Source organism: Rhodamnia argentea, chromosome 7 (assembly GCF_020921035.1).
Source record: "Rhodamnia argentea isolate NSW1041297 chromosome 7, ASM2092103v1, whole genome shotgun sequence".
In the NCBI taxonomy this organism is placed as follows: Eukaryota; Viridiplantae; Streptophyta; class Magnoliopsida; order Myrtales; family Myrtaceae; genus Rhodamnia; species Rhodamnia argentea.
The window spans coordinates 8,192,988-8,329,618 of NC_063156.1; the positions used below are offsets into that span (position 1 = coordinate 8,192,988).

Here is a 136,631-nt window from a genome sequence, read left to right on the forward strand (position 1 = left end):
CTTATATCAGAACTACGAAATAAAATGGAAAAAATCCAGCTTAAACCCCAGCCCCACCCCCACTGGATTGACGGTGATGCTCCAATGTGTGGCTCTAAAGTCAATGAACCAAGACAAACCGCAATAAATTAATAAGGTTTTGGGAAGAACAGGACAATGATTTTTCTCTCTCTCTCTCTCGCTCGCTCGCTATAAAACGTGGCGATGTTTGCATGAATTGAATTGCACTTCGCTTGAAGTGTATCGACTCAAGTGCAGCACTTCTCTCTCTTTCCCCCTATCTTCAGGCTTCAGCCATGGCAGTGGCAATGGCCATGGGGAAGGCATCTCTTGCTCCTCCTCCTAGCCTACCTGGTCGCCGCCTCCCTCGCCTGTACATATTGTCCTCCCACCAGTCCGGTTGTTCCCAAACCACCTTTCCATCCCAAACCTCCCTATGTTCCCAAACCACCCTACCATCCCAAGCCTCCCAAGCCACCCTACCATCCCAAGCCACCATATGTTCCCAAGCCACCCCACCATCCCAAGCCACCATATGTTCCACCATATGTTCCCAAGCCACCATATGTTCCACCATACGTTCCCAAGCCACCCTACGTTCCACCATACGTTCCCAAGCCACCATATGTTCCCAAGCCACCCCACCATCCCAAGCCACCATATGTTCCCAAGCCTCCCTATGTTCCCAAGCCTCCCTTCTATCCCAAGCCTCCTTATGTTCCCAAGCCACCCTCCCATCCCAAGCCAGTTCCCAAACCACCCTTCTATCCCAAGCCTCCTTATGTTCCCAAGCCTCCCTATGTTCCCAAGCCACCCTTCTATCCCAAGCCTCCCTATGTTCCCAAGCCTCCCCACGGACCCAAACCTCCGGCCCCTTGCCCTCCTCCCCTGCCTACTCCTAAGCCTCCCAAGCCAAAGCCTCCCCCCAAGCCCAAGCCCCCCGTCGTATACCCGGAGCCCCAAGCGCAAACCCACCACCCAAGCCAAAGCCTCCCCCCCAAGCCAAAGCCTCCCCCCAAGCCGGAGCCCCCCGTCGTATACCCACCGCCCATGCCAAACCCTCCACCCATGCCAAAGCCTCCCCCCAAGCCGGAGCCCCCCGTCGTATACCCACCGCCCAAGCCAAAGCCCCCACCCATGCCAAAGCCTCCCCCCAAGCCGGAGCCCCCCGTCGTATACCCACCGCCCAAGCCAAAGCCTCCACCCATGCCAAAGCCTCCCCCCAAGCCGGAGCCCCCCGTCGTATACCCACCGCCCAAGCCAAAGCCTCCACCCATGCCAAAGCCTCCCCCCAAGCCGGAGCCCCCCATCGTATACCCACCGCCCATCCCAAAGCCACCGGTCATACCACCATCGCCGCCTTACGTCCCCAAACCACCGCCCGTCGAGAAGCCGTGCCCCCCACCGCCGCCGCCCCCAGTGCCGTGCCCGCCCCCGCCGGCGGCGCCGCAGACGTGCCCGATCGACACGTTGAAGCTTGGGGCATGCGTGGACGTGCTGGGCGGGCTGGTGCACGTCGGGATCGGGAGCAGCGCGAAGGACACGTGCTGCCCGGTGCTGCAGGGGCTGCTCGACCTGGACGCGGCGGTGTGCCTCTGCACCACCATCAGAGCCAAGCTCCTCAACATCAGCATCGTCGTCCCCATCGCCCTCGAGGTCCTCGTCGAGTGCGGCAAAACGCCTCCTGCTGGATTCCAGTGCCCCGCCTTATAAGAAGGTCGAACGTCTTCCGAGCGCATACACGTACCCCCTCCGAACGAAGCAGCAGCAGCAGCTCGTTTTGTGTCTAATGTTTTTCTTTTTGCTCCTGTTTTTTTCTCCCCCTTCCTTTCTGGCCTTTTTCTTTTTGGGTTTATGTTCATCGTATATGGAATGGATATACGGTGGGAGAAACTGTGGACAAAACCTCGTATTTCGTAGAGCCGTACCGTTCCGTACCGTACATGCTTTGCCAACCTCATCAATCTTTCCTTTTATCATTGTGCATGTGAAGTTGACCCGTGATCCATCGTGGGGACGCTGCATGAGCTAGTTACGTTAGGGTCGCGGCGAAAAGGAAATTATCCATAGCACGGGATATTCGAATGTATGGCTCGATTAGCCTTTTCAAAGTGCATAAAGCTGTTCCGTCCACGCACGTTGCCGAGTAACCTAAGGCTCCACCGATAGAGATAGAGTGACTAAGACAGTCTCCACAGACAGCGGGAGACGGAACGTCGCAAAACGCAGGTGAACTAGTGGTCTTGGTTTATGTTGGAATTCTTATCAACGTATATGCAGCTAGACAAAGCACGTGCATTATTGAGAAGCACACGTTAATAACATCCACGTGCCGCCGCGCCCTGTTCCCATTAACTTAGGTTCCGTTGTAATTATAATAACCTTAAGTATTTATCTTTTTTCTACTACTTTAATGCAAAACATCCAAATTATCACTTATGGTCAATTAATCTCTACAGATGCATCAGAAGTTTTTTTATCTGTTTTTCCTAATCCGTTGGTTCCAATCAGACTTCACAATTAATTTATTCATAGCGTAAATTATTGAAAATCTAAAGACACCCCTTTTGATCCTTAACCGTGTTGGAAATTCTTGTTGCTGTGAGGAACTCAAATAGGTTTCCCTTCATAAAGGAAAAGGCCAGAGGAAACTATTATTTTCTCCACGAAAAATGTCACTAGTCTAAGGTGGCCCTCGAGGAGTGGTAACAACTAAAGTTTGAGGAGTAGTTAAAGACGGCCCCAACGAAGCCAAAGGGAAATAAGCATGTTTAATTTTTTTTTTTGGCATCTAATGGGGTCCGCTATTATCATGATTAGTAGTCGTACGTCAAGAACCTAATGAACGTATAAATTCGTGGAGGTAGATCAAGTTTGATTGATGAGTCATGTGATTGGGGGCTTTTGAGCTTCGTGCCTTGCGGACCTCGAAGTTCGATATTCATAAATGAGAAATAATTAAATGGTTATCCTTAATCCAAATTGATAGCCAGTTTCGAGTAAAAGAAAATAAATAAAAAATAATTATAAATTACCATGGAGTTCCCTCTTTCAAGAATTTGTGGCTTTCAATTACTCTCAAAGCGATTCAAAAGCTAATACGCTAGCAAAACCCATTGTAAATGAAATAGATATTAGATAAGTTCATTCTATATACCCGACATAATGAACAATATCAATTTCGATCTCATAGAAACGTGGAAAATTTTATATTCCTTGTGCAACGTAGGTTCTTCGACACGCGATTGGCGCAGCACAACGGGAAAATTACCAAAAAAATCATAAACCCATTGCAATTGTGCCAATTCAATTCTAAATCTTTTTTTTTTATCGATTCAGTCCTAAACCTTTTGCAATTATGCCATTTCAGTCCATCCGCAGAATTTTGGCTAACCGGCTAGAGCTAGGGAGGGAGGGGGAAGAGAAAAAAAAGAAAAAAGAACATAAAACAAAGAAAACAAAAAAAATTGTTAAAAATTAAAAGTTAAAAATTAAAATATTGGGTTGACGGCCGGCCGGTGTCCAGTCAACATCGGCGAGCCAAAATTCTCCGGATGGAATGAAATGACACAATTGCAAAAGGTTTAGGACTGAATTGGTAAGAAAAAAAATTTAGGACTGAATTGGCACAATTGTAATAGGCTTAGGATTTTTTTGGTAATTTTTCCCTAGCACGACGGATCTAAATTTGCAGATTTACCTTAAATATATCATATGATTTTTTGGAGACGAAGATGGCATATCCTAGCTTGAGATATGATCTAGTTGCAACAAAAAGAAAAAGAAAAGAAAAGAAATGAGTTTATGAAAATCTAAAAGAGTTGCTTCCAAAATGGGGAATAGAACCATTTCGTAGTACCCTAAAGCCAAAGTGGCCACAAACTCTTAACTGACATTGCCCAAAAACGAGGGTCGTGCATGCATCCATCAATTTCTGACATCAGAAGGCGAACCACGCAAAGGGACACGAGCAGCAAGGCCTGAACACAAAAAGGACCACCACCACCCACCATGTCCTGCGACCCAAAACATACCCTTAGCAGGGCGACCCCGTGACTTCGTAATTATCACACCCATGGAAGATTTTTCAATACAAAAGCTATAAATTTGACATCTTCTTGAAGTGGAATTAAGGCGGTCCACATCAGACTTTGTGATCTTTTGAAATTAGCCTAGACGCACATGGTCCCTAGTTTAGCTCTACCTGAATTTTGCACAACATGAATCTCGAGGATAAGTTTTGGTAACGTTAGGATGTGTTTGTTTGAATGAGAGGGTTTTTCACGGATTAATTTTCTGGGCATTCATGTGCTGGGTTTGCTGAAAATGGTGAGTCGATCGAAGACCATTTACGGTCAAGGGAAATATGCATGCTTGAAGTTAGAAGAACGAGTTCTCAAATCAGAAAAGGGATAATATTTTCCTTTTCTTTATCATGAAGTTTTTTCCGAAACAAACATGCCATAAACGCTTTTATTATCTCGGTCGGATGATTGATTATGTCTCCAAATCAGACATTGTAACCGGTGCCTCAAAGTGGGATCTTTCAATTATAAATTTGGCATGACTATGCATGAGATTCTAGACAAATGAGATGTTTGTAAGAGATAAGAGTTAATTCCTGAACAGAAGAAACCATAGTAAAATTGAAAAGCTAAAACAAAACCACCCTGGACATGCAAATGTACTAATGCTCTGTTCATTTCGCGAAAAATGAGGTATTTTTGGAAAATATTTTTGAGAAAGTCATTTTTGAGAAAAATGACAATGTTTTCCGATGCTCAGTTGAAACCTGAAATTAAACCGAAAAATTATTTTTCGCTATTCAGTATGAAAAATCGGATATGCTACAGCCTATAGGTACATCATCATCTATAAAAATTCGTTTAACACACTAAGGACATGGTTTAATATTTCCTTCATGTTGTCCCAAAAACAAACCAACATAACGTCACTAATTAGTCATAGCTTCGATAGGTCAACCTGGCTAGGGGTAAGCTCTGAGCAGGTCTGGATGGGTCCAGTTCTAGGGTTGGAATTGGGAGCCGAGTTGAGAAGGCCGGTTTCAGGAAACCTACATTAGGAGTTTGTTTTGGAATTGAACCGGCCGGTTCCAAGCCGATTTCCAGGTAAAACATGGAACCGGCACCTTCTATTTTTTTTTTTTTTTTGGGGGTCAATTTGTTGTTTTTGTGGTGAAATTGGAAAGACTAGAAGAAGGGCTACAGATAAGAATGAGTGTCTAGTGGGTCTTTTATTTCTTTGAGTTTCTTAGTCGTTAATAAAGCAAAAGTTTCCCTTAAAAATTAACGCTTGACTGGTTCAAAACTGGATTTACCCCAAACCAATCTGGTTGGTCCGGTTCCTAGGTGAACCCGGGGTTGTACCATTGACCCGAGAATTGAGCCTGATCAGTTCCCAAATTTTCTATGCATAAACATACTCGCTTTTTTCCTAGAACCGACCTTTGAACCGAACCAGCTGCAAATCGAAAGTAATAGATGCACACGTGTTAAAACGAATTTACACAGCGAGTGACCACGGGGGAGGAAATGAAATTTTTGAAGGGCCAAATCATCTCTATCCTGTGTGTGTGGTCTGTGAAGTTCTATGACCGAGTTGAATTGGACTCGGCCACGCGGCCCACGACCAATCATGATCTTTTAAAATTGGGCGAGTTCTGATGGGCTCTTATTGGGCCGGAAAGCCCACGATTGGTTTAGTCGCTATGCATGCATCGATTCCAAAAGGCCCATTTCATCCATAGCAAATGGATCGACAAACTTCGGCACGATGATAGCCCTTCAATCAGGCCCAATGATCGACTTGGGCCGGTAACGTTTGCATTGATAAACTTTGGATCCCAGAGATATCCCTCACAACTGATTTGATGCGGTTCGATTTAACGGTAACGATAACCCAACACGCACGTGCATGTTAATTGAGGCTTTGGGATCGCAAGCAGTTCCTATACGAACCTGAAAGCTCAACAGAACAACCTTAAGACCGAGAGCATGATGGGGGCAATTTTTAAAAAAATCATAAATCTATTATACTTGTATCAATTCAGTCATATGTATTTTTATTTTTTTTTTTTTTGGTAAACAAAGAACTTACTATCATTTCACTTTCAGTACTGAAAAAACAAACAAAGCTATCATTACTAGTAAAAATAATGTTCTCATACACAAAAAAAAAATTGAAAATATAACATTTTATTAGATTTTCAAACCTCTTTGCAAAAAAATAAAAAAAAATGAAAATAGAAACAAATGAGACAAGAAAGTTGAGCTTTTATTGATAAGAGAAATGGCATTATACTATGGACACTACCAAACACGGGTTAGGAGGTTAGAATATATTATATATTTTATAAAAAGGGGTTTGGGGAAAGCCAATTAGGAGGAAATGACCTAGTCCATGGGCCTTTGCTATCCAGTCGGCACAACAATTTGCTTCTCTTGGAGTATAGATCACTTTGATATTCCTCAGCCGGTCCATAATTCCTTTGCATTCCTCAATGAGATTACAGATGGGCGATGGACTTTGGGCTTCCGTTGATAAGTATATGCATTTTAGTTGTCCAAATTTAGTCCTAAACATTTTTACGATTTGTCAATTGAGTTAATCTCGCCAAATTTGACTGGAAATCATTGGCGTAGAGCCGGGCCATCCTAAGTGGTACGATCGGTGTTCGGGTGGATTTTTTCAATAATATTTTGGTTTCTTTTTCTTGTCTTATCTTTACTTTTACTTCCTGCGAGCCCTCGTCTACTGGTTGGCAAGGGCATTGCGGCCCTTGCCAACGCACAGTCCAAAAAAAAAGTAATGCAAAAAAAAAAAAAGAAGAAGAACACTAGAAAGAATTATTAGAATATAAATCCAAATATCACGTCTACGCCAGTCGTGCCATCGGGACAACCGGCATCCACATCAGCGAACTTCCATCCAAAATTGATAAAATATAAAAATGTTCAAAAATGAATTGGTACAAGTGTACCTTCTTTAAGACCTTTTTTCGGTAATCATCCCAAATATAACGCGTGGAACGCTCCCGTCAGGTGACATGCTCATGTAATGTCGCTCGTCCCGTCAAGTGTTGTCGCTCCACGACAGATGTTTGAAAATCTCAGTCAGACCCGACCAACTCATTAGATGAGATTACACTATTTCCTTCCTCTGCACACTGTATGAAATCGAAATTGCAATCACTAGCCAAGTGTTGCTCGGACTCTTTCTATTTTACAAGCTTTATTCGTCACTGCAATTAAATTCCGATGCGCCTTCCGTTGGCGTTGTCGGCTGTTGGCGGCAACGTGACGAAGTCTCTCTCTCCATCCTCGACTTTCGATACTCATCTTTGGCATTGCATGTGCTTGTATGGTTTGATATCAATTTTTAATTTGGGGGCTCGTTTTAAGATTTTTTTACAAAAAGGTCCTCGAATTATTTAATTAATTGGATAGTGCAAGTCCATCTGGAGTCTTCCCAGTGCGATCCATGTTGAACGTGCATACGATTGAAGCTTTTTGTCTTGGCTCGTCCCGAGAGGACATGTTATTTAAAAAAAAATAAAGGACAAAAAAAAAAAACAATATGGCATAGTTCTTGAAATGAGCTTTGCTGTCTCTCTCATTTCTTTTTATTTATGGCATTTGTTTTTGTTTTTTCTGTTGGGAAAAAAGTCGGGCCAATACTACTAAAGATCCCAAACCGAAACACTCGTGCCATATATATATATAATCGATACACCCATGATAAGTATATATATCAATCTAATTTTTATGTTGTAATGAATCACAAACCGATACACTCATAATAAATTTACCATCTAGCTAATTTTTGTTCTATACCTGCTAAATTGCTGAGGTGGAAACACACGCAGCAAACAACTCGGATTCTCAGTTTGTGACGTGCATCCAACATGAAAAATCAAACTAAATGGGTCTCCTAAGTAAACGAAGTAAGATTTTGGCAATCTACTAATTTACCCTTAAGAGCTTCTCACACGTTCTAAAAATCCACTAAAGCTGCGCATGGTAACCATTTTGTTCCGGAAAACCGATTCTGATTAAAATGACCTTTTTTGATTCTGTTCTTGGATGAGTTTTAGAAAATCAGAACACGTTTGATAATTGCCCAAAATTTCTATTCTTGAAATAGAAACACACTTGATAACTGCACAAAATTTCTGTTTCAAAAAACTGTTTCTCTTCCTAATTTTTTTCATTTAAGTCAAATAACTATGTAATTACTTTGTAAAATTTCATTCCAAATTGAAGACTAATTTTCAATACACACTAAAATAATTTAAAATACATTATTTTTTTAGCATGTCATAAATGAAACATAAATTTTAATAAATTACGTTTGGTTCGGTTGAAGCATGGGAAGTTACTACTAAGACTCTTTTTCTTTAAATGTTGGTTATTCAAAATACATACAAACATAGCGAATAATCAATTATTCTGAAAAAAAAACAAATTATCCTCCTTGATACGTACAAGTTCTTCACTATCATTTGGTTCTATCCTAAATCCAGTGGTGTTTGTTTTATGTGCAAATGTTTTTTTGTGATCGAGTATATATGTTATCATTCATGTTGGATACCATCTCTTCGTGACTTTTTTGGGAGGAGTGAAATCTAGGAATTTAGGCCCAAATTTATGAAAATGAGGTCAACTAGCCTAATATAGCTTATTCTTTTTTAGGGATTTTCTAAATTTTTGGTGATTTTTTAAAAATTTCCATTTTTTTGAAATTTTATTTTATTTTTATTATGTTGAGAAAAAGTGGAGTCGAGAGGACTTTTTGTTTTGTGATTCTAAGTGATTCTTTTCCAACCACTTTTTTTTTTGATTTCGTTTCTAACTTGGCATGATCATTTTTTTTCAATTTTCCTTTGTTTATGTATGTTTCTAAAGCTCCTAATTTTGCCTCATGGGTATACCAATTTGAGATCTTTTGCGATCTAAAAATTAATTCGGAGTAAATATGACATGAATATATCAGCTCGGGGTTTTTTTTATTGTGTTAATCCAAAAAAAGTAAACCAACGATTTAGGAATTCAAATTTATTCAAATTATGATGGAAACCTCTTTTCTCATTTTTGAAACGTGGGACACGTCTTCTTTTTTTTTTTTTTTTTTTTTTTTGTTATGATAGCATTGTAAGAGCTGCATTGGACCACAAATGCTAAGTGCTTACAGCTGAAACCGATATGACAACATGAAGTCGTAATTATTGTAAGGTGAGCCCAATCACACTAATGCAAAACTATCAATGACAATTCATCCAATCTTTAATTAGATCGTCGACTCCGGATGATGGTAACCCGATTCAATTCCAATTAATTGAAGCCCAACCACAATTCGAGAAGGTGAGATGCGCACACGTCTTCAATTTCTAGGAAAAAAGACAACAATCTCATTGATTTCTCTCAGCATAATCGGTTCCGCGATAACATCTTGACTTCATTGCTAATCAATTACGTATGTTTTTTTTTTAGGAACAATCCAAGAATTTCTCCCTATGCTATTTAGGGTTTTCCAAAAAATAGAGGTGAGCATCGATCCGAGATACACTCTGAAATTGGAACCTACCAATTCAGTTCCGATCCGTTCCCCGTTCCAAATGGAGAGCTCTTCCTTTTCTTCCTCTTTTCACTTCCAAAATTAGAAGTGGGCCCCACAAACGGGGGAACTATAGAAAAATGGTACCTGTATTTTTTCGAAATAAAATTATTTTTTGTCCACCGCCATGTGAGAAAACAAAATTTAAAATCCAAGCGAGCGCATGAGATATGAATTTTCACTTAATTCGATAACCGAATTTTTTTTTACTTAATTATTTTTTTCCCACGAAAGATTCCGAAAAAATTCCACATTTATTTGCAAGCACATAAAAATGTCTACTGCACTTTCCGGAAACTGCTGCGAAAAAAATACTAATTAAGGCTGGCTGAATCTGATTATCATAAGAGGAAAGCCTAATCAGGACCGATTTGTCCGTACTCTTTCAAGATTGCAGCACAGCTATGCATCTCTCTCTCTCTCTCTCTCTCTCTCTCTCTCTCTCTCTAGATTAGTGTCATGACCGCCATTCCTGGCCACCGGAGGACGACATAATTTGCAGAGGCAATAAGTAAAGGAGAAGGACGAAGGGCCGCCTGCGTAAAAAAGCGATGGATGTTAATTAAGTCTTTCAATGATCTGACCAACGACACGATTTTTTTTTGGCTAATGGAGGTCCACGTGTGTCGTAGGGTGTGGCCCACAAAGATTTTAACTTTCTGATTAGTTGGTCACGCATTTTTCGGAAAAAAATACATTAGAAGTGTCATAATTTATGTACGGCGTTCATTTGAATGCCATAATTTTCAAAACGTTCACTTAAATGTCATAATTTTCAAAAATCGTTCACTTGAGTGCTACGTCGGAGCAAAATTGTTCACTTGAGTGCTACAAGAACTTTTTTGACGTGCCATGTCGCCTTTCCGGTGTCTACATTAACTTTTCCGACGTCTACGATAACTTTTCCGATTGTCATGTCGGCTTTTCCGATTGCTACGTTGGCTTGGCACTCAAGTGAACGATTTTTAAAAGTTATGACACTTTAGTGAACGTTTTGAAAGTTATGGCACTCAAGTGAATGCCGTACAAAAGTTATGACACTTCTAATGTACTTTTCCTTGCATTTTTCACTTGGGAGAAATTTATAGACCTATTCATATGATTTTACGTACGAACCGTTTTCAAACAAAGATATTTACCCGTTGTTTCGACGAAAACGGTTTCGAGAAAATTTGCATGCATTCACGGGTGGAATTCGCCGTACTATGATGTTCGAATATCCCGTGTATATACGTAGCTCGATGTCTAAAAGGTTATTGTTACGCTCGGGGACCTCCTTTTTGTTTATTTTGCACTCTTCTTATGAACAAAAGGCACTTCTTGTGCGTTAAGAAATACAGGGGAAGCATAAGGATGCAACTCGATTCTTCACTAGTCTCATCAGCCCCAAGGGTGAATGCATTGGGCATAGGCGAGAGCGATTCCATTCCCAGATTTGGTCTATTTGAAATCAATCGAATTTCCACAAGCGTATAAGGATATTTAGATTTGGAACCAAGTCCGATCCACTACTTGATCGTGTCTATTCTGTAGCGATTGTTGGTTCGATCGAAAAACGTAAATTTTATAAATCAAGCATTCTAACCCGACTTAGCATAATGCGATTCAAAAGACCATATTGTTAATATCTCTTTTCCGTGTTTTTAATTTTCCTTTATTGGAGAAAAGTTAGAATCGAAACCCTCAATCTATGAATTGGGTGTTGATAATTAGTGCATAAATACGACTTTTTTCCCACAAGGTCAAACTAAGCATTGGTCCCCTTTTCTATTCTGAGCCTCTTAGCAGGTAGCATTATTCCAAACCTTGGTCTCTTTACACATGCCATCCCGTTACACTAGTTTGAACTTTGTCTTGTCTCAATCCCACTCTCTCACGTGGCACTTCCCCATTGGACACGTGGAATCTATCCCTTTCTCTCTCCAGTCACAAGGTGAGTCTCTGCAAAAATTAAAAAAAAAAAAGGATCCCACGTGGAAATTAATTCAAATTAAAAAAATTTCTTCCACCACGACTTCTAATATTTAGATTTATATAAATTGAATTATATTTTATTTTTCGAAATGATACATTTGAGGCAAATTGAATATAGGATCAATACCATAAAAAATCTCAAACCGATATACTTATGACAAATCTACACCATATTATTTTTTTGACTACAAAAAAATTCTCAATTGGCACACTTGTGATAAATTTACCCCGAACCGATACACTTATGATAAATTTACCTTCCATTAATTTTTGTTAAATCTAACCATCAAATTGCTGAGTTGGATTATACGTAGCAATTCATGAGTGTACCAATTTGAAATTTTTACTCTATGTTTGTCACAAATGTACCAATTTGAGATTTTTCGAGGAAATAATCCAATTTAACAGAGGGTAAATTTGTTATAGGTATATCAGTTTAGAATTTTTCATGGAAAAAAATTAGTTTATGATAAATTTGTAACGTATGTACCAATTTAGGATTTTTGGTTGTTAAAAAATATTTTGGAGTAGATTTGTCACATGTGTATTTATTTGGAGTTTTTCACGATAAAAAAAATAATTTAAAATAAATTTATGACAGATGTATCAATTTGAATATAGTGACACTGTGCTCCTCCGACCGACTGTTTGTCATCTCTCTCTCTACCCAGTTTTATTTTTTTAACCAACAATTGATAAAGCATAATAAATAGATAAATAAATAAAATAAAATAAATAAAAACCGATCTGAAAGAACCGAACCAGAATCCATGTAAACTGACAACCTCTGCATCGTCACCACCTTCACTCCCCTCCTCTCCTCTTTTTCACTTTCACTCCCCACCACATTGCCCATGGCCACGCCCCACTCCCTTCTCGCCTCCCTCCTCCTCCTCGCCGCACTCCTCCTCGCCCTCCCGCCCCCGTCCCTCCAGCTGCGGATCGCCGCCGCCGACCTCGCCGCCCTCCTCGCCGTCAAGAACAGCCTCACCGACCTCCCCGGGGCCGCCTTCTTCTCCTCCTGGGACTTCGCCGCCCCCGACTCCTGCTCCTCCTTCGCCGGCGTCACCTGCTCCCCCTCCGGCCGCGTCACCGCCCTCTCCCTGGGCTCCGGCGGCCTCTCCGGCTCCCCGGGCCTCGCGGGCTCCCTCTCCCCGTCCCTCGCCCGCCTCACCGAGCTCACCCAGCTGATCCTCTCCCCCGGCATCGTCACCGGCCCGATCCCCCCGCAGCTCGGCCGCCTCCCCGGCCTCCGCGTCCTCTCCCTCACCAACAACCGCCTCACCGGCCCGATCCCAGCCTCCCTTGCAGCGCTCCCGGGCCTCCACACTCTCGACCTGAGCTACAACCAGCTCGCTGGGACGATCCCGCCGGGCCTCCCTGCCGTGCCAGGTCTCAAAGTCCTGATCCTGGCTTCGAACCGGCTCTTCGGCCGGGTGCCACCCGTCTCGGCGCGGGTCCTCCACCTGGACCTGAGGAAGAACCGGCTCTTCGGCCCGGTGCCTCCGCTACCACCCACGCTCCGATACCTGTCGTTCTGCGGGAACGCGATGTGGGGCCCACTTAACGGCCTTGCATCGCTCTCGGAGTTAGTGTACCTCGACCTCAGCATGAACCGTTTCGGTGGGCCCATCCCGCCCTCCCTCTTCTTCACCCCGACCCTCCAATCAATGCTCTTGCAACGGAACAATCTCTCCGGTGGGGTCCCCGCCTCCGCCGGATCCTCCGCCACATCCTACGGCCCCGGATCGATCGTGGACCTGAGCCACAACGCCCTGACCGGGGAGCTGTCGACTGCCCTCGTCGGGGTCGAGAGCCTGTACTTGAACAACAACCGTCTGACGGGGAGCGTCCCCGAGGAGTACGCCAAGAGCGTGTTCCAGGGTCGCACCCGGACGCTGTACCTGCAGCACAACTACATCTCCGGGTTCCCGTGGGATCGCAGGATGGCGGTGCCGGACACGACGGCGGTCTGCCTGTCGTACAACTGCATGGTGCCGCCCGTGGGGCTCGAGGGCTGCCCCGCCAGCGCCGGGTCACAGCTGTCGCGGCCCGCCTCGCAGTGCTCGGCGTTCCGCGGTGGCGGAGAAAGCCCTCGAGATTGATGGTTTGGTCGGTGGCAACGGAACACGTTGGTCCAAGGTGTCATACGAGGTTTCCAATACATCATTAACTTGTAGATTGGGGGTTACTTTGGTTAACTCATTCTATTTTTTTTTCCCTTTTTCCTTCTTTTTTCATTTAAATTTTTTACTAAAAGAGGGTTATAACTTGCTTTGGATTTTTTTTTATGGGGTTTTTCTTTTTATTAATTTTGTTAGTGTATGTCAATAGACAAAAGGGTAGTGATGGGTGTGATGAATTTGATACATCATTAATGAGAAAAGGGGTGGTGAAGGACATCTGTTTCCTCCTACTTCGTTTTGTTTTCCATGCTTTCTTGCTGATCAAATCTTGCCGTCCGGCAAAATTAGAATAAATTTAAGATTTTTTTGACAATTTTCCCGAACTCATAGGCCCATAGCTGTCTGTTGTTTCCTTTTATTGCTCAAGAGTTTTGGGGGTGGGGGGTGGGAATTAACTATTAATTCCACAGGATGTGATGGAAGGCGGAGATGTATTGGCTCGGAATGGAGGCGGAGATGTACTGTAATGCCAAGTAACTAGCTACTGAATCACGCGTGCAATCTCGAGATTGCGTCGGTGAAGAGATGAAGTAGGGTTGCACCGAGTAACTTGCTCTAAAGCACCCAAAAGGGGTCCTTGAAAGATGCGGATGGGCACGAGCGGATTGCGTCATTCATTCTATGATTCTACATTGGGACAAAGGCCATGCGAAGGTGGGGAGTAAATGAAGGCATGCGGGAAAACTGTGAACCAGAAAAGAGAAAAGATGCCTTTCCCATTATTAGGCTTAGTAAATAAGGAAAGGTCCGAACGCATGATTGCCGGAAAAAAAAAAAAAATCATTTCCGTTCTACCCCGCGCCCCCACAACCCAAACAAAGTAAAAACAGAGAGCGAGGCAAAGAGGTCACGCATGAAACAGTGACGGTGGCCTGCGAGTCATGCGACCGACCGAAGTGGTCCGAAGGGTGAAGAAAGAGAGAAGGGAGAGAGTGCTCATTTCGTGTCCACACGCATGCTAGATTCCAGCCTTTTCTTTGTATTCACGAGTGTACTGTAAATGTTAATGTGAACGAACGGCGATTGTCCCTACCAAGTACTCTAAATGTTTGTCCTCCACCTCGCCCTGTGGTGGCCATCTTCATGAATCCGCAACGTCTCTTTTTTGGTGCGCGACAACCGACCCAGTTCCAGCAAAGCCAGTTCCAACCCCATTTTTTTTTTTTGGGGTCCACCTCGATGCTCTCGAACCTTCGACTAGCGTCATTTCAGATTGTATAGACGACAGGCCGCGCACTTTTCTGAACTTCGACCTGGCTACTTCACATTACCGGCTACTTCTGAAGTTGATCTTTCAAAGCGTTCTATTAGGAGGAGGAGGAGGATTACACCGACGTTCACCGCCACTAATGAGGCGGATAAAACCTGTTCGGCAAACGAATGCCATCAAAGCAAAAGGAATAGGCTTGATAAGGGAAAACGTAGTCCTGAAGTAATCTATTTGGCAATGCTCGATGAGCGACAATGAAGATCATGATGATGAGCTTGAGCACTGGAAGCAATTTTTTGACAACATGGGGCAATGTCAGCTTCTGTCGAAAAAAGGGTGCGTCCTCTCTCTCTATAAAGTTACAGGGTGGTCTTACGAATCAAGCATCATAATACTAGTATTGAGAACTACAACTCCGTCAGTTCATCTTGTTTTCAAACACCAACCCCGCATCTGAATCCTGCTAAACAGATTTCCAAGGACATTCTAGAATCACAAGCTTGGCATAATGGTGGCTCCCTTGCAGAAAGACAGGCCTGCTTTCTTAGGTCCACCGCCCCCCACCCACACCATAATTGCCTTGTGAAGATGGGGAAATTTAAAAGCTACCGCGCTCTCGAAAGTTCGCAAACTCTTCCAGCCATCAGACGTAACAGTACATGGATTTGCATACAAAAGTTCGTCACCTCATCACTTTAAGAACTTATCTAATTATCCTTTCTGTTTTGCCAGTCAGTACCCGTTTGGTTATCCTTTGAGACAGATGTATCAAGACCTGTCCTGGAAGCCAAACACATTGCATGAGAAGCACCAATTGCAACGGATAACACGCTACAGGGCCCCATTCCATCATCTTCGCTCAAGAACTTCACTTCAACAGGAGTAGGATGCACCTCCGGCAACCCAGGAACTCCAAGTTGAGAATCTTTACAATTTCCCCACATGTATAATTTCCCTTCATCTGTTGAAGACAAAAGATAAAGTATTTACTTACTCTTTCTACCATCAAGGATTTCAAACAAATTGTACAAAGCTACCCATAAATTGAGAGATTCGAGGCCCAAAGCACCAATAAATAAGCATGCCGAAGTGCACAAGAAAAGCTGCAACTGCAACCCTTGAAAGAACCCAACATCACAGAGTGGAGCGTAAATTTACAAATTTCTAATCTCCCCCCTCCGCCCCTCCCTCTCTTCCTCTCCTCTCTCTTAAAAGAAAAAGGATTCTGGTCCCAAGACTATTCCATCATTTCTGTGCAACTTTGAGACAGCACTTCCCTGTGGCAGTGTTAACTTTTTAACTCCATAAAGCACTAATCTGTACAATTTCACGTCGTTTTAAATACACTATAGAAGTGTCGACCACAAAAGAAGAAGAAGAAGAAGAAGAAATATTGTAGAATTGATTCTAGCAAATTGGCCAATTGGGCTAAACCTTCACTTATGCAGGATGCATACTGTTATGAAGAGAAGGATAACAAGGTGTAATTGAATCCATCAATCCAATATCAGTTTCAATTTTTAGCACTAAATAACAAATTTATGTCTGTATTTGCCACTGTATCTAGAAGACCAATCATTGTAACTACCTAACCTGCCCTTAGGTTTGCCACGAAACCTGACAAACTTCCTTGATAACAAAATGTCCAAAGTATTTCTAAACACTCTGACCTGGACGGCCACAGGTAATCTATCCTTAGTCCGGAATTTTGGCCCTGAATTCCATTTACCATAAGCAGGTGATGTTCATCCAGGGATATTCCGCAGAGGTAATTCTAGGCCAAGCCTCAACAAATAAGTATTTGAACAAAAAATCACTTTTAAGGAGTTGACTTGAGACACGATCACTACAAAAGTAAAACTCTTCCTTACAAATGTTCCAGAAGGGATATTTACGATTTGATACACCGAGTTGCAGCTTCCCATAAAGGGCAAAGGCTATAAGTAACATATGCACTTTAAAAGATAAAGTCACAAGACGTGCATTTCTCACTTCTTACCAGTTATAGCTGCTGAAGTTGAACCTCCACAAGCAATAAAGATGACATGCTCATTAGCTAATGCCTCGACCACTGTAGGAACTTTCTGACTCTGGATAGAAGAATGGCCCAACTGACCATGCCCACCATGACCCCAGGAGAAAACCTTTCCATCATCTTATACAATGTACCATGGACATCCATCAGAATCAGAGAAAAAGAGGACTAATTTCCATAAAGAAATTCTTTGACTGTTTACCTGTTAAAGCAAGTGAATGATATCCACCACTGGCTATCTGAATGGTGCAAACATGTTCAAGACTTGGGATGGGTTTTGGTTCCCAGCCACCAGCTTTGTTACCCCTTCCAAGTTCATAATTTGAGTTAGCTAAAAGCGCAAAGAACATTCCATCAGTATGATGAATGACTCAACAATCTCATAACAATCTGCTTAAAAGCATGTGTACGTGGTTCAATTCTTCATTCTCTCTCTTCATTTTTTCTTTCCCAAGGGTGAGGTGTTTGGGGTTTTTTTTTTATTTTGGGGGGGGAAGGGAATCAATCCAGTCCAAGGTACCAACACTAGTTCATATGGAAGGCAGAAGAAGATAAAACAATCATTGGAAGATTATTTGCAAAAAAGAATCAGAAATCATGATTAGCATGGCAGGAACTCATTTATCCAAGTTGAGATTGCGTTTCCCCTATAAAATTGAACTTCTTACAAGAAAAGCTTGAGAATCCATCTACTTATTGTGATGGAAAATGAGTAGAACATTTTGGGATGCAAGTTACTATGCTGAAACTATTAGAATGGCCACTTATCTTACAAAATTTAGTCCATGCAAAAATTTTAGAAATTTCTCTATTCTGTTGCAAAATCCCCCGAACAAAGAGCCATAAAGGCCCACTATGATAGTAACTCAAACCCATCATTAATGTATGGTAAGTTTCACTACCACGATACCACCATAGAAACAAATAAATCCCTTTACCATGAACTGCTGCAATGAGAGTCTTAGCTAAATAAGTATAAAGACTACAATCACTAGACCATGACTTGTCGACTTATAACCAACGGCTCTAGCCTTGCATCATACCTCTCTTAGTCCTTGTTAGCTACATTAATTTAAAGTTCTCACTTGTTAAATATTTTCTTTTATTTTCATTCTTGTGTCTTGCTTCCCTTTCTCAAAACTTCGAGAGAAAAGAAATGAGTAGACCCTTCTCATCAGATGCGACACCTTTCAACCCTCAATGATAACTAATCCATAAGAGTTCAACAAAATATTGGTGACTTTTGCAATTTCAAAAGTGGTTGAGCATCTATCTAGAGATGCACTACAATGTAGTTTCTCACTAGGTTTTTCATTCTTTGCATATAACGATTATTTTACTAGAAAGCTGTTACTGGGTCCATTTGTTAATTCATACCTCAACACCTGCATCTTAGACTATTACGTGACCAACCAATTCTCTATATAAATACCACATCAAATAATCTTTTTACGATGGCTTTGCTGTTCTTTCCATCTTTAAAACATTAATTCTATATCCGGCCCGCTCCCGGTTCGATGTGCGCCTTCCTTTATGTATTTTATACATTTTGTAAAAAAAGGGAGCTGAGGTCAATTTCATGTCCTGGAGGCGCCAAATTTTACTCCGTTGGAGAAAAACTGAGAAAGTTCTTCCCCATGTGGCCCAGCTTTTTGTGCATGATGTGCTTTAAAGCACCCAAACATTAATCAGTTGTCCGCGATTTTGACTACCCTGTTTTGATCTCCACTCAAGCACATAGCAAAAACATAACAACAAACTCATTAAACACTTCACTAATTGTAACAGCCAAAGCGCCTAATGCAAAACCAAATAACTACGAATAATACAAACGAAAATATAAACTTCCGAACCTCCCCAATTCCAAACTTGACCCTCCTCAGTTATTGCCACGGTGAAAAAACCACCACAAGAAACAGATGACATGGGTACAGGTAGCGCCTTTACTTTGCAGGGAATACTGAGGCCACCTGCTTGATCTGGTCCCCGACCAGGACCAAGGCCTAATCTACCATCTCCTTCTTCTCGACCCCAGGTATACAGCTCGCCTACATATTGTGAAGAGCAATGACATCGGATAAGTAGTAACTTCAGAACCAGACATATTATACACCACGATTAGCTTTATCCTTAATTGTGTCACAGCATTCCAAAAATTTACCACAGAAAATAAAAACTTCTTCACCTTATCAACATAAACTAAAAAGATAGTCTCTAGATTTCCCAGTAATCCAATCCAACAACCTGATTTTGACTGACAACTTCTGGCCTACAGTCACCTATTTACCTATCTCCCTCACCTCCCCAGGCTATTATTCACTCACAGTGTACTTTGCATTACCATAATTACGACCAGATCAGATCCAGGCAGCAACATGCCACAGGGAGCATCACCAGCACTAGTGATCAAAGAAATGATTTGGAAGCCAACAAATGCGTCATGAATTTAGAGGATTTCTTAGTTCACACATGAATTGATTGATGTGAATTTTTATGAGATGTGACACCCTCAGAGGTGAAAAGGCACCGACTTTCCAACTAAGCTTGCTTTCCCACGATTCAACACTAGCAGCTAAGTCATAAAACAATAAAGGCTTCAATTTCCAGAACTAACCAGAAATACTCAAAACATTAGAAACTAGTAAGCATCTTCCTGCCCCAAACCTCAAGCGCACAGATACAAAATCCGAAGAATGAGAGCACGAACGTTAAAAACTCTAGATTGCTTACCTGCTTCTGTGAGAGCAGCAGTATGAGTGCCACTAGTCGCAATATGGCAAATCCTCCCATTCCACGACCCCTCCACCAATCTCGGCAAGAGCTCTCTATGATACACAGAATGCCCAAGCGCTCCGAAACCGCCATACCCCCTGCACACTTCACATCAGAATGCCGAGGACGCTCAAGTCCATAAGAACCGACATTCCAATCAAATTAATAACAACAACAACGACAATAGCGACAAAGATTTCACTCCCAATCACTTCGAGAGAGACGCGACGCACCAAGTGAAAACCCGACCAAGCGAATCCAGCGCGACTGAGTGAAGACCACCGAGAGCAATGCACCGAACAACGTCCAGGTTAGGATTCAAAGTCGGCAAGAAGACCGGGTTCTCGTGACCAAGGCCAAGGCGTCCGCCGTCGCCCTTTCCCCATATCCATAGCTTACCATCGACAACCGCCGAAGAATGAAATAGTCCGCACGAAATGCCGACCTCAATGGCAGCATCGGAGGCCGGCGATGAGTCGGTGCGGCCAGAGCCATGGAGTCTGCCTGGGACAGGAGAGAGGGAGAAGGAAGGAGGGAGGGGGAGGCCGGCGACAGGAGCTGGATACATTCGGACCTCCTCGATGCCGCCGCCGAGCTGGCCGGAGGCGCCGCGGCCCCATGAGTAGAGCTGGACTGTGGCGGCGACGTCGCCGGCGGCGGGGTCGAGGTGGCGGAGGGGAAGCCTTGTGGTGGACGAAAAAGAGGAGGAGGAGGAGGAGGAGGAGAGGGGGCGAGCGAGAGAGGCGAGGCGTTGCCTGACGAGAGACATGGAGGGGTGGGTTTCGAGTCGCAGGCCGCGAGTTTTGGAGATTTTCTGTTGAGGGGTTTTGCGAGGTTTTAAGCAGGAGCCCACTTCTCCACCGTAGGATCGGTTTGGGATGTCATGCATATGTTTTTTTTTTTTTTTTTGGGTGGGGGTCGAATATTCATGGGTTTTTTTTTTTGTCAGAAAATATCCACGGTTTTTTTTTTCGGCCAGAAAATATCCGTGGGTTCAAAGTGCTATTTTCGTTCGTTTTAGTGATTAAAATAACGATAAGGAAGCAAATAAAATTGCTAGTTTCAAGTGAAAATTGATGAATTCAACAAAAATGAATATTTCGATAAAAAATAGAGAGTAAAATTATTTAAATTGAAACTGACTGAATAGTTATTTTTGCAAAGTAACTCAAATAAGAGTAAATACTCTTTAACAGTAATTTGTGCCTATCAATAGTGCCTAGATAAAGTTAGTACTAAAAATGTTTATTGGTAAAACTTACTTGCGTCAACAACTTTGGTAAATGAGTCACCAGTTTTTGCTATAACTCGTTGGCATTTTTGGAATTGGAGGAATGAGATTATCTCAGAGGAATTTTTCTTTTCGGGTCTGGTTTTGTGGATTAGGGATTGGATCAAACTCAATTTCGACAGGGCCTCTAAGGGCATCCCTAGTCCAACTTTAATAGATGGGCTTTTTCGTAATGAATTAGGCAATTGGCTTGCTGCAATCACGCAAATTGTGCGAGCGTGCTTTACGCGCACACTCGATGCTGAACCAGAGCCCCGTTGAAATATCTCCAAGTGCTTCCATTAAGCAATTATCATTCGCCTCTGACACACAACATGATTTACAAGAGATCCGCCACAAATTCTGGCGCGCGCCTACCAACTCAGCCATCAAGCAAAACAAACCTGACGAGCAAGAAGAAACGACAATGAACTACACACTGCAAAATAATGCGCTGCGAACTTCTCCAGGAATTACTAGAGCCATTCTTTTGGATTTATGCAAGCATCTAGTAGCTTCCACTCCTCACTTCCTTCCTCTGGTTTCTGCACAGAAACAAGGAGATATCCAGATTTGAGTTAATGGGTCTGAGAAAGGTTTATTCTGGATTCAAAATATATCTGATAAGACCAATTAAGAAACCTTACATGGTCATATTCCCACCGAGCAGTTAATGGAAGAGAAACAAGGATACTCTCAATTCGCCCTCCTGTCTTCAGTCCAAATGTTGTGCCCCGATCATAAACCTACATTTTTTGAAAGGGAACAAATTAATGAGGCTCAGAGGGGAAAAACAGAAAACTTGTTAAATTTTGTCAGCTTTGTTCCTCTCTCTTGTGTTCTCCTTCGTTTCATACCAAGTTGAATTCCACATAGCGTCCTCTACGCAGCTGTTGCCATGCCTTGTGCTTCTCTGTAAACGGCATATCTTTCCTCTTTTCTATGATTGGTATATAAGCGGGGATCACACAATTGGCACATTCTGAAAGACGGCAAAAAAGGTTACTTTCTGTCCAATGGAGACACTAAGAGAAATTCCATGGTGAAACCACATGAGAAAGCTTCCTTCCCACATTCATGTGCATTACCAGTTGCAAACGCAAGAAGCATCTCCTGATCGTAGTCATTGAGATCATCAAAAAATATTCCCCCAAGTCCTCTCCTTTCACCTCGGTGCTGCATATCAACAAATGTTGATGGAGATGGAGAAAATTGAGATCACATACTCAACTACTAGTACTGACTTTTGATAACTGATCACCATAATATAGAACCCTGAGGACACTCGTGAGATATGAATATTCCTACGGAGGTAATGGTATCTAGCATAAGAAAACCTTTAAACAAAGCCATGGTAGAAGTGCATGACAAGAAAAATATAACTTTTTGTGCAGCATCAAGTAGCCAAACCTACTTAATCAACTCCCCGTAACGCACGAGTTCACTGAAGATCCCAGTAAGGGAATGAATCCCCACTAGATCAATTGAGAAGGCTAGACTGATACATGATACAGCTGAAGATCAATGCACAATTAGGTGCCAGAATGTCAGAGAAGGCACAGAGGCACAGATTCAATAATGAGAAGCTTTGAAAGTTTACCTTGATGTAGAAATAATCATCACACCATTTCTTGAATCGAGGATAGAAGGAAGGATCAAATTTGTCACAAGCATTCTTTTGAACCTACGAAAAAAAAAAGGGTCATTTCAGCAGCCTTATGATTGAAAAATTAAACAAGAACGTGTTATCTTTCCAGCAATATCAACCAGGAGTATCTACTACTTGCAATTAAAGGTCTATGAACAAGGTTATTATCAACTATAAGCACATGCTTTTCCTTGACACGACACATCAAAGTGACTACTTCTCTTGTGCAGGTGAAAACTTGAAGTCCACACATAGGTGGTAAAGAAGTTGCATAGGATCACAATGGGCAAAAACTTAACAGGAGATTCAGTGAGGGGAAGAACCATGTAGAAAAAAGACTGGCTATGCAAGAATAACTGAGCCACCTAAACCTTGTCAAGGGGAGAAGTCAACACAGTGGCCAGTTTTCACAGTTCAGCCTTCTAGAACAGGGGGTTAACACCTACTCAAGGAAATACACCTCTTTTCTCATGCCTATGTCAAACCCAGAGGGAAACACATGAAACTACAACTAGTTGCTAGACCTGTGCTTTGTAAGACATAATCAACCGCTAGATGGCAAGCAATGCATATTATTCCGATAAAAACAAATTGGACAAAAAAGAAAACTCGAGTGAAAGGACAATCTACCGAATGAAAGTGCTTGACATCCTCCTCGAAGATGTAAGAAGGAGTAAAATCAGTTCCACCACCAAACCACCATTGCCTTGGAGCTCCAGGTGCATCTACAACAATACATTGGCTACTATTTACTAGATTTCAACTGCTAAGCAAAGAATGCACATGTATCAATGATGACACATCCGAAACTCAAAAGACATACTAATATATAAGGGAGATGAAGCTATCCCTTTCTTCCTTCAGTCAGAAGTTTTCATGGGAAGAAATCACTAAAGAGCAAATGTCTCATGCTTATTAAAGATAGCCAATGATATCCACATGCACATACTTACACTTCAGATGATAACTTAAGCTTCACAAGAAGGGTATTGTAATTTGTAATTGGATTACTCACTTTCCCATAGTTGATGATGTTAATCAAACACCTCAGAAAAGCAAAACACTATCAAAGATTGAATAGGTCATGCTTTAATTTGAAATCTTCAAACATTGCATTTGACAGGAGACAGCTCATCAAGGATATAACATTACAACAGAGACAGGCAATGGCATAGCAGTATTCAAAACACGTAGCAGTCGTAACAATAGCTGGAACTACAAGCTAAAAGAAAGTAAAGCAGAGATGCTCTACTAGCATTTCTTTTGTGCATTACCACATCAGACTAATAATGCTTCTGTTTCACCATAACATAAAGATGGAGGAAGGCGCTATCAGATCAGAAAGTCAATTGAACGGTGTGGTCATCTGAGATGGGAACCTTCACATGTCATAGTACCCAGACGTTGCCTTTATGATTGGCTCTTGTGAGGCATAAGAAGGCAAGATTAGAAAACTAAAGAGGATCTCATTGTATACGTCGTTGAGGCTATTATACTAGACAGAGCATACCAAATCCAATCCCACAATATGGACATTTCTCAATCTATCTCAACAGTGATCCTAACAGCATAGTTATTCTCGATGAACACTTCTTTATCACGGGGACCTTTGAAACTTTCCTGCATGAATCTCAATTAAGAAGTTCGATAGACATAAACATGTCAAGTTAGTGATTCTATGAAGTAAGCGATTGCGGTCACAACATGAAGGTAGTGAATGGCATGTACTTCGCTACAAATTATGCCAACAGGCCATATATACCAAAAGCTAAAACTGCTTTTCAGTTCTTAAACTGTGACAAGGACTCTATCCATTTATCCGAATTGATTTAGATCGACTCATCGAGTTCCCATTGAAATAGGAAGACTACATTAGACAGCACATTTCTTTAGACAAAGACTCCGTTTTTTCCTCTTTTCGGATGGTAAATATTTCTTCCCTTTCCTTTTTCTTTCTACAATGGAGATAGTAGCATGTAATGACAGATCGCTTGCAGATGATGAATTCTGGGATAAAGATGTTAAAAGAAATTATGCATATTAGAATCATAGGATCTAGTAATTGCTGATACTCAAAATAAGTCTTTTCCCATCGAATAGCAGAAAAAATACAAATCCTGATACTTCTATTCACTAGCGAGACTGGGTGGGAGGATGTCTCTGACAACATGAAAAAACGAAAAGCTTTGGTGGAATGTGGAACTGCAGACCATAGAAAGGTGATAACATGCGGATGCCACGTGTAAATCTTCACCTGGAAAAAAAAATCGAATGGGATGCTGGAACAATAATGGAAAAGAGGACACTAAAAATCTAAGAATAGGTTGGTACCTTTAGGAGCATCAGTCTCAAAATATCTATAGTTGAAGTGCAATGTTGGAGCAAAAGGATTCTGTGGATGTAAGACCTGAAAAGACAAGAAAAAAAAAAAAACGGTGAGCAAGTTATGGAGGGTATAGACATGGAAAAACAGCTGTAGTTCCTTCGCAACTCGAACAGTTTGATAATTGAACAACCACATTCGGATAACCTTCAATCATAGAAACCGGGTTTTTCAGCAATACAAAGCCACTTCGGCAAGTTGTTTCCCAAAGATACATTTCTCTAGTGAGCCAAAAAGAAAGAGAATTTTTGCTGGTTGTAAGAGACATTTTGTCTGCTATCGTTCTAAATTCAAACTCGAGCAACAATTTCCACTAGGCTCGTCTAACACAGCGCAATGCCTCTATCAGTTGACAACAGAATTCAAGTTTCAACCGCTATAATGAAATAACGACTTGAGAGCCTGACACCCCCATACTTCTCCTAAATTTCACCACCACAAGTCCCTCTCATCATCAAAAAACAAAATTAACATTATCAACACTGGGGGAAAGAACCACAATCAAATCGCCAAATCTGAAGAATCCCCATTTCTACAATCTTCATCAAAGTAAACCAAACCAAACGCAAGTCAATCACGGAATTCACTCACCGAGCTGATGCCAGCGGCAAAAAAGGGAACGGGACCGGGCTTCGGATCGAAAGCAGCACCTTTTGCAGCCCTATAAGCCTCGGGAGGCATCACCCCGTACACCACCGAGACGTTCACTCCCGCCTTCTCCCAGACGGCGCCGTCCTGCAGCACCCTGCTGATCCCGCCACCGCCGCCGGGCCTCGACCACACGTCCTCCTTGAACTTCCCTCCCCCGTCCACGGCCTCAATCGCCTCGCACACCCGGTCCTGTGCCTCCCTTATCATCCTCTCGAACCTCGCCCTCACCGAGGACTCCGACGGCGACGAGGCCGCGCCGTTCCGGCCGCCATCCACCTCGCGGAGGAACGTCTCGGGCCGCTCCGTCTCGGGGGTCTCCTTCTCGATCGACACGGCGCAGCGGATCGGGGAATTGAGGGTCATGATGCCGGGTCGTCCGAGGGTCTTGGTGGGTATCGTGGGTTTAGCTCTGAAACCGAAAGCGAGGGAAGCCGTCGACGCTGTTGCTCTGTTAGAAGAAGAAGAAGAAGAAGAAGAAGGGAAGGACGAGGTGATTGAGTAGGGGTAGAGAGAGGAAGAGGAAGCACAGGGGAGAGTGGCCAATGGCGGCATTTTCGCTTCGTGCTCCGCTTGTCGAGCAAAAATGGCGATGCTTCTTTATAGTGATTGTGGAGATTTCATGGAGCTCATTTTAGAGAGAGAGAGAGAGCGAGAGAGAGAGAGAGAGGAGATAAGGTGAAGAAGAAGCCCACTGGGTTGTGAAATACCGTTGGAGATTGGGGAGCAAAATGCAAAATCAGGCGAGGCTGATAGGTTTGACCGTTGACTTCTGTGGGTTGCTTCTTTCTACTTACCACCAAACCAAAGCCCACTGAATTATGGGATTAAGGCTCGAATAAAATACTCAGTAGTAATAATCATAATATTGACAAAAAGAAAATAAAAGAATATTTAAATAATTTTACGGCTGCATGTGTTTAGTTGGTTCCTAGTATTTCGCTGAAAATAAATAATTTAAAAAATACTTTTTAAAAGTAATTGCTTGTATGATTTAAAATGATTAATTAATAAAAAATATTTTTATTATTGAGAACGACTTATATTTAAATATTTTCGTGAACGATGAAAATATTTTTTCGTTAAATTTATTATTGTGAGCAATACAAATGATTATTTTTAAAAAAAATATTTTTTAAATTATATATGTTCCATAAAACGAACAGAACCCAATATACTTAGCCGCACGTTGGAGCCCATTTCATTAGCCTCGGTATCCAAGGCTTGACCCATGAACCCCGCAAAACATGTAATGTAGTAACTCGAAAAGATAACAGCTTTTAGACGAGGGTTATTGACTTGTGTAGTTCAAACCATGCCATCCGCGAACTAAAAATCTATTTTTTTTGGTCAAATTTGAGTAGGCCCGAAAAAGAATATTTTTTTCCTTGGGTCGTGCTAATGTATATAACAGCGGGCTAGCCTAATAGGAACATTTAGGCTCAATGCCACACCCCGCCCAACCATTGATCAGGTGTAGTAGGATTTACAAATCTCGAATCCAACCCGCACACATGGAAAGTCTTGAGTAAATTATACGCTTCATTCTAGTATATAAATGACTGTACATGGTGGATGAGTTAATGAACTTGCTATAATTAACACTTATACAAATCTGACGCATCTTATAGAAAGCAATTGATGTTGGAGAAACCATAGTTGTATCGTACCTACTGTACATGATATTTACAGATGAAAGGTACGCATCCATTGTTGCAACAGTAATCCTTCCCTTCTTCTACAGTCTGGATGGTGCATGCTGGGAGAGCTCCTCGCTTCTAGATTTGAGTTGACATTAGGACAAGTTTTGAACAAGGACTCGCTTGCTACAGCACTCCCGGTCGATTTTAACTTAGATGCAATCCCACAGCACTCCCAGTCGATTTTGCGTTTTCGAGGCGACTACAGATTCCAAACTCGTACGATCCTTGACCCACATTGATTCTAATCTCCTTCCTTGCCTAAACTGCCATGTGGATGAGCTCACAGATACTGACGCTATGTCCTAGCATATTTTGTGCTGTTAGTAACCAGTTGACTTGCACTTGATATTAACTCGATGCAGCACAGACCCGCCACCCCATCCTCGTTCTTTTCCGCGTTCTATTACAGACTGCAAAATCTGCAACACCTCTTCTGCGTTTTTTCCGGGCGCCAGTTCCAAATCAATCTGATATAGTGGAAGAGTTGGATTACCACTCTGCACCCTCATTCCACTTCGCTTTGCCTGGTGCTGGTTTTGCCTCAAGAAAGCATCTGAACCACTACCAACAATGTGCAAGATCCCATCATTAGCATCAATGTGGATCACACTGTCGAGAAAGATCTCGGATTCTAAGTCCCAATCTGGATCAGCCTCGATGCCTTGAAAATTAGGGTTAGCATAATCCACTAAGCTAGGGCAGCTAACAAGAAGTATCAACCTCTCGGTCATGATAACAAATTTACCAGCTTGCTTAAGAGCTCTGCACATGACTAATGGTTCATCCTTGAATTTTAAGCCATCACCGGCTTCAGTGAGCACAGATGTTCCAATTGCTTCTTCCCAAGAATAGGGTCTCAGGGGAAATTCTTTGCTTAAAGGCCTCGGGAGACGGATCCTTCGACGTGTGCCAGTTTGGTAGTGCTTGCTTCTGTTTCTGATGCTCTGAGCCGTTCTCCCGGTTACTTCAAGAATACTAGCTGCCGGTCTTGCCACTAGTCCAGTAAGTCCTAATGCTGCCCCTGCAAAGGAGGATAGCAAGCAATATCCATTAAAAGTAAAGTCACATGGTCTGTGTCAAAGCATTTGAACTAGCAATCTAAGCTCCTACAGTTACCTGATAGGACACCTGGAAGACCATGCTTCTCTGCTCCTCGTATAGGGGATTGCAGAACTCCAGTAAGCCCCTACAGCAATGACGTTTGGCCAATGGGTGTCAGAAAATGGACAAAAAAATTAACGCGAAAGAAACAGTTTTTTTAGGGAAAAAACTAGACGCAGCAAGACAATTTCCCAAGAAGCAATTTGAAGAAATCATTATGTTGATATAATGGACGACACCACTCTGCCAAGACAAGTTCTCAAACCTTTTTCATTTTTGGCTGAAGTTTAATCCAATTTCTCAAGGTAATAACTACGCATTCTGGAGGTTGTACCTCTCTGTCTATGCAAAATGTTGCAAAATGTTTCATTGAGGCTGGTCAGAAAAGGAGGCAGAAACTTTGGCAAAGATTTATCTGTTAATAATAAAGACACATAAAATAAAGACAGCCTTTGGTACCTTACTGAATCCCACTAGTAGATCCAAATGAATGGAGGATACTGTGAAATGGATTCCAAATCCTATTTGCATAAGTGCCACCCAAATCAAGGGAAAGATTTCAAGAAATTGCAACATAACAGACCATTTTGTTGTAGATCCGATTGTTTAGTAGTTTGTTATTGACAGTACCACCAAAATCAATAATGAGGCAAAGATGCTTTAGTGAACTCGCGGAGCAAAGTAAAGAGAGAAATAAACACTGCAAAATATTCCAGCACCCTTAGAGATTCAGATGGAAAAGCACATTTATGGTTCATTACAAAAAGATGTCCCAACCTTAAAAGAGAACAGAAAATGTCATATGAGTGCAGTAGCCCTAGGAAGACACCCAGAATCTTCAGAGTAAAAGGAGAAAAATGAACTTCGGGGATTAAACACTGGATAGGGTACAATAATTATTACAGTTACATGCTTCTAAACATGCACACTGATAGAAGTCTTTTGATGCTGTCACTGTCCTTGTGCTCACTCTCTACGGAACTCATTTACAACCATGCACGTTAAGATGAAAAATGTTGGTTTGAAACCAAGTAAGACAGATGGCTGCATACCTCCAAAACTTCATTTATAACACCTTCACTATGTGAGATAGTACCCCTTTGTTGCTTCTCGATTCTAGAGAAAGCTTGCTCATCAAACGTCAGTGCAACTATACCCTACAAGAAAAAAAGAAAAAAGAAAAGTCAGTTTGTCTGCACATGAAATTTCTCCGAAGCCATGACTCGTCGATGTACCTTCTGAGCAGCTCTACTGAACTGAGTGGCAGCATCGCTCAAGGCATAGACTGTGTTGCTTAATAGACTAGTTGTTCCTTGCGCCATACCTCTGACAAGTCCAGCAGGACTCTGTAGAAGCAAATGGTACTACTAGATACAATGATGGATGGTAAAACTTGAACTACAGGATCCCAATAATACCTGATTAACGTTCCTTGCAGGAACAGATAGGAAATCCCTGATGCCAAGCCCCAATCTCCTGGCAAATCCCATGGGGTTACCTATAACACCAGCTGAACCGAGCACCTACAAGGACTTAAATTATAAGTAACAGAAAAGGCTTTTGCATTTCCATACTACATACAACCATTTAATTATAACTTCGCATTCCCTCCAGATATTTGAAGGAATGCTGAAGCTTGTTAAAGATGTCTTCTCAGCAATGTAGATGTAGAGATTTCAGATTTGTTAGAATATTGGTATATCAAGCCACACTTTTATCTTACAGCTAAAAGAGTGGCTGAAGTGGTCTCAAAGAACTTTTACAGGGTACCAGAGTAGGTCATGAATTGAAACAACCCTCTTATTTGCCTCCCCTATTACAAATTTCAATGATTAGTCTTATGACAAATCAAAGCCAGCATCCGAAGGGAAGTGTTAAAACAGATTGAAAAATCAAACCGCGTCTTTTTCTGACAACTTAAGCTTTTAAAGGAGTTGTTACTCATCTCCCAGAATATTTCATACTCTCTTATTGTGCACTAACCAAATGTACCAAGCAGATGATGCCCACCGTATCTTTAGTGATTGATAAAGGGGAGGGGAGAAACAAAATTTTCACCAATGGATATGCCAGCTACACCATTTTGCCTACTCCATAAGTAATTTCAAATTTTTAATATTCCACAAGATTTTCCCAAATTATCCCCTAGACAATATAGTAACAACCTGCATTTGCCCAAAATGTCTCACAACAGAGAAGCTTCAGACTTTAATACTCTTTTATTCATTTACACAACAGCAGCTAGGAACACAACATAGATTCGAGTTTTACCCATATTGGTGAATTTCAGACTTGTAAAACATAAAGAGAAAACATGAAAAGCTTTCCTGAGATAATAAAGAAGTGCGTGGTACAATGTCAACAAAATCAGATGGAGTAAAAAGAAACTAGAACACTATAATCTACAATTTGACAAATGCCAAATAGAGTTGACCACAACAAAACCTCCTTGTTTTACCAAATATGCTCCTGTTCTAAGCATTATGACTCTATAAACGTAACAACCGATTACCTTATACATCTCATGCAGAAGTTGCCTTGTGTAATGTCTCAGGAGGATCTCCTGAATGGACTCCCACCCAGCCATGTGATTTACTATTTTCAGCTCTCTGAGATATATTCTTGCTCCTTCAATGTCAGCAAGAGCCATAAGGCCTCTCTGTAACCATTCATTGTCTTATGTCAGCAAAATATTTACGAGGGTATGAGTTTAAAACTAACAAATATGTGCCACCAGGGAGGAAAATTCTGAAATTCAACATCCAGTAATGCACTGAGAATGTATCGAGCCAACCAGTGCAAGGAACTGCTAGCTTTTCTTTACTTCAACATAAGAAAAGGTATTCGAGTCTTAGGGATTGGTTTACGATTGTGTATCATCCTTGTTTCCTTAGATATGAATTTCTAATTTATATACATTCTTTTCAACCCTCTGTAAGGTTTTGTGAGATTATTATCCTGTAGTTTTTTTTTTTCCGAATGAAATACAAAGGTTAGCATTTTCTGCTTCTTCTATCTCATATGAAAGGTAAAAAATGTTAAAAATTAACAATTGAAATGAAATATATTCCATTCTGAATTTATTTAATTAATTTAATTCAAAATTGAATATTATCCTTAAATAAAAATAAATAGAAATACTAGTAATAGTAGGGGCGGATGTAGCCAAGTGGATCAAGGCTAAAAGAATTGAATCTATCGTGTTACCTCATGCAGAAGAGAGATCAAATTACTATCGTTTTTTTCTTGTTCACAAACGGAGATCAAATAATGATGTCTCAAAAGTTGCCAATCTTTTCATTGTAACAAAAGCAAGAGATCATTGGCAATAACGTAGATACGGTTTTATGACCACCACCTGGCCCGGCCCCCCCCTCAGCCCCCCACCCCCACAACCCAAATCTCTTTTCCTTTTTCTCCGTTCTCTTTCTCTCTCAAAGCAGAAAAAAACAAAGAACTGCTGAACATATGCCACATTCATTACAGTAATAAAATGCAAAAGTCACCAGATATTATCAGCCAACATAGGATGATATTTCCTCCTTTTTTCAGTACTTAAATTCAAGAAAGCGGTTTCGCTGCAAATGTTTCTACTATATTTATTGTATCTGACTTGCACAGTTGACCAAGCCATTCTGATCTGCAGCTATAAGATGTCTACTTCACACATTTGACCCCAAAAAGATAATCACCAATTAGGAATCACGAATCACATGTACCCAGCGGGATTTAGCAAAAAAATTCAGATAGTAACTGATTAGAGTTCAAAGTATTATCAAAAAGTACAGCTCGGCAGCTTGCTTCTGAAGTCCTGGGTTAAAAGAAGCTAATTCGGGAAATTCTCAATGAACTAGGGCTCACGCCTTTTAACCCAAAAAAATAAAAGAACTAGGGCTCATGCCTAAATAGGGGCTTTCTTTTCTCTTGCACGCGCCTTTGAATCCATTCAAATTGACATGATATCTTACTATCCCACATCAATAATTGGATGGTTTGCCTATCCAACTACATTGAGTTGGCAATCCAAAGATGACTGATAAACCCTGTCTAACAACTGTACAGGGATGACAACTGTACCATAATGATAGCAAATCCTAGAAAATCTCAGATGACCCAAAGTCACGTTCAACTTTCAACAATTGATACCTAGAAATCAAAGTAATAAATGTTTTTTTTATAGATTTATGCACAGGATTCCAGATAAAACTCAAACTGTCACTTAACGGTCTACAACGTCACCAGATATTTATAGAAATAAATAACAACTTCGATCAAGAAATAATGACCCCGGACAGTGCATATCCAGACATGCAAATAAGCAGCTTAGATAATCTATCAGCATCAAAACAGCTTAGAATCAGTAAACTTCATGTGAAGTACAGACTATCCCAACAACCATAATGGTCAGCCAAACATGCATTTATCTAGAAACATGGAGAATCATGTATAAGCGTAGGGTATGAACAGAGTTGCAAGTCATACTTCTAGCTTAGGCACAGATAAAAAATCAAAAGCACAGCTAGCCAACAAAAGATAAGCTACTTACATGCACGAGAGAATCTCCTGACATAGGGATCCCCATTCTAAGCATCCACGGGTCACTGGAAAAACTGCACCACCAAATTATATCACAGCAGTACTCAGACATTGATGGGAATAACCTTAAAAAAAGGATCGAGGCAATCTGTCACCTACCTTAGAGTGAATTTTATAGCTCCTACATCGAACATTTCAACATATATCTTTCTCTGTCTTCTGGCCAACTTATAAATTTGCTGCCAAGGTGCTCCAACTGGAATTACTGAGGGAAATAATACACTGATTCTTTGATTTCTGTTTTGATCATTACTGATAGGAATATGTGAGTGCGAGTTCCCTAACAGAGGGGTATCATGCAGAAGTGGTAGCAATGTCGGATCAGAAAAGGGCATTACTCCATTCTGGTACCTCAAGTAAACAGATTTAACAAACTCGGACAAGCCCAAGACCACTTCCTGCTCAAGCTCAAGATGAAACTCTGCCACTCTGCCAGAATAAGTACTTAATAAGCTCTTGATCTTGAAGATAAAAGAATAACCAAAGATACTGATGCTAGTGATTAATACCTTAGCGTAACATATTCAAATGAAATCAATGATACATCTTTCTTTCTCCACTTCGAAACAGCTAGATGAATCACCGATTTGCAGTGGTGGTCGGAGTGAAGTTGTGGATTCTCATTTTTCTGGGCACCATCATCGTGGTTAGACGAACTACTTTTGTATCCACGATTGAAGGACAAGATGACAGGATAAGTGGCAGCGCGAACTTGGTTGTCTATTTGCAATGATAAAACCTTCAACGAAAAATTTTGTCGATCCATGCTCTGAAGCAAATGAACCCTGATGCCCTTTGCACAGGCAAAAAGCAATTCCTACAAAGAAAATGAATGGTGAAGGGACAGAAGACCACCACAAAAATCATGCCATCTCAATAAGTTTCTTCATACATACCTGTGGCAGAGAGTTAATCAAAGAAATACCAATATAAGGTATATCAATTGAGACCTTTTCCTGGTACTCAGAAAAGATTTCTTGTCTTTGCTCATGTTTCCTGTTCTCAATGGATGGATTCACATGGTAACTTGAATCAATAATGCGTAGAACCTGCATTGAGGACACATAATTAATGGTCAACAAATCTGAGCAAAAAAGATTTATCAATAGTTGAATCACTGAGAATGTACACCTTTGTTGCTCCCTCGGCTAGAATAGAAATGAGGAATATTCTCTCCGGTTTCTGAAGACAAAGAAAACCTTAAGCGAGTCAAATACTTCAAATAAGACCCAATGGGACAGCTCACAAAGTGATTCTGCCAAACAATATATAATTTCTTTGAATCATTTATATGACTCTAAAATAAACAACGTGGATCACATGAATCAAGTTCTAGGAAATACACACATGTCCCATCTATCGAACCATCAAAAAGTAGTTCTTTATGCACTCGACACTTCCTACTGGCATTCTTTTCTTGTTCATTATGCAGATGAGTCAGGTATTCCTTGCTTAATAAACAGAACCAACTTTTTGTCTCTATGCTTGTAGAGTATTATCTACCGATACTAGCAAAATGACATAACAAATGACAGAAATTTTAGTCACACAAAGAAAAGGACATCTTGAATGAGAGCATGTTTTGTGCCAGTGCATGCTTAACATCATGTCATGTTCATAACATCATTTTTCCACTGGAATTAATTTACCAATTTTATTAGATAGATTGCACATCAAGCGGATAGATCAGAAAAGAATATACTTGTGCAGAATTACACATATATATTGATTCAAGTAGTATGGCATTGACCAGTGGATGATTATCTGCAATATTTTAAATAGTAGTGCACATCCGTTTTTCAGCTGGCTTCCAATCATAGCTAGACAAATAGGGGAAGGGTTCCAAACCTAACCTAGGTTGGGAAAAGCCCTCTCTATGTTCTTAGTCAAGCCTAAACTGCAATCAAAGGTTAGCGCCAATGAGCACAAGTTGCTAATTTTGCACCCAATTGCACATCAATGTTATTTCAAGGTGTTACGTTGGCTGTGATGACAGGTGCACCAGTACATGCTTGAATGAGACAAAAATTAAGTTTGGTCAATGTGCAATTATACGAGGCTCCAAAATTTAAGTATGTGGTGCAATTTCATCCTATAAAGGACTACAATGGAAACCCTATCATATCTACCTATTGGCTGGTAAAGAGAGTGCATGAAAGGTGAGTGGACCTTTTGGGGCAAGTTGAGTGACAAGTGTAAGAAGGATTAATGAGTTAATGACAATTAAGATTAGCTATGACATTAGTCACTCTTCATTGTTATTCACAGCAAACCTGCAACAAGAAGCAAAGATAGGTAATGACCAAACAAAGAAAAATGAACAAAACCAAGGAAAGGGAGAAATATGAGGGTGAAGTAAACCAAGAAAGGATGAGCTAAATTCAGAGCCGCTATTTAGTTGAACTTTCCAATTTTATGCAGCAAAGTTCATGTCCATGAAGTTCTGAGTTGGTAGACGAAGTTCATATAAGGAATTAGATTCCATTTGAGGTGTATATCTTTTCAATGTTCAACTCCATTCAAACTAAGTTCTGGAAGAACAGATTGCTTCTAAGCTTGGAGTATCGGAGTTGGGTTATAGATTCCTAACTGATTCTTGATATTGGAAAGTTTCTGCTGTGGTCTGAGATGCTAACCATGGAAACAAGGTGGAAGAATGGAGTCTCTAAGCTCATCTTTCTTTTTCCTTTTTTTTTCCCAAGCGGGTTTGTGAATCAATAGTTATTTGAAGTGGACAATCGAATTAGATTGGTCTTAAATCGATTCCGGGAATCTGGCGTACCAAGAAGGAGCCGAACATGAGTGTCGACAGCTAAATTGGAACTTTAATCATTGGGTTTCGTCAGAAAGCCTCTCAACTTGTTAAATTATGGTGCTATTATGTGGGTTGTGATTGTATCTCAATGGGTGATGTTAAAATGCTTGCAATTGGCGTTTAGGTGGATGTTTCGATCACGTAAGCTTGCTGTCCAGGAAAATTCCAGATTTCATTGGATCTGAAGTAAGTGAAGTTTCTTCGTTAAACTTAATTTGATCCACCATTACATGTACCTATCCATAATTGGGTTGTGTTTATATGTTTGCTTCAAGGAATCAGTAGTTTGAGGGCCTAAAATTGGGTAGAATGGACATAGAAATTTGACATTTAATGTGTCCATGAATCAGAAGAGTTGCAAATACTGTGTCCAGAAAGAAAGGAAGTGCTCAAATCAAAGCATGTTCTAGTCTTATTATATAACAGCTTTAGTTAGGATTATAGAGCATGGAAACAGACAGAAAAGAATGCAGTTTCAACCTGAAATTATGTCTTAGCATATGGTGTGCGTTTATATGGATTGACGTTTTCCTTGTGCGGTTGTGCATTAAATGCATGAATTCTCTATTGAAATGTGAATGCCTATTGTGAAGATGTTATACGCAGGAATGGTAAACAGGGCACTAAAATCATTGAAATGGAAATTCAATATCGAGAATGTAAGTGGAAGATGTGGCTCTCATTGTATGATATTCAATTGATATAAATGTTCGGGACTGATCATGCTTATCATAAGTGACTGCAAGACCCCACGGGATGTAAATAGGGCATATCGAACTGCAAGACCCCGTGGACTACAAATAGGGAAATAGTATCAACCACCTTCTTGGTGATGCCCCTTTACAGGAAGAATCTCTGGCCAATAGACACATGAGCTGTTAGACCCTATCTGTGAATATTCGATGGGCGACTAAGAGGTGTCTGTTGCATTCATGAGATACATGTCGCGCACACGCGTGTGTGTGTGATCGACTTTTCCACCATTGACGTGAGACTGTTAGAACCCATATTGTCTGAATGGAAATCAAGTAGCATTGGTATGTGATAATCTATCATTATGTTGAATTGAAGCTCTAAGCAATTGTCCAAATATAACTTATTGTCATAGAAACAGGGTCTCATTCATTGAGGATTTACTTTTTGGAGTGGTGGATTGGGTTGATACTATGGAATAGTTGTTTTACTTCTGTTTTACTGTCAGGCGGTGTATATAGCTCTATGTGTGGACAGGGTTTATTGGACCAATGTGTTGCCCAACATATATGTGTGCTTGATTGCCAGGCTTATGTGTTGTACACATTAGTATTACCAGGTTTATAACGAGTTTTTACGCCAGCAAGCCCATGCGTGCTCAATATACTTATACTTCCTATGCTGATGTAATACAGATTTGTAAGCTATTTATGGTATTACTTGAGGTTACACATTGCTTGGAAGAAACAGTTATTCACAGTCTTACCTACATCCTTTTGACACGAAACTCGGGGTTCATTAATGGTCAATCTCTAGTTGGGGTTATTACATTATCAAAATCCTTTCAAAGTCCGATTCTTTTCCACCTTTTTTCTATTGTCAATACCTAAAACCTACAGTAACTATCCCCCCTAAGAAACTAATCAATGTCATTCATATGCCAAAGAGAGAAATAAACCCAACATGACCAAGATCAGAATAAATATTGGTCACTCAAGGAAAAAACAAAAGAACAGAGAAAGTTTTTTTCTTTTGATTTGCCATCGGTAGAACATCAGACCTCAGAAGTTGCAGGCAAATGGACAGCCGTGCTCTCCCTTATATCATCGAGAGCGTATGATCCTAGCACACGTTCCCCGGGTACCTTGAATATATAAACGAAAGTTGAGTATCAAACATCTTAAACAAAAACTTCCTTAAAAAACAGTACAGGAGACAGAAAGAACCAAGGGTACCTCAACTATAAGACGGTGTGGATAGCAGGGCTCATCCCATGCATAAGGGCAAGAATGGTAAGAAGGAACCACAGTTTCAAAGCTTTCGCATTTCTGTTGATAAACACGTAATCTCTAGAGTACAAAAACAGATAAAAAGAAAAATACAGTTAAAGATTCTGACTTGGCAACAACAATATGCAGTGCAATCCAGAAAAAGAAAGAGATACTGATTAGTTAATGCAAGTTAAATAATATTGAGACGATAACAAACCTCCTTCGAGAAATTCTCTATGCGGTAAGGCATATAACCTGAATCGTCATCTGATAACAAAATCAGGTGTGTCCCCGGGTTGTTATGAAGACTAACAACAACATTGTCATCCCACATGGAGATGTCAGCATTCTGCACTTCGACGCGTATCATATTTACAGCACCAGAGATATCATTCCGCATTTTCACTTGGCTGTCACCTAAAATTTCTGGCAAGAAACTGCCCGACCATTGCCATCCATGTTCATCATAACATATGCAAACCAGCAAGTCCCTGCAATGAGTAGCAAAAGCAAGCAAAGAAATTGTCATCGTGCAACCACTTCTTCGGAAAATTGATTCCATGTTATATTGTAACTGTTAGAAAGTTCAACCCAAAAGCTTAAGCTAATAGGTGGAGGGAGATTACACGAATATAAAGAGCATATGGGACCCATTGTCAAGCGCTGTGGAATAACAACTTCAACACTCCCTCTCAGGAAATTTGACTAATGAGGGGTGGACGAACATTCGCGAAAGGAATAACTGGCTCTGATACCATGTTAGAAAGTTGAACCCAAAAGCTTAAGCTGATAGGTGAAGGGAGACCACATGAATATAAAGAGCATACAAGACCCATTGTCAAGCGATGTGAGACGACAACTTTAACAGTAATGAATGTTAGGTGCTCCAAAAGCATCAGTCCATTGTACCTCAGCCACGGGATGCATGATGTTCCTATGAATTAAAAATCAATATTCCCTCAATCTGATGGCTGAAATGCACCAAGTGCAATGCTACTAGAGCATGTAATGATGACTTCAATTTAACCCCGCTCGGACAAGGAAGCTACTAAGATGCTGAACAACTTAAGTATGAGAATCAATACATATAGGTGAATGAATTATTGAAATCCAAATCACATAAAGGAGGGAAACTTACAAACAAATAAACTAAATGTGACAAAAAATGAACTCAAGACATCTTGGTTGGATACCATATAGAACCGGGAGACCACTAAACAAACAATTGAGCACTCGAACTCAAGAAAGCACGCTTAAATCTCTCCACGGCCTTCATTTGCCTGCTAAATCCCATCCTAAATTAAAAGGGGGAGCATAACAACATTCCAATACTAAGCCATGTTCTCATCTACCGCATAAGTTCTTGTGGTGCAATCTTTTGACAAGAGCGAGATAACTACTAGGCATTCTAGGGTCAAAACGAGGTACAGTTAGTATCACCAGGGCAGTCCAAGATTAGCTGAAAGCTTTCCTCTAGCTGAACGATTAATTGCAGCAATTCCTACTATGTTGAAGTTCAAATATAGGTTTACTGCATCTTATACTGTCTGCTTGTAGCAATAACTATTTCTTAAAATTCATATTAAAGCCAGAACAGTAACACTCTAGAGCACAACCTCTATGGAGCTATTGTGTGTCTACTTTCAGCCTATATGCAATAGAGATTCCACAAAAGCCCCATCTCTTTCCTGCTCCTCCCTATACTGGTGGTGAGATGACATCAATTTTCAATGATGAATTACATGATGACTAAAACTCAGATTGTTACTTTCAGCCTATATGCGATAGAGATTCCACAAAAGCCCCATCTCTTTCCTGCTCCTCCCTATACTGGTGGTGAGATGACATCAATTTTCAATGATGAATTACATGATGACTAAAACTCAGATTGTAACTTAACAATCACCACACGGTGATGTTATTAGTCTATCTTGAGTGCATACTGATTTATTTAATTATAACATTTTTTATGATTGATAAAATAGTTAGTAATAATCATGTACTAATGGAAATGTTATGTGCTTAATATTAATAGATCTATATACTAATATAATCTGCTCATAGTATTTTACATTGTGATCATGTAATTAGAGACAGTGATAAGGAGTTTTGGATATTTTATTCCTATTCCTTTGCTAATACAGTGTCAAACAAGAGAAAGCAATGGTTATTCCATCACTAAGACCAAACAATGCAACAGCTATTACAGTCTGTACTACCAGAACCGTGACACCTTATCAATTAGTGAAACCAAATGTGCCATAGACACTGTTACCAACTTCAGAGTGAAATAAGAACGGATGGAAGCAAACAGGGACAGTCTTTGCAATTTGACATCAGGAAAATGCCATATTCATACCAGCCAATGTATGTCATAACAAATCCCCTATTCCATACAGCTGCCAATTTTGAGGACCGCATAACCAAGAATTGATTCAAACATGAGGAAAAAAAATAACTTCGTATGGTTTAACTAAACATGGTCAGAATACCTAGCAGTATCTGCCCAGTGAAGATGAGAATGTTGCCCTTTGCCCAAATGGAAGATGAAGTCAGTTCCCTTCTGCTTATAGCACAACTCCTTGCTGCAAGCATTACTAATGACATATCTGCAAATAGAGAAAAGATGAACAAGCTAGCAGGATATAGTGCACATCCATAACCATTCTTTTTAGTGGTGCTGCCATACCTGGGCTGAAAAGTGATGGCCCTTGTCTTCCCAGCAAATGGTTCAGAAATAACTGATGAAGTCGCAGATATTACATAGGCAGCGTTTTGCACTGGTTGAGGAACAAGAACGCTGGTGAATCCACTAGCAGGAACAAGAGGAAACGGATTTGACCATAAGTTGCTAGACAATTTTTCTTCGACATGTTTAGGCAGAGATCTACATAGCCTAACCATATTATTGCCCAGATTTGAACTGGGTTGAGGGGAATATGCGTACCCCTTTGCCTTTCCATGGCCATCATCTACAATATTCAAGTTGCTGGAGCTTGACTGGTTGCTCCAATGCCTTCCCTTATTCAGAGCAAACAATGAGATTCTTCTTTGATCTTCCTTACCATCCTTTTCCAACTGTACAATGGAAGGTCCCAATTTGATCAGAGGTTTCCTGGCCATCCTCTTACCATCAGCAACTGCATCATTCCAAGTTGGAACACTAGAATTGTCTGAAGAGTCATGCCAAAGGCATTCAGATCGTGATGCTGGAGATTCTGAATCACGCTCATGATTACATGATAAAAGGCTGAGGCCCTCCTTCTTGATATGAACTTGTTCTTGTTCAACCAACTCATAGCATGATGGAACAGTGAATAAACTGTCTTTTAGTTCATCAGCAGAGTTTGATATGCTGAGTGGAAAACCAACACAATTATAGATCAAATAGGGAACGAAGATAAACAGCTCCCGAGCCCCAGAAAATGCGTCCAATGTCTTCTCAACAGTAACATATATAGGACCTAAATTTATTGAACAGAATAATAACAGCTTATTAAAATAAATTTGTGTAAAAAACCATTGCCGAAATATGTTTTAGATATGAGTTACCATTGTTGATAAAAGGATCAAAAGTCAAGGTCTCTGATGCAGTAAATTTGGTTCCGCTGAACTTGGCTAGGGTAGTGAATGATTCTGCATGAGAAAATCTTGAGACTGAAGGTCTAAATTCCTCCATATGAAATTGAATCCCCAGTTCATGCGAAGGGTCAACATGATGGAAGTTCGTTTGCACCTGAAATTAAGAAATTAATGACTTTCTAGATGCAGCTTCAACAATATGCTGGCATATAAAGAGAAGAACAGAGCGCTACATGCAACTTAAATGTCCCAGTTTTAGTAGTTCGAATTCAAACCTCTGAAAGCAGGGCTGTTCGACTAACTCCTCCACTTTCAATGGTCAACGACACAGTTTGTAGAAGATAATTATGAACCACCAAAGGAGTACTCAAACTAAGCTGGTAAATAAAGTGTTCACTTGATTTATCAAGGCCAAGTAATAAATCCTCGCCAAGTTCCCCAGCAGGTTGCTTAGAAATATCATTTAGAAGATCAGAAACCTTCTTTGGTTTCACAGATGGAGGCAAATAGATCTTCTTTAATGACAAACAACAGCGGAATGGATCACTACTTGGATGAGAAGGATAGCAAACAAAAGAACGAAGGGATCCAATCTTGCTTTCTTGGGAGAGAATACTTGGGAGATGATGAGGTTCACTCCATACATAAGAGTTTCCTAAAGGTCGCCACCTTATACGACCAGCTTCAGCTAAGTGCAAAGGGAGTGGAAACTTCTGCCCAGGATAGATAGGATCTATTATCTGAAATAATGAAACAATAAAAGACAGATTAGAATTATGGGGGAGAAAATATAGATAGTTCAGATATTTTATTCTTACACAGATAAAAATGTCCTCCTTTATAGAAACATGTTTAAGTTTGATACCTTTGGAGATACACCCAAAGGAATGTCGAACCGCAACTCCAATGGCACAGAAGTTTCATTGTACACTATGACCTGAAATTTGAAATTATAAGGAGGAAGCGAATGATCAAACCCTTAAAAAGTACACGAGCAATTTTTCACATACCGTCGAGTATAACCGAATTAACTTGTTGAAGCGCTGTACTGAAACATCAAAGACAACAGGGACAATAAAACCTTCTCCTGCATTAGTTTTAATGCCCTCTTCCAGATTTGTGTACCTTGGAATATCCGCAGTTTTTTCAAGTTCTAATTTATTTGATGCCTTAGAAAAATCCACCTCAAAATAGCTCAATCCGACAAGATCCATGGAAATTGGCACAGAAGGAACAGAGGTCCCGTCGAGCTTGATTGAAATAAAGTGGTGAGCCACTCCACTTGATTGCTTCTCATTTAGTTGACCAGAGGAACGAGTGGGTCTAAAACGAAGCAACTGTTCCTCAGGAGTCTCATTACTGTATATTGGGACAGAACAGCCCGATTGCACAAGACTCCAACCCTTCACTTCTTTGGCATCAAGCTCCACAGAATTTCCTGATCCTTGAAAAATACAATATGATAGAGGCAAAGAAGTTAAGTTCTGAAGAATATACGGAGCATGTTTTCCTATAGAGGCATCTTCCATATAAGGAGAGTTCAAGAATGTCCGTGTTTCTGAGAGATCAGTCAGTTTCTTTTCACTCCAAGCATCCTTGATCATCTCAAGAGCCCTGCAAACAGACTATAAGAGACAACCGTAATGACCAAGATGTTAATTACTCCCGAGAACCATTAAGCTTAAACAGTATCTAGAGGAAGTACAATAGTTCCTGGCATCAAATTATAGCTGAATTTGAAAGGATCAGAGAGTTCCTCATATGCAGAACAAAGCATGCATCCTGTTGATTGAGGTAAGTACAGTTCTTACCATCTTAGCTACACTATGGCCACTGTTATTAACTGATTCCCTAGCCATTTTGCATGTCTGAAAATTCGTCTCTTTCCGCAAGTAAAGTGTTATTGTGTACCTGTCTTTTTTTTTTTTTTTTTTTTTAAAGTTGGCATTTTCATTCTTTAAAACTATACTCTTCACCAAGGAGCAAATATCTCAATTAGTAGTAGGAAATCAGCGATTAGTCTGAAGCTTCCCTCTACACTACTTTTCCAGCTGTTTAAGACATTATAGTAAATCGTACTTGAGGTAATACATTCTACTAAAGAGTTAATAAACACTAGTGAAATGGAAAGAAAATTAACCACCACCCAAAATAAGATCATTGCATACCTCGAGAAAGGATTCTGTAATGTTTAAGTTGAGCTGAGCCACAGAGTCAAGATGGATATCCGTGATGATGGAACTATTCAGAAGAATACTGATCGCACGTTTCCTACCAATGCTAATACGAAACTTCCAAGGTTCAATAAATGGCTCCCACATGACCTGTGACGAATTTTTACCATATGTTCACACAACTTTTTCTGACAATTTCGCATTAAATGAACTATTTACCTTGTGAATGTTATTATAGTTCGCTTCAAGGTCGCTCACAATTGAGCACTCTACAGTTGTTCTACACACATTAGCATGGAAGACCAAGTTTCTCATAAGAATTTCCAGGAGAGGTCCACTGCAACTCCACTGCATCAAATCAGAATGAGTATCAAGACTATAAATGAATCAGGCAAACCCTAGAGATATGTAATATGTGATTAACTATAATGAGAAAACAATTAAAAAAGATTCATAATGCACAAAAAATTATCTTAAACTTTTCCTTATGGATAAATGCAAAATAAGGCAATAACATCCACACCAATAATTGCAGTATTATAAGGCAACAATCAAGCATAGCCAGACATGAAGCTTCATCAGATCCTATTGGCAAGTGAAACTTTTAGAACACATATGTATTACAAAAGATCACGTATCTTATTCAACAGATCTCATTATGCCACTAAGCCAGATTATGCAGATACTTGCAAATGCATCTGATTTTTACTGTTAAGGTTTACACATCTTTAATGTACTCTAGAAGACAAATCCAATCTTCCTTCCAATGGCATTGTTGCTTCTCCAGATTGTAATCCCTTTAACTGGTTGCAGATTCCTCTTTTCCCATGCTAATTTTGATGCCTCCAACTGAATGACATTTTCAGTAAATATGTATCTGAGGCCATCATCGATTAGTTTCTCCTTGGCAAGCATATAGAGGGGAATGGATTGCTAGACAGATTCGGTACAAAAATAGAATCATTCATCATACCCACGACAGTCATCAAACCTACAATAGTTGTGCCAAGGAAACAGACAGTAGATACAAGTTCAGATTTCTCAACATACCCTTCCATCAGTCAGCAGTAGAGATACCTTCCGCACATGGACCTTACACTCAACACAACCTATTGCAAACTGAGAAGATTCTCCTTCAGGAATACTTAGAGCAACATCATGCCAAAAGTAGAATACTTGATGTGAAAGCACCAGATCTATATGGTCACACTGAATATCTACAGAGACATGTCCATTATCAGTTTCGCCACTATAAATTTCAGTCTTAAGACTCATCTTAAAAATTTGGACAAATGGGGACGAGTGAAGGTCACCATCTTCCATTATCTCAATGTTCAAGCTTATATTTTCCACAAAGGATCTCAAGTTGGAACTCCTCTCACTAATGCCCAATTCAGTGCATTTACTTTTGATAGTAAGCACAGCGAATTTGCATTGTTTCTTACCCAACACGGAAGACAACATATTATGATCCTCAGCAGGTCTGCATTCAAATTTCCCAAACTTGCAGCAGAAATTGCACACATCAATGGGAAAATGAAGTGCAACACCGATGTTTTCTAATTTCACAATCAGGAACGATGTGTCCTTGATATTATCTGATAAAACACAATCAGAAGAAGCCAAATTTGGTGGACTTCCAGGAACTATGAGCACTGTATTCTCAACAACACGAGGACCATCATCTGCATTTGCTAATGATGCTTCCCGATGCTCAGCATCAGTCATTTCTCCAATAATAGATCTGATCATGTCAACAACCTTCATCCACTCCAACAGCTCCAACCAAATATCAAGAGAAGGAAGAAAAATAGATAGCTCATCTTTGACCTGATCAAATCTCGAGTAAGTAATGCCAAGAACTGATGAAGCTGAATGAGGGCCAGTACATCTTGCTAAGATTGCATGACTACGTAAAGAGTACAAGACCACTGAAGAGAAGCTAAAGTTCAAGAGTTCAGCTGTCTCATTTCTCAATGATGCAGAGCACTTAAACTGCATCTCAGCCCTAGCCACTGGCTCCGAAAGGATTGAATCTTTCGTTGAGTGAACCAACTTTGTTGATAATGAGTCAATAGAGAGTACAACTTCAGTTAAGAGCATGCTTGGGACCACACGTAAGGAAGTGTTATATTTGTTTATGGATCTCCTTGACTGAAGAAACTGCAGTACATCTGAAGTGAAAAGTTCAGACTCATCTTGGACTGAAGACAATTGATTTATGACATCCAACAGTGCATCGAATCCATGAACAAGAAAATTGTCTGTTCACATAGAAGGTAAAAACCATTAGTAAAAGAGAGTGATATGCCAAATTCAGGAGACCTAAAGACAGTTCATTTAAAGATAGAACCAGCTTACCATCAGCCATAAGTTCACATACATATATCTTCCCCATGATGCACACAGAAGCATCAGAAGTCGAAACATTCTTCCGCGGTATTCTCAGCCATACATCGGCATTGAGTGTCTTGATCAAGGTGTGAATACCTTTCTGACCACTTTCATCTACGCTTAGCCTACAATCTCTATCATCCTTACATAACAGAACTGAAAGCGATAACTGCCGTCCAAATATATTTAAACAGTGACTTTCCTTCGAGATTTTGTGCTCTGGGACCAAACATTCAGAAGGAAGGTCCTTCAATAAACAATTCACAGATCTTCCTTCCACAAAATTACAGTAAAACTGTGGTATTTCAAGTTTTAGAAATCGAGAGCCTCTCTCTTTCTCAATTAAAATTACTATGGAGTCCAATATCTCAAACTTATACACAACTGTACTCTCACTTGCTGCACACTGGATGCTACTATTTTCAATATTGCGCTGCTTACTTGAATATGAAGTCCACTCAGGCAATGAAAAGTAACCAATTAATATGGCCAAATATTCAGGAGGTAGAATGCAGCACACATGCTGAATGCCGATGCTCACTTCAACTTGGGAACTTAAATGAGTGTTTCCTTTCTTCACACGCACGTTTAAAACAGGAGAATGATTCTCAGAAGAGGGACCCCACAAAAATTCATTGAACCTTTGACTCCACCATGATGATGAGACAACTAATTCCTCAGCTGAACACAAGATATCCATGGAATCTTCAGAGAGGACAACTGCTGAGTCAACTGTAGGCAGCGAAACCGTCCCAACAATGCATGAGGAATCATGAAAATGCACTTTAACACCACAGAGGTTCAAATTAAGGACAAACTGATTGGTAGAGGATTCAGAAGGAAGAGAACGAGCATCCAGACCAAACAAGGACTTCAATGATGATGTAAGACAAATCTTGGATCTCTTTCTTGGTATGGACTTCGGATTTCTTGATTTTCTAGTTCTTATAGAGAAATTGTTCCTCCAATCAGCAACATCATAGAGAAGAGAATTCTCAATGCTACTCAGATCACCAGAAGGACGGACAGTGACAAATGGAAAGTGACTTAACATAATGCTTGCATGATCAAGGCATCCAGCTTCAATGAAGTTCGAAAAACCGAACCTTTGACTCCCCGAACCAGGTAGAGCTATTGAAACTCTTTCATCTTCAATGAGGGGAGAAGAGATTTCAGTGTTATCAGACATACCATAGCCAGCTAGTCTGTCAAAAAATTCTTCCATCATAGCAAATATGTAAGGGTGACAATGCAGATCGCCATTATTCAAGCTTATGAAAAAATTATGGAAACCAGCGGTTTCCTTTCTCGAAGCTTCATAATCTAAAGAAAAACAAATATCAGCAGACTTGACTGTTCTGTCGATTTTGTCCATGTTGCCGGCCCCAATACCGAAACCCTGTTGACAAGTAGCGCCGGTAGCAGACATACTGCCAAATGAGCAGACAGTATGGCTTTTTCTTCCATCCCTCAAAGAATAAATAATGATGTTCACAGCCTTCGCACAAATCCAGCACTTCAGAAGCTCTGTATAATCATACCTGTTGAAAATAGGCATTGCATGAACTTAAGTTTCCTAAGAAACAAAAAAAAAAAAAATCTAGCCATCATAACAATCAAATAACATTCTCAATTTTATGAGATTCTTGACGGTTCTCTTCTTGTGTCTAATCAGAACAAAACAGAGAACATAGCCACGCTACAAGGAGTATCTAATTCCACATCACCGTTAATAACTCGGAAGTACATTGCCTCTAATTCTTTTCTTTCAATCAACTATAGCCGTAAAAAAGAGAACTATGAGATGAAAGCAATTACTTATGATAATATTTGGAAAAGCTATGCACAGACTCCCTACACCTATTTCTTCCATACACCCTTATTTTGGGGAAAATTCCAGATAAACCAATTCTACAGATTGTATTCTCCAAGAAGTGTATAAAGCAACACAATTCATGGAAGAGGCATCAAGGGGGGTGAACCTGTTTATTTAGAATGAAACTTTTTCCAAGTAAAGAAACAAGCTTTAACAATAGAAAGGCTGTTCTGGCACACAAGTAAAAAAAAAAAGAAAGTAAAAACCAATAAGAAAAAGCACTCTATGTGTGGAGAGCTCAGAACGAGGCCATCAAAGGTGCGTGAAAGATACAAAAACATAAGATGGACATTGAAATCCTTGTAACAATCTTTTTTTCCTCACGCAATGGACATCACAAGACATAGTGGCAGCACTCCACTTCTCTTATGAGGATGAGATTCATTGACTAGCTTCCAGAAATGAAACAGGTGAAGAACTGTCCTTGGCATCAGCCAACACATGAGAAGAGTCAAAGATTTAATTCCAGAAGTGATGAACAAAGTTACTATAAAGAAATAAGGTACAGTATGGCCCCCCAAAAAAATGAAACAAAATACTAAAGGAATGAACCAAAAAGGGCACATGAAAGAAGAGAAAACACAATAACAATCAAGCAACACTCAAAATATACGCCTGAATACTGATAACCTAAGCAAAAATATTAGTTTCTAGCATCCAATTATTAATGATCAAAAGTAAGACATGCATATAAAGCCCACTAAAGAAACTTAACTTCTACGCATAAACCACTACCTGATATTTAATTCAATCAGAGAGAGAGTGCATGCGGAGTTGTTCTCCCCTTCATTCTCAAGGTCGACATGTAGAGTGATTTCCTTCAAATTTGCAGCAATTGAGAAACCAAAGATTAAACTTTTCATATTGTTCAATTTGTTGGAATATGGACTGAGGCTTCTGACTGGTGAAAGTTCATACTGACGATGTACACTATTTACATATTCAACCAGTTCTATTGCTGCAAGGTACAGAGAAGGTGAAAAATGTGCATCAAACCTGGAGATAGTCATACGAACCTGAAATATACAATAGAGAAGAATGTCATTTTATAATCAGAGGAGAATAAATGAATAATATCTATGAGGACCCGAAAGAAAAACTGTAACATGTCTCTGACAACCACGCACATAAACTGATGATAAGCTTCAAAGGTGCAAATTACACTTATATACCTATAAGGACATAGGTATTCAGCGATCTTTCTACTGTCAGTGGTGATGAGCCAAATGAAAAAATATGAAAGCTTGACTTCTGAAACATAAGGCCAGCGATTTCCTGGCAGAACTCTTTAACGTAGAACACACTGAGGCTTTATATGGGAAATGAAAGAACAGGTACTTTGGGATTTGCTTTTCCTTTCCCTTTGTCTCACAGAATTTTTAATGTGCACTTTGCATTGAAACTCCAAGGAGACAGAACCCAATAAGTGACAGCAAAAAGTAGGCACGAAGCATATCTTATGCCTATCAATTGGGAAATTACAGTTTACCGAAGGTTTGGGATGATTTTTCGGGGAGGTTCCCTTTTTTCGCCTTTAAATACTAAGTACAAGTTATTCTTCCATCAATAACCAACCGTGTCCATTGTGCAGGTACATCTGCCTTGTTTAACATCATGTTGCTAGCAGCTTAATAGGCTCCAGGAAACTTCTACTCATTCAACCACTTCAGTGAAAACCATTTTGAGCAAAGCCTGTTTTATTGGATGCGAAGAAAGAGATCTGTCATACAACTCTCTGGTTTTTTCCAGTGTGGATGGAGAGGAACATGAGAGTTACTGAAGGAGAAGAAAGACATCAGGCGAGCATTAAAGATCACCATAAAAAAAAATTTCTAAACACATAGATGGTTGGAGGTAGTACATTTCTTAGACCTACCTGATACTTCTCTGATTTTTGTTTGAGGACTAGCAACCCCCTTAGTGCCACTTCAATGACATTTTGTTTCAACCGATGGAAAGACATCAAACGTTGAGAATTACTATATTATGTATATGATTTCAATTGAGTTAGAATGCTCTCTTTTCTTTACACTGACAGTGTCTTAGAGCTACTTGTCATGTTACCTGATTTGTTTGTGTTCTCATTCTACAGACTACTTCCATCAAATGAAGGATTGATATGTGAAACTAGTCTTTCTGGTTAACTAAGCTAATTCATTTATTCTCTTTCTCTTTTCCGTTTGGGGGATTCCTCTAGGACCTTCAGTGGGAAAGAGATATAGCTCTGGAGTTGGCTGCAAAGTGGTAATTTGGCTATGGAAGAACAAAGCACCTACCCTCATTTTGCAAGTTAGATAGCTAAGTTCTTGCCGCAGTTTCTTAACATTGACAAAACTGCATAATTGAGGATCGCAGTGCCATTCCTTAACATTCGACTGTTGATAGTAAGTCGCAGTTCTAATGTTCTACAAATCTTGATGTCAAGAACCCTAGCCTCTCCGCAAACTGTGAAACAGACCTTGCAACTAAGACATTCATCGGCAAAAGCACACAAGAGTACTGATTAAGTGAGCTACACGCACAGATGCATGTACGCAGAATCACACACAAGCACTAATCTCACCTACCCACCTACATACCAAAAGGCACTTCAAAAACACAAGCTTTCATTTGTGAAAAGCATGCACACAGATTAGAAGAGGATTACCTCCAGTCTTTTTGATATCAGTTTATCCATAATGGCACAGGATGCCAGGAAATTAGAAGCCGAGAAATTCTCTAAAACTGTGAGTGGTTTGGAATGAGAAGACGAGATTAGTTTCACCTGAAACAGTGAACATTTATTATGTTAATCTTAATGCTTAAATTCCAGTAGGAAAATGAGATGTTCTTTCTTTTGATTAAGAAACAGCAAAAGAAAATGCTAAGGGCATCCAAAAGGTGCTGAAGACAGACCTCACAATCGTCCATCTTGACCTCAAAATGATCACACAGATCTGGAGATTGGAGCTCCAAGAAGTCATATTTTGGAAGAGAAGATGACATGCCCTTAGGTGCATAAGTCTGGTCTTCATCCAAAAAGCACTTTGATTTAATAAGAAAGGCTCTGACCTTCAATGACTGAATAATCATGGCGAGAAAAAATAAACAAAAGACAAGTCAGATTCAATTCCATGCTTAACAACCATGTAAGCACACTCAATGAAGATGCCAAACTACAATGGACAGAAGTAAAAGGTCTTCATATTTAAAGGAAAACGAAATTACATGCACATTCTCGTTTAAGCAGAAAACAAAAGACCCACAAAGGAAAACACAATTAATTCTGTTAAATATTTTCACAAATGTCTTCATATATTTCAAGCATCCTATGATAGTAATAAACTGCTCCAATAAACACCACGCAATAGCCCTGATGAATAGTTGCAGAGTCACCCAATACGCAGATCACTTAATTATGCTGAACGAAGATGGTAACACCAAATGCCAAATGAAATCACTAATTCTGCACAGGAACATTTTGACGATCAAAATAAATAATCTGGAAGTTCTAAGAAGTATCTTCCCCCCTCCCCCCCTCTTTTTTCTCTTCCTCTCCTTGTGCAAGCGCAACTGAAGCGCTTGTGTCCAGATGGCCATAGATGACGAGTGTAGATCTCTGGCAATCTCTACTCAGGTTGTTATACCTTGGCTTTGCAGATTGTTTCAAACAGCAGATTTGGCGATTGAGATCACCAATGAAGTAAGGATTTCTCAGTAACAGCGGATAGCAATCGGGGGGTGAGGGTCTTATATCAGGACGTAAGGGGTTTGACACCGGTGCCAGTTAGGAAAAAGATAAATTGCACAATCAATAATGACTTGCAAAAAGAAGTTCTATTAGTTGTTGAATACTGCTAAGATATAGGCATAACAATCACTGCGGACCCATTTCCTCAGCTTAAACTTTTGAGAAAAATGGTTATTCAACATACTATCAGAGCTTCAGTTCAAGGATCAGGACAGCATGACAGTACCTCCCTTAAAGAATTCCCACAGCAATTACTCACAGGTTCATCATTGATCTAGCTAATAGCTTACACTTTCAAATTGAACTTTCTGACTCATGCCATTAATATCTTGTATTTTAACACATCTAAGAGCACTAACATGTAAAGAAGTTAAAGAGTGAATCTAAAACCACAGCATACAAGGAAAAGAACAAACAGACGAGCACCAAATGGAGCTGACAGAGAGATGATCAATGAAGTGCAGTGCCTGGTCATGACCATCATGTTCTATGTTTCATATCAAGACTAACCATTTCGTGTGGTTCTGAGTCTGCACCAGTCCACGGCATCTTTAAGATGAAATCAATGATATTGACATTCCATGACACTTTTCTTTGACTAGACAAAACATATCTGCAAAAATAAAGACAAATCAATAAAACAAACTTATGACGTACATTCAAATGGTTTTTGGACCAATTCCTGTTACAGCTGACATCAAGAATTCCTCTGAAAAGACAAAATATCACAAGTCAAATGCTATAGAGAACTCACTCAGCTTTAGAAAGTATTCGAGCTCTGTCATCTTCAATGCCATCTAGTGAAGAGAGTACCTGCACCAGAAAATTAATGCCTTCATGGTTTACAATACCATTCCGTTATGAAAATATTTGCATTTGTTGGAACAAAAAACTTGGAACAGGAAAAAACTCAATAAAACAATGGCCATCTCCAAATAAATTGTTAGGCAGCTGCATATGTATAAAACTATGTCACAAGGATCGACAACTGGAAAAACACATTAATTATCCTTTTTAACCGAAATTGATTATATAACCTGAATGCACTAATAGAGCACCCTTTTAATTAGCATGAATAATCTATATTTATGACAGAGCGAGAACTATCCCTAATGAGTGTTGGATTATTTGTACTAATATCTCTTGACTCCTTGCATCAATTCTCGTGGTAACAAGGAGGAAGGAGGCCCTGGATAAGGAAGTTCCGAAATGGAGATAGGGTTCTCTTGTTCGAGACAAAATTTCAATGGTCGAACGCTGCTTTCTTCTAAGATTGACTAGGGTGGATCTAGGACAATTCTGTTTCCAGATGCCTACGGTGCTAAAGGGTGGTGTAAATTTACATGATCTCCTTAAGTTAGGACAGGTTATGCTCCCAGGAGTGACTTGAGACAAATTACTGCAAGAGCCACCAAAACTTCTTCGTTGTTGGGAAGTTCGACCCCACTGGACTTCGTCTTTCTGGAAATTGCCCAAATTGTGGCTTTGTTTGAATGGGAGGTTCAGCCAAACCAAAGCTTTGCTAAAATATTGCTTGAGAAGGAAAAACCTAGTATGCCCAGGTGTGATGTTTCAAAGTTCTCTGAGGAGGTGAATGCAAACGTAAAACAGGAGGAGTCACGGTAGCTGTCTAGTGGGACATCCTATTTAGTAATAAACCTAAAGATGGGACAAACTTGTTTCCTTGATTTGGGCAAAACCATGGAATTCTCTTCGTTGCTGCTGTTAATGCCTATGTGTCTATTAATAGAAGTGATGTGCCTGTTGAGCATGTTCTTAGCCAAAAGATATCTGATGAAGAAGATTTTGCAACGCTGACACCTTTTCTTCAGATTCTGAAATCTAGAGTGGGAAAGAAGTCTCGCGATCCTACATAACCCTACACTTTCTCAAGTTGGGGGATGCTTTTGCAATGTAGTGGTCTGATGAGGAAGCTTTGCGATGGATCCAGATAAATATCAAAAGGATTAGTGAAGTCTTGAGGGTTACTACTAAAGAAGTATTGAACGATGCTAGATATGAGTGAGGATGATAGGCTACGGGGAATTGTTGTACCTCTGGAATTTTTCGGTCAAATCCTATTATTCCAATATTTTTCCCCGCTCAGAAGCAAATATAGCAGAGCACACTCTTCCCGTGGAATCTATTTGGTAAGTAAAGGTTACATTGAAGGTTCCCTCTTTTGCCTGGGAAGCTGCTTGGACACGTATTTTTACTTTGGTTAATCAGAGTGGAAAAATACTAGCTAATAGGTATTTTTTGTGCAAGACTTAAAGAGTGAATCATTTACTTTAAAAATGTAGCTGGACCAGAGAGATTTGGACTACAATTTTTGCAATTTTAGGAGTAAATTAGGTGACCTCAGGCACAATGCGACATGTATTTTGGGCTTGGAGAGGAACTTCAGTTCATGCGTCGGAAAGTGTTAGAAGGGCCAACTAAAAAGCTTAAGCTAATGGGTGGAGGGAGACTACATGAATATAAAAAAAAGCATTTACAACCCGTTGTTGAGTGATCCGGGATAATACTTCAACACCCCCTCTCACGTGCAAGCTAGATTACAAGTGGCACGCGAAATTTTGACTACACACATTCACGTGGAATTTTGACCACGCGCATTAGCGAAAGCAATAACACTGGCTCTAATACCATATTAGAAAGTTCAACCCAAAAGCTTAAGCGAATAGGTGGAGGCAAACCATATGAATATAAAGAGCATCTCGGATCCATTGTCAAGCGATGTGAGATAATACTTCAATAGAAAGGAACAGATCGTAAGATGATTCCGCTTCTTGTGTTTTGGCCCATTTAGAGAGAGAGAGAGAGAGAGAGAGAGAGAGAGAGAGAAGAAGAGGGCATTACAAGGATTTGAATCTTCTTAGGATACTTCAAGGGATAATTGGTTGTACATTCTTCACTTTTGGTATAGCAGGAAGTTCAATTTCATACATCTAGATATGTTGGGAATGTCAGAAATAGTCTTTTATGCATACTTTTGTGTATGGGTGGCTTCTACCTGAAGCTGTTTTCTATAGGGGCAGTGTCCCCTCCCTTGCCACAGCTGCCTCTCATTCCAGGTACTTACTAATTGCAACCCATAAGAGAACAATTTAAAATTTGAATCCAGCTTACACAAGTAGTTAGGTTTTTAAAGCTCGTGATATATATATAAACAAATTCTCAGCCTGGGTAGCCGAGTAAGTTGTATACTTCCAATTTCATGATTTCCTTCTAAGCTGAGTTCAGTATCCTTATGCACCCATTTCACCTGTCAGCAGCTTCTAATAGGATTTCGATTTCTTCGTGCAGCAAAAAGCATTGACCAGTTCATTGGTTTGACGAGGTCAAATTTGGCTTAAACCATTTTACAACCTAAACATTCTAAACAGAAGAACCGGACCTGCAATGGGCCCATTCCCTGCTGGTCATTTATTAAGCATTAACTCTGTGACAAGGTTCGAGGAATATGCACTAAAGCAGAGTTATCAAGCTGGATGTCAGTACCATATGAGATAGTTAGCGAATCTCCTTATGACTTCCATAATAGCATGTGATTTTACAGAACAGCGACCAGAGATTCTAAAATCTTATATGTAGTTTTTTGTCAGCATTATCAGTGAATTGGAGATGGCAGTAAAAGAACCCAAAGAACTACAGATGGAGAGCTCATTTACAAGACAGAACATACAATGCTAATCAATACATTTACGTCCACATGTAATTTCCCTTCATAGCAAAACCCTGAGACAAATTACAAAACCACAAGATTTCACTCCTACAAAGGCTCTCTCATTCCGTTCTCTCCAGATCGGCAAAGATAAGATAAAGGAATAGCGAAAATTCAGTAGATGTATAAGAAGCTGCTCAATCATTCTCCAAGGACAATAAAAGGAAAAATACGTGAAATGAACATGAAAGAGGCGAATATACTTTCCTCATAATAGGATGAGCTGGTAAGAACAAAATAAAACACTCATACAAGAATCTCTACTGTCATAATTTATGAAATGACCGATGATCGATAAAGACACGAAGTTTCTTTGTTAATTAACGCAAATACCTACAGTCTTTGATTATCTCAGCCAATCAAAAATTATCATGAGGCATGTATTGTCCCTCATCACAAATGACAAATCCATGAACTTGTTTCTAATCCAAGGTTAACGTAGGAGAACGAGTTCTAAGTAGTGAGCCCCGTTAATAGAGAACTTGAAGAGAATCCGAACAAATGATAAATGACAATGAGTCGTTTTATTTAGGCATCACATCTAGTGTTTCTTAAGCATCCTTTTTAACAAAAGAATTGCACCAGACAATTCCAAAGCAAAGATTCACTGAGATTGAATTGCTCTTCAACTCTGTTGAGAAAAAAAACACAACCACATATATAGACTGTTCAAAAATTCTACCCCTGGTTGAAATAGCAAAACCTCTAAACAAGAAATTGATTCATATAGCAAAACAGCTAAAGGAAATAAATCCTAAGGAATACGTAAGGGACACTTAAAATTCCAATGTGAATTAAATTCTAAAAGAAAGACTACTAATTCAAATCAAACAAGAATGCTAATCCTTTTGGACTCTTATTTGATTAATGAATCGATACTGTTAGAGGTATAAAGGGTAAATTAGTCTTTAGGACTCTTGGGGCTTATTTAATGTATAAATTCCTCTTTACTGAATAATACAATACAACTTCCTTTGCATGTAAAGCAGTCTCCACAGGCGTGGTTTGGAAGATTTTCTGAAGATGTACTTCTTTTGGACTGTCAAGATGTCACAATGATCACTCTTTCTTTTATAGACTGTCAGGGAAAGACAAGCTGTTATTGATTGTACATCTGGATGATATTGTTATCACGAGAGATGATTTAGTTGGTATAGCTAAACTAAAGATTTACCTTCAGAAGCAGTTTCAGATAAAGGAATTAGGAAAATTGAAGTATTTCTTAGGAATTGAAGTAGCACAGTCACAGAAAGGTATTGTTGTCTCACAGCAAAAATATGTCCTGGATTTACTCACTGAAACAGGTATCCTGGGATCAAAGCCTCTTGACTCACCCATGGAACAAGGATTTAAACTGGTTGCTAAGGAAGGAGAGCTTTTTGATAATCCTGAGAGATATAGAAAATTGGTAGGCAAACTGAATTATCTCACAGTTACTCGACCAGACATTGCTTTTCCAGTCATTGTGATAAGCCAGTTTCTATCTTCCCCTCGTACATCTCACTGGGATGTGGTCATTCAAATTTTAAGGTACTTGAAGAAGACTCCGGGAAAAGGAATTGTGTACCAAAACCATGGTCATAACAGAGTTGAAGGATTATCTGACGCTGATTGGGCAGGGTCTCCATATGATAGGATATCAACTACTGGCTATTGTAACTTGGTTGGTGGAAATCTGGTGTCACAGAAGAGTAAGAAGCAGAATGTTGTTGCCCGTTCCAATGCTGAATTAGAATATAGAGCCATGGCACAAGTGACATGTGAATTAGTGTGGATTCAGCACTTATTGACTGAGTTAGGCTTTTAAACTTTAGTCCCTATGCCTCTATGGTGAGATTATAAGGCTGCAGTGCATATAGCTTCCAACCCCGTGTTTCATGAGAGAACAAACTTATTGAGGTTGATTGTCATTATTCGAGAGAAGCTACAGAGTGGAATGATTCTTCCCAGTCACATTCGAAGTGGTGAACAACTTGCAGACATTTTTACTAACCCTTTGGGTAATGGGAGGGTAGAATATATTTGTAACAAGCTGGGCATGATTAATATCTATGCTCCAGCTTGAGGGGGAATGTTAGAGGAGAAAAAAGGGTAAATTATTCTTTAGGACTCTTGGGGCTTATTTAATGTATAAATTCTTCTTTACTGAATACAATACAACTTTTTACTCTTCACCAAAATTCAAATATTAGCTCGCGTGATTATGCTGGCTGGATGAAAGGTGAATCAGATCAAGAGAGAGAGAGGGAGACAGAGATAGAGATAGAGAGCTCCAACCTAACAGGTGTTCCACTCAACTCTCAATTTTGATAGAGGGTGATGCAATGATCCACGAGACAGATATGGTGAGTGCATGTGGGTGGCTCAATTCCTATGTGTGTGCTGTTGGAGAGAAGGGGGCGGGGGGAGGAGGGAGTGACAGACTCTGTGACGATGTTGATTTAAGCGAAAGACCGCAAGGTTTGGCAGGTCCATGATTGTGGCAGAGAACGTGGGAGGCAATCGCCATTTCTGCTGATCTGGGGGACAGAAATTACTACTGCGCTGCTCCGTGTGAGATCGGTACTTGTCTGTGGTCTGGGGAAAATGTACTGCCTGCTTGAAATTTGCATACCATTGCCGATGAAGGGGCGGGGGAGGGGGGGAGGGAGTGACAGACTCTGTGACGATGTTGATTTAAGCGAAAGACCGCAAGGTTTGGCAGGTCCATGATTGTGGCAGAGAACGTGGGAGGCAATCGCCATTTCTGCTGATCTGGGGGACAAGAAATTACTCACTGCGCGCTGCTCACAGTGTGAGATCCGGTACTTGCTCTGGTAGGTCTGGGGAAAATGTACTGCCTGCTTGAGAAATTTGCATACCATGTGCACAGAATGAATAAAAAAAAGAAACATCTAACCTAAGACATTAAGCAATGCATATTAAACAAGGGCGAGGGTGTGTGTGAGCATGTGAGAGAGAGAGAGAGATCCAGTACTTGCTCTGGTAGGTCTGGGGAAAATGTACAGCCTGCTTGAGAAATTTGCGCATGCCATATGCACAGAATGAATAAAAAAAGAAACATCTAATCTAAGACATTAAGCAATGCATATTAAACAAGGGAACATATCTATTGAGCACTGTCATAGAGGAATAAGGCAAGACATTAACAGCATTTAGCAAAACAAAAGCAGTGCAAACAAAGACTAGAACTTACCCGCTCACGCTGAAACTCAAAAGACTCCAGTATATCAAGAAACTCGATGCAGTCAAGGAAAAAGCCAGTATCAATCACCACTGTGAGGGGCTGAATTGCAACCTAACCAGAGAAGCAACAGAGAAATTACTTAAGTGAATAACTCAGACTTGAGTCTAGAAACAATAGCTAAACAACTGGTGACTAGCATAAAAGGTACTCTCCACATGGAGAACTGAAACAACAGGCCGTACCTCTATTGACAATGCAAGTTCTTGTCTTGGAGAAATGTCCACTTGTATCTTACAGGAAGGATTGTCAGGATCCTGCAAGCTTTCCCCAAGAAGAACCTGCAGTAATGTCGGAAGATGCGAATGAAGGCTATTAATCCCTCTAGATGAGAGCATGAAGAATATGCATTAAGCTGTACCAGAAGAAACTTGCCATATGGTCTACTATACCGTTGGGCAGTTCACAAATCTTACTTGCATGGAAAAAACAGCTCAATTGATGCATCAGCAAAAACAATGACATGTCGGCACAAAAAGAAATGGATTGCAATCTAAATAGACATGAGATAAAGAATCCGCATAGAAAGAGCCAAAAAAAGACCTAAAATGGCAAGGAGGAGACAATACAAAAGGATAAGGAATACCTTCATATTACAGATTGTTTTCAAAACCAGAAAGAACCAGTCTAGTTTACAGTTTGCGGTAGAACAGGTTCAACCACGGTGTAGGGTTAATTAGTTTCACAGTTTACTAGTGTAACTATACGCTGATATTAATCTTACCCATCCAACCCAACATGAGATGACCCGCGCCACACAATGGGAAACTTCAACATGGGGTTCGTCATTTATTGATGAATTTTTTGGGATTTATCTCAACCGTCTACTCAAAGGAGTCCATGCCACTATGCTACTAGCCTTACTTAGCAGAGAAGCAATAAAAGCATTTAGCTCCGCCGAAAGGAAAGGCTTACCCCAGAACCAGAACTCAAATTTGATGTGCCTCACAAATTGGATTCGAACCAATATCAAGCTACTTTCCTTCTTAGTAGATTGTGAGTGGGTCTGTTGTCCTCCTCGTTATAGTCCTCCTAAAGTTTAGACAGCCAAGACACTCATTGCACTCTCTCTAAATTTGTTACACAAAGATTGGTCAAACTAGTGATGTGCTCACTGGTTGCCAGGGTAAACCAGGTCAATACTGGCTTTGACCAGTTCTTCTTCAGCCCCAGTAATTGAGTAAGCAGGAGCAGACCGTGGTCCGGTTCCCAGCCTAACTGGTTGAACCAGCCATTCTAGCTCAGATTCAAAAACATTGTCTTACGAAAAATCCGAGTTAAAATCATGCCCAATGACATGAAAGGATTCATTTGGGATAAGGCTTCAATGTTGTTGTCATTGTCGCTGTTGTTGTATAAGCCTCAATTTCACATGAGAACAAAAGTCAGGTTTTGCAATTCAAAAAGAACATAAACTAAAAATCTATCAGGGTACGGTTTTATAATTTGAAATTTATTTATTTAGTTCAGATAATGTTCGCAATACAATTCCAAAAAGTAAAAAATCACTCATGCTAGTATGCCACGCCACTGTTACCAAGTTCTTCAGCAACAATGTTTAGTTTACTTTGACCATAAGAATGCTAAGCATGGTGTAACAGAGGAAACATATAGAATGATAAAGTCTGGCTACAGTAGAAGATAGAGAATAAGCCTTTAAAGCATTCCTATAGACTTGACTTTCAGAGAAGAAGACAGCTCACTATGATTTAATTCATGGATCTCTTAATATTGAAGCCACAAGCACCGCATGATGGCAAATGTCTCAGGCTGACACTGAGACTATCCCTCATACCCGCACTGCATGGAGCTAACTTCACATGACTCACAGGAGCAAACACTCAATAGCCATTAAAGCAGGATTGGAGCTGGAATTAGACAGTCTAATTTTACCAATATTTTTTACCCAGCCAAAATGGTCTGTTACATATTTCTCAATGATTATACTCTCCAAGAAAGATAATTTTAGTCCTCAGCGTCCCGAGCCACTCTGCACCGAGCTTAATTGGAATCTCATAGAAATTCTATACCCTACAACCACCCCCCCCAAAACCCTTTTTTCCCCAAAAAAAAGTCCAAAGGGATTTTATTGATTCTCGATCAAACTACTCTTATACGGCAAGATTCTTGGTTGCCTCCAATCTCCTCTCTATAATCTTGAGTGTTTAACTTATATACTTGGTGAAGGGGAAAAGTAACAAAAATTTAACCAACACGCTAATTAGGGTGCGTGTTTTGGCAGCCAAATGAGTGTGTTTGGCGACGGTAACTTCCAGCGGTAGCTTTTGGTTCTGTAGATGTTGTATAGTTCAGTAGCCACTAATTAAAGGGAAAAATATTCCTGAAGGTTTATTCTTGAAGGTGTTATACATCCTCCAAAACAAATAGAAGAATGCCTTAAATAGTCATTCTCCCGATCATAATTGTCTTAAAAACCCTCACAGCCATAGCTTCACAAGACCAACAGGGTGCTTCTCAAAAGTCAAACCAATTAATGTGCCTTCTTTACAAAAATATGACCTCTTCCACCTGGCCAATCTTCTTTCCAACTTCTCAATGACTGAATTCCACATTCTCTGATCTTTATATTTAGCTCCTAGGGGTAGTTCCCAAAAAATGTGATAGGAAAACTAACTAGCTTGCACCACATTACTATCGCCAACATTCCCTCGTCTGGCACATAGGATAGATCGCTCAACTCCAGTTTCTCCAGATTCACTTTCAAATCTGTCACAGCTTCGGAGTGAAGTGAAATCCATCTTACTTATGACAATTTAGCTGTGCTCACTTTCACAGAAAATATTTATCAACTCCAAACAAAGAAGGGTTACTTTCAGGTTAGAACTACATTTGGATACACCAATCCAGTCATAAGCTACCATTTGGTGCCTGTGAAGCTGTGACAGGTTAGTCACAGATAAAAGATAGAGAGACTGATCTCGGAAAAAAGCACAGCACGAAAGCTAGCCATTGAAATGGAAAAGCCCAAGGACATAGATTAAGGAAGTCACAACTCCAATGTCGGATCCAAGTCTTATACCTTGCAATCAAGATCATGATAATACGCCATGCTTCCGCAGTCAGGGCACACAAACGGTTTGCCTGTGCACTATTATTTGCGCTAGTTCAGGGCAAACACAGCAATATGGCACCGCCAACACCCACGTCATACGGTTGCAACTAGGAGACACGGTGGATGGCTCCAATACCAGCTTATACATTGGGTGTGTTGTCCCAAGGTTCATATTGGAGACTACCTAGCTCGCAATCCATTACTCATGTAATATTCTCTGGTCTGGCAAATTACCTGAAACAACCTATTCCAATTTCCCAAGATTCACCTTCAAAACTGTCACAACTTTGAAGCAGAGTCACTTGCATCTCAGATTGACAATTGACCTGGCTCACTGCTAGGGAACTTCCAGGTTAGAACTACTTGGTTGTCTTCATGCCAATATTGGTTATAAGCCCTTCATTGGTTGTCCTGATGATTCCTTCCAACCCCCAAGTAATCCATTATTGGCTATCTGAGGAGTCTCAGTATTACGAAAAACTAAGGCTACACTACCCCGAATGAAAGCCCCTTCCTCTAATAAAATCGCACCTCAAGGTACAGGCTCAAAGATGCCACGTGAAATTCTACCAATTCTTTGACCATACTCTAAGAGGTCAATCAATGGAGTTTCGCTACTTTGGTCAGATTCTATGGATTTCAGCCACCGACTAAACATGAACCTGTCTTACAAATCAGCCATCTGTGCCCCTGGCAAGGTGATTCTAAAGGTGAGCTCAATGAGATCTCACCTTCCTCATCCTCACTATCCTTGTCTGAACACATTATGATGGTAACTGAAATAAACACATTTTCTCTCAACTTAGTTTAGATATCCCTGCCCATGTGAAGGAAGAGGCCAGAGAACTGAAGAAACCTAAGTTGGAGCCGTTGATCATGAAAGGGACAGCCGCAGGGGTTATACGTATGATCCAGCACCACCACCACACCAAAAACCCATTTTTTATAGGACATTGTATTGCCAAGAAGTGCACCAATTCTCCATGCCAAATAACACCTTCAGTCCCACTTCTCCAGTTCTTCGCATAGAACCACCCCATTTGCTATCAGACACCCATCCGTGATTTGTTGTCCCTCAAGAAAGGTACTTTAAAATTATACTACAACTTCGATTAACAATCTTTTTGGCCCAGTTGCGAGCACTATTACAGTAGTAAAGACTTCCGACCAAGCTAACCGATCCAAAATCTATTGGGAATCAACAACAGAGTGGCATCAAATCTGACGACAAAATCCAAATATCTGTGGAAGTTGGTGAAGACCCGCATCAAATCCTCTTTAAAAATGTTTGTACATTTCATAAAGCCTTGTCCCATGGCGGCCAGAAACAGCTTGTATAACTTCTCCTTTGGTTGCCAGTAAAGCTATCAAGTGGCTATTACCATACGTTAAAAACTTTCATAGTCTAGATAATTTATTGTAATTGATTTGAAAATAGATCGGTTATTGTCAAAGAAATTTTTCCATAAAGTTATACTGGTTAAGCCTTAAGTTAAATGTAGTCATACTCAATTGCAAAAATAATTTGGTATTTTCTGTGGTCAGATTTGGTTATTGACATATTAGGCTGTTATCTGCAATCAATCCCTCCTTCCCTCCCTCCCTCCAGGTAGTAATCCATTCTGCACTCGTTCCTTTCATGATATTTTGAAATACTCTTGACTCTTGGATCTAAAGATCCACTGAGTAGTCACATCTACCTTTCTAATATAAACTGCAAACTTGATTCAGCCAGCATATTACATGCCATATACTTCGTAGACAAAAGCACCAACCTGCCTCATTTGTACAACAACATTTTTGCCTTGTGGGTAGATAATCCCGAATGAATTGATGCCAGCAGTAGCTAGAGCAGATTCTTCCCACATTGTAAATTCAACAGAAGCCTTGTCAACAAGGAGCTCTGCCACGTCTTTCCCAGATTTCCTGTGCCAAAGCATGTAATTTAACAATACTAACAAGATGTATAACACTCCATGGGAGTGGTAATCATACCGAAACTATCTAATCACATTTAAAGGTTCAAACCATGAAAGCCAGGTACAGAAATGTTCCTAGAGGTACTTGAAAGAAGCAACGAACAAGAAGCACAAGACTTATTCCAAAAATAAGAAAGCTCTCAGACCAAGTGATCAAAAAGGTATTGGGAATTACATATAGTGAATCCATCATCGCCTTATTTAAATGAGCATGTGTGCCTATTAAACATGATGATAAAATTATCTCCTACCAGAAAATACTGCCATAACTTTTTTCGACATTAAGTACACTGGAATTGCTAACGCTTGTATACTGAAATTCAGCCCTAAAACTTTCCGATTGAACAATTAACCCCAAAAAAGCTTCAACTATTAGTCTATCAAGTCCTATGAAAAAAGTTCACGGAAACCTACGTGTGGCAGTCTCATACATGCCCAGGGAGCACTACCGCATACAATCACCTTCTAATTTAACTGAAGAACTAACAAAAGGACATAAATTATAACTTCTTGATTGCTTTAGGAACTCATTGCTCCATCCAAACTTGTAGGACTAAACTGCATGTGTACATAAGTTTTGGGGCTCCTAGTACAAATCACTCAATGTACGCTACAGTTAGTGTAGTCTCAAAAATTGATTAGAATCGTAACTCCTCCAATTAAGGATCGAAAAGACCTAACTTTTCTGCATCACCTTCGGCACAGTGGTCACTGCCTTCATCCTTGTGAAAATCTAATCAACACTCATGTCTTCAATTAATTACATCATACATGCTTCTAACTCCATTGATCTCCTTTATTCTCCCATTTTTTAAACACCACCCCCCCCCAAACAAAACAAATTAAAAAATAAATAATTAATAAATAACACAAGCATCTTTTGCTTAATGGATTATGAACAAAAAGTTACACAGGTCTCCTACCAGGTTGAAGTTTTTTCCTGCTTGGATTAAAGCTTTTTCCAGTCAATTTCTAAGCAGACCCACCACTCTCTGGTTCTGCACTTGTCCAAATTAGGTTCTTTGGCATCCCCTTTGCACACTTTGTGACTCAAGCAATGCCCTATCACACCACCTCAAAAGCAGACACAATCATGGGGTAGGCAATATTCCTGGGAGAACAGTCATGGGTCTTCCAATAACATGAACTAGCTTTGTAAGGAAAACAGAAAAAAAAAAATTACTCCTAGTATCCCAGTTAAGGTGTAAATTAAGTTCCAAGAGCACATCCTAAGAGTCTTGCCAGAGCTTTGTCCATAGAACTTATACACTCAAGGGGAAAATAAAAATTCACTTAACAAAACACATGCATCAAAAACATAAAAATAAAGTATAATAAAAAAGATAACTAAGCAGAAGATCCTATGCTTAACAAGGATGGCAAATATATAAAGAGACTGTCAGAAAAGTACATACAACCTAAATAGTCGATACCATCAACCTGTCAGCCATATATTCGGATGACCAATAACAAAACATATCAACAATGGAAACCTTACATGCTTCGGAGTGTTGCAGAAATTCGATGAATTAAGAACTTGACTTTGCATCTGCACATGTTATCTCTTGCAATAGTGTCCCCATTGCTTAATGAAGGAGGATGGAATTCTGTGGCTTCATATATATCCTGCATAAGTGTCAAAGAATTTCAAAGACAATAAATGTTAGGACAATTTCGAGTAATAGTTGTCACTAAAATGGGTGTAGTTACGCCTTTTGCTAATTTGACACTGGCAGAATAAAAGATTATCAAATTATTTGCATTTTAACTCATTCAAAGATCTTTGTATGATCTTACTTTTCAAACTTCAAGGACCTCTGTCCCACGATTAAATGGAAGCAGAAATATAAGTTTCTCATGAGAAAGTTACCTTGATAACTTCATCTGAAACGACACCAGAAAACTGACCAGAGTCGTCTGTACCTCCAGCACCAAGCATACCACGAGACAGCCAATTTAACCATCCACGTGACCTGCCTGATGACCGCTCATCATTCCGTGACTTCTCAAGACTCGGTTCCACATAGTTATTGGTACACTCACGTAAAAGTTCCTAGAAACAGAATAACTAGATTAAAGACCTAATAATTAATTGCTTGACCAGTCCCATGAAAAAAAATGAAAATCCAATTTACCATCAGAAAACTAAACAAATCACTATAACACACTGCAACCATCGCAATTATTAAGTACTAACAAATAAATGAAGCAAATTGTAACACAAAACCTCTATCGTACCTGGAGTTCACATTCAGCAATGGAGCGATAACTTAAAATATCTTCTATATCAGATGCTCTTTCCATTTGCTCCAACTCTTGAAGAATTTGTTCGTCAACTGACTGATAAAAGAATTATTGGAAAAGAGGCCTATCAAACACTTGCTAGTGGCATGACATACAATATAAATTGAGAAAGTTAGCAGGTTTCATATTCCTCTGACTCTCCTTTCTCATTATAGGTCCAAGTAGGAGGTTTTGAAGTCAAATTTCCAGGGCCCTCATTTCCTACCAATTACAACTCCATTTTCCACGCTCCAAATTCAGGACACATCTCATCCTAACACAAAGGACAACCACTAAAATATTAAATTAAGGTCCATCTAGCAGTTTAAGAAGCTTTTAGAAGAATCTGCAACGATTTAAAATGTTCTACACTAGGGATTTCGCAGAAGGGCTGGAACAGGTACCTCCATATAGTTTTAAAAAGGTGAATTGAACATCTGTCAACAAAATGACTCCATGGAAAACATCTAAGAAGACAGGATTAGGTGATTATCTATGCAAAAGTGAAACTCCCTATGGGTATTAAGGATTGGCCCCCAATTTACGTAACTCTTTAGGTGACAAAACAAGGTCCAAGAGGCTTCAAAACCTTTTATCACGAAAGAAACTTCTAATAGGTGCAAGACAGCATTTTGCTGATCCTGTTGTCTCACTAGTGTATCCCTATCTTTATGTCCTTAACAAAGTCATCTTAAGGTAGATAGAAATTCACAAGATGATGAAACATATTTCCCAGCTTTGATAAGAAATGAACCAAAGAAATTGTAGATAGATTGCATATGGTCCATAAAAAGGATGCCAAATAGAACAAAAATCTTTATTGGGAAATTTCTGAAGTGAATTTCACATATATCATCAAACCCATCTATCCTTATGAATCTGATCCAGTAGTAGTTTCTCTAAAGTTCTCATCCCTTCACTAAGCCATATAGTTCACTGATTGAATGAATGAGAAGCAGAAAGCCCCACAAAACTGACTGAAGACCAACAAAGCAGACGGTGTTCCACTATGTTGATCACAAAAAACACAACTTCAATATAATGGCACTTAGTGAATGCTGTTTCCCAAATTTAATGGAAATGGTACTCAATACGTCCAACACATCAAGCTATGTTCCTTTACTGGTCTGTTTTCTATCATTGTTCCCCCTACCAAGTGTGGTAGCCAAGACACTTGAGAACATTGAGAGGAGATTGAGGGAGGAGGTACTCAACAAGGTTACCATTTTAGCCTTGTTTAATGGGGAATACTTAAACTTCCTATTCTGAAGGAAGTTTGGCTATAAACTTTTTATCGCATTCCAACAAGGCTTTGTGCGGAAAAATGGGTTAGGAGATATATGCACGGAAGAGAACAAAAAAAAGAGAAGAAATTCATGTCCCAGAGACAATGATCTTTGGCCAGTGTGGAGAGAGAGGAACCTCAGAGCTATTTGATGGTTTGGACAGTGATTTCGTGAATGCCAAGGACTTGTATCTCATTAACTAACTTTTTCTTTACTCGCCAGCCTAGATAAAAAGCACTCTACTATAAATTGTTTATAACCTTCACACATCAAGTATATTGAGATTTGATTTGTCCTTCTCAGCACCACGAAGATGTTAAATCACAATCAGACAACAAAAACAAGCTTTTATGAAAAACTTAACTTGATAGAATGAAAAAAACCCTTATACCTCAGATGATGCAGATATATAATTACCATACCTTATTGCCTCATGTTCACTCACCTAATTTTTTTAAATAGATAACCGCTTTCTTAAGTCTTTGAACGTATGCTTTTTTCCAACTAAATCAACGTATAGACAAAGCACAAGCATAATAAACAAGCAAACTGTCAATTTCCAGAATCATACCACCTAGCATCTCAAGAGAAACAGGAGAAATTTCAGGCATCACAAGCCAACAAAGCTCGACAACCAGCTATACACCCTAATTCAACACACAAAAGATGAAAATCCTAGACGGCATCCAGAGGCAGTAACAAAGGAGAAACGTTACTATTAAAAATACAATGTCCATCCATGTTCAGGAACATCACCTGCTCTTGCTGAAGAAAAACTAGTTTCTTTTTGTACAGGCTAACATATTCCCGACGATTGCTTCTGCAATGGAGTAAAATTTTGCATTATTTGGCATGTTTTGAAGATAGCTATGCAGATCGATGAACACCATTGAAAAAGATGCCCTTTGATTGCAGAAATCATTATCCACAGCCTAATTTAAAAGTTTTCACCTCCTCTCTGTCAAATAACACATGAAAGAAAACTCTCCTAGCATTCACGCTGAAGCTTTTAACAATTACCGTGATATAGTGAAGCACAGACATTAGCTTTTGAGATTTGGGAGAGCAAGATACTCTCCAGATCCAAAGGGATTTCGATGTTACAGGCAGTTGACTCTTACCATATCAAAACATATTTTGAGATCATCTTGCCTACTCAGGAAGATGCAAAACATGTAAGAAATGCTCAAGAAAGGCAAGCCATAGAGAATCAATCAAGTTCCTGCTTACGTTGTGCAAGTTATCTGATTATAGAGGATGGCCTTTGGTTTTACCACAACGACTGATGCCACCATCATGACAAAAAAACAAAAGACTTTTAGATTCTTTAACCTTATGTTTCCTTAACAGCACCTTTTTCCCAAAAAAAAAAAAAAAAAACTGCACAAACAGACAAACTTACAGATGCATGTGCATGTACCCGAGTATGCATCCATTGCTTGAGGTGAGAAGAAAAACAAAAGCTTGCCATCATATTTATCAATCTTAAAGAAGAGACAAGAATAGCATATTTTTTTATACTTAATTTTGACAAATAGGATTTAGTTGTTGCCTTTAAGAAAAGATATCGCGATGCCAATAAAGATCAACTTCTCAAGAAGATGAGTTGAATGCAAAAAAAACCTTAAAATGAGATGAAATCAATTGACAAATTATATTGTACCAAGAGAGTGGGTGAGTGAGAGAGAGGGAGAGAGAGCACCAACTGCAAGTTGCAATGAGCGCATCAAGTGAAAGTTGCAAGGTCAGTAAATGAGCATATGAGAATGTCTTCCATTAATAAGCAGATTCTGAAACATGTTCTTTGATTCCATTGTATAAGCCAGTGAGCTTTGTGCATCACGCTGAGCTTAAAGCGATTTAACCCCCTCTCCATTAGAACATCAAAATATGGCCAGATCTCCCACCACCATACATTTTAAAACAAAACATATCATACCAACATTTCTCTAAATATCTACTCTTACCCAATTAGAGCACCAAAGGGATACAAACCAGCAAAACCCACAACACAAAGAGATTGACTATCAAATACTGAAACTTACATTCGCTGACCAAAGTATCTCCATGAAGTCTTCCTTAATTTCTTTCTAACATCTGACAGGACACATTCTTGTGCATAGCGCCACCACAGCTTCTGCCAGTTTTTGAGCTTTCTTTGCAATGGACTAGACCATGGACGGTAACGTCCATACCTACATTTATACATATTAAATTTGAGCACAAAACGGATTTGCTTGCTTTTGATATGACAGTAGGATTTATTTATCACTGAAAAAAATTAATCAACTGTAAAGTACTCTCAATACCATATGTCATTACAAAAAGGGCCAGGATATATCCCATTTCAATTTAGTAATAAATAAAATATGAAACTTAATGAAACAATCAATAAGGAGGACCGATTCATAAAGAATGCAACAATCAATCAAGAAATTGACAATCCCTCCATCACCATGTTTGACATATAGCATTTTGTCACTGCACCTCAGTAAATGGACTTTCTCAATCTTCCACAGTAATAACATGTCTTAGGAGCAATTTATAAAAACAATTCTCAGAATCTAATTATGGACATTGGCTGTCCTGAGCCCTCTAAATCCTCAACATGCAAGCCATATGGTTTTATATCTTTGCAAGAGAACACCACAATAAATAACAGAGTAGAGATTCTAGAGCTCAGGTCTACCAACTACTAGACACTCAACATGCATGTTCACTGGCCTTAGTATTAGCAAATAATAGTACACAGGACAGTGCTTAACTACTTTACCAGAAGCATGTTCATAGCCATATGAAAAGTGGTTATCTCTATCACAGAGCAAACAACTAGCCATTGTTGATTAATATGCTCCACAAAGCAGGACAATGCCAAAATCATAAAACTACACTACATGACTAGAAAATGCAATAGGTAAGCACAAAAGGCAACGCCTAGCAAAGTCGTGAACTGACAAAGATGCAACGTACACATAATACTATAAAAGCATCTGAATCAAAGGAACAACATAAAACATAATAAACAAACATTAATGTTCAAACATACTGTTCTCTTAATTGACATATAGTCAAGTTGTCCAATAACATCAGGATCTGACGAAGCTGAAAATCGTCAAGACATATTACCTATTACAAGCAGAGAGAACACAAAAGCGTCAAGTATATCATCTACAATCAATACAATCGTCCAAAAGATCACATGCTAAAGACTTTTAGAGCACAAACCAACCAAGCTGGTTATTTCAGCCCAGACAGACCATTGTGGAGTGTCTATATCAAGCTTCCCAGGACGATTGACCTACAGTCGAAATAACTACATCAGTCAGATGAAATTTCAAACTGAGTTATTTTGGCCAAAAGAAGCATACATTCAGAGTGTTATCAGTATCTATTCTACACCTTCAAAAACAAAAAAAATTGGGGAAACAAAATCTCTAAAATTCACATAGGATCAATGGTACGATACCACCAGTGAATAATAGAACCCAATATTAGCAACATTAAGTGCACATTTAAGACAGATTAAACCAGAAGCAGCACGAGCATGATTGACTGAGTTCAACTTTGCAAGCAAAATAAGAAGGCCCCCTAAATGAAGACAAATACAGGAACTCCGCATGCATCTAAGTTGGAGCCGATTATTAATAACTGTTAAATGGTGAAGCTCCAATGGAACAAAACCTCCAGTTGAAATAGACAAATACATTAATTTGTCTAATGGAAAATATCACAGGAAGCGTGACAAACCAGCCCTAGGGGCAACTTTCCCGGTAGGCAATGCTTTAATTACTGCTACGAGAAGGCATCTAGGAATTACCAACTGGTTTTGCATTGGTAAAACCAACCAATAGTCAATAGAATCTTGAAGCTAAATGAAAAATAAAAATAAAAACCTAAATTTTTAGTCCCAACCAGTTTTCCCATTCTTTCAAGATTGGATTTCCTTTGTTTACGACCACCATATTTGCAACACTTTCAAAGACATATATCTACCCATCCCCAAAGGAAAAACTTCTCTTTTCCCTTCATTCCTCTATGCCCTTTGTGAAATTTTAGAGATCCCCAAAGGAACTATCCAACAATATACCCAACAGAGTCTAGAGCACAGAGTTCCAGACAAAGAAAAAAAAAGGATCTGACAGATCATAGTAAAATGGAATCTATGCTCTCTTCATTCAGCTTACGTAGAGTAAATCCAAATCCCTCCCAGGTTGTTCAACTAGCCAGAACCTTCTCCATTGTTTCACATCGAAAGGAAAATACTCACAACTAGCCAGTCAAACCTTTTCCATCGTTTCACAGGAAAGGACAAATACTCATGATCTTTCCTCTTCAGTGAAACGACACCAATCCCTTAAAGAAGAAATGAGCTCGAATAACTAATCTGTCAGGAAAATGAATACTCCTTTAGGAATGACACTACAAAAGAACCAGCATATCTGACACAGCTGATCAAAATATGAATACATCTACTGATCTACTACCCTATAAATCTCCATGCACTTCATGAAAACAATGCCACAATAAACGCAACTGAGTCTAGAATATAGAATTCCAGACAAAACAGAACATTGTAAAATGAAATTTGATTCTCTCTTCGTTCAGCTTACATCTAACATGTCAGAGTAAATCTAAATTCCTCCCAGGTTGTTCAACTAGCCAGTTAAACCTTTTTAATTGTTTCACATGGAAAGGAAAAATACTCATGATCTTTGCTCTTCAATGAAACGACACCAATCTCTTTAAGAAGAAATGAGCTTTAATAACCAATCTGTGAGGAAACTGAGTACCCCTTTAGGAATGATCTACAAAAAAGCTTCAGGAGACCCTCACTACAAAAGAACCAGCACCTCTGACAAAGCTGATCAAATGATGAATAAATCTACCAATCTACCACCCTATAAATCTCCATGCACTTCATGAAAACAATCCCATAATATACGCAACTGTGTAGAGAGTTTCCAGACCAAAAAAAAAAAAAAGGGATCTGACAGATCATTGTAAAGTGGAATTGATGTTCTCTTTGTTCAGCTTACATATGACATGTCAGAATAAGTTCAAATCCCTCCCTGGTTGTTCAACTAGCCAGTCAAACCTTTTTCATTGTTTCACATGGAAAGTGAAAATACTCATGATCTTTGCTCTTCATTGAAACGACACCAACACCATTAAGAAGAAATGCTAATCTGTGAGGAAACTGAGTACCCATTTAGGAAAGATCTACAAAAAAGCTTCAGGAGACCCTCACTACAAAAGAACCAGCACCTCTGACCTAGCTGATCAGATAATGAGTACATCTACCAATCTATCGCCCTGTAAATCTCCATGCATTTCATGAAAACAATGCCACATTAATGAAAAGCATCACATCGAAAAGTATTATTCTTAACGATAGACACTGGATCCTATGGTAATTACAAAAGGAACTGTGAAAGGAAAAGAAAGAGCATAATAATGATGACCAAAGAAGGTAGTTGAGACCATATTAATAACATTACATAATGAGTTGCATTGCAAATTGATTATTGAGGCCAATATTGGATTCATATTTACATCCTTATCCGAGATGCACACATGATCAAGATTTCTTTTAATTTGAAAAGCAAGCATAACTACCAGAAACTGGGATACCATTTTCATGCTGCACGTGGTTCAGAAAATTAATTATTTCAAGAATGGTGAGAAGAGTCGGGCCAATGATGAAATTAAAAATGTGGGCATTGACAGTTGGCGGGACGTTGGCGGGACGTTTAGGTGATCGAGTGCCACAAAGACCAAATTTGCACATAAATTATGGATCGAGCACGAAAATATTCCAGTGTCGAGAGAAAGAAGGATAGGCAAGATGATAACTATTCATACCGAAAGTGACACGGACACATTCAGTGGTGCAAGAATAGGGTGAAACTGATTGCTTTCACAACTAGCATTGCTCAGGCACTGATTGTCTCCAGCATTGTCCCTGATCTTCAAACTCGAAGCTCCATTGGAGGAGTTGCAGTAGATTTCTAAACCCGTGATCTCTACAACTTTGTGAACTTGGCCTTTTGTGCTAGGTAGAGGAGAAAAGAGAACTTCAGTTTCTCACTAAGAAAAAAAATCAGTAAAACAAGCACCATAAAATTGCAAAGTAAAAGAAAGAATCAGTTCGGCTCTTCTCACATCTTTTTTTGGGGGGAATGTGCATGCCTCGCTATATTGAGCAGCAATGCCCATATTTCGGACATCTCACCCGATTAGAAGGGTTGAGGAAGAATGGTAAGATTATTGGCCCACCTCATCAGCAGGATTGTAAAAGAGTGGCAATGATAATGCGGCGGACATTTAAATATAACACAACTGAAGTAAAAGGTCAAAAGCCACAGCAGTACCAAGATAGGCACTCTATAGTCATTCCTTCATTGACAGAAAAAACGCATAGAAACATCATCATACAGGCTAGGATTTCATGAAGTTTAACCTCCCAGGAATTGTGTGTTGCGACTTGCCACTGAAAAAAAGCAATTACTCTTTAACTCACCAGCAACTGAACCATATCTCACTCCAAGGTCAAAAAAAGAAAAATGGATTGATACCAGGGAGAGAAATTCAACAATATGCCTTACTACAGATCAATACAGCCTGCTGGACTTGCACTACCTATAGAATACCTCCCCAGAGAAAAAATTTACAGATTTGGCACGTTTACTCAGTTCTGGACTATAAGGAAATCTTCTTTGCATTGTAGATTAGATCATACAAAAGTATACATAACTTAATGATCAAAAGCATTGGACGGTTGTAAATTAACCACGACAATGCCTGTGATCTACTCAAATATGGAAAAGCAATTTACTGGACTTAGCTAGGTTTGGGAGGGTGGTGAGAAAATAAAAGAAAAGGAATTGGGTGAATGAATGTTGATGAGAAGAGTACTACTTCCTTTCATGTTATTTGGAAGCATGATAATGAAAGTTAAGATAGAGTAACTTGTAATGGAGAAAAAATTGAAGAAAGAAATTTTTTACCAGTGAAATTCCTCTTATAACCCTCACGGTGGAAAGTTAGTAACCTATTTCAAGGGGAAAGAGGAAAATCTGTTCACTCTATCTTTAAGTGATTGCTAAAATGCTGACCCTACAAAATTATGTTTCTTTGACTTTCATTCAATTCATTCTGTACATATTCCCTGAACTAGGGAATATTACAATACCTCCACATTTTCCCCGTCCCCTATTCCTCCCCTCCCACTCTTCCAAACACGGTCTAATTCCCAACTCCATCTTGAGTTGATCCTAGTGCTGGCTTTTTTCTCCGTTTTCATATGCAAAATAGCTAAATGTTTCAACAAAGGACACAAGGGGGATGCCAACATGTATACACAGTTTTTTAAAATTGAATATGAAATACAAGGCTAGGCCAGTTAATCTAAACCATCTGCAAGAACTTGTACATCCAATCTGACATTTTCACTGTGCTTTTCCATTAAGTTGTCTCAACCATAGGTGAACACCGCTAAGGGAGTTTCACTCTTTCAAAAGCTCCAAATGCCTGTCTTATGACAAATCGAAGATAAAGAGAGGGATCAAGTTGAATTACGAAGTTTCCTGATTTCAGCAAAATGTATCCTGCCAAGCCCAAAATTCACCTTCTATTGACATCACAGATCCAATCAATTCCCACGGTACCATTTAAGAAAGGGAGGATAAGACCTAATCAACAGTCAATACAAATATTACCTAACAGACATCTGCTTCATAATTTTCAAGCTGGACAACCTCAAACCAAAAATCATCTGTGCCTGTGAAATATAAAATTTTGTCAAGATGAATGTCTAGTGGACTTATATATACAGCACTAGCAGTTAAAACGGAGATACTGTATCCACATTTCAAATCGTCACTTAATTAAAAGAATCATGCCTTTAAGTGCAGGGAATAAATCAAATAGAGAGTAATAATCTAGTCAGAAAAAATCTGTAAAGCAAAGGAAATTCCAAAGATGAAAATCATTGCCTATACAGCAACTTGAAACAAGATCATACGGTTATCAAAATAGCAATGTAGCCGAGAAGTATAAGGATGAAAGCAAGAATCTCTCCTTCTATACAATAAAGTTTCCAGAGAAATCAAAATCTAAAGAGACCATCACAAATTAGGGACATCATGCCCACAACAACTGGGTGTTTATTATTGTGTTGGAGAAGAATGAACGCTTATAACCAGACTAGAATTACTGTGTACCATGTGAATTTCCTCAAGGGAGAGGATGACTAGGACATTGAAAAGGTCGAGTCGAAAAATAAAGGTGCTTTCTCTATCTTTTGGATTCCAATATTGATACACCTGTGGTAGCTCAAGCTCTAAGAACAAAGAAATATCAGCCTGTAAGTAAGCCACAACTTCCTGCGGCTGCTAATGTGCAGTTCCTGTCTCGTTCCATGGTGTTTGACATCAATAGATTCACTATTAATCGGAAAAAAAGATTCTAAATTTTATTAGCCATATAAGGTTCTATTTCTCTTCCAAAATGAAACACCTGCTAATCACCATGTCCCTGTATTCGGGGCTTTTGATGGATTAAAATACCATGTGTTTCATTATCTGCGAATAAGACAAAATTCTAAAGGAGCTTCAATCAACAAGGGAAAATGCTAGGCCCCAGGTTGCACATCAAGACATAAATATGCAATGAAATGCATAAGAACTATTCATATGGCATAACATGCAGTAAGATGGATACAGTAAAAGAGTAGAACTTACGGAAGAACTCTGCAAGTTGTTCTGATTAGCCTGGTATAGAATATGGACATTTCTGATGGAGACTTGAATGCTGTCAAGTATCTGTAGTGAAAAGAAAAAAAAGTCCACATGTAGTAGGATGACACTAAATTTACATCCTCAAAGCACCCTTGGAGTTCTTGGAGCCCAATGCATAATTTAAAATAATAAAATACTCATTGAATTACCTTCGCAGTAATGTAAGAAATAAACGACTGCCCAGCCTCATTACCTGCCATGAACTCCAACAGAAATTAGTGCAACAAAAGCATACACACACACATAAGAAATGAGGCTCACACTGACCCAAAATAAAGTCCAGCAGCAACTTTACCCACACGCTCATACATATATATTCCGTCTATGTCTACTTAAATCAGGATAAAAATATTACAACATCCATGAGCGGATAAGGCAGATCCACAGTTAGCACTTGAAACGAAGAGCAGCAGCTTATTCAATGTCTTAGGCCACAAAAATGAAAAATTAAACGTGAACCGTATTCGATGAGAGGCGAAGAAATATCTGCCACCTCACCAAACGGTCCTCCCCAACAATCACTTAAAGGAAGACTTTTGAATCATTCTCCAGTAAAACCAACAGCTCTCTGGAAAGTGAGAATACTTATCGAAGAAGAAAAACCGCCAACTCCGATAAGGGATAGAATCAAATAACGAGGCAACTCCAATTTTCTGACTCCTCAATACAGAATGCGCTAAGTACAGCACAGAAAAATAAAAAAGGAGACAGACTCAGCTTACCGCACATGCGCCGTGATAACTTCGCAAGCTCGGCTGCCACAAGTTTCGCCTTCTTGCCAGCGAATTCTCTTCTTTCAACAGCCTCCGAACTCCACTGCAACCGCGATGCGCCCAACGAAACAGCAAAAGACACCGCACAGTCAGACGGTTCGAATTGCTGGCGACGACTCAGACACGTACTAAAACGCGAACTCGAGGCTCACCTCCTCGTCGCGGCGGTCGGAGGCGCGGACGAAGACGTCCTCCAGGACGATGATGATGGGGTCCCACCCGAGCTTCTTCCACGGGATCCTGATGCTCAGCCTGCCGACGCGGCCTTCCCTGAGCGCGCAAGGTAGCCGGAGGTAATCGAAGGCCTCGAGGATGAGCTCGACGTTCTCAAGCAGGACCTCCTCGTTCCAGAGAGTGATCTTGAGCTGCTCCCGCTGGATGTCCTTCACGTACCGGCCCAGGTACCCCAGCAGCAACTGGCGAACCAGCCCTTCGAACATCGCTCTCTCTCTCTCTCTCTCTCTACGCGCAGAACAAAGAAGAAGACGAGACCGAGCTCGATTCTAATACTCTAATCTCGCCATGGCAATGGTGGAGATTCCCAGTGACAACGTGCGCGCGCACATACACGGAGAGAGAGACAGAGAGAGAGGGACAGAGGGGTTAGAGCGAAGTGGCTTCTTTTCCAAGGAGACGAACCGAGTCGAGCCTCGCCGAAGCGGGTGCCGATCCAAACAGACCTGGATGAGCCCACGTCGAGTCGGGCTTCGAGAAAACGGTGAGGTACCGGATGGACTCGGGCTGGACTGGGCCCAATTTTAGGCCCAAAGAACTGAATCTCTTCCAAGCAAAACTCAAACAAGACAACGAGGCAAATGGTACCTCACCTTTCGACCAAAAAAAAAAAAAAATTGGTACTTCACCTTTGTCCCGATATTCAATATGATCTCCGAATTTTTAATATATGATCTATGAACTTCAGCCCTGTGTAATATGATCCCTAATATCTTGAATGATCCCATATTCAATTTGATTTTCTAAATTATATGAATATGTTTAATTTCATCCTTTCATTAATTCAAATTTAAAAACAACATTGACCATTTTCATATAGTCCGAGGATAAAATTGAACATGTACTTAAAAAAAAAGGATGAATTTGAACATGTTCTAAAAAATCAAAGATCGCATTCGATGATTTAAAAATTTATGGACCACATTGGGCCAAAACTTATAAATTACTTGTATCGTTTTTCCAAACTAAGAGTACGTGTGTGGTTTTATTGGATCTAACGAGATGTTGCGATTTGGCAGTTCTTTAGAGACAAACTTTGCATTTTTTAAGTTTTTTTTTTTTTTATCAATCCCGTATCCATAGCTATACTTCTATAGTGACAATAAAGCAAACTTTTGAATTCGGTGTCTTGACCAAAAAAAAAAAAAAAAAAAAAGAATTCGGTGTCCAGCCTCGTACTTACAAAAAGCATTCTCGAATTTCTTATCATTTATTGTTTTGTTGAAATCGCTAAATAAGATCAAACATTGACCATTGGATGTTATTTTGCATTGAGCCAGATGTTTTAGGGCACATTACCTTTAAGGAAAGAACAATATTCGGTGTTTTAAACAAATTCGATGACCTGATTGAACTATTTGAAAGATTGAACCTTGGACAAAAAGTATAAATGACTTGAAAAATATTTTGTATTGAACTAGAGGTTATGTTTGTTTCACAGAAAATAAATGATTTGAAAAATATTTTCCTCAAAATGATTGTTTATATTACTTAATATAAGTTCAAAGGAAAAAATATTTTTATTACCGACAAAAATACATGTCTAAACATTTTCGTGGACAACAAAAACATTTTCCGTTCATTCGATTATGCAAGCAATACAAGCGACCATTTTTCTAAAAAAAAATTCCAAACATTTCTTTGCCCATGGAACTTATATCACAGTTAAGTGACGGGATGATTAGGCATAAAAGTATGGTCGTTTGAATGTTTCCTTCGAAAGCTGGAATCCGTAATGATCAGTATTATGGCGGCGGGGGTACTTATGTGGCCGCTGGAAAGGCTTGACGGTCAAAAAATTAGCCATTTAAATAACTAATTAAACTTGATTAGTAGAAAGCGGGCCCTTTCTTTCTTAGAAAAAACAAGATCTATGAGCAGATCAAAGCACATATTTACCCTTGACAGTGAAAAATTATTGTATTGGAGTGAGATACACTTGTGAGAGCGCTTTCTTGTAATATCAAGCTTGAGATTGGAGCCGAACCATTGCAAATAGGCCGGCATTTCTCTGTCCTTCTGACTCTTTTATTCTACGACACCACAAGTGTGTTGAACAGGTTATTTGTTATTGGCTTCATTCCCTAAGTAAAAAAAACCTCCGACTTTAGGTCCAATGCCAATTCTGCCCCGAATTTTTTTTTTGTCTAAAAAAAAAAAAACACAAACTTTGACTATAATCCCTAATCCGACTCCCCCGTCGAAAAATCGCCGCTAGTTTCTTCGATAATATCAACATCGAGGCTGATTGGAGGTTTATTATCGGAACTCGCGTCATCATTAACAACATCACTTTCATATAGAACAATATCGACCTTACAATATTAATAAAGTCGAAGAAATCGGTGGACATTTTTGGATAGGAACTAGAATAAAAGTTAGAGGTATTTTATGAAATTAGACCGTATTGTTATGGCCAAATTTTTTCATTTTTGGAGCAAACACTAGGCCCAAAGAAGTTCACCCAAAACCCAACCATGTTTCAATTAACCAAATTAGACAGAATCAAGCAGATCAAAGCGGATGGTTGGGCCTACGAGGTGAACGACTTGTTCACTTCGGGGCGGCTTACCCGAAGAGCGTGTCTATTCTTCGAAATAAGTTTACTTTTCGTTAGTACTAATTTAATTATTTGGGATTGTCTATGATCATGGAAATGAGTTAGTTTTATCACCAACAACAATTTTTTAGCATGCAAATACCATTAGGGCTTTACCAATTTCATTACAAAGAAATCACATAATACTCATTATCTTACGTGATAAAAAAGATTAGGATTGCATTTAAAAATTCCAAATTTGATCAAAGGATAATGGACGTGCAGGATATTAAAATAGAGAGGAGATGGTAATTTAAGAGTGATTTGTGACTCAATATAGCCACTAAAAAATGCTCGATCGTCAAATTTCCTCTCGACTTTTGACATTTGCTGATTGTCTAGCTCTTTAATTTATAATGCCACTAATATGGACGCATATTCGCGAAAGGAATAACACTTTCTCGAATATCATGTTAGAAAAGTCTATCCGAAAAGCTTAACTAATTGGTGGAGGAAGAGACCACATGAATATAAAGAGTATATGAGATCCATTGTTATGTGACATAGAACAACAAATTCAACAACCATAAAATCCAGCCCCCATACATTGCAGCAGTAAGTCGACATACCAACCTCATATGACCTACACTCAGCACCATTATCTTCTATCTGCCAAATTTTGAAAAAGAAAGAATAGGAGTAGGTATAGCGCCCTTATAGGCAAATATTGCCCACACACCCAATTTTTTGGCGAAGAAGTACTCTAGAACCAATAAGGCCTAACGGAGGTCGACGATGGGCGATTAACGACGGTCGGTAGTTGGCGATAGCCAACGGAGGTTGACGATGGGCGGTGGTCGGTGGCGATGAGTGGCGGTGGTCGTGGGCAGTGATCGGCGGCGACCGGCGGAGATTGGCAATGGGCGATGATTGGCAGCAAGGGAGATCAACAGGTGGCAGCGGTGGGCAATGACAGGCGGTGGCGGACGATGATCGGGGGTGGTCGTGAGCAATGATAGGTGGCGGTCGGTGGAGGCCGGCAATAGGCCGCGACGGAGTTCTACAATTGGCGATGGGGGGTGATGGGTGGCAATGGTGGTTGGTGAGCAACGGCGGAGGTCGACGGAGGCGGGCCCAATCGAAAAGAGGGTGAGAGCGTAACAAAAAGACGATAAGGCGAGAAGTACTTTTTGAGCTAAAAAGCAATTTTTTTTAACTTGTCAAATTGAGAAAAAAAATAATTTCAATGAAAATTCACTTCAAAAAGTTTTTATCAAATGAATTTTTATAAAATTTATACTATCAAATGAATTTCTATTTTAGAAGATATTCTGTTACAAATCCACCTCCAGTGTTATCATGCGCTCCCCTAATACTCAGCACATGACAAAAAATAATACCACAACACGAAAACACTAGTGGAGGACAGAAACAATTTTTCGGCCACCATCCTTACCGTCATGCTCTTCCTCTTCCTCATCGCTATCAACCTGAGCCTCGAGATCAAAGAACTCCGACCCCGATCTCCTCTTCGCACGCCGCCTCTTCCTGCCGCCGCCGAAATCCTCGTCCTCATCGTCGTCTTCCTCTTCCTCCATGTCATCCTCATCTGCGACGTCATCTATGAAATCCGATCTCCTCCGCTTCTTGCTGCCTCCAGTTTTGCCGTAGTCCTCTTTCTCCTCCATGTCACCCTCCAGGACCCCGTAGTCTTTCTTAGGGGTGAGCAAATCGGACCATCCGAACCAGGACCGCTCGGATTAGGCCGGAACCGGTGGTCCGGCTCCCGATTCTAGAGGGGGTTCCGATTCTAGGGCTAGGTGACCACCCGGACCGGACAAATCGAATTTTTTTTTTTAAAGTATGTTACCATCTCTTTACTTGTTAAGGGTGTCCAAGAAATTTTACTAAATTGAGAAGCTATTGGCACTCTTTATTTTTTATTCTCATATGTAGAAGTCTTTTTGGTTACACTCTGTTTTATTTTTTGAAAGTAACCAAGCTCATGTGCTCCATGTTAGCAATGGTGCATATTTTTTTTTTTGGCATGTGTCCGGTCTAATGGAACTGCCCGGAAATCTAACCGGACAAATGGTCCGGTTCCCGGTTTCGAAAAATTGAGAACCGAGATCACCGGTCCGGTTCTCGATTTTTGAGGGGAACCCGACCGGATCGGGAACCGATCATCCCTAATCTTCCTCCTCTTCGGGCTCCATGTCGTCCTCTTCCACGTCTCTGCGTCGCGCCATGGTCGGCGAACATGGATTAACAACGACGGAAGTAAGTTATCGATCGATTGAGAGGGAAACGTAGAGTGATTCAATCGATATATAGGCTCTGCAGGAGTTGGGTGTCGCTCAATGGGGGATTTTTTCCTTTGTTTTTCCTCTCATCGATGAGGTGATTTTGGAACGTTCAGGAAGAAGAACAACGAAGACTATGATGAACAGTAAAATGAAAAGAAAAGAAAAGAGATATTTTTGCTTCTATAGTCATAAATAAACACGTGCTAAAGAAGGTTATATTTGATTAAAAATATAAGCTTGGTGTCTTTGAATAAATTTTAAAGGTCATGGTACATTTGAAAATTTTATATTTTTTTAGGCTTTTCATATTAGACCTACTACTTAGGAACAGTCGGACAAGTGGGGACTATTTTTCTCTTAAATAAAAAAAAATAGAATTTGATTCACGATTACCTTATCCCACGTAAATTGTTTACCTAATTCATTTTATTAATATTGAATATTAAGTATAATTTTTTAATTGAAAATAACCATTAAATAAGATAAAAAAATTTTTGTGAATATAATGAAATATTTGATATGATAATACGGATTTTATTGAAGAGCATGGACGTGTGATATGATAATATGGATTTTATTGAAGAGCGTAAAGTGGTCATTGCAAGTACATAAATAGGCCGAGCGGGTGCACTAACATTTTTACATTTTTGACCTTTCATCAAATTATTGAGAGGATCCCTAAGGGAAATTATTTCCCCTTTCATGTAAGGTACCACGGTTTACAATCAAAGATAAGGTAAGTGAACCATGTGATTATGCAATCTTAAAAAGTAACTAAATGATTGTCTCTGCACTTTTAACGAAAACAGAGTTTCTCCAAAGGAAGGCTCTATTCTGATGGAATGAACAGTTTCGCCAACAAAATGTTAGAGACATTACGAATTTCTCTAGGATAATTTTATATTTGATAATTTTGTTGATTTTTTGTATCTCTCAAGACTGTGCGGGTTTATCTTAATTGATGTGTTATCTTTCATAGCTATCTTATAAAGCCTATAAACGCCTTATTCTCAAGATTGCGGTTACATCTCGATGGATGGTAATAGCCGAACTGATCGGGCTAAAGAGTGGCGGCGGACCGGCCCTTTTTTTAGGTTCGCTTTTGTTGTAAATTGGCACCCAAAGGCACCTCTTGCTACGTTATTTGGCAGAAAGATGACGGATGGTTAGGCCAATAAATCGTTGTTTTAGTGATGAAAAAATTTACAAGAAATAAGATTAGCTTTGGATGCGCACTTGGGTGCACCCGGTACATTTCGACTAACTCTAATATCAAGTTAAGATTAAAACAAAAAATAGAATTGAGGAATTTTCGTATTATTTGATGTATAAAGCAGAGGGAAACATTGGCCTTATGATTTCTATTAGATTAGATGATTGTCTAAGACAACATATCAATCGAGATATACGTGCAATTTTGAGACAAATAGAGAATTGATAAATTTATCAAATTATTTATAATACAGGAAATAATCTCAAAGAAATCCTTAATTATATCTCTGACACAAAATATGCAACCAAGGAGTCTTTCTCTGTCGAATGCTAACTAAAAGAAAGAAGCAATCCATCGTTGCATGAGCAAACATGAACCGATCGATTTGAAGAAGCAAAACGAAACGAAGTGACTTAGACAAATCTTTTTTGTCGATAACCTCGGACCAATCAAAATTTCAAGCAACTCTTGGTCTCACTCGGACGAGGCCATCTCCTCTTTTCCACCAATGTCCCCCAAGCTTTTAGTCCCTCGCCATTGCTTGCTTAAGTTATGTCCACCGAAACCACCAATTCTCGAACCACGCCAACTCACCCAATCGGAAATCAGCCTAAATTACAAATTCGATCCGTGCAAACCGGAACATCCATTGAAATCCACACCTCCTCTCACCGAGTCTCTAACCTCTTGAAACGGCTCGCGGATCATCGAGAAATGCCCGTCTCCTCGACCTTTTCCTCGTGAACTTCTCCTCGAATTCTCACATTGCCCTTCGCAGCCAATGCACCAAAGTTCGGCAAGTCCTTGTCCCCACTCGCTCCCGGTCGTCTTGGCCGAGAAGTGCGATGCGAGGCTGCCAAATGAGTTCTCTGAGGTTTTCTCTTCCCATTGTTCATGGCCTGAGTGTACAAGAATGTCTCCGATCGTGCTTGAATTACTTGTTTTCTAAGCTTCTCGACTTCTGTTTAAGGAATGGAAAAGGATCAATTATTTGTCTTAACAATGCCGGCGCAAAAATTACCGGCCATGTATGATTTTTATGCGGTGGACCGACATGCACTTTACGAAAAAATGTCGTGAACGATAGCGATAATGACTTTGCATAATTATAAACGGAGAAATGCATTGAATGATACACACTTTGTAAGAGTGGATTTGAATCTCAATGTATATATACATTGGATAACATAGAGAAGGGAAGTGCTTCGAATGATGGTGCAACTTTTGACATGGCACATTTACGTGATAAATAGCTAAAAATTTAGGAGTTATTTAAGGATGTTTGTAATTTTTTAGAATAAAAAATTTATTTTCTCATGCCATATGTTATCATATTTATTCTAATGAAATTGCTCTCTTTTTTCATTGAGGGAGAGTGCACGTCAATACGAAACTTTTTCCATTTGAATTTTTTTGGCTTAGAAAAAATAAATTCATTCTTTATTTCTAAATGTGTTAATACATGTATTTAACATTGCTGTCAATATTTAAATTAAAAAAAGTTCCACACATTATTTTTTAATGTTAAACAAATTAAAATTGAAGAGTTTAAATTAATCTCTTGGGGGACTTTTCAATCCGTTTTTATTGAATGGTTTTTCTCTCAAAGTTGCTTCTTAAAATACGTTTTACCAATTTGTCTATGCCTTTATATCCGAAACTCATCGAAAAAGCTAAACCAAATCCGGCCTTTAACCAAATATCGGAAAATGAAAAATTAATTTCTCAAAAAATATTTTATTTTTCGCAAAAAAAAGTGGACGTAAAAATGGACCCAATCGAGAAATCAAGACCAAAGCGACGACGTAAAATCCCCAGCAACGGCCAGCACACTGCCGAGTGCTGACTGGCCAGCAGGGAGTGCACTGATTCTCGTAAAAAGCACCCAACTGCTGCCCGAAACGGCAAAGCGTCCACACTCCGAATCTTTATCGTTCCGTCGTACCGGAGTCCTCGCCTCCAAGCTCATCTCTCTGATCTCTCTCTCTCTCTCTCTCTCTCTCTGCGTTTCGCCGTCGCGTGTCCGGCCGCCGTTCCTCGCCGGACTCCTCGTCGATCCGCCGAAGGAGAGGTGAGAAACGAACCCGACGTCGTCGATTTCTTTTTTCGCGCGCACCGCCAGAGAATAGCGATCCGCATTGGCTCGTGTCCTCCGCCTAATCGAAACCGCGCGACCACTCTTCGTCTCGTACGCCACTCGCCTGGTCCGATTGGGAGCATCGAGTCTGCTTGGTGAATTTTTACAGAATGCCGATGCTGTCGAGTCACACCGCCGTCTGAGGGAAGCGTGATCTGGCTTTTTTCTTTCACTTGCAGTTTCCGTTCCGTTTAGTGTGATTTGACGGAGATGGATTCGTCGGCGCTTCTGTTCAACCAGCTCAAGGTTCGGAGCGCATCTGGTGTTCTTTCTTTAACCGACATCAAGGCGTTGTGGTTCGATTGATAGTTAATATAGACCCAACTCTTAGCAGGCTGCCGAACCATTCTTTCTGTTAGCTGGACCAAATGTGATTGAATCGGAGGAGCATGTTTTGTACATGGCGAAGCACATAAAGAGCATAACTGCAAAGTATGTTTCCCTTTGCATTTGGACTTTGTGAGCCATCGCCTTGGGCGGAAATGGGAACATGAGTGAACATTATGGTTGACATTGTTCTTATGGTGAGTTTTTTCATGTCACTCTTGCAGATTTGGCTTACCGCTTGTATTCAAGTCAAGCTTTGACAAAGCCAACCGAACGTCATCGAAATCATTTCGGGGTCCGGGAATGGTTGAAGGCCTCAAGGTGCTTTTTTTTTTACCCCCTTGTTCCTAGTGTTTTCCATCTTGAATGTGTATCTTCAAATTGTAAGTGCAACAGAAATTGACAATTTTGGATAGGGGTAGAAAAAAAGAACATCAAGGATACTCATAGCTGTGAGGAAAATCGAATGTGAAATTTATTCATTGGATGTGCGTATAGTCCTCAATTGGAAAATGTTTTGATAATCTATATGTCACATGATTAATGTTTTTTTTTGGTTGCGTACAGATCCTTGAGAAAGTTAAGGCAACTTATGACATTCCTATAGTGACTGATGTGCATGAATCAATTCAGGTAATCTTTGTCTTCTTATCTTGTTGTGACTTCTCTATGGGCAGAGTGTAGCCTGTTAATTGTTTCAGGCTTGTTCTGATTTGTTCCATTTCTTTGATAATCAATATGGGTTTTCTAGCTGTCCAATTCTGTTCATTCTTTTTATTTCCCTTTCTTTGAAAATCAACTGATGGCATAGTCATGCTCTGTTGACGACTATAACAACATGAAGAATCATTTCCTTCGGCAAATTTTGTGGAACAAAGCAATGAACTAACGTCCATTTAGTTACCACTTAAAAGATGGTGCCTGTCTCAACAAAAAATTTCTCCAAGTTGGTTTAGTTGTAATGTTCTCCAAGTTTTTGTACTAAATTACAACTTTGATGCTACTTCTCATGAAAAGGGAACGAATAAAAGAATAGTTAATTTCATAAAAAACTCCTTTTATTTCTGCACATTTCCAGCTTCAGTTAGTGTTTCTAATTAGATACTTGTTTTGGAATATCATATTGTGTTGTACTTCTGTTTTAGCATTTCCATTTGACAGCTCCCTTGTTCTTATGCTTGTGGTGCAAATTGCTATTATTGCTGCTGTCTCTTCTTGTCTCTCTGTAATTAGCATGTGGCCGCACTGCTGTTTGTGTGAAATACTGCAGGAAGTTGCTCATTGAGAATTTTCTGCACATCAGTAGCAATTATCTGTCTTTTTCCTTTGTTTTTTTCAGTGTGAAGCAGTAGGAAGAGTTGCAGATATTATTCAAATTCCAGCATTTTTATGCCGTCAGGTTCTGCAATACTGATATTGTATATCTAATTCATTGCATTTTGATTATCACATAGGCTTCTGAAGTCTGAAATCAAAGTTATCTTCTCATATTAACAGACAGATCTCCTAGTTGCAGCCGCTAAGACCGGGAAGATTATTAACATTAAGAAAGGCCAATTTTGTGCTTCCTCTGTGAGTTAACTTCCTTTTTGTCTAAATTCGAATCCTCCAGTAATATTTTCTATTGAAATTTTTTTTAATTAGGTCGTTTGTTAGGAAGTTTAGGGCACCAGTGCATAGGTTTGCAGTGCTTGTATGTACTTGATTGTTTGCTTGAATTGTCAAGTGCAATCCTACCTCACTAATTTTAGCAGATATGCAGGTCATGGCGAACTCTGCCGAAAAGATTAGACTGGCTGGGAATCCGCATGTAATGGTTTGTGAAAGAGGAACTATGTTTGGTTATAGTAAGTGATTCTAGTATTGTAGAATGCTGTTGTCAGATTGTCAATTTCATTCAGGGTTTTGAGGACAATAGATTATTGCAATTGCACTTATTATTTGTCAAAACTTGAGGCTCTCTACTTTGGGGACCTTTATAATCTGATTTTTGAATCGTGCATCCTAATTGACTTGTGGTCCCTTTTTGTTACTTGACTAGTAGTTGGAATAGGGAACAGCTTTCAATAAAGTTCTGATTATATGGCACCTCATTTATTCCTAAAGTAGCGTCATGATCACTGAAGATCTGCAGAGTTATTTCCTATCCATTGTGATTAATTCATTTCTTCACTCTGTCTATAGATGATTTAATTGTGGATCCACGCAATCTCGAGTGGATGAGAGAAGCTAACTGTCCTGTTGTAAGTAAACTATAGTTTTTGGTGATTTGCTGCATGCTGCCTGAGCTGTTTGGTGCATGCATATGAAATTTTAAGCTGATTTACCTACAAAACTATAACTGAAATTTCTTTTTTACCTAGTATGCTATTGAATATTTTGTTCTGTTGTTTTCCAGAAACAAACAAAAGGAATTTTGTATTTTGTGATAGTCTTGGCCAATGTCCAATGTGCCTGCATGCATCAACAGACATTAATCTGTTGAGGAGTGCTTTTCTTCACTGTGCCTGTGAGTTCTTCACTGCTTTGTGGAAATACTGTTTGACTTATGTTGCCCCAGGTAGCCGATGTCACACATTCACTCCAACAACCTGCTGGGAGAAAGGTATCAACTTCATTCATATATTGTCAAAAGGGAATTCTTACTGCCTTAAACTTTGAGTTTTTCTCATGGAACTTCATGGGAAATGTCTGTAAAATAATTGAGATGAGTTGCTATTCACTTAGCTGATTTTAGTGAAACCATTGTCATTTAGTAGACATACCATGCTATGCTGGTCTTGCCGAGAACACTATCTAATTTATCACTCGGAATGAAAACAATCTCATGCTTTTATGACCTTATATTTTTAGCTGTGCAACCACTTGCAAACAGGAGATGGATGCTTCGAGATGGAAAATCATTGTTTTCCCCCTATTTTTTCTTGAATATCTCAGAAATAAAGGAAAACTATTGGCTGTGTTACCTTCTGTTCTCCCACCATATTTGCTTGTTTCTTCTCTCCTAAGTTTGGTTCTAGAAGAATATTTGACTTTCTCTTATATATGGAATACACAAATGAATATTTGTTTGCCTTTTGCCTGGTGATATATACCTTAAGGCTGAACTTGTCAGATTGAGTACCTTGTGTGCCTCCCTGTTCCAGTTGTCATATTTGGAAAATTGAACCATGTTTTTTTTCTGTAGTTGGAAGGTGGAGGTGTCGCCAGTGGAGGTCTTCGGGAACTCATACCATGCATTGCAAGAACAGCAGTTGCTGTTGGAGTGGATGGGCTTTTTATGGAGGTATGCTGAATCCCAATTACCGTTGTGTCATTACAATTTTCTTCAGATTGTCAGAAATTTTCAGACTGGTGCATGCCCCAATTTTTGCTCAGGAATGAAGAGCCTTATTTTCAGGGAGTAAAGGCATAGATTGCGATACCACTTAGAGACTAGCATTGGAATTTATTTCCTCAGATGCATATTTTGTTCTTTGGACATTGGTTTGATTCCTGCACATGTATATGGAAGTATTCTAGGATCTGCTGGCACTATTTTGAACAAAGAGCTGCTGAGTTTCCCTCATTTGGAATGTTCCTCCTAGAAAAGCATTTGCCTGTTGTTATTTATCAAGCTTTTTATCTTAGTTAACCATGGGCTCACCAATATCCTAGATAACTATGCTCTCAACTATGTATAGCTACATTCATCTTTCTAGCTTCCTTCTTCTGAATTCAGTTATGTTGGTCTTCTGAGAATCGCTTTGAATGTGTTCAGGTGCACAATGATCCTTTAAGTGCGCCAGTAGATGGTCCAACTCAATGGGTGAGTTCAGTAAATACGTCTTTTTGCTGACAACCTACCTTTTTTCAACGAAAAATTTGCACTTTTTAAAGGTTATGTGGAATTAATGACAACATATAGCTAAGTTGTCAACTAAACAGTCTAAATTCCCGCTGTTTGATGGTGACAGCCCTTACGACATCTTGAGGAGCTTCTGGAAGAGCTTGTGGCAATAGCTGTGAGTTTTATCTTATCCTTTATTTGATAAACCATACGACAATCAATTTCATGTATCTGCATGTATTGCCTAGTTACCTCTCATTTCATCCTGTTCCATGGACATCCAAACTTTTTCTAAGTGAGATTACCTTTCATATGATTATCTTCTGAGGACACCAGCACTAAGTTATATACAAATCCAAACTTTTTCTGAGTTATATATTATACAGTTTAACTAAAAGAGGCCAAATGCTATTATGTGAGGGGGTTCTATGCTGTAAATGAAACTTGAAGCTGGTGTTCTCATTTGGCATCATGAGATAGACTGGAAAGCTCACTTCTGTAAAAATAGATGAGAAGACTTGTGTCTGCTTTGTATGATGTGGTTCAAGGAGTAGAATATGTCTTGATCTAGAGAAAAATGAAGCTTTGAAGAATTTGAATAACCAGTCTAATGATATGTTTGATTCAGAGGAAATTTCTGCTGAGAGAAAACCCAGAAGAAAGGCAATGGCAATTAAATATGCCAATTTTTTACTTCCATAGATCTTAATGATATTACTGCTTGTGCAGAACGCCATAAATTGCTGTAAATTATTACTAATCTGCAGCAACTGAAAACTGGATGTTGTTCATTGTCTAAGTTCTGTTATTGGTCCTCAGAAATCATTGATGAAGAAATGTAAAATATTGGTTTTTGCTTAAAATGGCTTTAATTCTTCTTATGAGTAGACAGCATGGTATTGGATTATGATTGGAGCTTTCTTTTTGATCTTTCAAAGAGGGCAAGCAAAGGGAAGCGACAACTTAATATTGATCTTACACCATATCACCTCTAGGAGGACCTCGAGGCTTCTCAAAGGGTATGTCTATCCCAAAATCTTAACTGTGGGAGTTTTCCTCGTTGGTGTTGATTGAGCACTTTGATGTGATTTAAAATATCTCAGCTAAAACAACAATTCAATAACTGGCATTCCTTTTTCCAAATCCTATGCAGGAAATAGAACAGTGGCTCCACGTAGATTTCTCTTAGTGGCTTAGGCGCCTCAAAGCGATCAAGTTAAGGTGATCGGGTGGAATGTCTGTTATGGTAGCTGCTATTCTTTCCGACTGTCTTCTGGCATTATCTCTGCCTGGTTAATCACCAGTGCTTTGTATCTCAGTGTTGTTCGTAAATGTTTTATTGATTGTCATCGTTTTATTATTGATGAGAGAAACCAAAGTAGTTTTGTTGCTGTCGCATGGTCTTTCCAAGCGAACGTCGTCCACAATGCAAAATGGACCAATGAATTTGAAAGGAAATCTCCTGGAGTGACACACTGATCTATTCCTGTCACTGTTTCCTCTGTGATCTGCGTTGTACTTTGGTACTGGAGAATGTCGGAACGGCGGTCCAACGAGGAAAACTCCTGGATTGACACACTCTGACTGGAGAATGCTGGAACAACGGATGAGCCCCAGCGGACGACCATCGGCCCACGAACAAAAATATAGGCCTTGCTTTTCGAGCTCAGATGAAACCTCAGATGAAACCCTGATGATGTGGTGCAAATTGCGTAGCCTAACTGTACTTACAACCGAAAGTGATTTTTACCAAATTTAGTTTGGACCTGGCTGCTTGTCCAAATACCCACTTCAGTAGGAAAGACTCCCAACCGGATTCCACATGCCCTAAGGCTTTTTCCAAACCTTACTTGGCTGTTGGCCCTGTGATCAAGTATGGTTAAGGTGAGTGGCCTTTGGAGAACTTGAGCATTGACATCCTGCATCCCCCAAACATTCGACGAGGTGGCTTTTTCCCTTTGGAGGATCCGAGGATTGTAGTGCATCCCCCAATATTTTTGCCTCTGTTCTTCCAGTTTTGATCTCTGTTATTCTTGGAGACTGTTGGACAACCGTCAAATACTTTTAAACCAAATCTTCGAAAGACTATTGCGGGCCAACCCATCTCAAAATCGTATCCCGTCAGAGGACATATTCTTTTCGGTTCTCCAAGACTGAATTCATCCAACCCCCCATTATTCTAAAACAGAAATGTAAATCTCAACATGCCAACTGCCCTAAACCGCCGGCGTTAGCAAGAATAAATGCTTATCCTTCACGAGGACTCAGGAGCACAGCCAAAGGTAAGTAGCGCAACAGACCCCAAATGTCATTAAACCAGAAAGGAAAACATCTGGCCCCAACAACCAACATAAGTACAAAAGTGAAGAATCTGAAAACAAACAAAGATTAGGCTAACAAGTAACGAAATCGAAACTAGCCTGTGCCCTTTGACAGTGTGCCGCTCAACTCTTTCAACATTTATTCAATGACCTAGTTCAACAATTTACATCAGGCAAAACTTCGTTCCTCCAGTAAAGATTCACCGGAGAAGCTCGTGACATTATCTTTCTTTTTTCCGGAAGAGAGGAGCAAAGCTAGTGTTGCCAAAAGGCACAAGGTCACTGGTATAGTGACTATGTATTCCTAGAGCTCAAACTTTTAAAAGCCTCGTGCTTTACAACATCATTCAGTCACAAATAGTTCCCTCAGAATGCCTCCATAACATAAATGGATGTAAAAAAGTGATTTTTTGTGCTGCCCTCCCCCTCCTATCCAGTGCCATGCTGGCCTAGTAACATCCTGCCACATGAAATATTCAAATCTTCTGCTCTTTCCAGAAATAATGGCACAATCCTCTCTGGACCTCCGAGAAAAATAAGCCATCTTTGAGTACCTCACATTAGACACTCCTTGCTAAGATCAAGGGTAGGAATATCCACCTCGTTGTGCAAAATGTCACCGCCTATTGAGTAGTAGAGGTTGCTTACAATTTACACCATAAATAAGACATTATTGAAAACAAAACTACGATATACAAAGAAATGCATCAACAAGAGAATGATACCTTCACGACAAATCCAACTAATGATTCTCACTAGACCGTAAAGTTTCCAAGTATGGAGCTACTAGCATATCCATTTTGACCAGCCAGAGCGCAACTGCAGATGTAGTATGAGGAATAATAGGAAAATATGCAACTATTTCTTCCCCAGATAAATTGCAACCAGGCACAGTGTTGCACTGGCGCAACCAATCCCTATTAATGGCACTGACAAAATCTGCAAGGACCTGGAAGATCATAAAAATAAATAAGCATGTAAATCAGATTTTAAACAATCTTAGATGGACTAGGCAAACAAACTTTATAAACAACACAAATAAGGTTGCCAATAGATGCACTAAAATAAACCTGCAAAAGCTCTGTCAAGGAGGAGGTTCGTCTGAGTCTTTTTACCCAAAGCCTGTGGGCAGACTTGGTCCAAGCACCAATAAGTGCATCTTCAGGCATAGCTGACTGGAATAAAACAGAAATTTTTTTCATTTACTGAGTATATGGGAATATAATTATGCAGAACATACTCTCTTAAGGGGTCAATAGAGAATAAAACTTCAACCACAGAGTCAATCAGCTTTACAAACGACCTTCCTCTGATCTTTAATTGGTCATCAGGAGAGGAGTGATCAACCACAAGCACTGCCTACTCTAGGAACATAGTGCGTTTCCATCTTAATCCATGGATAGAAAAACAATCACAACAATTTGTTTACCATGGACAGACCAAACCACTAGAAGGAATCAATCATAAGAATCAACTAGAAATATCCACTTAGCTAATATCTAATCCAGCTATACATAAAAGACACCGACCAAACAAAGGCAAAAGTAGCAGAAGCAACTCATTCAAATAGGCCGGACTAATGCTTTCCATCGTCTTTCTGATAATTCACAGACAAACTGTTATGGTGCCTTCAGATAGCAACAGATTGATGATCAAGGCAACCTTTTCTTTGCTTGACAATTAAATTTTGCTATCTCACTTTTTGATTTCCACCAAACCTTGATGCACACTGAAATATAGTCAACAATATGACAAATAGGAATATCACACATCGTACAAATACACTCGAAGCATCTATGCATCTAGAAAAATAGAATCTAAGGCAAGTGTATAGAGAAAAAAAAAACATTGTGGGTACCAGTGGATATGTAAACAAACTCAACAGGGCTACTCACCTCTATAGCATGAATTGCAGCTTTTATAGACTGCAACTGTGATGATAGAACTCTGTGCTTTGGAAACGTATCAGTCTCCTCTTTTTCCCTACAAGTGGCTGCATGGATTGCATATTTTTCTTCTAAATCAAAATCAAGCTCAAACGTTGTATGGCAAATCTTACAGTGTTTTTCATCTCGCCAATACAAATCATGACATCTCTCACATTTGTTAAGTGAATCATGATAAGATTTTCTTTTATGCCTTACAGCATTAAGTGCTAAGTAGAAAGAATTCCATATCCATGAATCAACTGCTTTAAGGCGGCTCCATCTTTGCTTTAGTTCTTCCCCCTTCTTTCCAACTTCAATGGTTATAGCACTACATAAAGGAAAAGAATCTCCACTTGCAATCAGACTTGTGCCATTGTCTACATCAGAAATAGGAGAAGAACTTGCTTCCCTGACAGAATCACGCTCACTCATATCAGATAGGATCCCCGATCTAACATCAGCTTGACTCACCATACATCTTGACATTGATTGGAAGATAAAAGCCTTTCGTTTCTCCAAAGATTCAATAAGAAGTGCCTCCCGCACACCCCTATTATCTAAAACCGATAGTAAGGAGCAGAAAGCCTGCATCATGTGTGTTAAAATAAAATGAAATGAAGAAGAATACAGTCATAAAGTCCAACCAAGAAAACTATGTTTAGCACAAAAAAGACATACACTGAACTCACCTCTTTGGTATCAATGATCTCCCAGTGCCCATCTTCAGAAGATTCGAAATAGAAACTCCTATGTCCCGGATCACTTGCATTGCAAGGACCCAGGAAAAGCCAATATCTATTGTAACGACGATCTGATCCCAGATACACAGATTGCATTGGGTGAGGATAATCAGCTATTTCCACATCTTCTGCTTCTGTTAATTTGCCAGAAGATATCTGCTTAACATGCAATTTTGACAGCAACGCTGAAGAATCGATGGGTTGAGTCTCTGCTGACAAACTAAGGCCGTGCCTTTGTTCATGATGCACCAAGGAGGAACCTAATAAGTTTTGCTGATTTGATGAGGCCCTCTTAATTTTTGCTCCACAACCAGTATAGACAGAGCTCGGAACTGCTTCAGTGACTATTTGTGATGAATTCTGCTCAGGCTAAAATGTAAACATTAAGCACCTAAACCAACCAACAAAGTTCGACCAAAAAGAAAAAGGAAAAAAAAAAACACACACACACACACACAAAGAAACTACAATATCAATAAATCCATGAGCCCAGCATCAGCTCAATGTGACCTAATGGAATCTGGAACACAAGATCTTCCTCAAGATCCACGACATCAAAAACAAATCTGCATTTCTTCAAGGACAATGGACTATCTAGGAATTACATTAGGAAAAAGAAAAAGTATTGTGGTCTTATAAGTGGAACTTGCAATATGCAAGTACTTGCAGGCCACATGACTCTAATGGCTTAAGAAAACTCTTGTGCTCAAGGGGCACAAATGCAGGAATTGACTGGAAATGGAAAATGTCCTAAGAAAGAGAAGCTTTCGTTCTACAAATATATGATGTTGTTGTATGAAATGTACTTGGATTTATATTCAAAATGATCTTTACCCTTGACTAACAAAGATTGAGTAAAACAAACGCAATCTTCTTGGCAATGACTGAAACTAACTGATACCTAGATATGAAAAGGGACATAGAAGCAAACAAATAGAAAGAACAATCGCGGATGACAAGATACCTCCATAAGAATGCTGGATCCAGCACGAACAAGGTCAATCAAGGCCACTAAAGCATTCAACTTTTCTTCAATACTTAAGTCAGAATATTCACCTTCCATCAGTCCTAACAACCATACTTCTCCGGGGTGACTCTCATCAATCTCTGTATCTATTATCATCATGCTATTTTTTCTTTTGTGACTATTTGCACACTTAAATATTCCAACAGTAAGATCTCCTGAGTCGCACTCAGAATCATCACCACTGCTACACATATCATCATCGAGATTCTCAACACTTCCTGAGTCATCTGTGTCAGACTGAAGATGTTCAGCATCCTTTGAGGTAAAGTTTATCCGTAGACGATATATGGAGGGTGAAATCTTTTCAAACAAAGTAATATCACTTGAAAGCGTGGAGCATATAGCTTTTTCCAGTTCCTCCGTATTGCTGGAGATGTTCAACCCCATAACCTTTTTTTAACAAAGCAACCATCATCGATAAGTTAGGTGCAACATACATGTTGGCCTTTCACCATATGAATTACAAGCTCCATTCATATAAAGTTACCTGTGAAGCCCTTGCCATTTCAGAAACTTTCAGGCCATTATTACCTTGCTCCGACAAAAGCCTAAACAACTCTCCCTTCAAAGTCCCAGGACGCATACCATACTTCATCATAAGGCTCATTTCCTAGAGGACCAATTGGAAAGGTGTCATACATATCATTATTGTCAGCCATGATCACTATGAAACAATGGATAAAAAAAATTCTCACAACCTAATTATATCCAGATGCCTATTATACTCCCCATATACACACATCCAGATTCAACAGCAGAATAACGGAAGAACAGAATTAGAAAGAAATTTAGATAGGCTAAATAATATTGAAATGAGTTCCATGTATGGGAAATGTCAAATGTTTTCCTATCAGCTTTCTGTATTTTCTTAGTGCTTCTCTGTTATTCTTATATTTTGGGCGAAAAGGTCAGACTTTACCTATCAAAACAATTTTTTTATAATTTGATTTCTCAGAGGACAATTCAAATGATTCACCCGTCCTCAATGTGGAAGTTAAATTTGAGCTGTGTCACTTGATTTTGGAGATCTATCATAGGAATTTTTGAAATCATAGAATCTCTGCTATGCCAACTAGTTTTTCTAAACCTCTGCCTTTCTCTACTTCACTCCTAATTTCTAAAAATCTCACAAGACAATCTGAGGAAAATTTTAGGTAACAAATAATTGGAGGAAAGTAAAGTAATGATAAGTCGTAACCAATTGAAAGGAATAGACATGCTTAAAAGGAGCATACCTCGTTAACAGCTTCTCTATGTGATGCACCTTTCTTTGATCCAAAACCTGCTGCAACCAATACTTGACGTAGTATTTCTGTCCATGTCAATGGGTTCAAGGACTTTTTCCAGAAATCAACAATGATATCTTGATTCTCAACCTACATAGTGCAGTCATAAGTGCAAACTTTACTATCTGCTTTATTAACCTCCCCACAATCCATCAACAGAAAAAAAGATGAATCAACCATAACAAGAAATATTATCAACTAGCAAAGTGATTCTCCCGCAAAGGAACAAAAGCGAGAAATTAATCAGACTGATAGGCTTTCATACACAAAGCTGAAACAAAATAATAACCCTTGACTCAAACTGTATATACATAACTTACAGATATCTTTAAGATGTAGCACCATCCCTAATAACTGTGCCACTTAGGTTCACATAGTTACGATGCTTGCTGGTGGTCTACTGTTACATTGTTACATTGAAATGAGTCTTGGTTGTCTCATCCTTAAGCTCGGAAAAACAATACTATCCCAAATACAGTAAATTCAATCCCAATTTCATTGAAAGCTCACCCATCCATTAAAGCATCTCATATGGCCAAATTATCTTCTTTATCTTTTATCATAAAGGTGATGTTGATGATGATGATCTTTGAAGACAGGTAAGTGCAAGCTAATCAGTAGCCCATAGCCTCTGTCTCCACCATGTGGTCTATGCGCATACCCATCATTTTATTCGTGTTCATTGTGAGGGTTAGGGAAGCATTGAGAAAGCACTCAACTGTTAAGGCTTGGTTTTGAACAGAAACAGGGCAAATAAATTAAAAACAAGTACTTTCCTGCTGGTACTTATTTAATAGGCATTCCTGAAAGTGTAGCTCACCGAGTGTAGTAATGCCAATAACTTGCAAGATTTGCTCAAATGATGAAAGGACCCCCTAGTAAGCTCCGTTTCAATGTCAAAGAGAAGAAGCTTCAGGAGGGCCAAATGAATCTTTCCAAGTAACAAGGAATCCTTGACACAAAATATACGAACCAAGCAAAAAGAACAGAGGTCAGCAACACTTCTGAACAGCAAAAATTAAGCAGATTTGGCGAGATTATGCTAAACAGCTACATCTGTAGGGTAAGAAGATTACCTTGTCATGAAATGCTTGAGCAAACTCATCAAGAGTAAAAGAGTTAATATCAAGCATCGCAGCATAAGTATAAAGAAAATGGATTGCCTGCAAAGACAATAACCATAAATATGAATGTCTTCTTTCATTTGATCCAGAAATTGAGCAATCAAAATAGTCTAGCCGAGGAACTTCAGCATCTCACAACTTATAGATTATACATATAATAGGTAAATGAGACAATGTCAAACTACCAAACAAAAATTGCAATTCAGAGAAGTGTTGATTCTGGGCAGAAATCAACTTAGAGTTCAGAACTAAAAGAAGCCAAGCCTTTTCTATACAGATAAAGATTAACATATCTACAGGGAGAAGATGACGTACACATCCCAGCATACAGTGAGCATATAAAATTTAGTACAATTGTAGGCCTTATCAAATACAATCGTGATTAAATATTGTGGAACATTCCTATCTGACAAGGTCTTTGGAAAATTAGGTTCTTCCGCTTATCTATCGAGAGCTTTTAATAAGTTCTAAAAAGTATTTCCTTGATAGGAAACTCATGAGAAGCGTCATACACATCAAGACCATTGATTGATAATGAAAAGGCAAAAAACATCAATCGAGATTGTCTTTTATGAACCTTAAAGAGCTTCTTGACCGTCTCCAAAGAATCCCAGGGCTGCATACAGAAGGGCTGCTTCATCTTGACCGACATTGGAGGAAATTTTGCTAAAAAATCTGTAAACGCGAAAACCGAAAGTGATTTTGACATTCAATGTGACTCAAGGAAAGAGGTATCTGAGATACTGGATAATGAAGCACAAAACTCACCTTTACAGAGGGAACAACCATTTGATCCATTGGAAGCAAAATGATTTGAACAGGAGACAGGATTCGGCCCTGCTTGTAACTCTCTCATCTCCAATTCTTCATCATCCACTAGCATTGCAAATTTATCAAGGAGTTCTTGGGTTATTCCACCTTCCAAAGAAAGGTCGCATTTTACCCTGCGGGTCTCCTTCAGAACTGAATCCTGATTAAACGGTTTCTGGAAGAAAATAGCACCGTTAGAAGTGTACTACTTGCAGAACTCACCACCATTACAATAAAACTAACCCGTTTCACCTCTTTCTTCTTATTCATCAAAGGGTTCTTTTTTCTTGATAACTTGTCCCTCAGCTTCCTCTGTATCTGAAGGACACCTCAAAGTAAGACTATTTTTTCCTCACAGCGTCCACTACCTCAATAATATGATCTAAAAAGAGGAAAGTATGAACCACAAATCAAAAAACAAGACCATTATAGTACTTATATTTAATAACTTGCCATTGCAACAGTTTGTTGACGCTTGTTTTTGCTTTGACAAGACTTCTTTAATTTTGAAGTTGACACACGTGATGTAGCGCCAGCTCTTCCAACAATATCCACACCAGAAGGAAAGTCTCCACCGTCAGGATTGGTTGCGCGCCAAGCTGTCATCAAACCCTTGCCAATGCCATGTCTTTTCAATGGATCACTATTAAAGCCATCCTGGCTATCTGTCATTTCTTGAGTGGATACCTGAAAAAAGGATAGCAAACATTAAACCCATGCAGAAGTTTGTACTAAATCACTAACCAGATTCTATTAAAAATACCTTTCTCTTTTTTGGTTCCCTGAGAATCTGAAGGCAAGAAAGATTATTTCGAGGGCCTAAACATCAAATTAGAGTACGAATCAATTCATAATATAGAAATATTATGTAATTAAAAGGCAAAATATAAGAAGACAGAAACACAAAAGAGAAAGTACAGAGAAAAATAGCGGCAATATGTAAGAATCTTAGAGGTGAATACAACAGATTCATTTAGAAAGAACTATAGTATCCACATCTGACACCAGGTAAAGAGCACACTATATGACAAAAGCACCATTTCTCTGCTTAACCATATTGATTCAAAAGAAAAAAAAAATCAAAATATTCAGTCCCCCCTCCACCCATTACAGTTTGGGTTGAAAAGAAAACACAAGCAAGCAAAAAGATTGTCGCTCTTTATGGAATAGGCGCCCACTAGCTCAATGAGTCAGCCAAGGAGCTGCCAATATCATGCCCAACAACTGAAAGCAGAGACTAAGCTTTACATTGGTCAGATTTCCTATCTACATAAGAGGAAAAGCTGCTCCCAAATAATTTGTTCAGAAAAACAAATAACAAGAAAGGAGGATTACTAACTACAAAATCCCAAGGAAGAAAATAAATTAAGATTGCAGCGCACCCAAAAATAAAAACCTAAAAAGAATTGACACTAAACAGACTTCTTTAGAGAAAATGTGAATAGAGGATTCTCCAAAATACTGACCAGCTTTACCATGCAAAAGAGACCCTGTAGGAAGAGAATCGAATTCTACACCAAGGACGGGACCATCCTTGCGAAACACTTTCTTCAGAATATAACCAGGACTGAACAACATATCCTGCAGACAAATGGGCTTTCCCGTTCTCTTAGCATTAGTACAAGCTAGATGTCCACATGTCAAAGGCAACAAATCAGCTGACTGTGCTCTGTCTTGAACAGAAATACCGAAGGGAACTTCACAGTTCCTTTTACGTCGCTTCCTCTTCTCTATAAACCATCCCTGCACTTGCTTGAACGTCAATCCTAACGATGCAGCATAACCTTTCATAGCCTTTTGTGTCGGATACTTCTCCTCTGAAATAAAGAAAATAACCCTAATCAATGACACAGCAGCGACCAAAAGACTGTTTCTAGAAATTGTACATCAGGGGATTCCATAAACCCTCTGGGGGGACTTGGCAAACCCTTGAGGTAGCCGGTCACCGCATTTCTGCAGGCACGGCAAAACAAAAAGGTGTACCGCACTGTAATCTGTGGAAATGACAAACATGGCTACAAAGACAACACGTGAGAAACAAGAGCAGCACACCTGAGTAAAATGTCTCCAGCGCTTGAAGCTGAAGTGGAGTTTTCCTCTTCAGCTCCATAGTTCCCTCGGATATTCGCAATTCTCAAGCCAAACTGATCAGACTTTCCATTATCTGGCGATGCCAAACAAAAGGAGGTGAAAAAAAAAAAAAAGAGACTCTGATTATCCCGAAGAAGCAGCACGGAAGTCAATTCCAACGAAGCAAAAATGCGAACAATGACCAAAACAATCGCTTCTCGGACAAAGCCAATCATCAGCAAAACCGCTCCCTCGTCCCTTTTTCACTGTGAACCACACGAGAAACTGGTGATTCACACGTCAAAAACCACATTGCATCGCTCGACGCCACAATCATCACTCCGTCGGTCGAATTCACGCGCAGAAGAAGCGATTACACACCTCGGCGGCACCACCGGCATCAGCATCAGTGACCAGTGAGGAGTGTCAACTCCAGCAACTCATTTTCCGCCTCCCGGTGAGCTCAGTCCAATGGCTCCCGCTTCAGTTCCATTGAGCTTGACAGTAGTTCTGCGAAGAAGCAATCGGGCTGCTCCTGCGAGAAGCAGACGGAGGAGGAGGAGGAGGAGGAGGAGAGTGGTTGCGAGTACAGAGGTAGGGTTTTAGGTTTTATCTGTAATTCCCTTTTATCATTTCTTCCTCCTTCCGCTGGGGGTTTTTCCTCTCGTCACTCTCTCTCCAAAAATATTTTCTCTCTCTCTCTCTCTCTCTCTCTCTCTCTCTCAAGGGTTTATGAATCCGTGCCACGTCATCGGCTTCGGCGCGCCATTCTCTGGCCGTCCGTGCGTGCGTGCGGACCAAAGGAAAAGCCGCTAACCACTGTCGGCGGCGGCTCGAGCTCGTTGGTTGGGCCGTCCCAGTGGTTTTCATGCCGCTCGGTTCGTTTTGGGCTCTTGATAAGGACAAGCCCAGGCCATTCAAAGTCATGGATAAAGAGAAGAGGAAATTAAAAAAGTCCACCTCTCCTGCACAAGGGATGCCAAAGACGATAAATAAAACACAAAATAAATGTAATTGAAAAAAAAAATTTGTTGGTCAGAAAATCATATAAAATTCAGGAGCTATCGAGAGCTTGCAAAACCCGGAATTGGCCCGATCGAACCGACCCTCGCATCTTTCGAGCTCTAGTCAGACCGGGCCAATTCTTGGGGGCATTTTTTTTTTGAAAAATTCTAATTTTGAGGCCCATTCAGGCTACCAGCCTCATCATGAGCAAAAATAAACGAAGAATGAAGCGACTGATATGCGAGCATGCCCAGGTGGAAAGGGCGGATAATGGAGCCAATGAGATCGCGGTACAAAATAAACTTCGGATTTAACAGTTCAATCCATTCCATTTATAGATAGAACTTTCTTTTCTACATTGCTGGAATATATGTACGAAATATTGTTGATTCATCTCGTATCTTGCCATACACTTTCATTGAAAAATAGAAATTGAGAGGCCATGAAATTGCTACAAAACATTAGTTGCCACGTAGGACCAATAGAATGGCCCTTGGTCCAGGAATTGCCATCTGGAATTTGGGAACCGCCCCCAAATTAGCGAAAATTTTGTCAAAAAAGTCATAAACCTATTGCACTTTTGCCACCTTAGTCTTAAATTTTGTAATTTTGCCACTTCATCATAAATCATTTATATTTGTGTCAATTCAATCATAAACATTTTGCATTTGTACTAATTCAATCCATCCGACTAATGTTGGCCGATCGACATTGACAAGGACACAATTTTTAATAATATTATCATATTTTTTGAATGATTTTATTCTTTTTTATTTTCTTTCTCTTTCTTTTTGTTTTCCTTCTTCTACCTCCAACCAGTTGCCTCCATTGACCGGTAGAGGTAAGGCCAACAGGGTTGCCCTTGCCCAAATTTGGCCTAGGTGAAGGTTACTCTTCATCACTCAACTTCGGCTAAAGATTTTGTAGTTTATTTCTTTTTCTTTTCTCTTTGGCGTAACTTGTAATGATTGTTATGCTGAGGGACTTCATTCTTGATGATCATTATAGATTTGATTCTTGATGATCATTATAGATTTGTTCAAGGAGATGGTCATCAGGTTTAGCTTATCATGAGCTTATTCCATTAGCATCACTTGTTTAGTAGTTTAGACCATGTAATCACACTTGCAGTCTTACAGGGAATAGGAAAAAAGGAAAAAAGAGACATGGCCAAATCATGGATCCACCTAGGAACCGAATAGAACTAATTAGTCTGGTTCCCGAGTTGGTCTAGGATTAGGTGGGCCGATTGCCGAGTACCACAAATCGGGAATCAATCCCGCTCTAAAATTGATCATTCCTATTGAAAATCCAAAACGACCGATCGAACTAATCCCACATTTTTTTCAGGATCAAGTAGATCTACCAGGTCCTTAGGGTGTTGTTTTGTTAATCTTGTTGCCTACGAGGCACAAGATGCAATTGGCAAAATAAATGAAGTAGCAACAGCCGAATGAAGTGAAACGCAGCAACCATGGAGAGTCGAAGAAAGCATGATATAAAGTATATATTTCGAGTTTAGTAAGTCCATACATTTCATTAATATGTAGTCTTTTTTCTTTTTCGCTACTTTGCAAGATTATATGCATTGAATACTGTCTGCTCGCCTTGTTTCTTATCAAGTCTTACTATATATTGTCGTCAGAAAATAGAATTTGAGAGGCCACGAAATTACCACGGCACATCAATTGCCACGTAGGACCGACTGACTGGCCCTTGGTCCAGGAACTGCCATCTGGAATTTGGGAACCCACCCACAAATCAGCAATCGATCCTCTTATCTGAGCCGCGGTGCCACGTGGACGGTCCTCGTTGGACGGCCAGATCGTAACCTGATCTCCAAGCTTCGGCCACCTCCCGTTCGCCTGGATTCTCCGTGGCCCCACTCGCGAAGTCACAAGGAGCGGCCTCGCTTGGCTCTCTTGTATATTTTCTGTTGGCCTGCGAATGACTTAGCCATATTCTCTTCTTTGATATCTCTCTCTTATTCTCTTCCCCATCTCTTTGCTTGAACTTCATTAGTTTTGCCGAAGGAGAACTAGGGAAGGAAGCAGATGGCAGCGGCACAAGCTCTCGTATCGTCGTCGCTTACCTCCTCCGTCGAGTCGGCGAGGCATCTGCTGGGGTCGAGGCCCGTCGCTTCCCCGAGGAAGGCCTCGTTCGTCGTTAGAGCCGCTTCGACTCCACCAGTCAAGGTCCCTCTCTCGCTTTTCTTTACCTTAGGAGAATGATCGACACGATTGGCTATGCACTTACGAAAACAAAGCTCGGGATCGTATTCTCGAATTACCATATCGGTTTCGCGTCTTGAAAGGGTGTCGCGTCGACCGTACTGCACTTGTCCTAGTTCGTTCCAGTTTCCAAAAATGCTTGTGTGAAAATGGTGACATACAATTGATACCACGACGCTCCCAATTTAGCTGATGACATGTATGTCTCCATGTTCATTTTCAGCAAGGAGCGGATAGGCAATTGTGGTTTGCATCCAAGCAAAGCCTTACATACTTGGACGGAAGGTAATTCCAAACTTCATATATACTTGCTTTTAAATACATCTTTCTCAATTTAACTGAATCAAGAGAAAATTGGTTTTAGAAGTTTAGTCAATTAGGGAAATGTTTCGTCTCCTGTTAAGAGCACTGCTAGAGAAATTTCTTCCAAATCATCGACATTACCTTGATATACTTCCTTTTGTGCACAATCGAATGTCTAAACATCGCGGTTTTGGTCCGATTTTTCACTCACTTTATATATCTTTAACGATGCAGCCTCCCTGGTGACTATGGTTTCGACCCGTTGGGTCTCTCAGACCCTGAGGGCACCGGAGGGTTCATCGAGCCCCGGTGGCTAGCCTATGGAGAGATATTCAATGGGCGTTGCGCCATGGTGGGTGCTATTGGAGCGATTGCACCCGAGATTCTAGGAAAGGCAGGGTTGATCCCACCAGAAACCGCCCTCCCCTGGTTCAAGACCGGTGTGATCCCGCCGGCTGGGACGTACGACTACTGGGCCGACCCCTACACGCTCTTCGTGTTTGAGTTGGCTCTCGTGGGCTTCGCCGAGCACAGGAGGTTCCAAGACTGGTACAACCCGGGCTCAATGGGCAAACAATACTTCCTAGGGCTCGAGAAGGGCTTGGGCGGTTCAGGAGACCCAGCATATCCCGGTGGGCCGTTCTTCAACCCTCTAGGGCTTGGCAAAGACGAGAAGTCAATGAAGGATTTTAAGCTGAAGGAGGTGAAGAATGGGAGGTTGGCAATGTTGGCCATGTTGGGCTACTTCATCCAAGCCCCTGTGACCGGTGTTGGCCCTTTCCAAAACCTCCTGGACCACCTGGCTGACCCAGTCAACAACAACATTTTGACCAACCTCAAGTTCCATTAGGGTCTTTAAGTACTTCTCTTCCCTGTCACCACCGCCCCCTTGTGATATTGTAATGACGTGAAAAAACGTTGAGGGATTAATGTGGAAACGTGTGACATGTAAAGACCTGAAAACTGCACTTCTAAATGGTACTTACCGCCTTGACACTTGCTCTTGCATTTGAGAGGAGATCGAGATCGGGTGGAGGCGGCCTTGGTTTACCGTGTATCTACAGAATCACATGTGTAGGAAGATTGTTTATTGTTCATGATGAAACAGGTCATGGGTTGTTCATGGTGATTAGATCATAGTGCATGAAAGGCAATTGTTGTGATAACTCAGATATTTAAAAAAAAAAATCAAGCAAATGATAGCGTAATTGGCAGAAGCACAAGGTAGATCGCAGCCAATGTATTTTCCACTGATAAGTGACCGACCATCAGGTGCACTCAAGAGGAAAGATGACATAAACCAACTCGTATTCATGATCTTCTCCTGCATCCACTTTAAACTGTTATCCACACTGAACAAGCAAATTGGAGTTCAGAGTGACCCGACTTGTTAATCTTCATCAACCTCAACAGAAATCGGAGAAGCCGCCGGAGTCAGATGTTTAATCACTTGAGAGAGCCCAACAAATGGAATTGGAGCACCTAGGAGGAATCTACCACACCGCTTTATTACCCTCTGCATTTTTAAGAAATCTCATGGTAATAAATGAAACATAAGGAAAGCTCACAAAACAACTTTTTCCAGTGAAGCTGTGCCTCTCAAATAATTATGCCTGTTGCACACAGAAAGAAATTAATTGAGGATCTTCAATTTGCAGTGACGTGTTGCATCCATTAGATTCCGTTGAGAACATACCCTCATATTACACAGCTTGAGCCACAGGTTCAGGTACACTCAATGCTTCATTCCTGTGATTACAGCCAGCAACATATTATACATCAGAGAGAGAGAGAGAGCATTTACAAAACAACAATGCAGGGTTGCACACTCAAACTGAAAATAAGTTGTACATGTTAGTCATCAGAACTATAGGTGACAGTACCAGGCGCCAGCTAGTCAGCCCCACAAGCTTTATTTCTTAGGTAGATTACAGTTATCCAAGGTTTCCGTCTCACCATCTCATGCTTTATAACACATACTATTTGAAAGCCAAAAGCCTTTGTTTGGCTTGATTGCAAAAGCAGTTCTCCATGCATGGGACAAGCTAATTGAAAACCATCACCCGACCTGGGACAAAAAGGACGGAAAAGCCATTGCCTCGCCAATAAGCACACGAACATGTGCAACACCAAAGATAGATTTGGTCCAACCACCCAACCCATCAACCCCTGCAATTTCAACCCCTACAGTAAGCACAGGACCTCAATTGAGTTGCCTGTTCAGCTGTAGAACCTACCATAATAACATATAGCAGTCTTATTGCTAAGCACTTTTTTGAAGTACACTGGGAGGTAAATGCTTGATTTGATTTTTCGTGGACATTCAGTCTTGGCATCAATGGAGGTCCTAAAGAACTTCGCTCTAAAAGTTCAAAACGAGTACAACTTCGTCACAACAGGCTCAAGCCAACTACTCAGACATCAGATTTCTAAAAATAGAACTTTTTCCAATCATGGAATAGCAACATCAGTGCAATGTTCGGAAGAATCACACTTCAATTAAAGTATGAAAGATACACCCACTACGTCCATATAGCAACAGTCTGCATTATTGTTTGGATCTACTTTCTCTCCATTTACGTATGTATCTCTATAACATGATATAGCACATAATCCTTAAGTCTCAATGAAGCTGTCTTCCTGCAGTACAGCAAAGTGACCAAATGGCTACTTGAGAATGAGGTTTTCCCAGGATTCCAGACATGATCTTAGTACCAAGTAGGGATACTGCCTGAGTCCTTCAGAATCTTCCACTCCAGCAAAAACAAAGGTCAACGAACCAAAGGCTTGATGATTTCCCAACAACTAGTATAAGACTTTTTTTTTTTTTTTATGGTCGAACTAGTATAAGATATGATAGTACCAACTTTTATAGAACAAAGTCCAATCACAGTAAAACCTTGACTAGCAGTCAGACTGCCCAAGAGAAAGATTTAATAACATCGTCCAATTATTGCTATCAATATCTCATTTTTGCAGAAATCCAAGGACTCAAATAGAGATATCAAATCACCTCATCCAAATGACACAGCAAAAGCATTGCAACCTCCAAAGACAAAAGATTTGGAGACACCTGCTACTATTGAAAATTAAGAGTCCCATTATCTTAACAAGTTGAAGTAGCTACCTCTGAATTCCTTCTCCAACTTCCATTCTGAAAAAGTTTCCAATCTTCACGGAGGATCCCACTTCCTTCGATAGATTGCCTATCAAAGTCTGCAATACCAAACCAAGCAAAAGGTCACTTTTGATAGATATAAATACAGATAACAAGGAATGCATGCTGCCTAGCCTCCATACCACATTGTAAAGTTTGAATTTCATTAGTGCAACCGCATCCATCCTTTTGGATTTCTCAGATATAAACAAGATAAAATGAAAAGCAAAAGGATGATGTTGAAAATTACAGGAGACGTATCGTTATATTTTAGCCAGTTAAACTTCCATACATGTTGAATAACCCTACACTAGCGCCTGGCTCACTCAGTAGTCACTAAAATTAAATTTGGATTCTTTCTTTGGCACAAGACTAATAGTACTTGACTTCCTTCTCCACCTATGTACATCAGCAGAGCTAGCATGTCATCTTTTTGAAGGCAAACCGTTTTTGCAAACAAATACATCAAGAAAGAGAAAAGGTAATTGGCTTAAGGACCAAGATAAAAATAGCATTTCTATCATTCGACGATAGATTGCCACAAATGACAGAGATCCATGATTTGCAAATGGAAGAACCAATGGACTTTATTTGAGATTTGAAATCGTTTTTCCAGGATTGCAGCTTATATTATCCCCTGAGAATGTTCTTGGGTTCTTAAAATACAGGAAAATTTTGATACATACCTTTACATTTATACTGTCGTTCACAACAAACTTTTGCTCCATAAGTACCACTTCCTCCATGTATTTGCGTAGACGGCCTTCAACCATCTTGTCTATGGCCATCTGAGATTTCCCTGAAGTTTCTGCCTGAAGGCACCAAAAAAAGGGGCAAAAAAAAGCTAGTTGAGATACTAAGAGCTAAGACAAATGCCTTGCCAGGCCCAATGAACAAAACAGTCAATGGTCACACGCGTAAACAGTTTTCCAAGAAAAAAGTACCAGCATGAAAAATATCTTTAAGTTTGAATGGGATCCAATAATTATCACTTTCACAAAGGCACTAGAAAGATTACCTGAGACTTCAGGATTTCCCGTTCACTTTCTAATGCATCAGGCGTGACAAGTTCCTTAGTCAAAAACAAAGGCTTGGCAGCTACAATATGCATTGCCAATTCTGAACCAACTCGTCGGAGCGCATCAAGTTGTGAGTTCTCATCTTCAACTTCAAGACAAAGGATTCCAGCAATACGGCCTAAACCTAATTAAGATCATGCATCCAACCATAAGGCCTTTTTTATCCATCCAATGAGGAAACTCTCCATCGAGCAAGTCACTTCAAGATATGAATGCAATGATGAGTGCACATGAAGAAAAGAAGTATGCTCATTATCACATTTATCTCCAATCTTTTACGAAGTAAAAAAAAGGCATCCAAACACTTCTTACCTGGCTGGGGACTAGTATGAAGATATGTGGAAAGAACACCGTGCGAAGAAGCACACATGGCATAACCTCTTCTAAATTTTACATTCTCTCCCATTATTGCAGCCACTTCTGTAATTGCATTCTGAACTGTTGTTTCTCCACTGATTTTTGGATGCTCGAGCTTTAAATTCAAACCCTGGTGAAGCCAAAACGGTTAGAATCCTCTTATGGCTCTTGAAAATGGACCTTTTGACTTCTCTAAATAAAAAAGAGCATTTATGGAATGCAATAAGATCTAATTGCCACAATACGCTTAAAGCACAGCCGCATGATACCTTTTCTATTCAGACATCTACATACACATCGACTGTAAAGATCAAATTTATATAATTCTTACCTCTAAGTGCTCAGGTCCCATGTGAAAGATCCCAGAAACTTGGTTAGAAGGATTCTCCACCAATAGAGCTTGCTTTGCCAAAGCTAAGGCCTGAAGTTCATTTACATTGACAAGTAACAAGTTACTTCTTCTATGACAAACTAGTTAATGACTATGAATAAACGAGACTGAAGTAACTACTCTTTCTTTCTATTGGACATAGTCACAAAATAGGAGATAGAACACCAAGGAAGACAAGCCAAGCAGCATCTCCAATTGTCTCGCATATCGAATGCTCAGCACGGATTCACGCATATACAACTAAAGCAGAATCGTAAATTATGATCAAAATATCGAAAATTTACCAAATACTGAAAGATTTCATTTCTAGCGACAAAGTCAGTCTCGCAATTGAGCTCAATGACAGCGGCCTTGCCCCCGTTCTGCGCAAGAGCCAGCAAACCCTCCGCCGCTGTCCGCAAGGACTTCTTTGACGCCACCACCTGCCCTCTCTTTCTGAGCTCCCTCTGAGCAGCCTCGATGTCCCAATGGCAATCAACCAGAGCAGACTTAACTTCTTTTATCGGAGCACTCGTTCTGTCCCTCAGTTGCCTGATCAAATTCATCTGCTCCGTGGTGCCGACATTGCCGCCGCTGCTGAATCCTCTCTCGACCACCACGCTGCTCAGCAGCCGCCTGTACAGAGCATTTCCGAGAGGGGTTCTCGTCACGCTCCTTAACAGCGCCATCCCAACGCGATTCCTCCGTATATTACTGCCGATTTCGAGCACATTAGAAACGAAATCAATAACATTTCAATGGGAATCGAAACAGATGTGGGAGCTAACAACAGAGAGCTACGCAACGAGAGAAGTCTAACGCAAGCAAGAACGAGGAGAGTCGAGGGGTCTCGGAAGAACCTAACTGATGAGGATCGATGCGAATCGATCTTCTTCAATATGTCGTGGGTTTGCGCTGCCCACTAAGACGCGGAGCTGTAAAACCCTACCAGCTAAGCTGCCACTACCAGTGAGTGTACTGCTGAGGTTCTTGCAAGCTGAGATGGTGAAGTTTTTTTTCCTTTGTTAGTCTAATGAGAAGGTGAAGTTGAATATTGCGAAGCATAGCAGACTGGGCCGAGGTTTAGAGCTCGGCCCGGCACGAGGTTCGTCACAAGGCTCGAAACAGAGGTGATCGGTCCGCCATCCGGTCCGGTCCAATTCCATCCTGAAATCGAAAATTGAACCAGATCAATCAGTCTAGTCTGATTTCCAGATGGTCCACTCTATTTTTTTGTGATATATCATTAATTTTTTTAATTAAAAACATATTCAACGGACCACATCCCATTAATTGCATCACGTTGTTGCTAAACCTGAAATTCATATTAAACGTCCTAAGCATCTTGGGTTTAGATTTATATTTAGGAAATATTTTTCAAAAAAAAATTATTTGATTTGATTCAAGCGGCTCTGTCGGTTTGATTCCCTATAGAACAGGAAATTAGACCAAACCAGCCAATTTAGTCCGATCCGGGTAATTCTTGGTTCAATTAGTCTATTGTACTCAGCCTTAGCTCGTAATGCGAAAAAGCTTCAGGTGCCCACATGAAAAAAAGAAAGGCTTAAGGTCAAAAGCATTTTTTCTCAAAGGTACCGCGCATTCGCTCGCCAGTCAAAATGGCCTTTTTATAAGTATTATTATTTGTTATGATTATTGTTGACACCTAAATTTTTATTAATCTTTTTAGTCATTTATTTTGCATAAAAATTAGGAATTAATTTCAATCCCTACCAAAAATAATTAGATCAAATTTTATATTTATATTTTAGTTCATATTGCATCACGTTGCATTTACATTTAATCGGATCGATGGTGGAAAATGGATTGAAATCGACGAGCGGTGGGCCAAAACTCAAAGAGCAGAATTCGGCCAACTAGCGGGCAATTCAAAAATTCATCAAGGTCTTGAGGTCTAATTTGAGCTTAAATCAGCCCATTTAGTGTTTAATTTGGGAAAAAGCCTTTTAATTAAGGATGCTCATTAATTGAGAAAAAGACTTGTCTCCGGATCAAATTACGGTTATCCGAAGTTGAAGGACTATTTCGTAATTAAATAAAAGTCGCGAAACCCTAATTTGTTCTATAAATGGGGAGCTTGTTCACAATTCAAGGGGAGCCACTTTATTGAATACACGGCCACTTGGGGGATTGATAGTCCACGGCATCAAGAAAAGCAGGGGAGGCTGAAGCTCCTCCGAAGGAGCCAAGATCAATGCCAAGCCAGGATTGCTCAGTGATCCAATAGACAAATTCAGCAAGGGACGAATGAAGAAAACCTCACGTTGGTCCACTCCTAGGACTGGCCAACAGAATGGAATCTTGGGGGATAAGTACACCATAAGTGCCATAATTTGTGTACGGCATTCACTTAAGTACCATAACTTTCAAAAATCGTTCACTTGAGTGTTACGTTGGAACAAAATCATTTACTTGAGTGCTATAGCAACTTTTCCGGTGTGTCACGTCATCTTTTCAGCGAGGCACGTCAGCTTTTCCGGCTACCACGTCAGCATTTATGGCGTCTACGTCAATATGGCACTCAAGTAAACGATTTTTAAATTTTATAACACTTAAGTAAACTTTTTGAAAGTTATAGCACTTAAGTAAACGCCGTACAAAAGTTATGGCACTTCTAGTGTGCTTTTCCCAATCTTGGGACATCTCTTTTGCCTTTGTTGACCTCAATTGCTAAGTGCTGCAAGCCATTGCATATAGATAATTGATGCATATAAATTAGATTTTCATATCATTCTAGATAAAATTGCCATATTTAAATGAAATTGCATTCTAGGTTAAAATCATATAGATAGGATTGCATGTTTAATTGATTGCCGGAATAAATTAGATTAGATTCCATTCTAGGTTAGAATATGCATGTTTAGATAGATTATTATGCCAAAAATGGATTATCTTTAATGGGTTAGGGTTTAGGTCAATTTAAATCCTAAAATATGTAAGACAACTATCTTTTAGGCATAGTTTATTTTAGGGCATAATTGAATCCGAAAATAAAAAAATCATTTTCGTCGTGTCACATTTTGAATTGCATGTTTAGGTTAATTAATGAATTCATCATGTAGATTGCATTTCACGATTGATTGTAATTGCATGTCATATAGAGTTAGTCATGTATTTTAATTAAATATATATGCATTCTTAGGCTAGATAGTAGCATTTAGATTAAAATTCATGCATTGCATATAGATTAGATTTCATTTAAAAGTGAAAATCCAAAAAGAGAGCAGGTTGCTCGGTGCATGTTTCCTGCTTACGTTGAATTCTGGATGTTCATTTAATTAATTGTGCACAAGCATGATAACCTATGTTAGTGGCTTAGGTTAAAATCAATTAAAGCTACTTGATCAAATTTTTTCATGAAATTAAATGATACCGAAAGGGCGTTAGAGTAATCTAGCTTAATCAAGTCCCCGTACCCAAAATCTCTGGTTCGTAGAAATGAAATAGTTCTCCCATTATTTTATTTAGGTTCCTAATCAACCTATCATAAATAATTAGCGGCGACTCCTAATTAAAATCTTAGCATGTTAATAATTGAACCTTAAGTTGCGAATTGGTAGAGTTGGGGAGAACTTGAGCTAAGTTAGTTACTTTAATTAACGTAGTAATCCATTAACCTGAAAAGTGATTTTTTTTTAGGTCGCAACAATTATTAGTATGATGGATAAGCATATTAGAAGCTTTAAATTTTGTTATGAAAGAAAAATCGAGTATTGTAACTTTTAAAAAATGCAATCAAGTTCCAAAATTTATCACAAAAGTCCAACCGAGTTTGAAAAGCTAAAAAAATTGCATCAAGTCGTAAAACTTATTAGCATATCTCGTTTGTCAAGTTGGACGGATTAATTGAATGATTCGATTGCATCAACTTAGGAAACGAGAAATGCTAACAAGTTTTACGACTTGATGCAATTGTTTCTATAGTTTTCAATGGAATGCTTTGATTACATCAACTGGACGAGTTTATGATTTCATTGCACTTTTGAAAAGTTTTAAAGACTCAATTGCACATTTACGACAAGTTTTAGGATTTTCATTACACTTATCCATTATTACTATTCTTTTTCAAAATTGTCCCCCCTATTTTTTAAAAAGTGTACCCATTTGACAATTTCATTATACTTTTTCTCTTACCGATCAATTTTTCATGACCTAGACTCAGGAAATGTTGATATGGATATTGAGATACACGTGTTGTTTTTTGATTCATCAATATTGTTATGCGATGCCAAATAGGTGCCACATTACACAACATAGTTAAAAAAAAAAAGAATGAAGAGAGAACAAGAGAAAGGAGTGTTTGTCACTTTGGGGAAGAAATATCAAAAAGTCCTAAATCTATTGCATTAGTGCCGATTAAGTCATATAAATTTTTTTAAGTGACAATTCAGTCCTAAATCTTTTCCATTTATGTCAAATCAGTCTTAAATCTTTCATATTTATGTCAATTAAGTTAATCCAGCCAATTTTGGCCAAAAATCGTTGACGTGAACGTCGATTGTCCTATGTGGCACTGTTGGCCTGAATATTTTAAATAAAAATTTAAGCATTTTTTATTTTTTAAAAAATATTAAGAATATCAAAAAATATTAAAAATACCCAAGTGAGTGCCAGCCGTGCCACGTAGCACAATTAACATCTACGCCGGCGATTTTCGATCAAAATTGGTCGAATTGACTCAATTGATATAAATACAAAAGATTTATGACAATCAACGTTCACGTCAACGATTTGATTGCATTAACTGAGTTCGAAAACTTTAAAAAAAAATGCAATCAATTTGTTAAACTTGTTAGCATATCTCGTTTGTCAAGTTGGACAGATCAATAGAATGATTTGATTGCATTAACTTGACAAGTTTTGGGACTTGATTGCACTTTTAAAAAAATTTTAAAGACTCAATTGCATATTTGCGACAAATTTTACAACTTCCAATACGCTTATCCATTATTAATAGTCTTTCTTCGAAAGTGTCCTCTGCTTTTGAAAAGTGTACCCATTTGACAATTTTTTTACCTTTTCTCTTACAGTTCGATTTTTCATGATCTAGGCTCACGAAATATCGATATGGACATTGAGATACACATGTCGTTTTTTGATTTGTCACACGGTATCGATATTGCTATGTGATGCCAAATAGGTGCCAAATTAGACGACATAGTTTGAAAAAAAAAAAAATTAAAACAAAGGGAGAGCGAGGGAGAGGAGGTTTCATCACTTTAGCCGTGGCCATAACCTCAAGCTCTAAAATGCTCGAGCTCTTGACTTAGTGATCAAATTATGAGCAAAACAAATATCGAGTTCTTGGCCATTGCCACTTGAGCTCGCTATTTACTTAATTTGAGCTTGCGGTAGCTATAGCAGCTTGCTTGGTAAATTTTAGGTGAGTACGAATTATTGTTTTGCGATATTGCGGACCTTATATATTATGGCATTTCTCTTTGGTAGGAGGAGGCAGTATTTTAAAAAGAAAAAAGTTATTTATAACTTGATAGATCTAGGACCACTGATGATACCTTTTAAAAAAATTAAAAGGACACTTTTAACCAATGTATATGATATAATATATTATGTTATATATATACACATATAGAGATATATGTGTCTATAATTTTGATTTTCGAGAAAAAACACGGGATCTTTACTGAAACTAATTTCAAAGAAAATTAGGGACACTAGCATATCTCATCGGTGACCTTTCCATCAATTACAGCAGACTTACGATCCATCCTAATCAATCTTAAGAAACATTAGATCGATTTAGTTCTCAAATGCAATCGGTCATTCCAAAGTTAAAATCGGTGCACGTGCTGGTCTTAATGGGGTTTTCAAACTTTCATAATGGAGAATCAAACCAATTCTTTCGAAGAGCGGTGTAAAGCCAAGCAAATCGCGTCGGGTTCTCCATGAAATCAAAACTTATGCGCACTCTTAAGAGAGACCATTACGTTACAGAGGTAGAGCAGTTGCTACTCTGAAATTTCTCGTGCAAAGCCTAGTAAATACGATTCTTCTTTTGGCAAAAAAATTATCAAAAGCATCATATTTTCTCTTGGCGACGCCTTACATTAATAAGCCAAACTTGGCAAATAAATAACTAAATAAAGCAAATCATCAAAATTAATTAGTGTTAGCACGTCAACCCTAGGGCCCAGGCCCATCAAGAGACCTCAGTCGCCGCCACTACTTGGGCCTTGATGGGCCAACTCAACCACACTCTCAACCACAGTCGCGACCGAGATGCGATTAGCGAAGGTTGGTTAAACACCCAAATTTCTTCCCCATCGTCATCATCATCTTCTTCTTCTTCGTCTTCTTCGATTATTCCTTTTCTATCATCCAACCCTTCTCCACGTTACAGTCCTCGAATTCTCTCTGGTAAAAAAAAAAAAAAAAATGGAAAAAAACCCATTTTTTTATACAGTCGCTGCCGTTATATATGTGCAGTTTGCGCTTACCATCGCAAGGCAGATCTGATCTGAGCTGAGCCTCTCGGGGTCGCTTCTTGTGCAGTCGACATCTACAGCTTTTTTCTCGGTATAAAATAAGGGGATTCAGTGATTAGGAGGAGGGATCGAGCGCGTTGCGTCGCTGAGGTCCAAAGGGAAGGGGAGCAGTTTCTTTTTTCGATTCGCATGCGTGTTTGGGAGCGCTGAGAAGTGGATCTGATCGGTGAATTGGGTCCAGATCTGAGAAAGGTATGAATCCGATCACGCCATCTTTGCGCCCTTGTTTGGTTGATGAATATGTTCGCGCGGTAGATCTAGTTTGGGTATTCAGGTATTGGTGTGTTGAGTGTTTTTTGGTGTGATGTTCTTTGATTGGTTATTGTCCATTTCTGTAGTGAATTGTAAGTCCTGCGAGGCGATGAATGATCTGACTCACTTAATGGGTTTTCGAGGCTCGCGGATAGTGATTGTTAAGCTCGGTTGCATTTCATTGTTGCTGTATGCATGTATTGACTATTGGATCCGTGCCATTGTTCAGTGTTGAAAGGCATCCACTCGTTTTTAATATGGTTCCGTGCTTTGGGATCTAGCTCTGCTCCGTCTGCTGTTGTCTGGATCACGGGTTTTTCTTTACGAAGATAAAACAACTTAGTTGGGACGTTTGTTTACTGTTTCACTCTTTAAGTGGCAACAATTTTTGCTGGACTGGAAATTATAGATGTTTCTCTGACTGGCGGTTGCAGGTCAATTGTCTTCTCCACAGTGAAAATTTTTCATCGGATTATGCTAGTCATAGTGTCAGGCGAACGCGATGATGTAAATGTGTTTTTCTTATTGTTTTGTTCGTTTTACTTTTGGCTTCAGATGTCGAGATCCGGGATGCACTCAAAGTGCAAATGGCCTCTGCCTGTGCTGTTGGTTCTGTTTGCCCATGTTTGTAGTGGGTTCTATCTTCCTGGAAGCTACATGCATACATACTCCACTGGTGACAAGATATTGGCCAAAGTCAATTCGTTGACATCTATTGAGACCGAACTTCCATTTAGCTATTACAGTCTCCCTTACTGCCAACCACAGGGTGGGATTAAGAAGAGTGCGGAGAATCTTGGTGAGCTGCTCATGGGAGATCAAATCGATAACTCCCCCTATCGCTTCCAGATGAATGTCAACGAGACGGTGTACCTCTGCACTACGGCCCCGCTGAGCGATCATCAAGTGAAGCTTCTTAAACAGAGGACTCGGGATTTGTATCAAGTCAACATGATTCTTGACAATTTGCCAGCGTTGAGGTACTCCAAGCAGAACAATGTCAACATTCAGTGGACTGGTTTTCCAGTTGGGTACACGCCACCTGGAAGCAAGGAGGATTACATTATTAATCACCTCAAATTTAGGGTCTTGGTTCATGAGTATGAAGGGAGTGGTGTGGAGATCATAGGAACTGGTGAAGAAGGTTTCGGTATAATCGCTGAAGCTGATAAGAAGAAGGCTTCAGGTTTTGAGATAGTTAAGTTTGAGGTCGTTCCTTGCAGTGTTAAACATGACCCCGACAAGATGTCAAAGCACCAAATGTATAACCAAATCGATTCTGTTACCTGCCCGGTGGAGCTTGAAAAGTCGCAAATAATTAGGGAGCACGAGCGAGTGTCATTCACTTACGATGTTGAATTTGTGAAGAGCGACATTAGATGGCCATCACGATGGGATGCTTATTTACAAATGGAAGGTGCAAAAGTACACTGGTTTTCCATCCTCAACTCATTGATGGTAATCTTTTTCTTAGCTGGTATTGTCTTTGTGATATTCTTAAGGACGGTGAGAAGGGATCTGACAAGGTACGAGGAATTGGACAAAGAAGCTCAAGCACAGATGAATGAGGAACTTTCTGGCTGGAAGCTTGTTGTGGGCGATGTCTTCAGAGAACCAGAGTGTGCCAAGCTTCTTTGTGTGATGATTGGAGATGGGGTTCAAATTACGGGAATGGCAGTTGTCACCATTGTCTTTGCAGCTTTCGGCTTTATGTCGCCTGCTTCACGAGGAATGCTATTGACTGGGATGATAATCCTCTATCTTTTTCTTGGAATTGTTGCCGGGTATGTTGGTGTCCGCTTATGGAGAACTCTCAAGGGAACTTCAGAAGGATGGAGGTCTGTCTCCTGGTCAGTTGCTTGCTTTTTCCCTGGGATTGTCTTCGTAATTCTTACGGTACTCAATTTCTTACTTTGGGGAAGCAACAGTACTAGTGCTATTCCCATATACTTGTACTTCATCCTGTTCACCCTTTGGTTTTGCATTTCCGTGCCGCTCACGCTCTTGGGAGGATTTCTAGGCACACGTGCTGAGGCAATTCAATATCCTGTTCGTACCAACCAGATCCCCAGAGAAATTCCTGCACGCAAATATCCATCGTGGCTTCTTGTTCTGGGTGCAGGGACTCTTCCATTTGGAACCCTCTTCATTGAACTGTTCTTCATCCTTTCTAGCATCTGGCTAGGGAGGTTTTATTACGTCTTTGGCTTCCTGCTAATTGTGCTCCTATTGCTGATCATTGTCTGTGCTGAAGTGTCTGTGGTCCTTACCTACATGCATCTTTGTGTGGAGGACTGGCGATGGTGGTGGAAAGCTTTCTATGCATCTGGCTCAGTCGCCCTTTACGTGTTCCTATATTCCATCAATTACTTGATTTTTGACCTTCAGAGTTTGAGTGGACCCGTGTCGGCCATGCTTTACCTTGGTTATTCTCTGATTATGGCAACTGCAATCATGTTGTCCACTGGCACCATTGGCTTCGTCACATCTTTCTATTTTGTTCATTACCTTTTCTCATCTGTGAAGATTGATTAGAGATTTTCACCTTTCATGCCCTCCCAAGAGAAAGAAAAAGGAAACCACCACCTTTCATGAAGTCTACGAGCTAGTTGGAGTCTCTGCCTCTGGTCTGTAGAAAGTTTTCTTGGTCCTTGCTTTTGGCTTTCTCAAGTACCTTTTTGTAGCCAACCATGCTGCACTGGATAGAGAGGCACGTGCCATTGCTGATATTATCCATGCCTTATATCGTTTATGAGCTCCGTGACGTTAGAGGATTTGATGTCATTATAGTTTCTCGAAATTGTTCTAGGATGTCTGATCAATTAAAACTTTTTGTTCATGGGTTTTAGTTCATGTCAGTGATTATTATAGTCAATGGACAGTTTATTTCATATTTTGGATATTTGATGTTGTTGTGGTAATCATGTCAGATTTGATATCTACTCGGTTCAGTAAGGCAGTAATTGAACCATACTGTTCACATATCTGTTAAATCAACTGATAGTTTGCCCACTCAGCAGCGATATCCTGTTGTGACGTTATGCTCGTTCATCACTAAAGTGGTAAGATGAGGTTGATCTCTGGCAAAGACATCTAACCAGAAGCCTTCTTGGAGCTATTTGTTATAGATTATGAGGGCATAACTTTGGCTAGTGTAGTGTTGAAATAGCAAGTACTCTGCTTCGGCAGAAGGTGAGCGCATCGAGATGATGCTATCTTTTTTACGTGCATTGGGCCTCTATGCATGCATTGACTCTGTTCCTCGAACATGTTTTTTGTCTAGCCGTATCACTTACAAATTATGTATATTCATGTATACAAAGAAGATTTCCTCCTAATAACAGCCAGCTTATGATGGACATAAGTTCTGAACCCAACGGGGCTGCATGCTTGTTATAGATGGTGAAGTTGATACTTCAGGAGGGTGGTAGAGCCATCAGTTTGTGATTCGTGAAGTGAATTGGGTGGGTGAATAGGTATGCAGATCTACTGGTAAAGGAATTGGGAGTGGAGACACTAGTATCATAAATGTGAAATTTGACTCTCGCCCTATTCAAAGAGTCAGAGTAAAAGTCAGAGAGAGAGAGAGAGAGAAATTAAAAGAAGGGTAGAAAAAAAGATAAAAAGGAATTAAGTGCGGAGACTTCTTTCAAGTGCAAGTCCTTTCAAAGTGCCGGCCCGCATGCTGGAAGTATGTTACTGTCCGGTGGAAACGTCACTTGATATTATTTCAGCTTCGGGGTGAGGAGACCGTACAAAGTATCCGTCAGCAGTAGAGAAGTATCTGGGTCATAAATATGCAGACGTACCAATTATGGTTGCTGTCTAGACATTGAACAAGTTTTAGTCCTCTAAGTCGAACAAATACTATGGAAAGAAAGTAATTTTCAACAGCAAGTTTCCCCGTAATATATAGCAAAATGCGTGGAGATCGCCTACTTTTGTGGTTAGTCTCGAAGTTCAGCCAGGTGAAATGCGACTGATAAAGCCGAGATTTTGCCACTTAAGTAACAATAGCTTCTTGGCCTTGTCACTGTGGCTAAAACCAATGACATTTGCGGCTACGACTTACTTCGCGCTTCATAAACCAAGCGAAGAACAAGAACCAGAGGGATGCGTCGACTTGTTTTTGGACATTGACTCCTTATGGCTCTACTTGTGGGGGCGGAATTCACGACTAAGGTTCACTACCAAGACTAGAGCTATTGATGTCTCGGACCACCTTCTTCCAACTGAAAAGGAAATCATCGTCATCTTCCGAGCTTCACCGTAAAAGAGAAACTGCACTTGACAACCGCACAGAGAGAGAGAGAGAGAGAGAGAGAGAGAGAGAGAGCATTTGTCTGAATTCCCCGAAAAAAAAAAACACAACTAGGGCACATAAGCTAAACATCAGAGGAGTTAATTCATAATGGATGGCAAGATATTTGTACAGATATCCAGCCAAAAGTAAGGCGAAGAACAAAAAGGAAAAGGAAAGACTAATTTAAGCGCCATCTGGCTGGACGAAGGGATTCGCAATCTCGTCTGTGCCATCAGTAGGCGACACAAGCATCACAGCAGTTCCCCGGCAGACCTGCAATAAAAGACACAGCAACAGCGTTCATCAGAAAATAAAAAAGGAATAAAAGAAATACGAGAGGAAGGTCAAAAGTTGAAAAGAACATCGATTTCATGATCTTTCAGATGTCACGGGCGAGAACGCGTTCTATCATACTGGGTCATCCATGAAGCAGGAGGTCTCAAGCAAGCTCCTGGAGCGTTGTATTGGCAGGAAAAGAAAAAAGAAACTACAGGAGTGTGTGTATTCTACCTTCTGCACAATATTGAGATGCAAAAGGCAATCTGCATAAATTGAGGTGCAATTTTATAGAAAACCCCAGCACTTCATCGATTACCTTGTGTCCTACCAAAACTTAGACTAAACCCATCAGAATTGCAAATGTGATCCAAACGTAACAGTTTGCAGCAATAAGTCCACAAACCCAAACCACACAAGTTGTGCAATGCCTCCAAAAATCTTCACCATACAAGTAGGTCAAATGGTCTGGAGCTTTCTAAAGATAGAAATCCTGTTAATGTCAAGCAGCTAAACCTATGCTTGCAATCTTTAATTCATTTGTGTTGAAGTGGCTTTGAAGAGGTTTTGCCCGTCAAACCAAGAAACTTGAAATCACACTATTCTGGATATGCAGTTGATGATATACTTTTGATTGTCACGTCTGCCACACATCTCTGGCATATATCCAGCTTAACCACGCTGATTATCTAATTTGATTTCTCCAATCAAAAGCCAATTGACAGTTCATATTGGACATTCAGATGACAGAGCGAAAGATATCCTTACTATTAGGCCAAGACGCCTGGTTTGATCCGTGGTCTTCAAGGGGTCATCAGGATCTGCATAGAAAGATATGATTTTCGCATTTTTAGTTCCCTAAGCACGTGAGATTTCCACAAGGGAAGTCCTGCATAGCAACAAGCACTCTATCAAGTGAACATTGAAAGCCCAAAAGCAATATATGTAGCAGTATTGGATGGTCCCAAAATGATAATTCCTTGGTTTAAGCAAGTAACTAATCTCTCTCCATTCTCCACCCTGAAAAGACCACTCAATGACTTGATGCGTATACCTAAATCTGGAACTGTGGCAATTCTTTAGTTGTCGAAAACTTTTACTTGCTGTCCATCAACAGTAGGACAGACATTTAATTGGGTCTTCAGTTTTAGCCATTAAACTGCTCCCTCCAGTGCTTTTACGCTTCTGAGGGCTATGGGCCATAGTTTAATTGAATTGCATTGATTTTCAGCGGCGACAAATATTCCACCTAAAATGAAAACTTTTGCTTACTCTGTCCTTCCAGAGTAGGAGAGATGATTAATTGGGTCTTCAGTTTAGCCAATACACTCCTCCCTCCATTGCTTTTAGACTTCTGAAGGATATGGGCCATAGTTCAATTCAATCATATTAATATTCAGTGGCGACAATAATTCCACCTGAGATGAGATAATTATCTTAAACTAGATGCATGGACATGCTATTTAGGTTGTCATTTCGTGATTAAGCAACAGCTCTAAATTCGGAAGGGCGCCTAAGATATGCTTGATAACAACATGTGCAGTCTTGAACACCAACCAGCAAGGGTTCATATTAACTTCGGAATATATCTTTACGCAAATGCCTACAGCTAAGCCATAAGGAACAGAAGGCAACTACGGATGAAACAAAACTTAAAGTTCACCTTTGTAAATATAGCTTGGAAAGTGCCGATGCTATGACTAAAAGGCACAAAAGATGAAAATTAAGTGTTAACCTACGCTTCACGTAGATACCAATTTGTCTGTTTGAATAATCTCTCCCCAAAAATCCTTCCTCTTAAGGGGTGAAAAAAAAGGAATGATAAAGCATCAGCCACAGCGACATGAACGAAAGATAAATGACAACAGAGCAAAAGTACAGGCAGTCGTATTTCAGGTCAAGAAAATGAACGAATCACAAGACCGTAAATTACTTGTTGTCCAAATTAAAAACTTCCATTAAAGAGGATGTCCACTGCGAAGACAGTGTCTGCTCCCATGAGTTCGCTGAAGCTTAAGTAAGTGGTGATGATATTTGACTATTCTGTTGCAAGTGCACCACCAGCTAACAGAAAATGAGTTGACACTTAAGGAGATCATCAGCGGAGGACATAATAGGTTTGTTTTCAGCATCAAAGAAGTAAATGCTGGCATATGTTTTCCGGCCAATCAGTAAATAAGAAGTTGTACCAAATGGGGTTTGTTTATTGCACTAAAATTAGAGTTCTAGAAATTGAAGAAGATGTCACAAAGCCAAGCCCCTCACCCTAATACAGTTTGTCGTTAAAGGTAATGAGGCTATTATCATGCATCTGCTTCCGCAATATGTAAAAAAATCGAGAACAAAGGGGTTTTTTAGTAGCAAAACTATAGAGCTTTCTAACTTCTTCCGCACCCAGATTGAGCACACAAAATGTCAAGATACCACTATATGAGTAAATCTATCTTCTCTATACATCAAAATACACTACAGTCAATGCACGATTAGAGTAAATGCATAAGTTTGGTGGCAGAGTGATTACCTCGTAGAAATTCCACAGCTTCATCCAGAACAAGGTTCAGTAACTGATCATATCCCTTTAAAGTACCAGTAACTGTAGAAAAGGAAAAAGAATTACAAACGGTAAAAGAAGCAAGATAAAAGGAAAAGAAGTGAAAAAACTCATGACATGCATTCCTATTTAAGCATGAACCATCGCGGGTTTTGAGCTTGGATGAGGCTCTAAGTACTTAATTCTCAGTGAAACTGAGAGTTATAGCCTCAAAGTACTCACTTCTACGGGCTTTTCCCGGCCCCTAGTTTGCTTCGGAACCCAAACTCTTTCGCACTTCGTAATAGACAGGAATCTCACCATCCAGAGCTTTAAACTCGGCAGCAAAATACCAACAGAAACAGTCATATCTCTTCAGATGCATCACTCGCATCTCACTTTTCACGTCAGAAAGAGAGAAGACTGGAACTGACCTTGTCTTCCACCAGTAAGCTTGACTTGAACCCCCTTGTCCACGAACTTGGCCAAATCCAAAACCGTCTCTTTCCTTCCCGACTGAGACATCATCATCACCAACCAAAAAAGACAAACAAATCAAGCCAATTCTTTCACCTGTTGTTCTGTCCCTCGCACTCACCTGACGGTCTCAGTTGTGAAGAGAAAGGGGGAAAAAAAAACATGAACAGTTACCATGTCGGCCGATTGATTTCCGCCGTCACTTGCTCGCTCCTCGGTCAGAAATCAACAGGACCCTGAATGAATGAAACGGAGATGACATTTCCATGGATGAGATCAACGGCGATTCCTTGCGCGATCAGAAGGCGAACTACGCAGTTGATCGAGCAACATGCCACGAAACAAATTGGGAACTAACCTCCGGCGGAAATTTAGGGTTTCGGTGGAAACAAGCTGCTCGTTCCTGCTCTTCTTCGCTCCTCGCCCCCGCTCTCTCCCGCTTGCTGGCATTTGAGCGCCATGTGACCTGACTGGGCTTCAAGCTCAACTCGGCCCAGAATAAAAGGGGCCCCACCCGTTTAGGCCTTTTTCTTATCACGTGGAGTGCCAGGTCAGCAGTGATGATACATAATTTGTTTGTGATATTTGTCGGATGCGTTCATTTTAATGCATTATTATAATAACTAGGGTTAATACCATGGAAAACTCCAAACTGGTACACTTGTAACAAATTTACCTCAAATTATTTTTTTGACCATAAAAAACCCCAAACTGGTACACTCGTGACAAATTTACCCTAAATCGGTACACATGTGACAAATTTACCCTCCGTTAATTTTATTAAATTTAACCGTCAAATTGCTGATTTAGTAACACGTGATAGTTGATGGGTATACCAATATGGGGTTTTGACCCTCTATTTGTCATAGGTTTATCAATTTGAGGTTTTTCATTATATTAAATCAATTTAGCGGGGGGTGAATTTGTCACATGTGTACCAATTTGGGGTATTTAGTGGTCAAAAGAATTAGTTTAGGGTAAATTTGTCACAAATATACTAGTTTAGGATTTTTGGTGGTCAAAAAAATAATTTGGGGTAAATTTGTCACGGATGTACCGGTTTAGGGTTTTTTGTGGTCAAAAAAATAGTTTATGGTAAATTTGTCACATATGTACCAGTTTAAGGTTTTTCATGGTATTAACCATAATGACTATCAATTGGAAATACCGCAATTCCACACGTGTGAGATTTATTAACATCACTTTGCAGCTGGAGAAATTCGTAAATAAAATGTGCGGCGAAAATTTCTGATTCAAATAAGTTTAAAAAAAATCTTGGAAAAAAGGCACGGGATGCCTCAAACTCATCCGGAGTCGGAGAAAAAAAAAATTTCTCAACAGGAATGCATCAACAAAACTGCCCTTTCATGTAGATTGTCATGGCCTGAACTTTGTCAATTGATTCATATTCCTAGCTAACTCATCTTCCTATTTATGGATCTTGATTAGTTCCAGCTTGTTGATAGTGCTCTTTTTTTATGAATTGTCTCCTGAAACACTTGCTTATCCTGCATGTGCTTTTAGAGACCCCCAACCATGAAATTAACTCTTAAGGATAGAGACGGCCATATAATTGATTCTTAAGGATAAAGACAACCATGAATTAACTCTTAATGATGGAGATAGCCATAAAGTTGTCCACCGTTGGATCTAGAATTCTCAAAATATAAACAACGGAGATAAAGGATAATAAAATATAAAATAATATACGTGAGTAGGGTTGGGAAGCTGCAAGCTAAGGGTTGAAAATAGGTTGTGTTAAGACCCATATTTGAATATACTTTATAAGTCTAAATTCATAATTGACCTATTTTAAAATTTTGTTGAACCCGTATATAACCAGGTGAGTAAAAGTGGGTCAAAAACGCATATTAACACATCTAATCATAGGTGATTCACCACAAATCGTTCAATTAAAAATACATGTGGAAATGGATAGACCCTACAATTGGCCCTAAAACTAGTGACATGGTAGATTTATGGTTCCAATAAATGCATGGAACGTTTCATATTTCGGATGGAACTTAGATTGGATCACCTCTATTTGTTACGTTTATTACGTTCAATTCACGAAAATATAAGTTGATAAAAGGAATAAAATGAATGATTATGACAAATTCTATAATTTAAAGGGTTAATACCATGAAAAACCTTAAACTGGTACACATGTGACAAATTTACCTCAAACTATTTTTTTTACCACGAAAAACCCTAAACCGGTACATCTGTGACAAATTTATCCCAAATTATTTTTTCGACCACCAAAAATCCCAAACTGGTATATTTGTGACAAATTTACCCTAAACTAATTCTTTTGATCACTAAATACCCCAAATTGGTACACATGTGACAAATTCACCCCCCGCTAAATTGATTTAATATCATGAAAAACCTCAAATTGATAAACTTGTGACAAACAGAGGGTCAAAACCCCATATTGGTATACCCATCAACTATCACGTGTCACTAAATCAGCAATTTGACGGTTAAATTTAATGAAAATTAACTGATGGTAAATTTGTCACATGTGTACCAATTTAGGGTAAATTTGTCATATGTGTACAAATTTGGGGTTTTTTGTGGTCAAAAAAATAATTTGGGGTAAATTTGTCACAAGTGTATCAATTTGGGGTTTTCCATGGTATTAACCCTAATTTAAATGCACAAAATAAGAAATTTACTTTGGAAGCATACACAAGTTTTAGGGAGAATCCCAAACAATGTTCGAAATGTCTTTATTAATGGCATAAAATATCCTTATTATTTTAAAGAAGGGTATGAATAAGGGCATTTTCATCACCTCATTCTTTTTTAGTTTTTTTTTTACTTTCTTTTTGGGCTTTTTTTTTTTTTTTTTGCTCTAGCTTTCTCGCTCGTGGCTGGCATGCTGGCGAGCCGAACGTGGCTCTCTGCAACTTTTCCATGCCTTTCTTTGGCAGATCAATTGTTGAACACCCTCCGTAGATGAGTACAAAATGGAACGACAGAAGGGAACTGCAAGAACGCGGAGAAGAATACAATGGAGGAAGGCTAGAGAGGGCAACCCTCGGCTTGCCTAAGCGAGGCCCCAGCGAGGAAGTTAGGGTAAAAAACAAAGGGAAAATTTCAAAAAAAGGCTAGTCCTCTCATTTTCTTAAATAACGGTCTCAAGTGAACCTTATTCAAATAATAGCCTGAAGTGCTCTCATTTTTTCAAATAAGGATCTGAAGTGAATATTATTTCAAATAAGAACATGAGTGGCCATAAAATCTCAAGAAAATGGCATGATTTCAAAGGCATTTTTATCTTTTTACTTATTTGATTTATTTCTTAGACTTTTCTTTTATCCGTTTCTTCAAAAATTAACAAAAAAATAAAAAAAGAAAAATACAACATACACATGTGGGAGGGTGGCCGCCGCCCCACGGATGAGGGGGTGAAGGCCGATAGGGTCGCAGGCTCCTCGGCAAGGACCGACGACCCCGCCGACTAGAAGCGAGAGCCAGTAGGCCCTCTCCTGGATCCGGGTGGGGGTCGCCGGCCCCCGCTATGATCGTGGGAGGGCCGGCGACCCCCGCCAGGTCCCGAGCGACGGTTGCCGACAACCTAGTCAACCTTTGCCGCCTTCGCTGACCCCCTCCCCAACCAGCGGTGGGTCGGCGGCCATAGGCGGGAGGGTTGCTTTTTAAAAAAATAGAAAAAAGGAAAAAAAAATAGAGAAAAACAAGCAAAACATCATAATGAAAAATGACGGAAATGCCCTTTACATCATATTTTTTTTGAAATACTATAGACACTTCGAGCCCTTATTTGAAACATACTATGCTATTTTGGGCCCTTATTTGAAATAAGATTTACTTATGGCTCTTATTCGAGAAAACGAGAGGATTTCGGGTCTTTATTTTAAATTTTCCCAAAAATAAAAGCCAAAAGTAAAAAAGAAAGGGAAAAAAGAAGGGAAAAAAAAAAGGAAACAACTAAAAAAAGGAAAAATGGCGAAAATGCACTTATTCAGATTTTTCCTTTTGAATAAAGTCACTTTGGATCTTTATTTAAAATGAAATCCACTTCATATCTTTATTTGAGAAAACGGACATAGTTGGACCTTATTTGAAATTTTACCAAGTTTTACAAGGCAATTGTTCCGCCAAGGCATGTAAAGGAGGAACGAAAAGTTCCGGAGACATCCGAGTGCTATAAGAGACGAGCGAACGTCTTCGCCGGTGAATTTGAATGATCGAATTGCTATCGGCGAGCGCATTAAACCCTAAACCCTCGATTTCTTGCTCGGAAAGTTGGCGATGGAAGCCATTGGAGAGAGCTCTTCGGCCCGTCCCAAGTCCGACGACGACGACAAGCCACTGATCGTTCGGGTCAAGCGCAAGGCCTCCCACTCCCCCGTCGACGCTTTCTGTGAGTTCTGCTCTCTGTCAGAGACTTTCTCGGCTTCCTTTGATGGCTCGTTCCCCGCAAAAAAAAAAAAAAAAAACTTGTTTAGCGACACCTCTCTTGTTTCTCGCTCCTTTTTTTGCGATATGTTGACACGGCTGAATGGGTTTGGCAGGGTTGGAAATCAACGAGAGGCCGCTGAAGAGACCTATTCTCGATTTTGAGAAATTGTCTATCTCAGACGCTGCTGTAAAAGGTATTTGATTCTGCCCTCAAGTTTTCATCGTTTTGGTTCCCATGTTTTATCTTCTGACGGCATTAGGAAGGAAGTAGTGGTAGATGGTTGCTCTGTTCTTGGATGCAAATCCATTCAACGGGTACACTACTACTTGAGAATCTATAGTGGCGGGTGTGTCATCTGGTTGGATCAAATGTTTGTGTGGATATCGCTGTGTTAGTATGGGAACTGGGCTGCCCTGATCAATTATGCTCCTAATTCGAAAATTGAGCTTCTAACTGGTGCAGTTATGGACAAAATGCTCGATAAATGTGTTCCATTGACTGTCGTAACTTTAAACGAAATAACCACTGGTTCTGGCGGTATATTTGCCCCCACATTGCTGAGGTTTCATGTAATTGAATTTGTTATATCGGTTTCTTTTTAAGTTCTTAAGTTTATCTTTTTTGTTGCCCTAACATATTAGCATTGTTGACATTTGCATTTGCAGAGAATGAGTTGAAGATTAAAAGGGTGTTAGTGAAACATGTTGAAAGCACAAACAGCTCCGAGGCTGACTTTGATTTATTGCAATCATTTCTGGTCAGAACCCTCATATATCATCGAGCATATGCAATATGGAAATGCTTCAAGGACTTTCATTACATTCCTTTTACTGACATGTTTTTAATTCACTTTCGTCCATCCTGAGTGAATTATCGAGGTTATTTTCTTGAACAGCCTAGATCTGCTGAAGTTTCTGGATCTAATACAGTTATGGAGGAAAGAAGACGCACATTTAAAAAGGACAATGTAAGATCTCTCTCTCTCTCTCTCTCTTCCTGGTAGGAAAAATACTTGGAGAGGAAGTTTTTGATATCTATTAGAAGTTATTGGGTAGGAGGAGAGGCTGAGTTGAAGCAGGATTTTCAAAGATTGCCATCTCAAGGCATGATCTCACAATGTTTTTCACACTTCTGTATTTCTTGGCTGCAGATACAAGAGGACTTGCTGTCTAAAGCGAGAGAGGCAAAAGAGGTATGTTGCATAGCTGATACCATTAGATTGATTTTCTCTACAGTGTAGGATTTGAAATCCACTGGCTTTTCTGTTCTGTTTCGAATTCAAGGATGCTTTCACTGAGGGAAAAAAAGAGAGGAATGTTCACTTTTATTCAAGTCATCAAGAGATTTATCTTGTACAGACCCATAAACGAACGATAGATTTAGGTTATTATTATCATTTGAAAGAAGGTGCATTGGGTGCTTCCTCTTATACTTGAGGGGCTGTAGAAGTTGTGCTGCTTCACTTGAATTAAGTCACTAAGTGAATTCACGGAGATAAGGAGATGAAGTAGACCTACACAATATTACGCATTGTTTCCTGCTATTACTTTGATGAGAAAGAGGTATACTTAATTACTGGAACTTCAGTATGCTTTATTTGGGACTGCCTAAGCTGCATGTAAGGCTGGTCACTTGGTTTTCTGTTTGTCCCTTTGCATCTCTGTGTGGTTTTGTAGTTTGAGAAAAATAATGATATTCACGACTGAACATTGAGCTGCATGCAATTGTATTCTGTTTGACAATCATATATTTTTCCTTGGAATTCGTGTTTTACGGAGCAGCAGTGCAATTAACCTCGTGTACAGTCCATCGAAATATCATGTGTAAGGTTTGTAAATTTTAGGCTAATCTACTTGGCTCTATATTTGGTTTGGAAATATTTTTATGGACAACAGATGCCCTTTAGAAATGGATAGTTTATTTCTATTTGATCACGCCCATTGCGTTATGTGTTGGTGCAAAATTGAAGGGCTTCCTACTGAGGCCCATTTAATCTGTCTGCTAAGTTATTCGTGGTTATTTGTCCAAGACATTTTCAGAATAAAAGTTCTAATAAGGAGCCAAAGATTAACCTTTCCATGAAATTTCCTTTTAAATATTGTCTAAAAATGGAGCTTTTATGCAATTTATTTTTTTGCCTCATATGGAAATTCAGTACTGGTGATTTGGCAATTAAAATCATATAAAGGAGTCCTACATCGAGAACACGTGAGGCTTGTGTGATTTACTATTGTAGTTCAATTGATTGCAGACAATTGCCAAAAATGCTCGCTTTGAGCAAATATGGAGTAGACGGAAAGGAAGCGAAGGGGGCACGAACAACAAAGCTCTTCTTGACATGTATCAGTTTTATGATGTTGTTCGTGTTGATGGAGAAGAAAAAACCAGTACGGTCCAAAAGGAAGAGTAAGCTCTTGCTCGAATACTGTTTCCTTTTTAAAGCCTTAAACAACGTTAGAGGCTCTTATCATTTTGATGCAGAGAGTTATCGTTGGACGATCAGAGGATGTTATCTAGTTATCTACCTATGTTGAGAGAATTCATTCCAAGTGCTGCAGCTGAGATTGAATCCGATTTGAAGGCCCACAAGTCAAAACAAGGTTATGCTTCATAAATAGTTATCCCTATTAGTGTTCCTGCTTTCTAGCATCATTTGTTAGTTCTGTTCAATCTTTCATGAGAAAAAGCTAGTGTAATATTTCAGTGCACCTGAATAGGACATCCTGTGTGGTGTTTTTAAAGTTTTCACTCATCTTTCTGTGTCTCGGGAGCCACCGATGGTTATATATACGATTACTATACATTAAATGATAATGTAGACATGTGGAAGGATGATTCTTTTAGCAAATTTCCGCTGTAAGTATTGCATATGACGATTTGTGTTAGCAATTGCCTCATTATTATACATTTTCTCACTTTTTGGACTGAAAGTAAAGAATCTTGATTCAGAGTGCAAGTGGATGAGGATGATTTTTATGATGAGCCTGATGAATCAGATATGGAGAGCTACGATTCTAATGGTATGACAGAGCTGTTTTTTATGTTTTTTTTCCATGCACTGTTTAGATAACCCTTTTGGAGTGTTTAACAATCTTGTTCTTGGCATCCTGCAGCTGAGAATAATCCTCTGAATGACTATCCTGAGGAGGAATCTGAAGAGGAAATCGAGAATGAAGATTCTGATGGTCAATCTAAAGACGAAGATGAAGAAGAAGAAGAGAGTGCTAAGAACAGCTCTTCAGAATCCGAGGATTTTGTACTGCGTAGTTCGTCAGATATAGATGCTTCATTTGAAGATGTGATGGGGTTTGATGACAACGTTCTTGATCACGATCACGAGGAGGGTGAGGGTGCTGATTGGAGATGGTCCTATCGATGAAGCTTTGCCAACATGAATCAGAGGCGTTCGTTCACCAGTTGACCTATTGCGTGGAAAGAAGTGCTTTTAGTAATTGTGCCATCTTCAGTTTTTTACACATGGACGATCTGGCTTAATTAAGAACTCTGGTAATTGATTGTTAATACTGGAGTGATTTGACAGCCCACGAACAAAGTGCAGATGGGCATTTCCAAAAGTATTCTGATAGCGACGCCAATGAGCCGTTCTCCAACTTCCGCAGTTATACGGACGTGGGATCAAACGAAGGTAGGAAAAAGCAAGAACACACAGTTGTCGGTAACTAAACCCGCGGAGGTCTTGTTTTATATCTTTCGAGTTTCAGACAAGCACCTTTTGTCTCCGCGCGTGTAATGACAACGTCAAAAAAATCGTTCTCTCGTTTTAAAAAAAAATGACTCATTCGCTCGTTCGATAGAGAGCTGAAGATTCTTTTAGGATGATGTAGGGAGTCCAATCCTTAGAGCACCCAGCAACGTCCTGTCTCTCTTAGAGAGTTTGATCGGCGACGCACAGGCGCAACTTATATGACAGAAGAACTGCCACCAAACTACATTCCAGATTTCCAATATGCATTTGCTTCCACAAAATGTGGACACAAAAATATGAGGCGGGAAAGTCGGTTTGCAACTCCCTTAAGCTAAACAAAGGATCAACTTTAGTCGAATGACTCAATTTATCATCCAAAGTTAATTATCAGCAATTACGGAGAGTGTGCTCTAACCGGCCTTCTCCCTTATGGTCAATAAGCTCTCTTACTCTAGTCGTTTACTCATGGCAAGCAAATTCACAGCAGCATCTTGAAGATAGCTTCAACTATTCGAATCACCGGCACGAGAGCTATTGTTGGTTCCTCTATTTTCTTGTGGTGCTTGAGTTGATCCATTCATTCAGCAACAAGCAAATACTTCATGTTGGGCATGTGATCTGACTTATCAAATGTTGAAGGCGATGACATTGCCGATCCAAGGAGCTGCACAGAATTGAACTTGTCCTGCTGCACGGCATCTTGTATACCGGCAAGAAGCATCTGTGGGGGAGAAATTCCGCATTTAAATGTTGGACCAATATAGAGAAAAGCCATCTTTTGCAGAAATTATTCCAGGAGGTCCTGGTGTTCAATTAATAAACGGAAGGTAGGTAGACATTTTCCACAAAGAAGCAAGTTAGTGTCTGGAACTTATCAAAGACAAAAATGTCAAGAGTGTCTGGAACTTATCAAAGACAAAAGAAGCAAGTTAGCGTCTGGAACTTATCAAAGACAAAAAGCACATACCTTTCATTAACAGTTTGCATAAAAAGGAAACGGCATGCTACTTCCCGCTAGAAAGAAAGATAACCACAAGCGTGACGATGAAGGCATGATCAACGGAGCCGGGATATATTGTCACTCGAAATTTTCCCCTTCTCACATAAATCTGGTGAAGCTTGTGCATAAGGCTAGTCTGCAAGTACAAAAACAATGAATGAGAAAAGGGAACAAGCCAGAAATAACTTAAACAAATCTGAACCGGTTTCAAGTCATTTAGGCCTCAATTTTAATCCCCAAAACAATTTAAGTACCTGGGCAACTATGGAATCACCTTGATAGATCGTGCAAGACTTCTGGAATGGAAAACCTTTCATCTTGAAGGATGAACCTAGAACGCCGCAGCTTTCACCAATAACAAGTACCTCCAGCTCTGTTCTGGTGAGGGACTTTCGAGTTCTCTGCACGTTGCATATCAACTCTTTCTTTTCGCCATGATCAACTTTGAAGATTTGCCACGATCCATTCTAGAATCACCAGAAAGGAACGTCAATGAATGATAAGAATGGATAAAATGAGGCCATCAAAAAGAAGCAAGACATAAGTGAATTGACTATTCAAAGCAACCCGAGATCAAGTAGCAAAAGCCAATTTGTATGATCAATTTTAAACAATGTAACCTACCTTTCTACACAATGTACGATCGATTTTAGCTCTTCAGAAGAGCACCCCTTTTTTCCCTTCAAATCCCACCAAAAGTGACTCAAATCTTGTCTGGAATATTGACACTTTTGCACTACCAGAAAGCGAGCACGCGCTGGTCCTACCAAAGGGTTAGATTTCATAAGGCTATTACCAAGAGCAGTGATATACTTCACTTACAAGATAAGCACTCGGTTTTCATGGACTCCCCAACTTCATCGAATTCATAAGAGAGCCGTAGAAGGCGACTAAGCGAGCATTGATCCTATTCAATCACACAAAACCTAATGTCTGACTTGAAATTACCCACATCCACAAGTCACACAAATCAATTCGTCCCAAATCATCAGCTCGATACTGAGGTACACATCAATATGACAACACCAAAACAGGGCACCGCGCAAAAGAACGGGTGCCCGTCTGCTACTTCATCGTCACTGAATTTAGAACAGAAAAAGCTCCAATTCACCAGATCACAAGACAGGATACCCAAAAGATTAACCCATCTCCTCCTTCCAGTAAAAGCACACACAGAGCTCTCATGAAACCGGCCAAAAAATGAAAATTGCAACAGATTGACCGTTTCAAACGAGAACAAAGAAGAAGAGCTGAGAGTCAGAGGACACTCACGCGACCACGAACAATGGAGAAGACAGAATCGCCCGCAGCATCAAGAAGTAATTTCGTGTCATGACGAGGCGGCGATGATGACAATGACGACGACTTGGATTGACGGATAACCCTAAAGACGGGATTACCGGAGGAATCGACGAACCCCAATTCGCCGCGAGGAAGGTTCTTGTGCTTCTTTGACCCGAACAGATCGATCGGAATCAGCAGACTCGCCGGAACTGCGACGTCGTATGAAGCGTCCATGGAGAGCGAGAGAGAGAATTTTCTGTCCGAAAACGCCGGCGTTGTGTTTGTAAAGCGTCCGAATAAGGAACTCTGCACGAAGAGGTTTTCACTAGTTTTATTAAATTTTTGTTGAATATTCGTTCGATTACAAAAGGCATACTTTTTGCACGTGAAGAAAAAAAAAATCTGAAGTAAATTCCCGTCCTCGTCGTCCTTATGCATGTGGAAAATGCCAATTAAGACTTTAAAAAAATTAAAGTATAATTACACAAATGACTACTAAACTTTGATTTAATATGCATTGTCATTCCTGTCCTTTTAATTTATTCAATGTGACCCATGAACTTTGATATATGTTCAATATCGTCCCCGTACTTTTAATTTATTTAATGTGATAAATCAATTTTATATATATTTAATCTAGTCCCTAGACTATATCAAACTGTTTAATATTGTCACTAAACTTGAATTAATGTAAAGACTATATTGAACATTTTCATATAAGTCGTAAACTAGATTGAGCATATACTAAAAATTGAAAGACCACGTTGAATAAATTGAAAATTCATGGATGACATTGAATATGAATCAAAAGTTCATGGACCATACTAAACAAACTAAAAGTTCAAAAATGATATTATACATTGTGTCAGAGTTTAAGAACTAGTTGGATTATTTCCTTGATAATTAACAATGTCAATGACTATTGAAATAAGTGGGAGTAGGGAGAAAAGCGAAATTCTTTTTGGGTAGAAAAAAAAAAAGAACTCAACATTTATTCTTTATATACCAATTACCTAAAAATAAATAATATTTTATTATTGTAATCAATCTAAAGTGACCTAAAATGTACAAAAAAGAAAAAAAAATAACCGTGATAAATTTAACGCGACTTTTCAAATTTATCTAAAATTTCATAACGTTATGTTTCACATGACAATCTTTTTTCAATACAAAAAGTCGTGCTAAGTTTGCTATAATGATAAAATAAATTTTTTTGTGCATCTATATTTTGCCTACCCTTTATAAGAAAACTTCATTACATGTTCTTTCTAGTACAAGCGTTAAAAAAATTAGTGTAAATTGTATTGCGGATACGACAGGTTTTTTCGATTGCTAAGTAATTTGTCACTTTTCATCATAAACTCTATATAATCCTAGGTTATCAATCCTAGACGAGGAGAGAGCCAAATCATTCAAGTAGCGTAAATTTAAAGAAACCTCGAAATTATTACCATCCGTTCGCGAATGCCTTTAATCGGACGTATCATTCATTAATTAAGCAGGTTTGAGCAACATTCTGTTTTCATCAGAGATGCTAGATTGACACGTCTAAGCTGTCTTTGATAAAAGGGTTTAGTTAACAAAATGACTACTATTTGACCCAAAAAAAAAAAAAGTGCCTGCCAAGCAATGAGTTGTTGGAAAACTCCTGGTGTTGCGCAAAATTAGTGTCTCAAAAGTTGAATAATTTCAAATATAGTATATTTCGAGTGTCTTGAAAGGCATTCATAGTCACAACTCTTGATAGAATATATTTAATGTAATATTAACTCCCAAGAATTATTTCGAGACTTCTTAGGCACAACTCATAAAATTTTGAGAAAATTTCGAAAAAAGGGCTCGAAGTGGCTTTATTTTCTTAAATAATGGCATAAAATTGACATTATTTTAAATAAAGGCTTAAAATGCATTTTTTTTTATCTCATATAAGCGTTTAAAGTGGCTCTATCAGTCTCAAAAAGTGTTTGACTCACCGATCGATAGGAGCATTTTCATCATTGATTATTATTATTTTATTATTTTTTTTCCTTTTTCCTATTTCTCAAAATTTTAAAAAATACTAAAAGTAAAAAAAAAAAGAAGCAAACACAAGTAGGAGGGGTTGTCGGCGCCTCGATGAGGACCGGCGACCCCGTTGACCGCAGGCAAGAGCCCGCCGGCCATCACCGGAACACGAAGAGGGTTGCGGCCCTTGGTTGGACCAAGTCGACGGCCAAGGGTCGATGATCGTCGCCTTGGTCCGACGACCCTCTCCTTGTTCCGGTGAAGCCCCTTATCTCCGGTTGGCGGGGTCGTCGGTAGGCCCTCCCTCTAACCCGTGTTTTTTTTTTTTTTCACTCTCACACTTTTTTTATTTAACTCAACTAAAAATTAAGTTAAAATTATATTTTGACGAAAATGCTCTTAATCCACCGAAATATTTAGCTCGCCGGCGAGGTCGGACCCTTATTTAAAATATTATGGTCACTTTGGGTCCTTATTTGATATAACGAGGGCACCTCAAATTCTTATTTGAAATATCCATCACTTCATGCCCTTATTTAAAAAAAATTGATAGCATTGGACATATTTATTTGAAATTTCCCTCGAAAATT

At 39.6% G+C, this 136,631-nt stretch overlaps 13 protein-coding genes across 29 annotated transcripts; 6 read left to right on the forward strand and 7 right to left on the reverse strand.

The window, feature by feature from the left end:
- Nucleotides 1-294: 294 nt before the first annotated feature.
- Nucleotides 295-1,989, forward strand: LOC115752511 (36.4 kDa proline-rich protein). Its single transcript, XM_048283195.1, has 4 exons — nucleotides 295-533; nucleotides 598-945; nucleotides 1,123-1,194; nucleotides 1,273-1,989. Exons 1-4 carry the CDS (start codon nucleotides 297-299, stop codon nucleotides 1,711-1,713), a joined length of 1,098 nt encoding a protein of 365 aa, XP_048139152.1. The 5' UTR covers nucleotides 295-296; the 3' UTR covers nucleotides 1,714-1,989.
- A 10,383-nt stretch (nucleotides 1,990-12,372) lies between these two features.
- LOC115752509 (leucine-rich repeat receptor-like kinase protein THICK TASSEL DWARF1) lies at nucleotides 12,373-14,018 on the forward strand. The gene has a single exon (XM_030690725.2). The coding sequence runs from the start codon at nucleotides 12,462-12,464 to the stop codon at nucleotides 13,710-13,712; it is 1,251 nt and encodes a 416-aa protein (XP_030546585.1). The 5' UTR covers nucleotides 12,373-12,461; the 3' UTR covers nucleotides 13,713-14,018.
- Nucleotides 14,019-15,372: 1,354 nt separating this feature from the next.
- Nucleotides 15,373-20,597, reverse strand: LOC115752508 (RCC1 domain-containing protein RUG3, mitochondrial). Of its 3 annotated transcripts, none has more exons than XM_030690724.2 (6): nucleotides 20,044-20,597; nucleotides 19,769-19,908; nucleotides 18,913-19,086; nucleotides 17,241-17,369; nucleotides 17,003-17,158; nucleotides 15,373-15,964 (listed from the first exon to the last, which is right to left on the reverse strand). In XM_030690724.2, exons 1-6 carry the CDS (start codon nucleotides 20,577-20,579, stop codon nucleotides 15,711-15,713), a joined length of 1,389 nt encoding a protein of 462 aa, XP_030546584.1. In that variant the 5' UTR covers nucleotides 20,580-20,597; the 3' UTR covers nucleotides 15,373-15,710. The 3 variants fall into 3 exon arrangements, with proteins under 3 accessions (XP_030546584.1, XP_030546583.1, XP_048139109.1); XM_030690723.2 differs by having other exon boundaries at nucleotides 18,892-19,086; XM_048283152.1 differs by lacking the exon at nucleotides 15,373-15,964 and adding an exon at nucleotides 15,999-16,280 and having other exon boundaries at nucleotides 18,892-19,086.
- An 845-nt stretch (nucleotides 20,598-21,442) lies between these two features.
- On the reverse strand, nucleotides 21,443-26,454 carry LOC115752510 (oxygen-dependent coproporphyrinogen-III oxidase, chloroplastic). The gene is made up of 8 exons (XM_030690726.2): nucleotides 25,703-26,454; nucleotides 25,060-25,135; nucleotides 23,359-23,453; nucleotides 22,681-22,764; nucleotides 22,169-22,256; nucleotides 21,938-22,062; nucleotides 21,728-21,826; nucleotides 21,443-21,625 (listed from the first exon to the last, which is right to left on the reverse strand). Exons 1-8 carry the CDS (start codon nucleotides 26,312-26,314, stop codon nucleotides 21,557-21,559), a joined length of 1,248 nt encoding a protein of 415 aa, XP_030546586.1. The 5' UTR covers nucleotides 26,315-26,454; the 3' UTR covers nucleotides 21,443-21,556.
- An 829-nt stretch (nucleotides 26,455-27,283) lies between these two features.
- Nucleotides 27,284-77,451, reverse strand: LOC115752507. Of its 3 annotated transcripts, none has more exons than XM_048283122.1 (45): nucleotides 77,010-77,451; nucleotides 76,807-76,900; nucleotides 76,234-76,277; nucleotides 76,028-76,108; nucleotides 75,005-75,060; nucleotides 73,149-73,338; nucleotides 70,516-70,584; nucleotides 70,333-70,412; nucleotides 69,332-69,481; nucleotides 68,043-68,106; nucleotides 65,956-66,057; nucleotides 65,588-65,770; nucleotides 65,216-65,343; nucleotides 63,514-63,664; nucleotides 58,851-58,946; nucleotides 58,618-58,719; nucleotides 52,449-52,507; nucleotides 52,205-52,307; nucleotides 50,860-51,024; nucleotides 50,612-50,728; nucleotides 48,700-48,980; nucleotides 46,056-47,629; nucleotides 44,745-45,958; nucleotides 43,914-44,042; nucleotides 43,689-43,844; nucleotides 42,531-43,145; nucleotides 42,386-42,457; nucleotides 41,796-42,260; nucleotides 41,491-41,674; nucleotides 40,628-41,411; nucleotides 40,431-40,547; nucleotides 38,156-38,429; nucleotides 37,903-38,016; nucleotides 37,728-37,811; nucleotides 34,291-34,341; nucleotides 34,056-34,208; nucleotides 33,669-33,976; nucleotides 33,259-33,588; nucleotides 33,110-33,173; nucleotides 31,076-31,222; nucleotides 29,982-30,086; nucleotides 29,799-29,909; nucleotides 29,616-29,720; nucleotides 28,579-28,648; nucleotides 27,284-28,483 (listed from the first exon to the last, which is right to left on the reverse strand). In XM_048283122.1, exons 1-45 carry the CDS (start codon nucleotides 77,295-77,297, stop codon nucleotides 27,783-27,785), a joined length of 10,530 nt encoding a protein of 3,509 aa, XP_048139079.1. In that variant the 5' UTR covers nucleotides 77,298-77,451; the 3' UTR covers nucleotides 27,284-27,782. The 3 variants fall into 3 exon arrangements, with proteins under 3 accessions (XP_048139079.1, XP_048139080.1, XP_048139081.1); XM_048283123.1 differs by having other exon boundaries at nucleotides 40,628-41,402; nucleotides 75,005-75,066; XM_048283124.1 differs by lacking the exons at nucleotides 75,005-75,060; nucleotides 76,028-76,108; nucleotides 76,234-76,277; nucleotides 76,807-76,900; nucleotides 77,010-77,451 and having other exon boundaries at nucleotides 70,512-70,584; nucleotides 73,149-73,213.
- A 7,608-nt stretch (nucleotides 77,452-85,059) lies between these two features.
- LOC115752449 (2-dehydro-3-deoxyphosphooctonate aldolase) lies at nucleotides 85,060-90,921 on the forward strand. Of its 2 annotated transcripts, XM_048283173.1 has the most exons (15): nucleotides 85,060-85,220; nucleotides 85,466-85,532; nucleotides 85,621-85,718; nucleotides 85,838-85,934; nucleotides 86,181-86,246; nucleotides 86,953-87,012; nucleotides 87,111-87,185; nucleotides 87,376-87,460; nucleotides 87,798-87,856; nucleotides 88,174-88,218; nucleotides 88,801-88,899; nucleotides 89,374-89,421; nucleotides 89,570-89,617; nucleotides 90,381-90,461; nucleotides 90,597-90,921. In XM_048283173.1, the coding sequence occupies exons 2-14, from the start codon at nucleotides 85,497-85,499 to the stop codon at nucleotides 90,435-90,437; spliced, it is 873 nt and encodes a 290-aa protein (XP_048139130.1). In that variant the 5' UTR covers nucleotides 85,060-85,220; nucleotides 85,466-85,496; the 3' UTR covers nucleotides 90,438-90,461; nucleotides 90,597-90,921. The 2 variants fall into 2 exon arrangements, with proteins under 2 accessions (XP_048139130.1, XP_048139131.1); XM_048283174.1 differs by lacking the exons at nucleotides 90,381-90,461; nucleotides 90,597-90,921 and adding an exon at nucleotides 89,997-90,323.
- On the forward strand, nucleotides 85,117-105,283 carry LOC115752451 (photosystem I chlorophyll a/b-binding protein 3-1, chloroplastic). 3 transcript variants are annotated; one of them, XM_048283176.1, is made up of 4 exons: nucleotides 85,117-85,148; nucleotides 103,737-103,948; nucleotides 104,208-104,269; nucleotides 104,522-105,283. In XM_048283176.1, the coding sequence occupies exons 2-4, from the start codon at nucleotides 103,808-103,810 to the stop codon at nucleotides 105,135-105,137; spliced, it is 819 nt and encodes a 272-aa protein (XP_048139133.1). In that variant the 5' UTR covers nucleotides 85,117-85,148; nucleotides 103,737-103,807; the 3' UTR covers nucleotides 105,138-105,283. The 3 variants fall into 3 exon arrangements, with proteins under 3 accessions (XP_048139133.1, XP_048139134.1, XP_030546503.2); XM_048283177.1 differs by lacking the exon at nucleotides 85,117-85,148 and adding an exon at nucleotides 101,453-101,470; XM_030690643.2 differs by lacking the exon at nucleotides 85,117-85,148 and having other exon boundaries at nucleotides 103,687-103,948.
- Nucleotides 91,881-101,429, reverse strand: LOC115752448 (homeobox-DDT domain protein RLT3). Of its 4 annotated transcripts, none has more exons than XM_048283130.1 (18): nucleotides 101,130-101,429; nucleotides 100,731-100,842; nucleotides 100,145-100,495; nucleotides 99,442-99,497; nucleotides 99,132-99,365; nucleotides 98,931-98,996; nucleotides 98,637-98,853; nucleotides 98,446-98,543; nucleotides 97,821-97,907; nucleotides 97,565-97,696; nucleotides 96,694-96,834; nucleotides 95,946-96,068; nucleotides 95,396-95,848; nucleotides 94,381-94,800; nucleotides 93,659-94,276; nucleotides 92,834-92,938; nucleotides 92,489-92,712; nucleotides 91,881-92,386 (listed from the first exon to the last, which is right to left on the reverse strand). In XM_048283130.1, exons 2-17 carry the CDS (start codon nucleotides 100,786-100,788, stop codon nucleotides 92,506-92,508), a joined length of 3,366 nt encoding a protein of 1,121 aa, XP_048139087.1. In that variant the 5' UTR covers nucleotides 100,789-100,842; nucleotides 101,130-101,429; the 3' UTR covers nucleotides 91,881-92,386; nucleotides 92,489-92,505. The 4 variants fall into 4 exon arrangements, with proteins under 4 accessions (XP_048139087.1, XP_048139088.1, XP_048139084.1 ...); XM_048283131.1 differs by having other exon boundaries at nucleotides 94,381-94,791; nucleotides 98,922-98,996; XM_048283127.1 differs by having other exon boundaries at nucleotides 98,922-98,996.
- Nucleotides 105,284-105,726: 443 nt separating the features above from the next.
- LOC115730074 (elongation factor Ts, mitochondrial) lies at nucleotides 105,727-110,257 on the reverse strand. Of its 4 annotated transcripts, XR_007199398.1 has the most exons (9): nucleotides 110,111-110,257; nucleotides 109,556-109,964; nucleotides 109,212-109,301; nucleotides 108,836-109,010; nucleotides 108,463-108,647; nucleotides 108,131-108,256; nucleotides 107,415-107,503; nucleotides 106,356-106,456; nucleotides 105,727-106,036 (listed from the first exon to the last, which is right to left on the reverse strand). XR_007199398.1 is itself a non-coding variant. In XM_048283165.1 (8 exons), exons 2-8 carry the CDS (start codon nucleotides 109,937-109,939, stop codon nucleotides 105,991-105,993), a joined length of 1,095 nt encoding a protein of 364 aa, XP_048139122.1. In that variant the 5' UTR covers nucleotides 109,940-109,964; nucleotides 110,111-110,257; the 3' UTR covers nucleotides 105,727-105,990. The 4 variants fall into 4 exon arrangements, 3 of the variants coding, with proteins under 3 accessions (XP_048139122.1, XP_048139121.1, XP_048139120.1); XM_048283165.1 differs by lacking the exon at nucleotides 106,356-106,456; XM_048283164.1 differs by lacking the exon at nucleotides 106,356-106,456 and having other exon boundaries at nucleotides 105,727-106,042; nucleotides 110,116-110,254.
- A 5,271-nt stretch (nucleotides 110,258-115,528) lies between these two features.
- On the forward strand, nucleotides 115,529-119,041 carry LOC115752467 (transmembrane 9 superfamily member 12). The gene is made up of 3 exons (XM_030690670.2): nucleotides 115,529-115,649; nucleotides 115,785-115,969; nucleotides 116,585-119,041. The coding sequence occupies exon 3, from the start codon at nucleotides 116,585-116,587 to the stop codon at nucleotides 118,562-118,564; it is 1,980 nt and encodes a 659-aa protein (XP_030546530.1). The 5' UTR covers nucleotides 115,529-115,649; nucleotides 115,785-115,969; the 3' UTR covers nucleotides 118,565-119,041.
- Nucleotides 119,042-120,410: 1,369 nt separating this feature from the next.
- Nucleotides 120,411-124,089, reverse strand: LOC115752495 (sm-like protein LSM7). Of its 2 annotated transcripts, XM_030690704.2 has the most exons (6): nucleotides 123,974-124,078; nucleotides 123,790-123,851; nucleotides 123,573-123,654; nucleotides 123,130-123,201; nucleotides 121,377-121,429; nucleotides 120,411-120,605 (listed from the first exon to the last, which is right to left on the reverse strand). In XM_030690704.2, the coding sequence occupies exons 2-6, from the start codon at nucleotides 123,790-123,792 to the stop codon at nucleotides 120,516-120,518; spliced, it is 300 nt and encodes a 99-aa protein (XP_030546564.1). In that variant the 5' UTR covers nucleotides 123,793-123,851; nucleotides 123,974-124,078; the 3' UTR covers nucleotides 120,411-120,515. The 2 variants fall into 2 exon arrangements, with proteins under 2 accessions (XP_030546564.1, XP_048139149.1); XM_048283192.1 differs by lacking the exon at nucleotides 120,411-120,605 and having other exon boundaries at nucleotides 121,397-121,497; nucleotides 123,974-124,089.
- Nucleotides 124,090-127,724: 3,635 nt separating this feature from the next.
- LOC115752493 (RNA-directed DNA methylation 4-like) lies at nucleotides 127,725-131,618 on the forward strand. Its single transcript, XM_030690699.2, has 10 exons — nucleotides 127,725-128,008; nucleotides 128,160-128,240; nucleotides 128,713-128,804; nucleotides 128,943-129,014; nucleotides 129,198-129,239; nucleotides 130,299-130,453; nucleotides 130,529-130,647; nucleotides 130,816-130,903; nucleotides 130,997-131,067; nucleotides 131,161-131,618. Exons 1-10 carry the CDS (start codon nucleotides 127,897-127,899, stop codon nucleotides 131,424-131,426), a joined length of 1,098 nt encoding a protein of 365 aa, XP_030546559.1. The 5' UTR covers nucleotides 127,725-127,896; the 3' UTR covers nucleotides 131,427-131,618.
- A 177-nt stretch (nucleotides 131,619-131,795) lies between these two features.
- LOC115752494 (protein LURP-one-related 7) lies at nucleotides 131,796-134,330 on the reverse strand. 3 transcript variants are annotated; one of them, XM_030690701.2, is made up of 5 exons: nucleotides 134,026-134,327; nucleotides 133,008-133,220; nucleotides 132,721-132,889; nucleotides 132,217-132,474; nucleotides 131,796-132,161 (listed from the first exon to the last, which is right to left on the reverse strand). In XM_030690701.2, exons 1-3 carry the CDS (start codon nucleotides 134,269-134,271, stop codon nucleotides 132,758-132,760), a joined length of 591 nt encoding a protein of 196 aa, XP_030546561.1. In that variant the 5' UTR covers nucleotides 134,272-134,327; the 3' UTR covers nucleotides 131,796-132,161; nucleotides 132,217-132,474; nucleotides 132,721-132,757. The 3 variants fall into 3 exon arrangements, with proteins under 3 accessions (XP_030546561.1, XP_030546560.1, XP_030546563.1); XM_030690700.2 differs by lacking the exons at nucleotides 131,796-132,161; nucleotides 132,217-132,474 and adding an exon at nucleotides 132,540-132,658 and having other exon boundaries at nucleotides 132,708-132,889; XM_030690703.2 differs by lacking the exons at nucleotides 131,796-132,161; nucleotides 132,217-132,474 and having other exon boundaries at nucleotides 132,754-132,889; nucleotides 133,028-133,220; nucleotides 134,026-134,330.
- Nucleotides 134,331-136,631: the final 2,301 nt, after the last annotated feature.

Coding starts and splice junctions, on each gene's coding strand:
- LOC115752449 (XM_048283173.1), top strand. CDS start 85,497: ATGGATTCGTCGGCGCTTCTGTTCAACCAGCTCAAG. Junction 85,533..85,620: donor TTCTGTTCAACCAGCTCAAG/GTTCGGAGCGCA, acceptor AACTCTTAGCAG/GCTGCCGAACCATTCTTTCT. Junction 87,857..88,173: donor GAGAAGCTAACTGTCCTGTT/GTAAGTAAACTA, acceptor ATGTTGCCCCAG/GTAGCCGATGTCACACATTC.
- LOC115752493 (XM_030690699.2), top strand. CDS start 127,897: ATGGAAGCCATTGGAGAGAGCTCTTCGGCCCGTCCCAAGTCCGACGAC. Junction 128,241..128,712: donor CTCAGACGCTGCTGTAAAAG/GTATTTGATTCT, acceptor TTGCATTTGCAG/AGAATGAGTTGAAGATTAAA. Junction 130,904..130,996: donor TCTTTTAGCAAATTTCCGCT/GTAAGTATTGCA, acceptor ATCTTGATTCAG/AGTGCAAGTGGATGAGGATG.
- LOC115752510 (XM_030690726.2), bottom strand. CDS start 26,314: ATGCCGCCATTGGCCACTCTCCCCTGTGCTTCCTCTTCCTCTCTCTAC. Junction 22,063..22,168: donor GCTTCTTGCGTTTGCAACTG/GTAATGCACATG, acceptor GCCGTCTTTCAG/AATGTGCCAATTGTGTGATC. Junction 21,827..21,937: donor GCTATGTGGAATTCAACTTG/GTATGAAACGAA, acceptor CAAAAAATGTAG/GTTTATGATCGGGGCACAAC.
- LOC115752509 (XM_030690725.2), top strand. CDS start 12,462: ATGGCCACGCCCCACTCCCTTCTCGCCTCCCTCCTCCTCCTCGCCGCA.
- LOC115752467 (XM_030690670.2), top strand. CDS start 116,585: ATGTCGAGATCCGGGATGCACTCAAAGTGCAAATGGCCTCTGCCTGTG.
- LOC115752508 (XM_030690723.2), bottom strand. CDS start 20,579: ATGTCTCTCGTCAGGCAACGCCTCGCCTCTCTCGCTCGCCCCCTCTCC. Junction 19,909..20,043: donor CTTGGTCGGGTTTTCACTTG/GTGCGTCGCGTC, acceptor TGAAGTGTGCAG/GGGGTATGGCGGTTTCGGAG. Junction 15,965..17,002: donor AACTTCAGCAGCTATAACTG/GTAAGAAGTGAG, acceptor TGTCTTCAACAG/ATGAAGGGAAATTATACATG.
- LOC115752495 (XM_030690704.2), bottom strand. Junction 123,202..123,572: donor GCTTACTGGTGGAAGACAAG/GTCAGTTCCAGT, acceptor CCTTTTCTACAG/TTACTGGTACTTTAAAGGGA. Junction 121,430..123,129: donor AGCTGTGGAATTTCTACGAG/GTAATCACTCTG, acceptor CTTTCTATGCAG/ATCCTGATGACCCCTTGAAG.
- LOC115752494 (XM_030690701.2), bottom strand. CDS start 134,271: ATGGACGCTTCATACGACGTCGCAGTTCCGGCGAGTCTGCTGATTCCG. Junction 133,221..134,025: donor TCTCCATTGTTCGTGGTCGC/GTGAGTGTCCTC, acceptor TGGTGATTCTAG/AATGGATCGTGGCAAATCTT. Junction 132,890..133,007: donor GTGATTCCATAGTTGCCCAG/GTACTTAAATTG, acceptor TTGTACTTGCAG/ACTAGCCTTATGCACAAGCT.
- LOC115730074 (XM_048283164.1), bottom strand. CDS start 109,939: ATGGCGCTGTTAAGGAGCGTGACGAGAACCCCTCTCGGAAATGCTCTG. Junction 109,011..109,211: donor TGGGACCTGAGCACTTAGAG/GTAAGAATTATA, acceptor TGGCTTCACCAG/GGTTTGAATTTAAAGCTCGA. Junction 108,257..108,462: donor GGGAAATCCTGAAGTCTCAG/GTAATCTTTCTA, acceptor TGGTGCCTTCAG/GCAGAAACTTCAGGGAAATC.
- LOC115752511 (XM_048283195.1), top strand. CDS start 297: ATGGCAGTGGCAATGGCCATGGGGAAGGCATCTCTTGCTCCTCCTCCT. Junction 534..597: donor CCCCACCATCCCAAGCCACC/ATATGTTCCACC, acceptor AAGCCACCCTAC/GTTCCACCATACGTTCCCAA. Junction 1,195..1,272: donor TATACCCACCGCCCAAGCCA/AAGCCTCCACCC, acceptor CCAAAGCCTCCA/CCCATGCCAAAGCCTCCCCC.
- LOC115752448 (XM_048283127.1), bottom strand. CDS start 100,788: ATGGAGCTGAAGAGGAAAACTCCACTTCAGCTTCAAGCGCTGGAGACA. Junction 98,544..98,636: donor TGGTTGTTCCCTCTGTAAAG/GTGAGTTTTGTG, acceptor TCGCGTTTACAG/ATTTTTTAGCAAAATTTCCT. Junction 97,908..98,445: donor CGGTCAAGAAGCTCTTTAAG/GTTCATAAAAGA, acceptor TTGTCTTTGCAG/GCAATCCATTTTCTTTATAC.
- LOC115752451 (XM_048283176.1), top strand. CDS start 103,808: ATGGCAGCGGCACAAGCTCTCGTATCGTCGTCGCTTACCTCCTCCGTC. Junction 103,949..104,207: donor CTTCGACTCCACCAGTCAAG/GTCCCTCTCTCG, acceptor GTTCATTTTCAG/CAAGGAGCGGATAGGCAATT. Junction 104,270..104,521: donor CTTACATACTTGGACGGAAG/GTAATTCCAAAC, acceptor TTAACGATGCAG/CCTCCCTGGTGACTATGGTT.
- LOC115752507 (XM_048283122.1), bottom strand. CDS start 77,297: ATGTTCGAAGGGCTGGTTCGCCAGTTGCTGCTGGGGTACCTGGGCCGG. Junction 37,812..37,902: donor CACACCGTCTTATAGTTGAG/GTACCCTTGGTT, acceptor TATATATTCAAG/GTACCCGGGGAACGTGTGCT. Junction 33,174..33,258: donor GCTATAAAATTCACTCTAAG/GTAGGTGACAGA, acceptor TTGGTGGTGCAG/TTTTTCCAGTGACCCGTGGA.